Source organism: Pelodiscus sinensis, chromosome 2 (assembly GCF_052426305.1).
Source record: "Pelodiscus sinensis isolate ZL-2025 chromosome 2, ASM5242630v1, whole genome shotgun sequence".
NCBI lineage: Eukaryota > Metazoa > Chordata > Testudines > Trionychidae > Pelodiscus > Pelodiscus sinensis.
In genome coordinates, this window is record NC_143053.1 from 236,114,404 (window position 1) to 236,258,582 (window position 144,179).

A 144,179-nucleotide genomic window follows, 5' to 3' on the forward strand; every position below is an offset into this window, starting at 1 on the left:
AACCCCTCTGTTCTTTTGATTTTTTTTCGAAAGAACGCGATTGCAGTGTGGACATAAGTGACGGGTTTTTCTTGAAAAATGGCTGTTTTTCCAAAAAAACCTCTGCTGTATAGACATACCCTTAATGTCCTTTAGGACACTCATATTTAACACCTACTGTGTCAAGATTTTATCTGTGTTGCCCAATTAATTGAAAAGCTGAACAAAAATACCAGAAGACTATGTAAGTCCAGTTACTAGACATTTACTTCTAGGCTGAGTTAGAAAATGAGCTACAGAGAACAATCTATAGTAGGTAACCTGTAGAGTTTTTTACCTCATCTCTAACTTTTCTGAAGCACAGGCAATTTCCCCAAAAGAAATACAAGTTCAATGCTCTCCTTCAACCACAAGTTGTTGGGCTAAATGTAGGAATCACTGAATGGAAATCTACGGTCTGCATTATACTGAAGATAATGCTAGATTATCATAGCATTGCAAGCTATTCAATGTCTTGCAAGTGAGAGAATTTTTACAAGGGGGAATGTTCCTTTTGTGGTTTGATATTTAACTCATTCTTTTTCTGGGTGCATTAAAGCGATTCACTACTTAGTGAACTGAAGATCAAGTTTCAGTTCCCTAATGCTGTCATGAACCAAATCCTGAAGGATTCATTCCGTTCTGGGAAACACCCTCTAACTCATGTATTTTATATTGACTACTAGCTGGACTTACCCAGCATTGCCCGGGAAACCAGAGGAACAAAATTTAGAAAAACAGAAGCTGGTCCTGACAGCTTCCAGCCACACCGCTGCTGCCAGTGCCTGACATCTGTCCATTATGGCAGACCCCCATGCTTTTCTACTTCTGCATAAAGCGAAATTTCTGACTCAAAAAAGAGGCATTGCAATGTTGAGAATCAGAGCTATTTGACTTGGCAACCTTAGGGTATGTCTACACTGCAGCACTAATTCGAACTAACTTAATTTGAATTAGTTAATTCGAAATAAGCTAATTCAAACTAGTGCATCTAGACCTAAAAACTAATTCGAATTAGCGTTTTGCTAATTTGAACTAGCATGTCTACACTGAGTAGACCCTGAACTGAAGTTAAGGCTGGCCGGAAGCAGTGCCGGCAGGGCAGCACTTAGAGTGTGGAGCTGCTGGCTCAGGCTAGCCGAGGACTGTGCTTAAAGCCCCCACCCCAGATAGACCCCCACCCCAGACAGACAGTTCTCAGGGTTCCCCGCTTGCTTGTCTACCTCGATGAGGGACAGCAAAGCAGGCCTGTCTTGGAGTGCCCTGAGTGCCCACACTCGGCACATCACAGCACTCGGCCATCAGCCCGGCTGCACTTGCCGCAGTCTGCCATCCGGGGGGATCAATCAGAGGGCTGTCAGGATCCTGGAGACCCTGCAGGAGAGCTTCCACCCCAAGAAGCCCACAGAGCCACCCCAGTCCCCCCCATCAGGGGCTCGTACCCCATTCCTCCCTCACCTCCTTCCACTAACCCCTCCCTAGCCCCCTTTCCTGATGTAAAAAATAAAGGACACGTGTGTTCAAAAATAGAAACTCTCTTTATTTAACAAAACTGGGGGTGGGGAGGGGATTAACCTCTGGGGAGACTGGGAAAAGGAGGTGGGAGAGGGGAAGAGAGAGGGTGGGAGAGTCATAACTCTTGGAGTCATTAAAAGCACAGTGGAAGGGAGAGCCCCCAAATCACCATGGCTTGTTTCCCCACCATTGCTGAAAGAATATGGAGGCCCCTCTTCAATTACCACCTAATTCAATTTAGGGGCTTTATTCTGGAATCCTGTTTCACTGCTGCATGTAGACGCAGGCAGTTACTTCGGGCTAGTCAATTTCTAAAATGGCAACTGGCCGGGAACATACAAATCAAGCGCGGCATATGTAAATCCCGCGCTTGATTTGCAATTCCGGTCGCCTTCATTAGATCGATTTAGGGGGCTAGTGTAGATGTACCTGGAGAGATTTCAAGGTGACATCGCAAACTCTTCTCCCTTCTTTTTTGATGAAACTATGTGTCAACTACCTGAGCTTGCTGGTACCTCTATAGACCCTCCTCAGCACCAACCCCCTTGACCAGCTGCCCCTTGCATGGACTGCATCTCTCATCCCTCCCAGGATCATCCAGTATCAAACCCAGGATCAGTGCCCAGATTTGAGGGATCCCTCCCACCCCGCCTTGGATTAATTTCTCACCCACCCAGCATCATCCAGTGCTGTCCCTTGGGCCAGTGCCCCTCAAAGGAGACCCCGTCCCACCATGGGCTTCATTTCTCACTCACTCCCTGCAGGATTGTCCAGACCCACTTCCTTTACCCCCTACAATCCAACTCTCTCCCCCCTCACCTCCAACGGTCCAGCCCCACCCCCTACAATCCTGTCCTCCCCCCACTTGCTCCCAATGGTCCAGCCCCCCCAGACTAGCCCACCCCCCAACGATCCAGCCCCCCAATCCTGCCCTCCCCCCCACATGTCCCCCAATGGTCCAGCCCCTCCATCTTGCCCCCCCACTCACTCCCAAGGGTCCAGCCCCCCCAGATCAGCCCACCCCCAATGATCCAGCCCCCCCATCCTGCCCTACACCCCACTTGCCCCCAACAATCCAGCTCCCCCAGACCAGCCCCCCCTCATTCATTTCCTCTCCCCCCCCCCCACTATCACCTCTGGGTTCCCAATGTGCCTTCTTCCAGACATTTTTTCAAAGTGGCAGCTGAGCAGTAACACCATCCCTGCCTGCCCCCTCCGCCTAGAGCAGGCCCTGGCAGCAACCCACCCACCCATTGGTCGGCCGCCGGGCCCCGAGCCAATTGCACTATTGAAGAGGGGCCTCCTTATGCTTCCAGCAATGGCAGGGAAGCCACTACTTCCTGCACTCCCAAGCTCCATGCAGCCCCGGGGAGAGGGGTCAGTCTATTAGCTCTTCCTTACCACAGTACCTTAAAACCTTCTCCTGGAGGAAAGGTTATCCCTTGGAAAGTTTGGTTGCTGTAGGTCTTATAGTGTCCAAGTTATTAGCGCACAAAGATACAAACATTCTCCTTTATATATTAGATTATATAGACTATTAGCTAGTCATATTGCTGAACCTTAGTAGTCCATGTTATGAAACGTAGGCATGCCACAGAGAGTACAGGTACTACCATACTATAAAATGGCTGTGGTGCTCTGATTATAGCTATAAATGTTGTGTAGACATCTAGCCACTGACTCTATCATTGGATCTGTCTGGGTGCACCATTAAGTCATGCAGTCACCCGTGGAAATCAGTGGCACTCTACCTGTGTATAAATGTTTGTGTGTAGGGATGATTACAGGTGTGCCTTAAATCATACAGCATCTGAGTGCCCGGTGCTCCTCATAGGCTGTACTGGTTTATTTATGGAGAACACAAGGATGTTCTACCAATTGGCTTAAACAAATGCCACTTATTAGAAACATCTAAGCATCTAAAAATGTCAGTGATATTTTATAAAGGCTTGGTGCCTGCTCCAAAGCCCTTTGAATCAATGGAAAGACTCTCATTAACTTCAGAGGTATTTGAATCAGGCCATCCGTGCTCACATTAACTTTAGCACCATTTAGAATCAGGTTTTAATATGTATATAATTGCTCCTGACGACATCTCTTTTTCACACATGAGGTTACTCATTCATTCTCAATTTAGATAAAACAAAAATCACTTGGTTTTCCACATGTAATCTATTTAATCCCTCCAAATTCTTTGAAAAATGACAAGGCTAATATGAAATAGATTCTTTGGGGAGGAGAAATATTGTCAAAAAGCAATGGTGATTGATCGGGTGAAGTATGAGCTCTATAATGTCATGGCAAGGAGCAGGGGACAAAGAATAAAAGAGTTCAATTTTAGTGTGTTTCATTCGAAATAATGAACACAGAGAGGCTAAGTAACACAAAAATGTCACTCATCTAAAACAGAGTTAGAGAATAAATAAAAAGAGATTGGATGGTTCAGTAATACATGGCAGTTGACTGCCAGTCAAAATTAGCATAATTGGCAGCTGTTGTGGCCCATTTGTCAAAGTGGCTGTCAGCAAACTGCATTTTTGTGAGCTGCAATGAAATTCAGTTCTTAGCCCCTAAACATGATCAATAATTGTCTCAAAAATACAGGCTATAGATAATTGCAAACTGAAAGTCATTTAAATTTTAATTTTTTCAAACTGCTTATAGAAATAGAAAGGACTTCATAATCATTTTTCATGATCTTTCATTAGTTTTAGGTCATTTGTTTCATTAGTTAGGTTGTGTTTCACATTGATGTCAATGACCCAAAACTAATTTCTTGCTAAACAGCAACAGTGAATTGCACTCATTGAAGGAATAGTTTCATTTTTGATCATTTGTATCGGGAATGAATGATTGCATCAAAATGGTTGTCTTCCCCTAAAGTGGTAATAGGCCATGTCCATGAAAATGATGTCTATACCATTAGGGAAAAGGTGGCAGAATACTGCTTAGCCCATTATTACCAAACTATTTCCTGTCATGCTAACCCAGCCTGTTCTTGAGGTCAAGTGTTTGGTAACTTCTAAAGACTCACCCATTCAAAATCATATGTTTTATTTTCCATACAGAAGAAAATCCCAATATGTCACCTTGGATGTGGGCAGCCTTTTTAATTCTACAATATTCCAACAATAAAAAAATCTTAACTCAAATATAAAGTAGACATTGAAGGTCAACACCTGTCAAGTGCTGAGTGTCTCATTGAAGGTGCCAAGGGTCTAGTTCTCCCAAATAAATTGGTGGGAGTTGAGGACGCTAAGTATGTTCTAGAATTGTTCCATAATATGATATGCAGGGATGTATATTATAGTAAACCTCTAAGATAGCTGTATCATCATACCATCTTTCTAGATAAAATATTATAAACCTACATCTCAAAAAATCTACAGCAGGTTTGCTGATACAGTGGTAAGGAAATAAATTCTCATGCCTGAATTATGCTTAATGTAAGTTCTGTTGATGTCAATGAAGCTTTCTTCTCGGTAACCTCCACAGTGGTTCCTAGATCCTTCATGCTGGATGGAAGTTTTTATTAAAATGAGGTAATTGAAAATGAATATTCAAAGGGGGCAAAATAGCATTCCTTGAGTTTCATTAAAATATTAAGTAAGTGACAAACTTCACACTCTTAAAAACTAAAAGTTATGCAAGTAGTTCAGTGGAAATAAAAACTGATGCAAATCTGCTCTGAAAACTCAAATAGAGTCTGGAAAAACAGTATCAGCTTGTCTACTCTCCTTTGTTTTTATGCACTTAGAAACTGTGCAGTATTTTAATGTGTAATAGGAGAAAGGAAATGTTTCATTGTGTGCTCATTTAATTAAACAGAAGTTTAGAAGGAAACAAAAGGGAAAGAATGTTTTCTCTCTTTCTGAAATTCTGTTTTTTATTCTTCAGAGAGACAACAAATAGAACAGTAAATCTTATTCTGTGGTTCCATGGAAGAACTGTCATGCTTGGAGTGGCTACAGGGTAGCTACAGCTGTCTGCTATCAAACAGAATATAGTACTTCTTCAGTCCAAAGCAAACTGGCAAAACAAGAATGCTATAGAAGAAAAGGGATAAAAATGTATAGAAGAAAAGGCTTCTTCACTGAAAAATGCATAGTAGAAAGTTACACATTTTGACACGTTAAAAGATGTCTAGCAGGCACATGTTTTAATAAGCTCGCTAGTGACCTTTGACCATTGATATGAGCTCATATGTGAGCAAATTATGAAACATATGGTAGTCCTTTACAGCATGTTACAACATTCTGTTCATTTGAAAATACTCAGCAGTGATCTATTAAATTTTCAGAAATGGTATGCATCATTTTCTTATGAAATGGGGCTAAACTGGGAAGAGGAATTCTGTGTTTTGTTGGGGTGTGATGAATCTAATGTAAGTGGTTGTTTAATTTAATTCTCCACTTATCATTTGGATCTGGGTATCTAAACTTATAGATAGATATTCCCCTTTTTATTATTGTGAGAGAGATCCCCTTTTATTACTGTCTAAATCCAAACGGAAAAAGAGAAACTATATGTTACATGCTATATAATGGGCTTTTAATTTTTGGCTTTGAGAATGTGTGTACTTCACTGGAAAGAACTAATTTGCCCTTCATCCCAGTGACAAAATGATTATCTGACATGTATGAGACAGTAACTCATTCACGTGACTCCAGCTGACACTGAAATGGTGATAGGTGCCTGCAAGTACTTTTCTGTGCAATTTTTGTCCAATAATCCACAAAGAACAGAAAGGTGGTAAATAAATCAAATCAACACTGCAAAGTTAAATTTCAGTGTACTTCATTATCATCCTTCAGGGGGTATATTGGCAGATTTCAAATTATGTTACTCCATGTTTATGTTGAATATGAGGAAGACAGTTTTTTAACCCATTCTGGCTACATTCTTAAAGTTATAATTTCATTGAGACAAATGCATCTAAACTTATAGATAGACACTTCAGAGAAGTTATACAAAGGGATGAATTTGGTCATGATCTTGAGCTTCTGCTGTACTTGATGCAATTTGCATTGTGAATGGCAGTGGGAAATCTGATGCTGTGTGGTTGATGAAACATAATGAGGTTATCAGAAGATCCTTTAATGACTATAGTAATTCCCAAATCCCACGCTTGTCAAGCTAACTGCTTAGCTTTTCTTTAATTATAACTGATGATTGTTCGAGAGACAAAAGGGAGAATTAAGATACAGAGTGGCAAGGATGAATAAATTAGTAGATTGGACTTCATGTTACCTTACAGTGCTACAAACAATTAAAAAAATAATTTTGTTTGATTAGATGGCTTACATTCATTATTTTCTACTGTGAGCTAGTTTCTAATCATGCCATTAATCACATTACTTAGGTGATCATTAATCTAATGCCTCTTTCTCATGAAAAATGTTACGAGAGAATAATTCTTTGTCTCAGTGGTTAGACCAATGACCTTGCTTATTTCTGTATAGTTGTATCCTTGTCAGTCCCAGGATACTGGAGAGACAAGGTGGGTGAAGTAATATCTTTTACTGAATCAACTTCTTTTGCAGACAGAGACAAGCTGGCAAATCACACAGAGCTCCTCTTAAGGTCTGGGAAAGGTTCTCTGAGTGTCGCCGTTAAATGCAAGGTAAATGTCCAGTGAAGGATATTATCCTACCCACTTTGTCTCTTTTACTTATTTCTGTCATAGTAATCATTAAAAAAGACCTTTAAGACATTTCAAGCTGAAGTTCCAGACACAGAACCTCTTTTGAAGAGGTGTGCTATTATTATGAAATGATAGAGCAATAGCTGTGCTTCAGAGAATTTCTCTGATTCATGCTGGGTGGCTGTCGTTGCTCATTTTCAAGTCATTTTATGGAAAGTATAAAGGCATGGTAAATAATAAAGTCCCTATGAAAACAGCTGTTTTGTATGTATATATCTGTGCATGTGATAATAAAATAACAATAGAACTCTACTTTGAATCTTTTTTTTCTAAACTGAGTATAAAAAATTACCTGCAGTCTGAGTCCGTGCTACCGCTCCATCAGAACACACCAAATACTTACATTCAACCAGCATTTGATAGTTAGAAAGGATGAATGCTTTCATAATTGTAGTTTAACATGTAAATTGGATGTCATTTTATTCAGGCAGCAATGGATTGCTATGCTTATGCAGCCATGAGGGGGAGAAATTTAAATAAAAAGAGGATCCTAAATCTTCTTAATTTTATAGGATTAGGTTAAATTACAACATCCAGCACAAAGATAATATACAGGGCTGATTTCTAATTTCCCCCTTTCTATTGTGACTAAAAGCAGAAGCTAAAAGGCAATTCAGGGAACATTAAGTGTTCACATTTTTTTCTCCTTTGAAAAAAATAGGATCTGGCTGCTACCTCAGTCATTAAAAAAGGAGTCTGAGGAGTTTACAATAGTGATAAAACCCCTAATCAAATTAATGACTGATTATGTACAATCAGCCAGTTTAGGGCCACATTCCAGCTTTGTCATAAATAAGGGATAAGGGATCTTTCTGACAAGGCTTTATTTTCCGAAAGATCCACGTCTAGACTGGCGCTTTTTTCCGGCAAAGCTCCGAGCTGGAAAAAAGCGGCAGCCATTTTTATGCTAATGAAGCAGGGGAGATTTAAATCCCCGCTTCATTTGCAATTGCAATATGTCTAATTTGCATCCCTTTTACGAAAAAGGGATGCAGTCTAGACACAGCCAAGGTGTAGTAGTGCAGCAGCAGGTCTGTTCACTGACAACTATTATCGTATGTCGTTTGGTAATAAAATTGCTTGGGTGATTTCGATCCTTGTCTGATTTGTGGTGTCTGGGGGCTCTCTTGGGAGTCTGTCGTGTTAACTAATTGTGTATGCTTAATGTGCTAGACAGGGGAGTAAACCTATGCATTCACACAGACAAAAGTTTATCATCATTGATGGAGAAGAGGACCTGTCAGGAACCCATCGGAACAAAGCCCAAACCCTGACTGATGACATAAGCAGAGGAACTGTTGGTAATGGTGCTAGACAATATTGATCTCCCTTGGTCTGGCAAATTCTCTGATTCATGCTGGACTAGCAAGGTTCAACCTGTACAAGGACATTAGGACACTTCTGGTATTGGCTACATCATTAAGAGGGAGAGGGAGAGAAAGGAAAGAAGACTCAAGGCTCCACCTTTTCCTTGCCCATTCCTTCTGCCTTTCTGCTCTGGATGAGGAGTACTCAATGCAGTTCCCAAATATTATTGTTATGCATTGGGACTAAGGACTAGAGAACCTGCATGAGCACATTCTTACTCTCCATATGTCCTCTTGTGCCTCTGTGAGCCAGTGCAGTTAGAATCCAGCATAAGTGGACAATCTAAATAGCTTATCCCTTTTCCATACATAAACTATGTAAAAGACCAATTCCATTATATTGATACACTCCCAATTTATGTTTTTCCAATTTGATATATAAAAATTTTTGATAATACCTTTCTAATTCAAACACCGCAGAATTAGTTTGGGGAAACAGAAATAGCCTTATTATGCTGTCACCATCTAGGTAATTAAGGTAATTGAATATTATTTGGATTATTACTTGAATTATTACTGGATTATTACTGGATTATTATTTGAAAACGGAGGTATGGAGGCAGGGCTGAACATAGACACAGAACAAAATTAATTATCCACACTCTGTACTACCACTCTTTTTCAGTAAGCACAAATCAAACACTTTGGCCAGGTCTACACTATACCTGGAAGGTTGCTTAAGGTACACAACTCCAGCTATATAAAATACATAGATGAAGACACCTTACCATAAGCTGAGCTTGGCAGCTGGAGGCCAATGGGAGCAAATGCTTCCATTGGCTTCCCTTACTTCCCATGACTGTGAAGACTATAGGCACTAGACAGCTGCCTCAGAGTTTGATTTATGGGTCTGTACTACACTTGCTAAATAAAATGCCAGAACATAAGTCTTTGGTGCAGCAAGTGAAAATGTGCCTTTTGATTCCACACATTTTTAATACAGGAAAAAAATTAACACTTTCACAATTTTGGTTAGGATCCAAACCTGATAATAGGTATTGTTCTTTTTCACAATGTCTTCCTATATGCAGACTTCAATCATTCAATCCCTCCACACTTAAGTATTAAGAAATCTTTTCCTCCAATTCTCTGGTCCTTTGGCAAAATCAATGAAGACAAGTTTGATCATTTTTAAGGTGAAAACAAGCAGAGACTATTTTAAAACAATATCTTTCTGACAGGATTTCTTTATACATCAAACAGGCCATACCCTCAATTTTTCCCTTTGGAGGCTACTATTAAAAAATCTACTATATTCTTTCAAGAGATTGTTTGCTTGTCTGTTTGATCAAGAACTCCCTGTAAACGGTAAAAGTGAGGACCACCAAGTGCCGTATACAGCTTTTTCTTATCATAACTTAAAGCAACATATGTGTTGGCTGTGCCAGGAAAAGGGAAAGTGCCTGGAATGTACTTCTCATAAAACAAAAAAGAAAAGAGACAGAATCACCAAATCAAATACAGTCCTCAAAACTGACATAACTTAATGAATGTTGAAAGAGATTGAACCAAGATGAGCCAATCTGGGCTAGCATTGCTCCTCAAGAAATCTTACAGAAAAGAGATAAAATGGAAAATTTTGGAGTAATGCTTTGTTTTATCCTAGATAAATCAATGTTTTAGGTTTGAAAATTAGAAGAAAATGTCATTGGATATTAAACTGACTATAGCCCTTTTAGTTAAAACATAGCGAATAAGAATGTATAGAGGGATGAAGAAAAAAACATACCGTATTTTCCGGCGTATAAGGCTACTGGGCGTATAAGACGACCCCCTAATTTTTTAGTTAAAAGATAGGTTTTCGTCTTATACCCCAGCGCCCCTCCGCCTCCCCGGCTTTGCTCCCGGTGTCCCTGGTCTGCTGGAGACGGTCCCCAGCAGTCCAGAGGCACCTGGAGCAAAGCCGCAGCAGCGGCGGGGTCCCGTGCCCGCCGCCGCTTCGGCTTTGCTCCCGGTGCCTCTGGTCTGCTGGGGACCATCTCCAGCATACCAGGGACACCGGGAGCAAAGCCTCTGAGGACACCCCGGCAGCGGGACAGCCCTGGCGTGCCTGGGCTGCCCCGCCGCCGGAGCCCCTCCACGGCTCTGCAAAGCCTCAGGGGAAGCCGGCGGCGGGGCATCCCAGGTGCGCCTGGGCTGCCCCGCCGCCTGTATACCCGGCGTATAAGACAACCCCCGATTTTTGGGGGATGTTTTTTAGCATCAAAAGTCATCTTATACGCCGGAAAATATGGTACTTGATGGAATATAATTAAATGGAAATATTAACAATCCCTCTTTTAACAAAATCCAGAATAAAAATCAACTTTGTAAAAATAACACGGTTTGTATTTTAAAATACAATCATTTAAATGAAGCATGTACAGTTTCTTTTTATCTGAAAAAAACAACAACCCTCAATTCGGTTAAGGACCTTAGCCATGCCAACTCAATCAACTAGTTATAAATATGGTGAATCTGCCTATTTATGAATTGAGCATGTACTTGATTTTCACTATCTATACAGAATACATTGAAATATAATTGTTCAAAATGCCACAGTGGCTAGGTGACATATATCAGAAGAGCCTAGAAATTCAGCTTTCAGAAGAACAGTCTTCTGTGTGGTGTTTGTACTGCCCAATACCTATTTCAAAAGATAAAAATCCAGAAAGGATTGCAAGCTTCCCTCTAATCTGAGCGCTTGTGCACACACGCACAAAAAATGTCCAGCCTGTGCACTTCCTATGCAGAGCTGTGCAGCTGCATAATGGGCAGCAGGAGCTAGAGGAGCTGTGAGCCAGATGGGGTGAGGCTGCTGCATGGCTGTAGCTGGAAGAGCTGTGAGTCAGGTGGCAGGAAGCTGCGGTGGCGGCTGGGGTTGGAGGAGCCATGTGCCATGTGAGAGCCTGGGCAGGAAAGCAGGAAAGCAAGTACTGGGGTTGTACCAGAGGTGCCAAGGACAGGGGGGACCTGGCAGAGAAGCTAGTGGGGTGAGGGGCAAAGGCACCAGCTGTGTGTGGTGGTGGGAGATTTACACAGGTAAATTTGGGGGAGGGAGGAGGCAGAAGGAGGGCAAGGTGTGGCATTGGACACAGGTCTCTGGGCAATGGGTGGGCAAGTGAGATGTGAGTCTGGGCAAAGGTCTCTGGGCCCTGGTGCTTGGGTTGTGGGTCTAGGCCCAGGTCCTGGCTGTGTTTGGGGGGCAAATAGCATGGTCCTGGCCTATATACTGGTGGCATATGGGGAGGGCAGATTGCCAGGCTGAGCACACAAGGATGTGTGAGGGGTTAAGCAGTTTGTCAGGCCTACACAGGTACCAGCTGCTTGTGTGTGGTCCTGACTGGGGCACAGTGTGTGTTGAGGCAGAAGCCAGCAAGCTGGGTGGTTATCTATTGTTTTAGCATTTATATAAAATGAGTGTGTATTTATGAAAGGGATTTTGTTAGTAACTGGTGGGTGCCACAGTGGCACACATCCAAACAAGCGCACATGGCCTCAATATTGGTACACAAGACAAAGCTCACGTTGCTCATGGATGGAAAATCTTAGCGGAAACACTGATGGGGACTGTGTAATATGGGAGAGAGGGAAGAAGAAAGAGAAAGAGAGAGAGAGATGATGTGACGGACACTACTAAAATGTTATAAAATTAATATATACACAAAAAGATACAAATACAATAAAGAAAAATATGTCTTAAGCGAATATCAAATATGGATCACTAAAGCGTCATCACCACCAAGTTCACTCAAAATATTGTTACCACACCAAGCCAACTGAGAAGTATCCAGGTTACAGGTCAGTTAATAAAATCTGCAGTCAGGCTACAACCAGTGTGCAGAACAGCCTGAGCACATCACCCCACTCTACCCCTGCCATTCTGTTCTGGTGAGATTCCAAAATATTTTATCTGCCTCAGTAAAAAGTTAGCCAGGCAGGAAACCAGCTCAAGGGAGACACTGTAGCACACTCCAGAAACAAAGAGGGGCTTGAAGAAAAGATCTGAAATTTCTGAAAAGCTGTTGCAAAAAACCAAAAAGAGGGATAAAATTAGGGTGCTGTATGAAAAATGAAACACGGTGTTTGACATCTAACAAAAAGGGCACTGCGCAGACACCTCAGCTGTGTCTACACTGGGCCACTTATTCTGGAAAAGCAGCCGCTTTTCTGGAATAAGCTGCGAGCTGTCTACACTGGCCGCTTGCTTTTCCAGAAAAGCAATGATGATCTACTGTAAAATCGTCATTGTTTTTCCGGAAAAACTATGCTGCTCCCATTCGGCCAAAAGTCATTTTCTGGAAAAACTGTTCTGGAAAAGAGCCAGTGTAGACAGCACAGTAGTCTTTTCCGCAAAAAAGCCCCGATCGCGAAAATGACGATCGGGGCTTTTTTGCGGAAAAGCGCGTCTACATTGGCACAGACACTTTTCCGGAAAAAGTGCTTTTCCGGAAAAGCATCCTGCCAATGTAGACGCGCTTTTCCGGAAATACTTATAACAGAAAAACTGTTCCGTTTTAAGCATTTCCGGAAAAGGGTGCCAGTGTAGACGTAGCCCTCGAGTGGTATGGTACACAACATGGTTGCTAGTATCAGAGGGGTTGCCGTGTTAGTCTGGATCTGCAAAAGCGACAGGGAGTCCTGTGGCACCTTATAGACTAACAGATGTATTGGACCATAAGCTTTCGTGGGCTTCATTAGATGTATCGTTGCTATGATGCTATGCCTAGGCAGGGTTCTCCACTACATGTTATCAAAGTGCTTAGGAAGAAGTTTCTACAACATCCTCCAAGCTGGAGCTATACACTTCCCCAGGATCAGAGACAACTTTTAGGCTGTATCAGTGAGATTAGAGCGGGAGACATAATACTGCACTTTGACACCTGCCATAGAGCTGCATCTTGAATTCGATTGCAAAAGGAACATTCTCCAAACCCTTTCAGGATAATATACCAGCAGGCACAAGAATCTCATCCACAAAAGGGCAGAGAGCTAGTGAGAGGAATACAGAATTCCCCCTCTGGAAGAACAACCCCTGCAGCCCTTTGAAGGAGCACAGCCTGGAATTCAGAGAGGACATTACCTGAAACATGCACAACCAGATTCTGGTCTGCATCCCAAGAGCTGTCACAGACTTCCAGCTTCTAACTAGGAACAATCAAGTGAGACAGCATGGTCAACCCAGCCAGACTAAATGAAGAAAGCCGGCTGCTGGAGGAAACTGCTTCAGCAGGAAAAAGTAGATTATAAATCAGCAGCTCTTCCAAGAGTCATGCACTGGAAAATGCCTGGCCTGGCTGTGCAGTTCATCAGGGGCCAAAAAATAGAAGAGAGAATCAAAGTCTTTCCCTACAGGGTGATGGAAAAGAGACAAGGCAAGGAACTTCCAGCCCAGCAGGGAGTCAGAATACAGCAACTGCTGAAAAACCTAGAGACAAAAGGCTTGTCACCTTGCTGACTAAACCATTGAGCCACTGGCCTCCTTCCTATAATGTCAGGGACAGCAAAGCAGTGTGAAGCCAGTGGCAACTATTAACAAAAACAGTTAAGTACTTCAGAATTGAGTCCAAAAAGCTCAGGGATGGTCCAGACACTTTAACCAATGCCATAACATTGAGTTTACAAGGTTGCTGGCAACCTTGCACTTTCTCCTCAGCTCCTTCTTGTTCCTTAACATATATTGTTCAGATCCAAAAAAGACCCTTAATCCTAGACATGCCTGTGACAGGGCGATTGACCTGCATTGGCTGTTTAAGGGCAAAAACCCAGCCCTGAGTGAGGTCTGAGAATGAAGTCCCAGCTGATTCAATTATTTCCAGTGAGGGCCCAGCTGGGGGCTATATAAAGAAGGGCTCTTGAAGGGAGAGAAGAGCTTACTGCTGCTCTGAATAGAGAGCAGGAGGGACCTGGGGGGGCAAGTGCAAGCTAATTCCCAGGCTGCAAGGCCTGAAGCCACTAGGGCTGCAGAGAAGAAGCCAGGGTAGGCAAAGGCAACAGGTGCACACCCCTTTGCCAGTGATGAATGGCCATTACTGCCCCTGGGGCAGGGGCTAGATGAAGACTAGCAGTGGGTCACTGAGGCAAGGTGGGTACAGGGGAACTGGGAGGAAAACTTGGTGCCCCTTGGGAGTGGAGGACCCTGGAGTGCAAAGCTGGATAAACACCTCCCCTCGGAAGCGGGCTCAGAGACACTGGAGTGGGCACTGCCAGAGGGCAGTGTCCTGAAGAGGGCGCTGAGGTCCAAGAATAACATGGGTCTGGACTAGAGCGAGAAGCAAGAACCCGGGCAGACACTAGCTAGAGGAAGGTATCCAGCGAGTTGACGAGATAATACCCAGGGCTACTGGCTGGTGGTGCCATGGTGGTGAGTCTGCCTTGTGACAGTGCCCCATCCTCTTTGTTGCCCCATCAAATGGGAGTGCTACACTGCCAAGAGCCCAGTACTACTGAATTGTCCTCAGCCCAGTTAATGCGGGCAGATGATGCTTATTCAAACACTGGCAAACAAGTGCAAAGTGTCAGCATGTTTCTGTCAGATGTGATGAAAACAGAGATCAGCACTGACTGAGACAACTCATGGAAAGGCCATCAAATAGCTTCTGTGGGGGTGCAGGAAGGGCTCCAACCTTAGCATAGAGCATCCCAGACCGAGTATATCCCTGATCAATGTCTCTCCCAAGTGGGAAACAGCAGTTTAGACCCTCATTAATCTGTATGGGTATGTCTACACTACCAGCCTAGTTCGAACTAGGGTGGTAATGTAGTCAACAGGAGTTGCTAATGAAGCCCGGGATTTGAATTTCCCGGGCTTCATTTGCATGTTGCCGGGCGCCGCCATTTTTAAATATCCGCTAGTTCGGACTTTGTGCCCCGCAGCTACACGCGGCATGAACTAGGTAGCTCGGACTAGGCTTCCTATTCTGAACTACCGAACTAGGCTTCCTATTCCGAACTACCTGTTCTCCTCATTCCACGAGGAGTACAGGTAGTTCAGAATAGGAAGCCTAGTCCGAGCTACCTAGTTCGTGCCGCGTGTAGCCGCGGGGCACGGAGTCCGAACTAGCAGATATTTAAAAATGGCGGCGCCTGGCAACATGCAAATGAAGCCTGGGAAATTCAAATCCCGGGCTTCATTTGCAACTCCGGTTGACTACATTACCACCCTAGTTCGAACTAGGGTGGTAGTGTAGACATACCCTTAGACACTAAAAACATTATGGTATAAGAAAGAAAGAAGTGAAGAGAACATTGGCCTGATTGTGAAAGCTTCTCATGTTTTACAAAGAGGACTAGGGCTAAGTCTATCAAGGGTCTTTTTCCTGGTCCATTGAAACAAGCACTACTTCCAGATTTCAGAGTTTGCTGCAGTTTGATCATTTGTTTTTCCGTATACAATGTACTTCCTGTTAGCGATGTTCATGGGCTGAAGCTATGACTTTTTGCCAGCCTGGGGATGTTACTGGACAAGATCAGGATCTTTCTGACATGCTAGCACTGTCTCCAGGGCTCATGCTGGAACCTGTGCTGCCACCACTGCTCCCAAAATATAGCAAACATCTTGGTGAAATTCAAGTCCTTTAATAGTTTAATAAAGCACCAGTGGGAAGCATAGGCAGGAAGAAGGGGAGACAAACTGACAGAGACATAGTGATGACTAGACAAGTGAATGGGAAGCATAGAAAATTGAAGAAACATATTCACTCTGGCCTTTATGGCGTAAAAGTGAATCAGGTTAGCCTGGGATGCTTGATTGTGAGTAGCTTTCAGCAAAAAGTACTGTATAATATTAGAGTGAAGGAACCTCCAAACATCTATTAGTTCAATGTCTGAAGGAGATAGTAGAGTTCTGTGGCTGACCGAAGGTGTGGCTCCTCATGGTTCCTGTCTAAAATGTAATCTACAGATGCTCCCCAATATAATAGTATCTGGGTCAGAGTCAAACACAATATGGGGCAACATCTACAGCAGGAATGGAGAATCTTCTGTGGGTTGGGGGCCACAGAAAAATCAGTCGGGGGCTGCATGCAAGTAAGAAGCAACAACAACAAAAATCCTGGCTTACGTGGGTCCTGACTGAGAAGGAAAAAGACCTTCCCCACATTCCCCTTGCACCTCAGAGTCTACTGGGGCCTAGGCTAGTAGACTGTGTGCTCCAGCCCTGTGAGGAAAGGGATGGAGGGGTTGGAGCACTATTGTGGGTTCCCTAGTGTGGGGGAGAGGGAGCCCTGAGCCTCAGGGGCTGGATCCAGACAAGCCTGGGGCTCCATCTTGCCCCCCCCCCCAGGCCTGAGATTCCCTACCCCTGATCTACAGAAAGAAGACATCATCTCACCCCCAGAATAGGGCATACATAGTAAAAACACTCAAAAAATACTGCAAATATGTATTTGAATCTCAAAGAGCAGGCCTTGAAACATCTTAACTGAGAGGATCTGTGCCCCTGCACTCAGCAAAAAGAGAACAGCAATGACATTGTAGCCTTGGCTGGAGAGAGCTTCCCCTTTCCATTCCTTCAGTCAGTTTCCCTGATTGTCAGGGTCTGTGTGATTGTCTTGCAAAAGGATAACATCAGCCTGTACCATAAAGACTAGACTGAGCTGTCTAGGGGTACAGAGAATTGGGGTGACCACTATGGGCCCTGTGCTTTGTGGATCCCCCAAGTCAGTGTGATTGGGTATGGTAGATTCCAGAAATAATGTGTCACTGGGAGCCAAACACTAGAGGGAAACAAAGAAAAGCAGAAGTTCTTTGGACAAAGCAAGCCATAAGGCAGCTGGTGCATGCTTCCTCATCTTGCTCAACACCTTTCAGAGATGGAAATGTTTCCTACAATCAGCCCAGATATCTCACAGAGAGAGGGTAGCTGAGAGAACAAATGATGTAAATTAGAAAATAGGCTTGTACCTCAACTGTGAGCTTCCTTTTAGTACTATAAAAAGTTAACAGCCGATATAGCTGGCTGGCTCAGACCTTAGGAACCAGTGAGAAGCCAGGGAGTTCATTATCATGCTCTTCATCTCCTTCAGACTGCACTAGCTGAGAAAAACTTTAAGCTGCCTCTGTTACCTTGACTTCTTCAGTGGAATCTGCTGTTATATCTGTTTTCCCCAGAGGGATAGGCAGTGCAGCCTCAGGGTGGGACCCAACATCATCACTGCAGCATGCAGAATTGCAGGCTTGATAAGTCATTATGCCAGGGGAAGAAAGTTCCTCACTACAGGCATGAAATGACAGTAACCCACATACCAGCTGGTTGTGGTTTACTGTCCCATGCAGTGGCACTTAGACCACCTGCAGAGAGAAAGAATGAGTTTGCTCTTCAGCTCTAGCTGAGAACCAGTTGGCTTTTATCTCAAGCACTAGAGGTTCATGCACTAAGCTCCAGAGGTCCCAGGTTTGGTTCTACCTGTTGGTGTTACATTACCAGCCAACACAATGCTGTTCTCTTTCTGAGGGCATACAGCTTCTTCTGCAGCCACCACCAAGGGCTCAGAGCTTCCAAAGTCTCGGTCATTTTAGAAATAGCCTCACATAAATGAGTCTTGTCGGTCTGTTCTTCACTCCCATCTCTAGAACTTGTTTTTGCTTCAGCTGCATGGAAGTGCTCCTCAACTTCCAGGACTCACATTTGGTGAGGCACAGGTGATGGTGTCACAACAGAGTGGTCTTCTGATGGGGCCTGCTTCCTGCACAATAGCAGATCACATATGGAGAGGAGGAGGCAGAGCAGATGCAGGGTCTGTTTTCTTTTCCCTTGATGTCCCACCTGCCACCCTCCCCCCCGCCATCTGAGGGTCCACCATTCTTAGCAGGGTATCCTGAGCCAGCAGTACATGGGCAGGAACCTTCTCAAATGACCAAGGTCACCACACAAGAAACAGCTGATATTTTCAGAGGTAGCAAATACTATAACCTGTCCCAACTATGGGGTGCCTTAATAAGATGTTCGAAGTTTGCTCCGGGTTATTTAGAACAACATAAACCTGGTATCAAATGATATTACATGCTTCACATTTGGGTTCTTCCAGCCTAATGGAATCATTCCAACTGCAGAAACTGCCTTGCCATAATGGGAGAGGTCAGACACTAGCATCTCATGGTGTAGGTGGGGAGGATGGGAGGATAATGGAAAAACAGTGAACAAGGGAAAAACTTGAATAATAGACTCCTTAACTCAGAGTCCCTCCTATGTCCAACAATTCAGAAACTGCCTCTGAGCCAGGAAAATTTTGAATTACACATTTGAGAAGCCAATAGTATTGTCTGCACTCACCAACACATCTTCCACAGTCACAGAGAAAGAAGGCAACACACCAGAACCCGTGCTTATGGCTTGAACTGATAAATCTGTCGGAAATGGACTCCATGGAGAAATCCCACCCCCTTTCTCCAAATAAAAGTGTAGGGCACAAAAATACCCCTAAAAAAGAATCAACCATTACATTTTTTTTTAAAGGCTAACAGAAACCCTGCTAATACACACAGCACACCTCAGAAACTCCCAGGCTACGTCTACACGGGTGGGTCCTTGTGCAAGAATATCTCCCTGGGGGAAGGAAGGGGCCAGACGGGGGGGGGGGAGCCCTGCACCCAGGGGATCATGCTGTCCCTCCTGCACACAGCCCTGCTGGGGGGGGGGGAACTCCCAGGGGCAGAAGGCCCGGCCCTGTGTGGAGGGAGGGCCCATCAATGGGAGGGTGAGCACATCCCAAGGTCCCATATACCCACTGTGTCTCATTCCGTTCATTCCCTGTGCTCTCACATGCCCCTCTGCAGATCGTCCACGCCATCAACGATGTGCTGCTCCACAGGGTCATCCGCCCCCTTGACCCGGATGCCACTATAGCCGGCTTCTCCACCCTGGGGTTCCCAAACTGTGGGCGAGCCCTGGACGGGACCCGCATCCCCATCCGGGTGCCGGAGCACTGAGCAGCCCAGTTCATCAATTGGAAGGGCTATTGCTCAGTGGTGCTCCAGGAGCTCGTGGACCACCAGGGCTGGTTCCAGGACATTTATGTGGGGTGGGGTGGGCTGGCCTGGCCCACGATGCCTTCGTGCCCACAATGCCACAGTGCATTTGGGCCTGTGCCACAGGCTGCAGATGGTCACCTACTTCCCCCAGTGGGACTTCACCATCAGGGCTACCAGGATGCCAGTCTGCATCATGAGTGATGCGGCCTACCCCCTGATGGCCTGGCTGATGCAGCCATACCCGGGCCGACTGGACCTCAGCCAGGGCGCCTTTAATGCCCACCTGGACCGGGCCCACAATCCTGTGGAGTGTGCCTTTGGGCATCTGAAGGCACGGTTCAGGTGCCTCCTGACCTGCCAGGACATGGGAGTGCAGCACGTCCCGGAGATCATCGCAGCGTGCTGTGTGCTGCATAACATTATTGAGGGAAAGGGAGAGGCCTTCCTCCCGGGGTGGATGGCAGGTGAGGGCCAGGCCTACTAGCAGCCTCAGATGGTTGCCTCCTGGCAGGTAAACCACAATGGGGTGCGGGTCCGGGAAGCCCTCTGGGTGCTGCTGAACCAGGCCCCAGAGTAGGCTACACCTATGCCTTCAACCACTGGGTTTCCCCATACCTCCACCCCCACTCCCATCACCACCCCTTCCTGCCACCCTTCCCTCACCTCCCAAAAAATACCATGCAGTGAGTTACGAAAATTCACTTTTATTTACAAGGGGAAGGGGGTGGCTCTGAACTGGGAGGACCTCATGGGTGGGAGGGAAGGCCTCTCCCACCCCCATGGGTGCAGGGACACCTGTGCCCTCCGTGCTGGGTTGGGACAGGCTGTACCCGGAGGTGCCGAGGTTGGGGGGGCTGCAGGACGGGGCATGGGCATGGCAGGGGGGGAAAGCAGGAGAGAACTGGGCAAGGAAGGCGGGACGGTGGGGGGGGGGTCTGGCCACTCTGGCTACGTCTACATTGGCCCCTTCTCCGGAAGAGGCATGTTAATTTCAAACTTCAGAATAGGGAAATCCGCGGGGGATTTAAATATCCCCCACGGGATTTAAATAAACATGTCCGCCGCTTTTTTTCCAGCTTGGGGAAAAGCCGGAAAAAAGCATCTAGACTGGCCCGATCCTCTGGAATAAAGCCCTATTCCGAAGGATCTCTTATTCCTACTTTCAGGTAGGAACAAGAGATTCTCCGGAATAGGGCTTTATTCCGGAGGATCTCGCCAGTCTAGACACTTTTTTCTGGCTTTTCCCCAAGCCGGAAAAAAAGCGGCGGCCATGTTTATTTAAATCCCGTGGGGGATATTTAAATCCCCCGCGGATTTCCCTATTCTGAAGTTTGAAATTAACATGCCTCTTCCGGAGAAGGGGCCAATGTAGACGTAGCCTCTGTGTTGCAGTGCAGGGCCCATGCGCTCCACAATTGTGGCCAGGAGGGCGTATACGTGGTTGCAGCACTCGAGGTACTGGCTCCACACCCGCTCCCACCACTTCTCGTCGGTGCGTATCTTGGTGGCGAGGGAGTGTTCCATGCGGTCAATGGCGCAGATGTGGTGGCAGAGCAGGTAGTGGCAGTCCTGGATGAGCTACGACAGGCCCTGGCTCCTCGACATCAGTGGGATAGGGCTGGAAAGTTCCTCGCTGGCAGGGGGTCCTGCTGCAGAGAAAGCAGATGAGAGCGAGATGGTCAGTGACCCCTGCCCCAGGGTGTTCTGGGCGCACCGTGCCCTCCTCGTGCCACCGCAAATGCCACAACACCTGGGGACAGGTGTGATCGACGTGGGTGGATTCTCCCAGGGGCAGCAGGAGGGCCCAGAGGCCCCGGGGGGGGGGGTTGTTGTGCCTTCCCCTGGGGCAGCTACTGTGTCCCATAGGTGGCCATGGATGCGTGCTGCGTGGGATCCGGCCTGCACCCTTGGGGATCGGCTGCTCCCGGCCAGACCCCCCATCCCAGGCTGGGCGTGCATGACCCTTGGGGTCCCAGGCATGTGCATTACCCCAAGGGTCCCATGCGTGTGCTGGGGCTGGCTGTCATGTTTGTGTGCCACTCAGTCTGGCTGCACGGGGTTGCACGTGCTGCATACTGCTGCGCAGCATTCAGTCCGGATGTGCCATGTGCTGTGCCCTCTCCCACACCCCCTAGTCCTCCTGCCCCCTGAAAACTTACGAGGGGCAGCCACGACACTCACCAGATGATCCCTTGCCAGCCTCTGAGGAGGCCTGGGACGTGTCATGGCTGCTGGGCCAGGCTGGTGAGCTCTGGCTGCCATCCTCTTCCTCCTTCTCTGGGTCTGTTGTCTGGACCACTGGGGTGGCCACTGCTGTGTCCACCTGGGCCTGCAGGGCGTTGGCCCCCATGTCCCGAAGGATGCTGTGCAGGCAGTGGTAATGGGGACAGGCAGAGGCTCTACCACACCCACTCTCACTGGCCCTCACATATGTGAACTGTGGGTCTTTCACCTTGGCCCGGACCTGTTCCAGGGTCCAGGCCGGGTGTCCCTGTGCAGCCAGCGCCTGGGCCATCCAGGCAAAGATGTCGGCATTTCTCCTCCTGGACTTGGGGTCCCAGAGGGCCTCCTCCTGGCCCCAGAAGTCCAGGAAGGCCTTGACCTCAGCGATGCCCCAGCATGGAGCACAGCGCTTGGTGCCCATGTGGGCCTGCTGGGTGCTCTGGGGTAGCTCCTGGGAGGGGACTGAGGGACCTAGCTGTGGCTGAGCGGCTGACATCACTCCACCTAGCTGCTCCTGGGGCTGCACGTGGCACTTGGCTCCACTGAGTGCCTGTGCCTTTAAGGGGAGGCCAACTAGGGGGAACTAGCGAGTGTTGATTGCACGTACGGAGTGTCAGAGAGGCCACCTGTGTTCTTTTCCTAGAGGCCAGTTCTTGCACAAGAAGCCTTTGCTGCGCATCCACACTGCCCTCTTGCACAAGAGCGCCTGCGCAAGAGAGTTTCCACCTGTTAGGAAAGAGCGTAGCTCTTGCGCAAGACACCCTCTCTTACCACGCCATACTGTAAATGTCCTTGCGCAAGAGCGGGCGGGTAGTGTGGATGCTCTGCAGGTTCTTGCACAAGAACAGCTGTTCTTGCGGAAGAACCGTCCAGTGTAAACATAGTCCAATAGTCCAGAGAAAGAGAAAGAGTCAGGATTCATGGAGATTTTGTCTTGAAATGTCATGCTACTAACCAATAGAATAGAATAGAATAGAATAGAATAGAATAGAATAGAATAGAATAGAGGAAAAATCATGAAAAGTGAGGGGTATAACAAAAGTCTCTGGGGAATCTAGTTAAGCCACAGAGGTAGCTGGGCAACTGATGTAAGGCTGAGGATGGCCACGAGGAAGCATCAATCCATATAGCATAATAAACAATGATTCTGGCCTACAGGAGAAAAACTGAATCACTGAGGCCCAGTCCAGAGACTTAGATGAAGACCAAAAATAAGAGGCACCTGCCCAGTATAAAGGAGTCTCTTGCTGGGGTTATGGGCTCTAGGATGGGGACAGGGAGTGAGGTGCAGACTCCAAGAGGCAGTTTAGGGTCTCAGACTTGGGGTGTGGGTGAGGGGTCTGTGAGGGAGTTAGGGTCCAAGAGGGCAGGGGGTTGGGATTTGGGAGAGGTTTGGGACATGGACTTTGGCTGGGTGGTGCTTACTTCAGGCAGTTCCCAGCAGCACAGCAGGACTAAGGCAAACTTCGTGCCTGCCTGTCCTAGCTCCACGTTGCTCCCTGAAGCAGCTACCATGTCTGGCCCCTAGATAGAGGGGCCAGGCGACTCTGTGCATTGCACACTGCCCACACCTACAGGTGCCACCCCTGCAGCTCCCATTGGCCACAGTTCCCAACCAGTGAGAACTGTGGAGCTAATACTGGACGTGAGGAGCATCCCTGATTGCCCAATGCTTAGGGCTGAAGTGACATGCTGCTTAGCTAGCATTCATAGCTCTGGCCCCTTGGGAGCATCCTGGGTCTCAGGCTTCTGGCCCCTAGCATAGAGACTTGCCACAGACCAGATGAAATGAAACATTGGGTCAGATCCGGCTTGTGGGACACAGGTTCCCCACTTCTGCTATAAGTCCTTGTTAATCCTTAGTTTATATTACCTTATCCAGGTAGAGAGCAAAAATCCGTTTTCCTTTATGACCCCTTTCAGTAAGTGACACTTTAGAGCAACCCACCAAGTATCCAGTACTCACAGGTTCTATAATAGCTGGAGCTCTCACAGCACTTGCCTTCAGAATTTACGCTGTGTTTACCTTAGCTACCAACACTACCAAATTTCCAAGTAACACTGTTCTGCAGAACTCAGGTTCAGGCCAATGTTAAAACAAGAGGGGGATTGGTAACAGCAATATGTTGTTTTATTGCTCTTATACGCACATTGTTTTTGTCCTATCCTTAGCGATTTTTTTTTTTGTTTTATGGAAATTAGGACTTTTCCACTGCTCATCTCCAAATTGTGACTCTGTAGTTCCTGTATTTTTGAACTGACAAAGCCATTCCATGAAAAACACTGCTGGCTCATAAATCAGAGTTTGGTGGAAGTCATTACAGCTGTTCATAGTCCACGCACAAGAAATTCCTAGGAAATACTGATTTTACAAGATGTGCAAAGGCAAACTTTACTAATGGATTTATTATTTCTTTACAATATAGTATTCAACAGCATATGGCTATCGTAAATTGCCATTGCAGCCTTTAGATTAATATAACTAATTTTTGTTTTAGAAAACTAAACTCAGGGGACACATAAACTGTGCCAGGTCTTAGATACAGATCTGGGAATAAATCAGTGTCTCGGCACTGGGCTGAAATTGCTCTGAGAGAGAAACAATTGGGGCACTAATATGAAAAATAAACATTCAAGATGTAGATTTGCCAAAGACTGCAGCTGATAATTATTTATGTTAATGAACATTACAGGTACACTGTACGTTAGTTATTTAGGCATAGTGTACTTGTAATGTTAGAGGCAATTCTTTGTAAATCTTTATGTTCCAAAGGGCATATCAATAATGTTTTGAGTAATGTAAACACCCTGCTATTTCTAATGCCTTCTCATTTTGAAGTACTCCTGTTTGCAATGTTTCCAGGGTTTATTCCAAAATCATTGACTGGATGATAATTTGACATTTGCAAATATTAAGTGGTTTTACAGCTAGTAGTTTGAAGGTAATGAGTGAACTGCATTTACTGAGCCCATTGTTACTGTGTCAGTAAAGTAATCCCACAAAATTAAATACTACACAGGATTAAGATGCCTAGTTGCAATTTTAAATGTTCATTCTATATTTCCTGTGCCTAAGAATTATTAAGAAGCTGGCAGGCTGATCATACTATTTTAGAATGGTATTATTAATTGACAGAGCTCAGCAACAATTTTTCTCATAAACACACATTTTTTCATTTTTCAGTTACTCTTACCTCCCTTCATACTCACCTTCCCTCCTCAAAAAAAGATGGAAATGAAAAAAATGTTTGATATTCAGTTTGCACATGAAAAATTAAAAAATGTGAAAAGACGTTCCTTGTTTTTTTAATTTTTAAGTGACAGAGTTATAGGTAATGCATTTGAAGCTTGACAATTGAACATTTCCTCGATAGCTTTGATTTTAGGGTTTAATTTGTGTGATGCAATTTAAAGCACTTAATGCTATTGCCATGGCAGCCAGTAGGAGATTAGCCATTTACTTCAACAGCAGCAGAATTAGACCCTAGAGGTGACAGACTAGGTAAACAGATGTTGCTGTAAAGGGGTTAATAGGTACTTCATTTGCTCACAATGGATGCAGCATAGTGTTTGTTTTGGTTCAGTTCACAGAAGATGGATATTTTTACCAGGTCCATTTTCCTTAACAGATATTCACTTGAATAACTGTGCATCTAAGCCAGTTTTGATCATGCAGTTGAATGTTGACCATGGTCTATGTTTTGCTGTTTTTGTTTTGTTTTGTTTCTGGCTGTGGGTAATTGCTATTTCTACCAGTGTCAGAAAGTGTCATGTTTCCACAAAGACATGAGCAACATTGTCAGCTCAAGGGCAGGCATATTGTGAAGGACATTTTAATGCTTTATTGATTTAGAAGCAAACAAAAGAGGAAGACGCATATCATTCTTTACTCTTGCAAACGGCATTTTCAAGAGAAACCTTTCTAGAAAATAACCAGTAACACAACTCACCTATCAAATTAGAAAATCATACTATTTGTTTACTGAGTGTTAAAATATGCTCTGTTTAGGGATGTGAACGACTAGTCTGATAGTTGACAAGTCCACCCTCTCCCCCCAGATGCCTCTATCAGAGGGCTTATCTAGACTATGCTAGAGTGTTGAAAGAGGATATGAAAATTCCATGGGAATTTGAATATCTTCTTCCAATCTCACTTTTGAAAGTGAAAGTAGTTTAGATGCGGCTTTTTATGCGGCTTTTCAACAAAAGGGGGGGGGGGTTGCTGAAAAAGCCGTGTCTAAACTAAAGCTCTGCTTTCGAAAGTGAGATTGGAAGAAGATATAGAAATTCTTGCAGAATTTGCATATCCTCTTTCGACACTCTAGCATAGTCCAGATAAGCCCAGAAAGAGGCAGCGGGGGGGGGGGGGGGAAGGAAAGAGCAGGGGGTGCAGTGGCACCTGGGCTCCACATGGCGCTGCCACTTTCGAAACGTGGTGTGCAGCCTGGGGCCAGCTGTGAGCTTCTTTGAAAACCCACGGTGAGCACCAGGCTGGTGGGGGACTTCTTGAGTCTTCTCCTGGCCCTGTGCTCCCAGCAACATTTTCACCTTTGAAGAGACAGAGGCACCCTTATCAACTACCGTACTATAGCGAATATAACCTGTATAACCCATGGGTTATACAAAGTTTTACATACCCTTCCCCCCGCCCCCGCGAGCTACACTCATCCGCATGTAATACAGGTTTTTTTTTTTTACTGAAAGGAAGGGACGACTGACTCTTACTTGAGAAAAACAGCATATTTTAATTTAATAATAGAGGCAGTTATATTAAAATACATTAAAATTCATTAGTTTTCTGTGTAATCGTCTGAAATAAGATGTTACAATATATAGTTCATATATTGTCTGTTTTTGTATACAAACTAAGGATGTTAAGAGGAGGATAATCATGTAGTCGATACATTTTGTATCAGCTACATGATTTGTTGATAAGGAAAGGCGCTCAGAAGAAGCTACCCCCACTGTGGCTCTGCAGCTTAAATGTAGTGAGAGCCAGGGAGAGCAGGCAGCCCGACTCCTACTACATTTAAACTACAGACCCACAACGGGGGTAGCTCTTGGACCTGGCGTGAGCTAGGACTGAGCCAGGCTTGCTGAGTCCTGGCTCATGCCAGTGTCAGAAGTCCCTGTCCATAGGGGGTCACAGCAGGGAGCTGGGATCCCCCTACCTCCCAGACAGTGACTGCTGCAAAGCAGTTTCTGTTCACGGTGGCCAGGACTGGCCACAAACAGAGGCTTCTCTGGCAGCTGCCCCTTTCCATGAGAAGTCCCAGCAGGGAGCTGGGACTCCCAGTGGACGGGTGGCTGCTGCAACGAAGAAGCCTCTGTCTGCAGTAGCTGGTCTCAGGTAGGTGCTGATATGCAGCAGCAGCTCTGTCCGTGAAGGTTTCCAACTCCCCTCTGGGCCACCCTCACAGACAGGGCCTGCTGCCAGAGCTGCATCACCTGGCCCCCCACACTGCTGGCTCTGATAGTGTAGGGGGAGGGGCAAGCAGCACTGCTGAGACCGTGCTTGGGGGAACCGGCTTTTAAGTCCACTCCCCCCAGCACGGTTCCTGAAAGTGATTTCCCCTCCCTGCTGCTTCTGATATAGAGGCAGTGGGGGGCAGGCTATGCGAGTAGTCAACTCAACTACACGATAAGCCTCGGGTAGTCGACTAGTTGACTACTTTTTTACATCCCTAATACAAGCCCCTTTCTGAGATCCTGGAACTCTCTCTTACTTTCACTCACACTCTATTCCAACGTGTTGAGAAGGTCTTGACAGTGTTTTTTTCTCATTCACATATTATCATTACCACTGTCAAGAGTTTTTTAGATAATAAATGTAGTGCTCTGCCAACTAAAAACATTTTTCCCACTAAAACAGACTCGTCAATAAAACCCCATGGCATGTTAACTTTCCATCACTCACATGTGGCACACTGACATTTACAATGCAGAGGAAGGTAACAAAGTGTGAAACACATCATAAATCATTTAAAGAGCGTTTAAAAGAGACTTAAAACAAACCCCTGCAGGAAAAGTGAAAAAAAGTTAGTTAGATAAGTGAAACAGGCACCAAAGATTATTTTATACCAGAATGAAATAATGACCTTTTCACCTATCATCATTCACATCAGTTTTCTTTCTCAGCCTCCGGAGTCTAGAACAATTCAGTCACTGTGTACTATACTGCATACTTGAGGAATGAACCTTTTATTGTTATTATTATCCAGCGCATGGTACCCTTGAGAGGAATGACAAAAACAAGAACAGAGTGAAAAGGAAAGCAATAATCACTGCTGATATTGTACAATAAAAAAAAGCTGCAAAATGCAATATTCTTAGAGACAGTCTTCAATTCAAAGTTCAGAAGGCAGGCAAGCGTTCTTCATTGGAAACTTTTACATTATGAAATATGTTTTACAATCTTGTCACTCATCCAATTATAAAGAGGCTTTGTGGAAGCATGGAAAAGTAGCAGGGGAAAGGGGCACACTTCATCAAATCATGGAATTAGGAAAGTACAAACAGTCCTCTCCACAAAGGCATACTACAGAAGGTTGCACATTTATATGATCAACTTTAAACCATGAAATCTAAGAGTGACTTCTACTTTTAATTAAATGAAGCAATGTACGGTGATAGAAGCAAGACACGGGACTCAGAAGTTGGACATCTGAATCTGAAAAATAAAAGGGATTAAATAAAAGAAGACAAAACTAGAGAATTATTATTTCAATCCATACTGCTATTCAGGATTATTGATTCTATTACAGTAAAGAATGAAGCCTAGGTCTGTAATCCATGGGTGCTCCAGGGCTGAAGCACTCATGAGAAAAAAATGGAGGGTGCTGAGCACCCACCGGCAGTCCCTCTAGTCAGCTCCTTTCCTCCCTCCACAGCACCTCCCACCTACTGATGGCCCTGCCGATCAGAGCCTCCCCCTCCCTCCCTACACTTCCCACGCGCTGTAATCATCTATTCTGCGGCATATAGGAGTCCCTACAGGGAAGAGGGAAGAATAAGGGCAAGGTGGGAATGGAGCAGGGATGCAGTGGGAAGAGGAATGGCAGAGGCGGAAGCTTAAGGGAAGGAACAGAGTGGGAATGGGGCCTGGAGCAGAGCCAGAGTTTGGATCCCCTCAGTACATTAGAAAGTCAGCACCTCTGACAGAGCCCCCAAGCCATTCTGCTAGGCGCTGTAGAAACACAAAGTGAGAGATAGTTATAGTCTCAAAAAGCTCATAGTCAATACAAGACAAAGGATAGGAGGGAAAACAGAGGCAAAGAGAGTAAAACAACTACCAAGGACACCACTGGTTAGAGAAGAGCAAAGATTAAAACACAGGGCTTCTTGACTCTTTTTAAAGTATGGTAACCTAACTTTATATAGTAGATTTGATCATACTTGATCTAGTCCTGGATGGAGTGGGGGCACCTGTCTGGTGATTCTGTGTCTTTTCTGTATGGTTTTATGAGAATAAATCTCATTCCAGGCACATCCCATTTTCCTGCCACAACCAACATTTACCTAGCTTAAATGATTATTAGAGGAAGCTGCATACCCAGTTTGGTGGTCCTAGCTGTTACCATTCAGGAGAAATTCTTGAACAGACAGAACCACAATCAAACTATCTCAGGGTATGTCTACACTACCCCGCTAGTTCGCACTAGCAGGGTAATGTAGGCATACCGCACTTGCAAATGAAGCCCGGGATTTGAATTTCCCGGGCTTCATTTGCATAAGCGGGGAGCCGCCATTTTTAAAACCCCGCTGGTTCGAACCCCGTGCAGCGCGGCTACACGGGGCACAAACTAGGTAGTTCGGACTATAGGAATCCTAGTCCGAACTACCTAGTTCGAGCCCTGTGTAGCCGCGCTGCATGGGGTTCGAACCAGCGGGGTTTTAAAAATGGCGGCTCCCCACTTATGCAAATGAAGCCCGGGAAATTCAAATCCCGGGCTTCATTTGCAAGTGCGGTATGCCTACATTACCCCGCTAGTTCGAACTAGGAGGGTAGTGTAGACATACCCTCAGATACAGTATATAGTAGATATGGTGAACCATGAATATTTCTATGAATACTATTAAAAAGCTATTCTGTTGTGACATTTTGCCAACTATTTGGTTCCCACTTCATTCACAGCAGTGACGGTATAATCATGAAGACACTGAATCCAGTACAAATGCTAAATCTGGCAACAAAAATAGTGACACACACGAAGTTTGTGTGGCAATATTTTTTACTGGATTGACTTATCTTGGTAAAACACACAAGTTTTCAAGCTACACAAAGCTCTTTAAACTGGAGTAGAGAACAACTCAGAAGCCTGCTTCTTTCACCAGCAGAAGGTGATCCACTAAAAGATAATGCCTTGCCTGCTTTCTCTCTCATATCTGTAACCACCACAGCTAAAAAAAAAGGGAGGGGAAAGGAATAATAATGATGATTATTCTTTAAGTTCATATGGCCTCTTACTCAGCAGTTTAATTTCTGGATTCAAAGCAGTTTAGCACAGTTGGGAAGATACAGAAACTCTTTTAATTCTTCCTTTGCCTCATAAATCAAAGAACACTATAAAATTACAGCAGTAATAAAAATACTAATAATGTACTGTGAATCTCTTTAACCAATTATTCCATTTCCTGTCTTCCTATTAAGTAGCTTTCTGAGTTCTGAGAGAAAATGCATTTGCATTGTACAGTAAGAGGCAAGTTTAAATGCATTACATGACAGCTAGTGCATTAATGTCACTTGTGTTCGGTAACAAGAATTTCCTATCTCACAAATTCATGGACAGCTAAGACAATGGGCTGAATCATTCAATGGGAAAAGGCTACTATATACTTAGGTACTGAATTAAAGCACACATGTTTCTGAGGTGAGCCTGACCCATATTACATCCACTCTAGATAGATATGGTCTGGGATTATTAGAGAAAGGCACAAGCCCGAAAGCAAGGGTCTGAACATCTCTGACCTTTAAGAAGGTCAGATCTGATTACAGAAATAGGTCTGAGTTCTTTTCTGGATTCAAAAATTCAGCTACAAATTGAACCTCCTAAATTCAGTACTTTCTCGTCCGGCAGCATTCAGGAAGCCCCAGCCTGAGCTGGCAGCAGCTGGTGAGCCCCGTCCCTAGGAATCCCGGCCATGTGGAGCAGAAGTGGGGCTGCTGGCAAGCCCTATCTCCCAGAAGTCCTGGCCAAGTGGGGCAGAAGTGGGCCTGGAGCCCAAGCCCAAGCCTTGCACTGCTGGAGCCTAGTTATAGGGGGGCCAGAATGGAGCCAGCTGCATTGAGGGGCAGCGTGCTTGGAGGCTGGGGACAGGGGACTTTCCCTGATCCAGAAAATTCCCTCATTCAGGCCCGGTCAGATCCCCAGGGTAGACCAGGGAGATCCAACGTGTAGTGTTACAAGTAAGGCTGAACAATTTGTTTCAGAAAAAAATAAAGCCCTCTCTACCATTAAATCTTCAGCTTCTCAAAAGGGTATGATCTTTGAAGGGTATGTTTCCACTTTTAGTTTTTGCCAAAATACCATACACCAACTATAGTTTGTTATGGCACTTCTAGCAAATAAGAACCAAGACAACCACAATCTCATACTTCTATTTTTGAATCTTTGCAGATCAATGCTAATTTCTAGAATATATTTTTTATTTTGTTGCTGTTTGCTGTGTAATTTAGACAAGTTTTTTTTCAATTCTTAGGTTGTTTATAAACTCAGTTTGGCTGTTCACTGGTTGTTGTACTTAGTCACCTAAGATACATAGATAAGTTTATTTTCCCTGATTGGATTATTGCAATCCTGTCACTGAACCAAATTACTTTAATAGACTTGCTGCTGTTACATAACTTTTTGAATAGTGACTATGGAAGAACAAATATTTTTGTTCACCTATAAGCATTTGTCCATATGAATGATTAAAGTAGAAAATAGCAAGTGAATACAAACATAGTAGAATCTAAACAGTGTTTCAGGATCTGAATGAATGTTTGTGAAGATTATTTTGCAATACTCAGTCAGTTTGTCTGAGAAAACAGTCCATAACCTTCACGGTTTCTATGCAGTTCTCCAAACATGCAAGGTGAAATCCTGGTCCCATTAAAGTCAATGACAATTTTAACATGGATGTCAGTGGAACCAGGATTTTACATGAAGAGTTTTGTATAATATGAATTTCTTATCTGAACAAACCCCATTTATTGGTTCCTCATTACTTATCTCAGAAACATAATTATCTTAATTCCAATAATTTAGCTATGATTCTTTCAGTTAAGATATGAAATTACTTTGGTCTAAAAACACATGCTGTAATTTCAGTTGAGAGTAGTTATACATTTGAATTGAGAACAGAACATACTCGTGATAATGTCATAATGACTAAGAAAATTCTCTGCCATCATTACATATTTTAGCATACAATTAACAAAGGACCCAATTCATCAAGGTGCCAAACAATCTTTTCACCAACCCAGTAATGAGTTTAACATGTATATGAGTACATGTTCTATATCCCTGAAATAAAATGAGGTTATTCCCATGCTGAAATTAAGCATGTGCTTAAGTGCTTTGTTGGATTGATATCCCAGTACTCTACACCTTGCAGGATTGAGTTCATTTTCACGCTAAATCTGAACATCAGATTCTATTCAGATCCACACCAATACTACTGGGAACAAAACTTGACCTGAAATTTGAGAAACCTCTTTGCTAAAATTCTAGCTTAGCTTTCTCTGGGCCCAACATTACAGTTCTCAGTATTACAATCCTCCTTTGAAGTTAATGTGAATTTTGCCTGAATTAAACATTTAGTGTTAGGTTTTAAATAAATAAAAACAATTTTTCAGTATGGACTGTGCTGTGTGACTTTGCTTGGTGTCGTCCGGTTGCTCTGGAGACTGTAAACTCCATAGCTAATCAGCTATGGGGAACAGTGCTTTTGGATGCATAATGAGAATACATGTGTATTTCTGAGGGAGCAAAACACACAGAGTGCATGAAGAAAGAGCTACAGTACTTTCAGTTTTTGCTGAAGCAGAGAACAAAGAGTCCCGGAGAAAGAAAGATGTAAAGCCTCAGTGTAAACAAAACCCACATTTTACAGGAGAGTTGGTGACAGGCATACCTGTGGGGCTGAGATCAAAGTTTTAGTCTGGTAATACTGCTGGTTGAATCAAGGAAGCTTTATTTTGGGATATGAGCCTGAATTCACAGACCAAAGAACTTTATGTCCCTACATATTTGTCCATTTCTTAATTAACTTGGTGAAAAACATCTCTGTTTTGTGGATTTCAAGACTTACTGTTCATTGTACAGAGGTTAGTGTTTTGATGGAAGGTTTTGTCTGTTCAGTATTTTGGATCAGATCTTACTGAATAACTGGAGAATGCCTATTTTTGAGAAGAGGTGTGTTCTTTATTTATAGGTTATTTTTCCTTAAACTTTTTTAGGATTCAAGGGATTAGTGTTTGACAGACAGTCCTGCAAGTAAAACCATGCATTGCTTTACCAACAGAACAGGAATTGTACTGCCAATAACCATGTAACCTTCTCTCAGGTCTAGTCTATACCTAAATATTAGACCAACTTAGCTACATAGTTCAGTACTGTGAAAAAATGTGTGTCTTACCTCTCCCCCCCCCACCCAAACCTTAGATGTTGCTAGTTTGCTGAAAGAATTACTCTATTGAATTAGCTACTGCTTTTTGGAGAGGTGGAGAGGTGCTAGGAACTAAAATCTGTCTGTTGATATAGGAAGAATCTATACTACATCACTACAAAAGCGGCGAGGAGACCTGTGGCACCTTATAGACTAACTGAAGTGTAGGAGCATAAGCTTTCGTGGGCAAAGACCCACTTCGTCAGATGCATGACGAAGTGGGTCTTTGCTCACAAAAGCTTATGCTCCTACACTTCAGTTAGTCTATAAGGAGCCACAGGACTCCTTGCCGCTTTTGCAGATTCAGACTAACATGGCTACCCCTCTGATACTTTACATCACTACAGTGTCACAGCTACAGCCCTGTACCTGTGCCATTGTAATTACTTGGCACTACATGATAATATAGACCAGTGGTCTTCAGCCTTTCTCAGCACTTCATCACTTTTTAATTTAATTCAACCCAGGATCTACCTCAAACCCCAATACCCTTGTCCCGCTTCTTTCCCTTCGTCTTCTCCAAGGACCTGCTCCTGCCTCACCCCTTCTCTAAGGACCTGCCCTGTTCACTTTGTGGAGCTGGAATACAGCAGCAGGGGGGGAGGAAATACTCTGACATCAGTGCCCCCCTGGTCTGCTCTGCCCCCTCCCCCTGCCCAGAAAGCAGGAGGCTGGGGGCAGGGGAGGAAGGGGTCAGTTCCTTGGCAGAAGGCAGGAGCAGTACAGCAGTGGGGAGAGGAGCAGCTGAAATGCTGGCATGTGATAGCCTCCTGACCTAACCAGTCAGGTTCAGCTGTCAGAGGCTTGTTTAGACATACCCTCAGCCCTGACTATTAGAAGGGAAATGATTGTTTACTAATTAATTAACCTGCATTTCTTATGCAGATAGAATTCCCTCTGAAGCCAATGAGAGTTCTATGCTGGTAAAGGATGCAATCAATGAGAGATTCATCCGCACTAGTTACTACGGATTTGGGCTCTTACTGTACTGTTAATTAAGATGGGCGCTTTCATAGACTCAGGTGAATAATATGGAGTTGTGAATGTGAATAGTTTTATTAAAGATTCATTGAATTTCCCTTCTTTAGTGTGTTAGTATATTGCCCACAGAAAAGCATCATTTGAGTGTAACAAGGGACTGCTAAATGTTATGAGAAATTATAAAACTATTCCCCAGTGGAAGGTTATTTTCATTTCAGCTGTGCTGTGGCACTCTGAAAGTGTGAGCTCTACTATTACTGTAAGAAAAGCCTCCACAGTTAGTTCTTCTGTGTGAAGATCTTTGTGCACTATTTCATCTGTGCTTCTGATTCTGATGACTCACCAGAATAACGCATGTTGATCTAATTAATGATCTAACGCAGCCAAAACCACTTCCTCATGTTTTCTTAAAACACTTCCCTCCATCTAATTATATATTGCTTATAAGCAAAGAGAAGAAGCAGATACAGTGTTTTCCTCAGTAATATGATACCTGAAGAATTTTGCAGCAGAAAAGTCATCCCGAGTAAAAATTTCTGTGATTTTTGCACAGTACAAAAGGTTGTAAGTTCTTTTAACAGTTTTCTAAAACCAGATTTGGTATTGCCAAAGATGGCAGGAGGAAGCTAAAAACTGCAAATTCACACCCAGACATTTGGGATTAATTTAACATAGATGTGAAACAAAATACTAAGGGCAAAATTCTGGTTTTCTCTTGCTGAGTTGGAAACAGAAGTGGGGCAGCTCAGAGGAATTTCTCAGAACCTTTCTACTTGTTCATGAAAAGAATGCTCAGGGTGGGCCTACAGTCACTGTGTGGTGGGCGGCTGCCTTCATTCCTATAGCAAATCATTTTAATATGTGAGCCCCTCCACTGCCTTCTTTCAAATGGCAGCAGACATGAAGAGACAAGAGAGGTATAGTCTTGACCTCAGTGTGTCCACTCAAGGGACACAGTATTACTGAACAAAGGTATCACAATCTGACATTTTTAGCTAGGAAGCACCCTAGCAGTGTGATCACAGGAAAAAAGACTGTATTCATTATAATTTAGGATGGAATTTTCAAAAAGCACTTCAGTGACTCAGCACAAGCCCAACTAAATTCAAAAGATTTGTATTACTAAATTAGGTGTTTCTGAAATATTGCCCATGTTCTTTAATTAATGATCTCATACTATTTTGTTCATCAGAAACTCATTTAGTGCATAGGATGGACAATGCTCAAAAAATTAGTTAGCTGTTCAGTATTTCTTTTAACCTCATCTTGCAATGTATGTGGCTATACCTAATTTAGAGCATACCTTCCAAATCCACTTGAAAAAACCCCCAGCTGTGATCTTGCTCTTAGAAAGGTATCATACTTTAAATATTTCCTGGATTTTGAGTGCTTGATTCCACTGCCTTCAACTTCTCACAACAGACATTCATAGATAAAACATATACGTATATGCATGTCCAAACATATTGTAAGTACAGGCCCTGCTATCACTACTGATAGGAGCTGGTCTGAGCACTTGTAAATTAGTGATTAGTACTCTCTGCATTTATAATTAGCTCTAATAAACATCAAGATTTTTTTTTCTGAAGATACCATCAAAAAGCCTGTACTTTAGACTAAATTGTGTTATACAAGTACTGACAGATTTTTAAATGCTCTTTGTTGCAAAGACAATATTTCCAGTATTGCTGCTGAAGCAGTCTAATGTAATCAGGAGACTCGTGGTTAAATTCTCTATTTTTTAGAACAGTATGCAAGTCTTGTCATTTTCACAGCATGTTCCATTTTATATTAGATTTCATACAGTTTCCTATTATGAATGGGTAGTTTGAGTCACACAGGTTTTGTTTACACGAGTGATCCCATTTCATCTTTTCAATGAGGCAGTTAATATGAAATATCCAAAATGTATTAGAGAGTTAGAAACTATAGTATGTCCTTTCAATACCCTATTATTTGCAAAGCATCTACTCTTATTTTTGAATTCTCTGTTCAAGGATTTGGATGCCATTAATTTCCCCATGAATATGACGTTATGATAATATTCTGAAGGGATCATTTTCTTAGTCTCTAAAATTCTGTGGAGTATGAATTTCATGAGATCATTTGTCATAAGATGATTTTTGAAAATGATGTTGAAGTTGCAAGTAATCAGAAGCCATTATTTTGATACAAGGACAACTAGAAGAGAGGTGAATCAATGTTTGCATTACATATCTTCTTAAAGTAGAATATTTTAGTAGGCTAAACATTCAGCTTCCTTCTCCTGTTCAAGTATGTTGTGGGATGGATTGCAGTGAATATCTGGGACTTTCTACATCCGAACAGTTCAGCTTCAACCACTTGTTTAAGATCTCCTCCTAAACGGTAAGAGCTAAGACCACAAAATTCAGTATACAGCTTCCTCTTATCACAATTTAAAGCAAGGAAAATGGAATGTGCCTGGAATGGGATTGCTTCTCATAAAACCATGCAGAAAAGAGACAGAATCACCAGGCAGCTGAAAGGGGCTGGCTGGAGGTGCCCAATCCCCATCTGGGACAGCCTCAGCACTGAGCCTCCCAGCCCCAGGATCCCTTTAGAGAGGAAGAGAGAGGATCCTGAAGCTCCTCCCCACCCTAATTCATACAGGAACATTGCTGACTGTTCCCCTTCATTAGGGGACAAAGGAAAAGTGCACAGTTTGCTGCATTACTCAGTCTGGCTAGGGAATGCAGGGGTCAGATGAAACTGGACCTGCTCCATCCAGGAGACATGAGCCCCTCCACTGGCTGTGTCTGCTGCAGCTGCAGAATCAATGGAGAGGCACTTCTCTCTGGGCCCCAAGATGCTGCAGTGAGAGAGGCCTGGGGTAGCCTTTTCTCCCTAGGACAGCCTGCATACTGAGCCCCTCATGCCCAGCCCCAGCCCTGAGTAATGTTTCAAATAAGGCATGTACGTTTTCATTTTATTTTCCAAAAAACAAAAATTAATTGAACTAAGGACCCAAACAACTTTGGGTAAATCTAGTAATATGTAGAACAAAAATAGATGTTGCCTGAAGATCCCAATTAAAGTACATAACCGTGTGTGTAATCTTAATTGTTTAATCAAGGTTAGACATCTGACAAGTATTGTATTAGAAATATACTAAGACTGAGATCCTACCTACAGGTGGACCTCTAAGCCCCTGCAAAGCCCCACTGCAGCAGGATCAAGGCCTTAAAATGGTATTTAAGGCCAGAAAAAAGTGGGATTTTCAAAAGTAAGTATTTGGAAATTAAAGAAAAAACATGTTTATTTCTTTTAAATCCATCTGGTAATCTAGTAAATGACTCCAAGATTTCATCTAATGAAAGTTGCCCTAAATAATTTATTCTGGAACACCCCCAAGTGCTATTTCTGGTATGCCAGATCAGGTTCATTAAGAAGTGAAATATGACCATCTCACAATGTATTCTGCTTTACTGATGCAAGAACACTTTATGAAGAGCTTGTTTTATATAAAATAGCCTTTTTCTTTTCTTTGACTAGATCTCAAGAAAAATCCATATAATCTACTGTATACAAAATTAGCTAGTGTGGAGGCAGGAAAAGAGAATAAGGGAATTTGTATGCAGCCATCTTGGTCTTGTTAACAAGAGAGCAAGAGTCAGGCTGTCGTCTGTGGCCTGACAACGCGAGATCTGTAATTAGACGCTGCCTTTGCCTCTCACCTCCATATGGAGATAAGGATAGAATGCTGACTCTGGCAGGGACCTTGAGATAAAGAGCATCTGGGTGGAACTAAATAACTGTTAACCATTGGTGTTTGGGAAGGAGACTAATTGTTATTGTTATTATATCTAATAGACAGTATATAAACTGCTTCATAATTGCTTGTATTCGAAGATCTGCCTCGGGGGAGGGGCTACCCCCCCTGTCCGAACCAGTTTTTCCCTTGCTGCAGCTCGTAATAAAACTGCCTCTGGATACTTGTTGCTTAAACACAACGCAGAGTGAGGACAATGTTTTCTTCCACACTAGGGTGTGTCTACACAGCAAAATTCTTTCAGAATAACGGCCGTTATTTCATTATATCACAGCAATTCCATTATTCCAACATTTGTAAACCTCATTCTGTGAAGAATAACATTGATTATGAAATAGCTATTTCAAAATAAGGCATGTGTAGACACTCCACTTCCTCTGTTTTGAAATAGCCTCTCACCAGGGCCATTCTAAGTTATTCCTCCTGGAGCTCTAAATAAAGATAGCACGTCTACATTAGGGAAGCCTGCCTAGGGCTAATTTTGAGGCTTCCCTGCAGTGTAGACATGCTATTTCCAAATTAGCATTTTGGAATAACTGTTCCGGAATAGCTGCTTATTCAGAAATGACTGTGCACTGTAGACGTAGCCCTAGCTATGCGGGCTTTTTTTAGATGCCATTTTTCTCAGATGTTTCACTTCTACAAAGGAGATTTGGTAACTCACTTAGGCTATGTTTCACGAGGCATACCAGAGCAGTCGACAACGGCTTCCCTTGTCGACCGCGCCATGTCTAGACTGCTATGCTGTGCCAGATCAGCTGATTGTTGGCACAGTGCCGTGGCCATTTTTATTTTAATGAAATAAACTATGCCGAATAAACTATTTTACATGGCTCTGTCAATGGAGCCATGTAGTCTAGACATAGGCATAGATGACTCATGGTAGCTCTCCTGTACCCATGCCAAAAATTTAATTTCCAAATGGGATGCCCCTATATGTCTCCCTCTTGTCCTTCTGGGTGATTCTCTCTGTATTCCCTTCCCCCACAGGCATCAGTTACCCCCATAAATATTATACTCTGGCTGTCCAAAAGTATTTCTTTCTTTCCTTGCTGCTTAATAGTAACAATGCTGAGCATAACTACACAATAGATAAATATATTCAAGATGAAATTCACCTCTGTGCTGAAGGCCAGTTCAAGACCCATGCATGACTTATATCCCTTGAACTCTCAGAATAGTACTTAAGTATGGCTTACACTAACACTTCTTGTAGGAGCATTGAGGATTTGAAACCAACCCTGTCCCTAAATTGTACATTCTCTTGTCCGATTCTTCATATTTGGGGTTGGAACCGCTGACAACTGTGATTCATAACCACAGAAAATTAGTCTTGCTTGAAGTGACCATTCTAGGAAGAATATTGTCAGTAGAGGTTTCTGTTTCTGTGAAATACATTTTCACTGTAAACTCATCTAAGTCTATATACACATATGCTGGGTTGGAAGTTCTTGAAGCAGGGCCCTGAGCTGTAGAATTCTCTATATATGGCATGACATCAGAATGAGTTGCTATTTTGTCTCCGTTAAAGGAGAATTCAGAACTCATATCATTGCAAGTATTTTTCCTCATCAGAAGCAGCAACAAAATAAATGTCAAGTTTTCTTCTTCCTATATTTTCCTCTGAAGAATACTTTTGGATCATTATGTTACTGAGAGAGAAGCAAGGCAGCTGGATCTATTATGATGTCAGTGAGAAGCTTTAATTCATGTAAGTGGTATCTACATTAAAAAAACATGATTAAGTTTGCAGGAGAGACAGATTAGGTTGATGAAGTAGGTAGGAAGATTCATGATTCAGCATGACATTTGTAGTTTCAGAAACAAAAATTAGCCCTAAACAATTCTGCCACGTATTTGTTACCTGAAATCACGATTCTCCTTATTTTTATTATCTAAATGGAGCTTAGTTTCTTGTGCTAAATGTCTATGACATGTTGCTTGCTTTTAACATTTTGAGGCACCTCCTTTTTAGATCTTATCATGGTCTATAGCTCATTTACTCAGACAACAACATTTTTTATTTGTTTCTGGTCCAATACAATTTCTCTTCCTTTTAAAATGTTTTTTTCTGCATACTAATATCAATTAATTTGGTCAGTAGTCTCAGAGAATAATGTCTTCACTTAGGCAAGAGTAGGGGGGAAACACAATTTCAAACACATATTCATTGTCATTCAGTTGTTAATTTATGATTAAATTCATCTTCAAATTTACCATTTGATAATGTTCAGTGTTCAGAGCACTGAACATAGAGAGTACTGTAGGACATAAGTAAAATTATGTCTTCAACTTTGAAACTCTTAGGCTGTGTCGAGACTACATGGTTCTGTCGACGGAGCCATGTAGATTAGACAGATCGGCAAAAGGAAATAAAGCAGCGATTTAAATAATCGCGGTTTCATTTAAATTGAAATGGGTGCCACGCTAAATTGACAAATAGCTGATCAGCTGTTTGTCGGCTCAGCGCGCTAGTCTGGACACTCCCACACCAACCTGAAAGCCCTTTATCGACCTCCCCGTTATGCCTCGTAGGATGAGGTTTACCGGGGAGGTCGATAAAGGGCTTTCATGTTGACAGAGGAGCGTCCAGACTGCCCTTATCTGCCGACAAACAGCTGATCGGCAGAGCGGGGCAGCCATTTAAATTTAAATGAAGCTGCGATTATTTAAATCATGGCTTCATTTCCCTTTGCCGAACAAACAAATCTACGTGGCTCCATCAACGGAGCCATGTAGTCTAGACATACCCTTAGTGAGCTAGTCCAGAACTGCCTGAGAGACTGTTCTGTCCACTCCATCAAAATAATAGTCAACCAGGATGATAAAGTTGACTGAACCAAGGACAAATGTGTAGAGAGATACAGGGTAGGACATTTTTAAAGCAAGACCCTCACAGCTATTGTTTTCTCTATCTATGGCATGACATAAGGAAGTGCTTATATTTTGCCTCTGTTAGAGGACGGTTCAGATCTCATATCTCTTCAAAAAAATTTTATCTGAAGCAACAACAAAATGGATATCAAGTTTTCTTCTTCCTATCGATATTTCCATCTGAAGAATACTTATGGCATCGTGAAGTGAAGACTGGGTGAGCATCACATACAATGTCAAATCCAGATTCTTTGGAAGGGCCACCTGCTGTTCAAGCTATGTGCCAACCCATGTCTGTGAGGCTAGGTTCTCTGCTGGTATATATAGGAATAGCTTTATGACTTGAGAAGATCACTGCTAGTTTACACTAGCTGAGGATCAGACATTATACCTGCCCTCCTGACGTGTAGCTGAAGCTACATATTTTCTTTGTAACAATAAATTGTCAAAATATTTTAATCTAAGTTTGATAATAATAGACATATCTTTACCTTCTTTATAGAAGAATACAGTATATATTCAAATAGCATGTCATTTTAATTCTTCAGTGATGCACCACAGTCACATTATGCAAAATATTAGCATTTCCTGCTACATATGTGACAAACACCCCGCTCTTGTACTTTGCCTCTTACATTTTCAATAGAAAGCAGTGTCACAAATAAGCAGGCCTTGCTTATGTAATGAGCAAAACATAAATAAAATAAGAGTAAATCTTGAATAATTAAAAACTATTGACTTAGCTGAGATCTAGGTGAAACAAGGGTGTAATATACTGACTTTTCTATTCCAAAGTGAGAAGTGCATTCAATCGCTGAATTAGGTCACAAATGCAACATTTTGGTTGGGATCAAACTAGTTCATAGTGGACATTTAACCGTAATGCATAACAATTAAACAACTCGTTGCAAGCTTCTTTGTGTCACTTGGGCCTTCGCTAGAAGGGTAAGTAGGTTTACTTCTCTCTTCTGGTTGGGAGTTACCACATATATTTTCTTCAGTATTACATTTTATAATGTTGAATTAAATAAAAAAAACTTAATTAAAGGTCCTTTTTTCAGATTATAGAAATTAATAAAATGGAAAAGAAAAGAAAAAAGAAAAATCCCTGCTTATGGCAGTGAGAATAGAAACATTGTTCTGTTATTTCTATAACCATTCACTGACATAATCAACTAAAACTAAACAAAACCACATCAATCATTCTAAACAAGGCATTGGTTTGAAAGTTTGTTTTATGGCCTGTGTTATACAGGAGGTCAGATTAGATGGCCTTATGATATATGAATGTATGTGCTGCTCTAATAGATACTATGAATGTAAGGTGAAGATACTATGAAAGTGAAGCAATTACATTTTATTTTTCATATGGCCTTCCTTAGCTTCCATTGTTAAAACCTTGTATTGTGGAGTCCTGGTGAACACCTTGCAGAGCAGCATGAGATCCGAAGCCCACCCAAGGATTGTGGAACAGGCCTCCATGGAAAGACAATGCTTGTGCTACAGAGGGAGGAAATTCTGTCCCAGACTACCTCTCCAGCTCTCTGAGTGGATTGGGCCAACCGTCAAAGTGCTGAGGTCAGTCAAGCACTTTTGTATCCACCAAAGTACAGCTTTTGGCAAGGCAGAGCAGACTGCTGAGGGAGCAGAACATATCAGCACATTGTGGCAAAAACCAAAAGGCCAAAATGGAGACCCTGAAATATCCTGATGGATAAGAGTAGCTGCAGGGTGCCTGTGTGATGGGTTCATTTGCACCACACCTCAGGACCTCCCAGCCTATTAAGGGAAGGGACCCATTGTAGGTCCCACCTCTTTAAACTTAGCTCCACATCCCCTCTCAGATATGTCAATTCTCCAACAAGACTGCCTTTCTACAGGTCTATAGCACTTATAGTGCTGTTCCATATCTCTATAGGTCCCTCCCTGCCTGATCCTCTCATTGTGGACAAACCCCTATGCTTGCATATGCTGGGTGTGGGGAAATTTTGTAAGAAAAACCCTGATCTTCAAGATTATTTAGGGATTGAACTTTCTTACATTTCAGTGGGTATTAGACAACTAAATACCTTTGAAGATCTGGGCCAAGATGTTCTCTGCATGTACCCACTGCTTCCTGGATAGCTTGTCAGCAGTGAGTGTGACACTCTGTTCCAATTCCCACCACTAGACGTTCCCTCCCTGGTCTCCTGCAGCACTTGGGGCAGGCAGACTTCCTTCAATGCACAGCAGCTTCATGTACATCGTTCTCCACATAAGGTGCAACTGGAGATACATGATGGTAGGTTCTCCTTTCACTGTTGGCAGGGTCATGCCCTAATAAAGCACCTGTCACTGCAACATGTAAGCAACAGGGAATAACAAAAACATACTGATTGTAATTAGATATATATTTCTTCCTTTTCTTTCTGTTCCTCCTTCATTCCTAGCTAATGCTTATTAGTGTCTTTATCCAGGAGTATTCTCATTGACTTCAGTCATGGAGTAGGATGTTACTCAATCAAAATAAGGGTGATCTATTGTTATTACTACTCTAGCATGTAGCATATGGCTTTGTATGTACATCATGCTTTCTATCTCAGAGGGTCACCTAATGGGTTCTAGAGTGTGTGCATGGAGATTACTTCATCTACCAATAACATTCATCCACTACTGAAGTACAGAAGTAGTTAGTCTATACAGGCAACAGAAAAAACCCAGGATTTGAATTCATTCATTTATTCATTCATTTCTACATACATTTGAAACTGTAGGAGAAATATAACAGGCTCTGCATATGGTAAAATGAAAGAATATATTGTAAATTTTGTATATATATTTTTCAATCCCAGATTGACTGATCTACCTATCAGACACACATTTAAAATGTTTTAATGGTGTTTTCCCATGCCATTCTTTTAGATTATAGCAGAGTAGAAGAGAACAGTATTATTATACACAGTGTACTAGAAACTTTCCAAACAAAGAAAAGGGCACTATCCCTGCTCAAAAGAGCTCGCATAGGGTACATCTACACTGATGTTATTCTGAAATAACATAGTCCATATCTACACTACAAGCAGTTATTTCAACATAATGTCAAAATAATGGCGAGCTGGAGGACTTCTTACTCCAACTCCTGTAACCCTCATTTTATGAGCAGTAAGAGAAATCAGAGGCCACAGAGAAATGCTCAGCCACAGACTTCCTGCTGTGTAGACAGTGCCAAAGGCCAAAATAAGTTTTTTTGATTTAAGCTATGCAATTGACATAGCTCAAGTTGCGTAGCTTATTTCAGCTTTAGCCCTACTGTGTAGACGTACCCATACTGATAGCGAAAAGTAAACAGAGTGAGCAAAAGAAAGGAAAGCAATACATAAACAGTTAAGGCCTGGATCCCACAAATAAATAATCCCTAACTTTACTACCCAGGCATCTCAACTTAAGATGTGTGTAGCTGCTTCCATTAATATGTTTCTTACAGGCATCGAGTCATAGATTTTTCTGCAGGTCTGAATTTGACCATAATGAGAGTGGTTAGCAGCCTTGAGGGTGATGGGTCAGAGTCTCTAATTCATTATGATCCATTTGTCAACTCCCTGCTAGTGCAAGTATGTCAGATCCAAAATGATCTCCCCTCCCAAGCCAGCCCAACATATAGGACATACCAGGGGAGAGAGGAGAAAATTAAGGGCAGGGATTGGATGGGGCAGAGCAGAACTCTGCTCCAATAATCCTTTACTAGTGTTTACTAGTGTTTGGAAGCAGGTTGATATTAATTTGTGTCAAGAGAGAGCTACTGTATATAGCTGAGTCAATTTCCATTTTAATCTAAAGGCTAAAGCTGCCACTCTCACAGATATCTCAATGGCAATAAAATATGCATACTTGTCAATTTATCCGTTTTATCCCACATCATTTATATTTAAAGCAAGACACTGACTTTTTAAGACTCTTTTTTAAAAAAATTCTCCTTCTCAATGACACCCACACAATCCTTTTTCCTCTTTATTTATCTTACTCTTTACTCTTATGATCACCACAAACACTGAATACATTAGCAATTACAAACGCATTAGAAGGCTTTTGCTATTGTATCTCTGAGTTGGGAAGCAGATTTGCAATGGCTCTTAGTTTGCATTCCCCCAAATGACCGTGAAGTTAGCTTTCTCTATGGTCATTAGGGATAATCCAAAAATAAACATTAATCTCTGAACATGCCTGAAAATTTAGCAGCTAGGTTGACTATTGCTGCTCACTGGGAATGCTAACACTTTTCCTCAGGCAGGGTTGTCTCTGTTCCTGCTCATCCCTTTGTAAAAATGTGAAGGTCAGTGTCACAGGGGAGAGCACTTGAGGGATCAAGCACCCAGACTACCTGTGACAGAATTCACTAACAAGAATGTGCCAACCCAGATTGTGCCTGAATGGCTTGGTTGCTGTTAATTCTGGAAGGAGTAGCTGGGCTGTATAGAGTCATGAAGGCTCAGAGAGAGGAGGAGAGCATAGAGAAGCAGCTCTTAAGGACAGGACTTCTCAGGGAGCTGGTGAGGGAGCTCACCAGGAAAGGAACCAGAGGAAGTGTTCTAGCACAAAAAGGAAAGAGCTATGAATACCCAGCCCTGCCTTGGTCCCTGTGGGAAGATCTCACCAGGTAATGTTAGGAGCGCCAACCCACAGAACAATAACGTGCCATTCTGGAGAAAGCTTCTGTGGTGTGTACTCTGCAGGGACCTTGATCCTAGATTCCCCAGCAACTGTGGTTTTTCACCAGGACACTCAAAGGGTGATTAGATCCTGTTACTAAAAATTATTTGCTGTTTTATGTGGGGCTATGCATTTTTTGTTATTAGATGAGGGAAGGGAAGGACATTTTGGATCACAAGGCAAATTTCTTCCCTTTCCCTAGCAGGAAAGAGCCATGACCCTGCTGTGGCATCTCAGGCTATGTCTAGACTGCAGGCTTCTTTCGAAAGAGGCTCTTTCGAAAGCATCTTTCGAAAGAGCCTCTTTCGAAAGAGAGCGTCTAGACTGCACGGAGAAATTTCGAAAAAGCAGCTTGCTTTTTCGAAAGAAAGCATCCAGTGAGTCTGGATGCTCTCTTTCGAAGAAGCCCTATTTACATTGAAGAACGCCTTCTTTTGAAAGAGGAACTTTCGAAAGAAGGCGTTCTTCCTCGTAAATTGAGGTTTACCGCCATCAAAAGAAAAGCCGCGTTCTTTTGAATTAATTTCGAAAGAACGCGGCTTGAGTCTGGACGCAGGGGAAGTTTTTTCGAAAAAAGGCTACTTTTTTCGAAAAAACCCCTGAGTCTGGACACAGCCTCAGAGAGAACACACATCTCCCTCATGGCAACAGCAGGATAAATGTAGATGTGGACAAGAGAAAGAGCCTTCTTCATCCAGTGTACTGGTGAACGGATACAGATTCCAACATCACCCCAGTCAAAAGACCAACAATTATGTAGCAAGATGGACATCTGTGACACAATTCCACTTGCAGGCTGAAGGCCAAAAAATCAGGAACACTTACCCTACTTGATCTAGCTAAGTGTGCTTTGCTGAGCCTCAGACAGCCTTATAATCAGGATGTTAAGGACCTGTTCCTATTTGGAGTTGTTTCTGATGATATTTAAACTTGATGGTAGTTTTACAATCCGTCCTGAGTAAGCCTAGTTTAAAACACGCACAGAGACATACACACTTTTGACAAAAACAGGCATTCTTTTCATTGAAATTCTCACAATAATTGATCTGTTTTTTTCACCAGCTCTCCCCCTAAGAAAGGAGAGAGGCAATACATAACTGTGCTGGGCTCAAGGGTCACAATTCCTCCTCTTTACTCTCTCTGTACTTTGGGGGAAGAGTAAATGATACCTTACCTTTTCATGGACCAGATTCTCCCCTCCATTCCCTGTTGCTTGGCCCCTTTGCTCTACCTATGCCCAGTCAGTTATTCTGACCAGTAAATTGTAGGAGGAGGGAATCTACCCACTCCCTACACCTCCTTGCCCCTTTCCCTTTCTCTGGGAGGAGTATCAGCATAATAGATTGGCTTTCCACTTCCCAAGGAGCAAAATAAATGTTACTCACTTTTACCTCTTTCTGGGTAATGGAGGTGGCAGTCTGGCCCTTGTGATTAATAAAAGAACTTGAGCTTGTCTGAGTTCTTCCAACATTAATTCTGATCATCGAAGTGCATGCTGATGCTTTATTTATGGTGTTCCTTGTCTTCCATCACTAAATCCTTATAAACAGAATTCAGTCCAGTTTGTACTAATACCTTCCTATCAGCTTTTAGACAGAATGCTCTGCTGAAATCCAAGCCAAGAGGGAGATTGCAGCTGAGATGCACTGATGATGTTTTGGCTGCTTTTCAAGAAAGTACAGATGCTCTCGGCAACTTTTTAAAATGGAAAACATCCTTCCACTAAGTTTGCAACGGAAATAGACAAAGAATGTTCCATGCTGTTTCCAAGCAGTGCACTCACATATGCTGTAGAGGGTAAGTTCCTAAAGTTTTCTAATGATGAAAATCTTGTACTTAGGATCAGTATTTTCATGTTGAGTCTAGCCATTGTCCTAATCAGTGTAATTCTCACAATAACTGACAGAAGCAGAAAATTATCCAGACAAACGTGAATTAAGAAAACTCCCTTCAAGCATTAATAAAATTGACGACAAAAATAATAAAAAAGTGTTTCATATTAATTGAGTAGATACTTATTTCTTGTGTTGCTTTTTCCATGATTGTCTATGTGTATGTCTACACTAGCCCCCTAGTTTGAAGTAGGGAGGCTAATGAGGGAGACCGAAATTGGAAATTAGCCTGTTCTCGGGCAGTCGCCATTTTGGAAATTGACTAGCCCGGAGTAACTGCCCACATCTACACATGGCAGAAAAATGGGAGTTCGAAGTAACCCCTTAACTCGAATTACCTGTTAAACCTCATTCCAGGTTCATTTAAATCCCATGCTTCATTTGCAATTTCAGTCACCCTCATTAGCCTCCCTAGTTCGAACTAGGGGGCTAGTGTAGATGTACCCTATGTGAGGGTGAGAGAGAGTGAATGATTGTTTTGAAGGATGCCAGTATTAATATTTCCTTTCATCTTCCAACATTCATCACAAAGATCAAATGACTTCAATTCATGAATGTGAAGGTTAGGGTTAATGGAAACAGTTTTTGTTAACTCATAAGAAAAATCTATCCACTCTTTGAAGAGGAAGAGAAAAAGAAGACTGTATTAAGAAAATCAGAAGCCATCTATCTTTTCTAAAAAGCACATCTGGTGACAGCAAATACAGAAAATTGTGATTAGGAAGTTGATTAAAGCACCTTTTCAAATAATGTAATCATTACAGAGTATGGGGATGCGATCCAGACCAGTGAGGGGTTCTATCACAACTTTCCCTACAGCCCTGGGTACCCTATAATATTTTTCTCCTGCTGCTCCAAGCCTGGGATTCTAATAATCAGCTTACAAACATGCACGTCTGTGTACTAGAAATCCCTGGTGCATCAGCTCTGACCTCAGCAGCCTATCCGCAGCCCCAAATCCTCCCTCTGCCTTCCACCAGCCTTGATTAGAGACTGACACATGACCCCCATCATACTCCCAGTCCTGAAATTTCCAGAAATGATATGCTTTGTAATGTCCTGGAAAATTCAAAGGAATAATATGGTTTGTCTATTCTCATAAAAACACAAAAGTACAACACAGCCCATTAACTAAACTAGGGTGAATATACCCTCATTTAAACATAGTGCTCAGTTGATTTAGTAAATGTGAAACAAATTTATTAACAATAGGTAAGGCTACAATTCTTTCCCTGACTTTACTAAAGTCTATCTGTCTGTTATCTCTCTCTCTCTCTCCTTTTTTTTTTTTTTTTTTTTTTGCTTTGCTTTGCTACTTGCTATTTCTTTTTTTTAGGGGTTTAGTTAGTCACTATCTCCTTTTTCCAAGGGGGTAATGAAGGCGTTTTCTCCCTGGAATACATACAGTTCATATGGGCTGAGTGGTTTGACTCACAAGCATAGGATTCAGTGTGTGATTTCCTGCACTGTAGAGGAAATGTTACTGAGGCTATGTCTAGATTGCAGAACTTTTTGGCGATTCCAGAACTATCTTGGAAAAGATCTGCTGCATCCAAGGAGCATGTCTGCTTTTCCGAAAAATATGTCGGAAGAGCGGACACATATTTTTTGGCATCCCTGTAAATCTTGTTTTGCGAGGAAGGAGGGATGTTCCAAAAGAAGTTTTTTTTCCAAAATTTGGCCCCATGTAGATAGGCCAAATTTTGGAAAAGCCTCTTTCAGAAGTAAATTGGAAAAAGGAACACAATTTGGCTATGTCTACACTGGACCCAAATTCCGGAAAAGTGATGCAAAGGAGGTAAGTCAGAATAGGGAAATCCGCGGGGGATTTAAATATCCCCCACGGATTTAAATAAACATGTCCGCCGCTTTTTTTCCGGCTTGGGGAAAAGCCGGAAAAAAGCGTCTAGACTGGCGCGATCCTCCGGAATAAAGCCCTTTTCTGGAGGATCTCTTATTCTTACATTCAGATTTCCCTATTCTGACTTATCTGCTTTGCATCACTTTTCCGGAATTTAGGGCCAGTGTAGACGTAGCCTCTGTGTACTGCATACTGCAAATTCTGTTTCTTTTTCTGATTTATCTTTGTAGTGTAGACATAGCTTGAGTGTAGGTAAGGTTAAGCTGTACTAACAAAATCTGCCTCCCCAAAGTCTAAATCTAATGTGATTTTCCTAGCCCAGGAGCAGTAAGTGAGTTGTTTAGTACAGAAGAGACTCTGAGTTAAGGAGTCTTTTGATCAAATTTTCCACTTGTTTACTCCTGTTATTAAAGGAGGTTTTTCCCACCAATCACCCCCACCTGCCATCACAAGGATATCCTAGTGTCTGATCAGTCCCATAAACAGAAGGTAGCTATGTCATTTCAGAGCCAGACTTACAGGCTACGACTACACTGGCATGATTTTCCGGAAATGCTTATAACGGAAAAGTTTTCCATTATAAGCATTTTCAGAAAAAACGCATCTACATTGGCAGGATACTTTTCTGGAAAAGCACTTTTTGCGGAAAAACATCCGTGCCAATGTAGACATGCTTTTCCGCAAAAAAGCCCTGATCGTCATTTTCGCGATCGGGGCTTTTTTGCGGAAAAGAAATCTGGGCTGTCTATACTGGCCCTTTTCCGGAACAGTTTTTCAGAAAAGGAGTTTTGCCCAAACGGGAGCAGCATAGTTTTTCTGGAAAAACACTGATGATTTTACATTAGATCGTCAGTGCTTTTCCGGAAATTCAAGGGGCCAGTGTAGACAGCTGGCAAGTTATTCCGGAAAAGCGGCTGATTTTCCGTAATAAGTGGCCAGTGTAGACACAGCCCCTGGATTCTAAAAAATCCTGCACAGCCCTTGGACCTGAGGTTAAAGTACCAACCATATAGCCGCACTGCACGGGGTTCGAACCAGCGGGGTTTTAAAAATGGCGGCTCCCCGCTTATGCAAATGAAGCCCGGGAAATTCAAATCCCGGGCTTCATTTGCAAGTGCGGTATGCCTACATTACCCTCCTAGTGCGAACTAGGAGGGTAGCATAGATATACCCTCTGTGACTTTTTGATTAGCACTAAAGGGATGTGTGCAGTTGAGATAGACCCCCGTTTCTCTGATTTACAGCACTCTGTTCTTCCAGATGCCCTCTCCTAGAGGGATACCTCAGCTGATTATAGGAAGCATTTCCATCTCAAAAAGCTGTCAGACAAGGTGAGGAAGCATTCAGGGATTGTTGAAGATACACAGGCTGCCCCACGGCTCTTCTTGTTCAAAATACTTCCCGTTTCCATTATTTCTCTCTGCTGCTTGGTTCTCTCCTCCCTAGTCTGTAGGGTGCTGCTCACCTTTGGCTCTCTAAATATTAATGGTCACAAAAGGGCACAGCACTTTGAATTTCTCAAAGAATAAAAAGGTTGATGTTGTCCTTTTGCAAGCGACATCCTCAAATCCTGACAATCAGGGGAATTGGTGAAGGAATGGGAAGAGGAAGCTTCCTTGAGCAGTGGCTCCAATGTCACTGCTGAGGTAGTTGTTCTCTTTGAGTGTGGTGCAGGAGCACAGCTCCTCCTTTGTAAAAAGAGATTGTGCTAGGCCGGCACCTCTTGATGGAAACATATTTTGCACTATTGGTTTTTTTTATCTTTTACTATGTATTCTCTACTTTGGGAGAAAATTGTGTTGATTGCTGTAGATACTTAAGCAGTGCCACACCCATGGTACTATTATAATAGTAGGGAGTTTCAGTTGAACTGTAGATTATCTTTTAGGTGAGGGGGTCTATTTTTAGATCTGAACAAAAATGTATGTTAAGGAGAAGGGAAAGGGCTGAGGAGGTGTAAAGACACCTGCAGAAATGGCATTGGTTCCTTCTTAAACTCGCTTTTTGGAGATAGAGTTTGCCAGCAAACTTGTGGCTTTGAAGTTTCACCTCTGGCTAGTGTGTCTGGATCCTTGCCCTAGGCTTTTGGGCCACATTTAGGATCATCATCTACTTTTTTGAATAATTACTAGTGTGTGTACCCTGCTTTGCTGCTCCTGGATCCTTTATAAAAGAGGACCAGACCATCGTTGGTTGAGGCAATTGGGTGAAGGCTTTTCACCTGCAGTCTACTCAATAGCTCCTGTATTATGTCTCCCCTCTGGCCTGAAAATCTCTTGTCTTCTCTCTCCTTCCTCATTTTCTTTTCCACTCCGGGTGACTTCTGTGATCTATGCAACTGGAGAGGCATGTTCCCGTTTTGGAAGAGCCATTGTTTTTTAACACACTCTTCTCTCACTGCTGCTTTCCCTTCTGGGAACCTGTTTTTTTGTTTCTGTTTTTTTTGCCTTCGGTCTGGCTGGGTTGACCAAGCTGTCTTACCTGATTGTTCCTACTTAATCAAGCTGGAGGTCAGCAATAGCTCTTGGTTTTCAGATCAGAATCTGGTCTGTGTGGTTTTGGATAAAATCCTCTCAGAATTCCAGGTGGTGCTTGCTCAGAGGGCTGCTCAGTATTTGCAGAAAGCTTTTCATGGGTTGTTCTTCAAATGAGGGGAAGTCCTGTGTTCTCCTCACTAGCTGTCTCCCTCTCTGTGGATGGGATCCTTGTGCCTTGTTTCAGATTGTTGTCCTGGAAGGATTTGGTGACTGTTCCTTTTGGATCAAGAAGCAGCCCTATGGCATGTGTGCCAAAGTGCAGCATTATGCTCCCTCTCGGATATATCCTGGAAGAGGCCTCTGTCCCTGGGTGGCTGTGTCACTGGAGGACATTATACAAACCTGCTCTTCCTAAGTGCTACAGTGACTTTCAGTGGAGGGCCCGGTATGGTATCATAGCAAACAGTCACTAACAGTGATTTTGTGCTCCATATCATCTATGTCTGTGCAATGCCCTGTTTGTTAGATGTCAGACACCATATTTCATTTTTTCCCACATCACCTTTATTTTATTCCTAGCCATTCATGCATGGAACAGGTTTTCAGCAATTTCAGACTGTTTTCCATTTTCTTTTCTTTTCTTTTCTTTTCTTTTCTTTTCTTTTCTTTTCTTTTCTTTTCTTTTCTTTTCTTTTCTTTAGAGGAAGATACAGTGCTCATGTTACTGAGCCACTTGGAATCTCACCAGAACAGAATGGCAGCAGGAGAATGGGGTGATGTCCTCAGGCTGTTCTAAACCTTGGCTGTGGTGTGACTGCAGATTGATTGCCTTTTATAAACTGACCTGTAACTTGGACACTTCTCAGTTGACTTGATGTGGTAACAATATTTTGAGTGAACTTTATGATGATGATGCTTTAGTGATCCATGTTTAGTGTTTACAACATATTTTGCTTTATTTTATTCATGTGTTTATACATTGTCGAGGGGTGACCACAGGAAAACTCCCCCCCCCCCCCCCAGGCTAGCTACAGAGAGGGTAAGGGGACCCGGGTGCTCCCACTCCACTGGGTCCCAGCCCAGGGTCCTAATGGCAGGGAGGTAATACACTGCCCACTCAGCAGGGAATCCTGCCACACCATGCTGAGCACCCTGAGAACAATTCCCCGCCCTGGGCTACTTCCTACCATCACCTGGCAACTGTATGCTACATAGTCTCATTCTGATTCTGGGGCTCCTCGGGTAGATCCTCTCACTGTGTGGCCTGGCTTCACTTCTTCCTATGTCTCTGGAACTCTCTCAGCGCCTCCCACCCCTTCAGTAATCGAGCCCTGATTGAGCTGCTCCCAGAGGCTTTTATAGTCTGTCTCCAGTGCGAGCAGGGCTGTAGGGGTGGGGCTTTCTCAGCTAGCTGGGCCAAGTCAATTCCTTTAGCTTCAGTGCGGGATGGGTACACCCTGTCACATGCATATATTGACATTTTATATTATTTTAATAGTTTTACTGTGATTTCATGTGAATTAAGTTGTTTTTCATATCAGCTTTCCCCCCCCCCCTTGTTTTTATTCTGACCAGGAACAAAACTAAATGTAAAAACCCCTTTTTTCCCCGAAAAATAAATGTGTTGTTTTTTTCAGTTGACCCTAATCATAACTTACTGCCCTGCCAATTGAGGACCTGTAGCAGGGAGGTCTCTCTGTTCCACTGTAACAAATACTTATAGGCCTTCTGACAGTTCAGAAATCTAGATTATATCCAAAGGATTTGATCTTGTGCCCGGGCCCACCTTCCTGCCATTAAAGAAATTCACTTTAGAGCATTCTGAGATTTTTTTTCCTCTGCTCATGCCAGCAAATTTGAATGTTGCGTGTAGCTGATGCTTCTAGTGCATCAAGTCTTTTATGTCATCCTTGGCTTGTGCCTTGCTTAACACAATATATTCAATTCATATTTTGTGTTTGTTTCCTAGCTGTAGAATATTCTCCAGTGTCAGAATGGATATATGTGCTTTCATCCAGATTAGAAATGCTCACTTTCTCTCACCATCTTTAATAGCCACACTCAGAAAGCTAGACCTATTTTTTCCATCTGAATTTCAGCAATGTGAGTTCAGGATTTACATGGTAACAAGGGATTGATGGGAGTCCAGATGATGGCATAATTTTCCCTTTTGTTTAATTTGTTTTGCTATTATTTTTGGAACACATCATTATGTTTTGTTTGTTTTTCTTGTATACTTTCTTTTCTGTTGTTCAGAATTAACAGCTGCGGCATGTGGGGGGCTAAGGGCTGCTGGCTCTTTACTACTGAATTACTTTTAAAAAGCAATACTCTGCATGTCCACTGGGTGGTTCCTGGTTTGTGTGTGCTGGCTGGGTTACTTTCAAGAGGGCCAATAACTAGACAGGATCAGAATGATTGCCATGCTTTGAATGGGACAGAATATAGTAATAGGAGCAGCAAAAGTTGAGACTCAGAAGCTGTCTAAACAATAATAATGTAAGTTGTAGGCAATTCTTGTGGTTGCCAATTCAATCAGTGGCAGCTGAACACAGAAGAAGCTCAACTCCTCTAGGGTGTATATAGCTAAGGAAAACTTGGCAGAATGGTTTATCTCAAGTAATCTTGCACTCTCTTTCTCTCCCCCTTCCCTCTGTTTTTTTATTTATTTCCTGGCAGCCATCAGTACTCCTGGGAAAACATTCTTTATGGATAATAAAAATAAGATTACTTTCATGTAGCCTTTGATTGCAAGTATTTTCTTCCAGCTTTGAAAGAGCTTTACTTCCACACCCTGTACAAATAGGAATGTGTTGTTTTAAAGCACTTTGACTTAACACATGGATTTGTAATAAATTTATTTCACCTTGTGTTTTGTTAAAAGAAAAGATGTTATGAGCAGATTTTTAAGAAAATGAAACTTCTGAGATTGCAGTAAAATCTAGGCAGTGTTAAAGATACATGAGGGTCTCATGATATTATTCAATCTGCTATGTTAGTCTTTGGAAACTGGAAGAATACATGAACATGAACTCAAGACACTACGTACAAGTTTTGTGTTTGTTTTTAACCAATAGGGCATTCCAGACAGCATACTTTAGCTCTACTCTTGGAATGGTTTATATTTATACTGTTTTGTTTTATACATCAACAAGAGTATTTTGAATTATAATTTGTCTTCATGAAATTTATCAAAATTTCAATTCCATGAGGGCAGGGGACTGGACTCGATGACCTCTCTTTCACGAGGTCCCTTCCAGTTCTAGTGTTGTATGAGTCTATGATTTAAATGTTTTTTATAGAACAGTGGCTTGGATTACAACAAAGTATAGAATGCATGACTGGTTTCATATAGCCCTGCTTTAATGAGCAGAACAGAACCTTTGCCTCCCAGTAATATAGTAATAAAATGCAATAATACTACAGATTGCCACATATTTATGTCACACATGGAAAGATGTTATTAGTGCAAGACTATGGTTAAGTTAGCTCTCCTGATCTAACAGAAAGAGGTGGTTTGACTTCTGGTGTTTTGCCCAGTTTAGGGCATAATATTGCATAATATTTATTTACTAATAATAAATAGAAAGCTTGGGTGAGGTAATCTGTTATTGGACTGTTCACCTTGTTTCCTGGGACCACCATGGCTATGCCATGACCATTTTTAATTAGTCTGTTCAATCATTTAAGTTAAATATAAGACCCTTTGGATCTGATTTTAGTTGGTGACATAGAATAAAATTACAGGATGTTCAGTGTCTACAGAACTGGGCAGATTGATTTTATGTTTTGTTATTTATTAAAAGTCTCCACAATTTAAGGAAAAATTATTTAGCATATTTTGTTCAGTTAATTTCAGCTAAGAAATAGTGCATCTGACAATAAGCTTGATTTTAGGAGTATGGTTTAAAGGAAGAAATACTAGAGGCTGCCCAATTTTTTGTGCAGGAAGGCTTTTTCAAGATACCTCTATAAATCATCTAACTGTCAGTAAATTCTAAATTAGCTTGGTACTGGAGTTCACAGCCGGTAAATGATAATAAAATAGAAGACAGTGAAGCACACATCCCATGATTCCACAGTAACATGTGTTATAATTAAGAATACTAACAATGAATAATCCATTCCCTGGGGAATTTTTCCTAACAAGCCTGTCTCCGTGGACTTTACAAGTTAAGGTTAGGGTTTGTCCAGTTCCTCTGTATCCACCATAGGGCATTCAACCACTTGTGCTCTCAGAATACAGCATGAGTTATGACAGCTGAAAAGAGCTCCAGATTAGGTTCAAATTAACCTTGATTGTGGAAGACAAGCCTGAGAGCTGCTTATCTACCAAAGTTTATCTGAAAGTTAATTTAATCTTAAAACATTAGTTTGCAGCATACCTTGGGCTAACAATTCCCCTAACCTGATGGCAATGGCAGTTATCATTTTGATCAACAGAACAGTTGATGGATAGTAACTGTAGGAAAATTAGCAACCTTACCAAAGTTACTAGCGACTAATTCAAGAGACTTGTGCAACCTGAATGAACATTACCATAATGTGGTGGTGATGGGGGACTTCAACTATCCAGACATATGTTGGGAAACTAACACAGCGAGGCACAGGCTATCCAATAAGTTTCTGGACTGCATTGGAGACAACTTTCTGTTTCAGAAGGTTGAAAAAGCTACCAGAGGAGAAGCTGTTCTGGATTTGGTTTTAACAAATAGGGAGGAACTAGTTGAGAACTTGAAAGTGGAAGACAGTATAGGGGACAGTGATCACGAAATAATAGAGTTCATGATCTTAAGGAAAGGTAGAAGGGAGACCACCACAATTGAGGTTATGGATTTCAGGAAGGCAGATTTTGATAAGCTCAGAGAACTTGTAGGTAAGGTCCCATGGGAAGCAAGACTGAAGGGAAAAACAACTGAGGAGAGTTGGAAGTATTTCAAAGGGACGTTGTTAAGGGCCCAAAAGCAAACAATTCCGCTGTGTAGGAAAGATAGAAAATATGGCAAAAGACCAGCTTGGCTTAACAAGGAGATCTTGCATGATCTCAAAATAAAAAAGGAGTCATATAAAAAATGGAAACTAGGACAACTAACAAAGGATGAATATAGGCAAGCAACACGGGAATGCAGGGGCAAGATTAGAAAGGCAAAGGCACAAAATGAGATCAAACTAGCTACAGGCATAAAGGGAAACAAGAAGACCTTTTATAAATACATTAAAAGCAAGAGGAAGACCAAGGACAGGGTAGGCCCACTGCTTAGCGAGGAGGGAGAAGCAGTAACAGGGAACTTGGAAATGGCGGAGATGCTCAATGACTTCTTTGTTTCGGTCTTCACCGAGAAGTCTGGAGGTGTGCCTAACGTAGTGAATACAAGCAGAGAGAGGGTAAGTTTAGAAGATAGGATACACAAAGAACAAGTTAAAAATCACTTAGGAAAGTTAGATGTCAGCAAGTCACCAGGTCCTGATGAAATGCATCCCAGGATACTCAAGGAGCTGATAGAGGAGGTATCTGAGCCTTTAGCTATGATCTTTGAAAAATCATGGCAGACAGGGGAGATTCCAGAAGACTGGAAAAGGGCAAATATTGTGCCCATCTATAAAAAGGGGAATAAGAACAACCCAGGAAATTATAGACCGGTCAGTTTAACGTCTGTCCCAGGGAAGATAATGGAGCAGGTAATTAAGGAAATCGTATGCAAACACTTGGAAAGTAATAAAGTGATAGGGAATAGCCAGCATGGGTTTGTGAAGAACAAGTCATGCCAAACTAATCTGATAGCTTTCTTTGAAAAGATAACGAGCCTTGTGGATAAGGGAGAAGCGGTGGATGTCATATACCTAGACTTTAGTAAGGCATTTGATACGGTCTCGCATGATATTCTTATTGATAAACTAGGCAAATATAACTTAGATAGGGCCACGATAAGGTGGGTGCATAATTGGCTGGATAACCGTAGTCAGAGAGTTGTTGTTAACGGTTCTAAATCCTGCTGGAAAGGGATAACAAGTGGAGTTCCTCAAGGGTCTGTTTTGGGACCCGTACTATTCAATATCTTCATCAATGATGTAGATATTGGGATAGAGAGTACTCTTATTAAGTTTGCAGATGATACCAAACTGGGTGGGGTTGCAACTTCTTTGGAGGATAGGGACATAATTCAAAATGACCTTAGCAAGTTAGAGAAATGGTCAGAGGTAAACAGGATGAGGTTTAATAAGGAGAAATGCAGAGTGCTCCACTTAGGAAGGAACAATCAGTTCCATACATACAAGATGGGAAGCGACTGTCTAGGAAGGAGCATGGCGGAAAGGGATCTAGGGGTCATAGTGGACCACAAGTTGAATATGAGTCAACAGTGTGATGCTGTTGCAAAAAAAGCAAATATGATTCTAGGTTGTATCAACAGGTGTGTTGTAAGCAAAACTCGTGAAGTCATTCTGCCGCTCTATTCTGCACTAGTTAGGCCTCAGCTGGAGTACTGTGTCCAGTTCTGGGCGCCACATTTCAAGAAAGATGTGGAGAAATTGGAAAGGGTACAGAGAAGAGCGACAAGAATGATTAAAGGTTTAGAGAACATGACCTATGAAGCCAGGCTTCATGAACTGGGCTTGTTTAGTTTGGAAAAAAGAAGATTAAGGGGGGACATGATAGCGGTTTTCAAATATCTAAAAGGGTGTCACAAGGAGGAAGGCGAAAATTTGTTCCTCTTGGTTTCTGAGGACAGGACAAGGAGTAATGGGCTTAAAGTGCAGCAGGGGAGGTTTAGATTGGACATTAGGAAAAAATTCCTAACTGTCAGGGTGGTCAAATATTGGAATAAATTGCCAAGGGAGGTGGTGGAATCTCCCTCTCTGGAGATATTTAAGAACAGGTTAGATAGACATCTGTCAGGGATGGTGTAGACGGAGCTTGATCCTGCCTTGAGGGCGGGGGGCTGGACTCGATGACCTCTCGAGGTCCCTTCCAGTCCTATTATTCTATGATTCTATTCTATGATTCTATAATAACTACTTTCTTCCCCAAAGACCTTTTATTTTGACATACAAATTATCCCCTCATTATGATTTTTTTAAATCCTCCAGAAAGGGTAGAATCAAATGCCCGTTGTACAGTTACATTAAGATTTTTTCCCCGCTGCTTTTCAGAAATTTGGCAGTTTCCAATATGTGATGCCACGTACAGTTCTTACTTCTTAATTGGGTGTGAGTGTTTTAAATTAGGCATGCAGTTATTATATGAAAAAATAAGTGATTTTATTCCATTTAATAATAGGAAGCTACTGCCTCTCTTGTTTGCCACAGTATTTAATTTATTTTGTACTAAGAATTCATGTAAATAAAACCAGGACTTTAACTATCCACAGGACTTTAAATTCTCTGTTTTTTTTCCATTTATTTCAGTTTCAGTTAAAAAGGAAATTACAGTTCTTGATAGTTGAATGGGAGCAGAATTGTGTTCATTGTAATCTATAATAGTAACTTAGTTCTGTTGCTCATTAAAGTTTTAAGCACACTTTCTCCTCACTTTTGCTTCAATATTTCAAGAACAGCTTCTGCTTCTGCAGTCAGATTTGGAAAGTGCACAGATTGAGCAGCAGTGTGGGAGGATTAATACAGCTGGAAATCATTCCCCTGAATTGGTCTTGGTAATTCAGTTGGCTTCATAATTAAATTTAGAACTAAGACCCTCACAACAAGACAAACTGTGGAAGGAGGAAGCTGTCTTCAGAGTTAGTGTGAGGCAAGTGGGATAGTTCTATAAATGGTGAGCTGGACCCCGGAGTCCAGTCAAACTGTACACAGCACAAGATGGGTGCAGATGCAAATATGTGCCTCAGCTCACCTTTGTATTCTAGTATTCCTTGGTGTACTTTTTGCAAAGTGAGTCACTGGGAATACATTGGAACAACCCACTTTTGTTGTGCTATCCACAAAAAATCTCTCTCTCTCTCTCTGCATGGGGGTATTACATAGCTGCATCAAGAAGCAAGTAGACTCTCTCTTGTGTTTTTCTATCTGCCTGTGTCAATAAGTGCATAAAATAAAGCCCAGATCCAGAAAGGATCTTATGCACTGCAGTGCCTAATTTTTAAAAAATCATAAAAACAATGCAGTGATTTGCAAAGATTCCTTAGAATAGCATCCACAGCATGCTAGGCAGGGAACCTCCTAAGCTAGCCAATGGGAGATGCCAATGACAGAGGAGTGTTTGAAGCTCAGCCTCTCTCTCACTCTTTCTTTTTCTGAGATAGGCACCAGGGAGGTACATATGACTACTTAGGGTGTGTCTAGACTACATGCCTCCTTCGACGGAGGCATGTAGATTAGCCAGATCGGAAGAGGGAAATGAAGCCGCGATTAAAATAATCGCGGCTTCATTTAAATTTAAATGGCTGCCCCGATCTGCCGATCAGCTGTTTGTCGGCAGATCGGGGCAGTCTGGACGCGACGCGCCGACAAAGAAGCCTTTCTTCATCGGCACAGGTAAGCCTCATGAAACCAGGTTTACCTGTGCCGATGAAGAAAGGCTTCTTTGTCGGCGCATCGCGTCCAGACTGCCCCGATCTGCCGACAAACAGCTGATCGGCAGATCGGGGCAGCCATTTAAATTTAAATGAAGCCGCGATTATTTTAATCGCGGCTTCATTTCCCTCTTCCGATCTGGCTAATCTACATGCCTCCGTCGAAGGAGGCATGTAGTCTAGACACACCCTTAGTGAGCAGAGAGAAGGAACTCACCTCTTAGGCATCTAATTAGTTTCTTGAAGGAATCAGTTAATTGCTGTTCCATCTCATTCCCAGAGGGAGATAATTTAGGGACCTATGGAACTTTTACCCTGAAAATTTAGGTGCCAAATGAGTCTAAGAGCACACAGTGTTCAGTGGGAGTTTGTGCATCACAATGGAGCCAAAACTGGGACTTAGGTGTTTAAACCTGAGGCTTAGTGTCTAAATCTGAGGTTTAAGTGCCTAAGTATCTCTGAGGATCTTTCATCTTTCTAGACAAAACCCATGCTACATAATGCACCATGGAACACATCTGGTAAACTAATTCTCTTGACAAAAGTTCTGCTAACTCTGTCCCTGTTTCAGTTAGGTTTTTATAATTCTAGAGAGAGTCCAAACAGACCATAAGTGAATTGACTCTTCCCTTTAAGCCCAATAAAACCTCTTGTAAATCTATACCTAGCTCCTTCTTCTCCTTTTAATGTAGTTCATTCATAAGCGGTTACTCTTTTGCAGGTGAGATGTATTCTACTGTATATTTGGGAGTTTGTTTGTCTGAGTGTCTGTTCAAGAACTCCTCCTAAACGTTAGGATCTAGGATGACCAGATTCGCTACACTGCTTCCCTTATCGTAATTTTTAAAGCAAGGTAAGGAAAATAGGATGTGCCTGGCATGGGGTTGTTTCTCAAAACCATACAAAAAAGAGACACAATCTCCAAGCATGTAAAAGGGCCTATGCCTTTCCCATCTGGGATTGCCTCAACACCGAGCCTCCAGATGCCCTTTAGGGAGGGCAGGAGGCTAAAGCTCCTTACCTGCCCTGATGCGTGCCAGAGCACTGATGGCTGTCATTAGGGAATAAAGGGGAAAGTGCACTGTTGGCTGCATTCCTCACTCTGGCTGGGAAGTAGAAGGAGCAGGCAAACCTGGACTGGCTCCAGCCCAGGGACATATATCCGTCCCCGAGCTGTGCTCACAGCTGCAGCGGCCATGAAGAGGCACTTCTAACCAAGCTGTTGTGATGAGAGAGGACCACTCTTTTATATGGGAAATGTAATCTACTATATATTTGAGAGTTGTTTGTCTGTGTGTCTGTCCAAGAACTCCTCCTAAGCGATAAGAGCTAGGACCACCAACTCCTCTTCCCTCAGGACAGCCTGAATATTGAATCCCTCATCACCAGCCCCACCCCAGAGCAATGATTCAAATGAAGCATGTACATTTTCATTTTATTTTCCAAAAACCAAAAATTAATTTTGTTAAGGACCTGAGCAATGCTGGATAAATCTTCTAGTTAATTATACATTGAGGAATTATACCCTATTTTTTGTCAGATCATTTTGGGTGTAATTCCTTATACTCACGCTGTTTGTATCACTGCCATTTCCAGAGCAGCACAAAATGTGCCAACATTTCAGAGGATACCTGGCACAATTTGTATACTCTACATCAAGCTCAAGCTTGAACTCTGACTACAAGAAGCACCAGCGTTCAAACATGTTCATGTTGTTCTGTGTTTATAGCCAAGCTTTCAAAGCCTTTCTGGCCCAGAACTGTTTCTTTGTCCTCAGAATCTTTCCACTTGATATCATATCGTTGTTCTGTATATTTAATTAGTGCACCAGGAAACAATGTGGGCAATGTTTGTTCTAAAAAAAAAAGACAGAAATGTTGTACAGAGATTCAGACTGGTACAATCTGGTATAAACAACACCTAATATTAGTCATTTTAGTCTCATCAGTTCTTTAAAGCTTTATTTAACATATACATGGGGCTGAGCTACAAACTTTGCTTTTGTCTTTGGATTTCAAACCCTCCTAATATTGGAGTGTGTGGTGTTATTGTGGATGTCTGAATACATATTTTTGTTTCAGTTTTTTATGGAGCAAGTGCCAGAACTAAAATTCAAAATCCTATCCAGGTTTAATTTCTAAACACAAAGTTGGTAAATGCTCTAACCATGCTTCATTTATGATTTAGCTTTTGGAACCACATTATATCCTTAATAACAACAACAATTTTGGAAAGGATATCCAATCCTGTGCTTCAGGGTATAAGCCAATCTAACTATTAGAAATGAATGAGTAATCGTGTGGCACCTTAGGCCATGTTTACACTAGGCAACTGTTTTGAATTTGCTAAGTTTGACTTCTGAGCACCCAGTTTTGCAAATTCAAAGTTCCATGTCTTCTCTATGGAGAAGAATCAAATGTCCACATTAATGGAGCCTGCCTTGGACTCAGAACCCCAAGAAGCATTCTGGGTTGCTAGGAGGCCTCTCCGATGCCAATTAGTTCAAAGTAATGGCACCAGAGTGTCTACACTAACATTATTTTGGACTTACAAGTTCAGGATTAGCATTATTCCTTGTGAAAAGCAAGACTTCAGAGTTCAAATTCTGTGGTACTTTATTCCAGAATAACAGGCTTGGTAGTGTGAACGCATCACTTAGAAAATTGACCTCGGGGGCTGATTTCAGACTAAGGTCCTAGTGTAGACTAGGCCTTAAAGACTAACAAAAAGCATATATAGTATCATGAGCTTCGTGGGCAAAGCCCATGTCTTCAGATGATCTGAAGTGGAAATAAAGGAACCCAGAATGTATAAAAGAAAAAGAATTGGAGAGAAAGTACCCGTCAATGGTAGTACTAGTGCTCATGACGCTAAGTGAGTGGGCTGGGAGTCTCATACTTAGCTTTTGGAGTAAATGAGGTGTTAAATGTGGGGAAGGATGGCTTCATAATGCAACATGTTGTTAATGTGTTTGTTCGAGCCCAGGGAAACAATGTCACTTTTACATATGAAGGTCAATTCTCCACTCTCTCTCTCTGTAATTGGCTTTTGAAATTCCTTTGTAGAAGAATGGCTACATTTAAATCCATTAACGAGTATCCAGACAAGTTAAAGCCTATAGGTTTCTGGGTGTTACCATTTCTGATGTCTGACTCGTGTTCATTTATGCTTTGTCAAAGAGACTGTCTCGTTTGGCCAATATGCATGACAGAGGGGCATTGCTGGCAGTTTATTGCATTTATCGCATTAGAGGATCTGCACATCATCTGCACTGTTACTACAACTGACTTTTTTCCCTTCTTTTTCTGTTATAAATTCTGAGGTCTGTTATTTCCACTCCAGTTTGTCTGATGAAGTGGGTTTTACCTTCAAACTCGCAATATGATATATACAAATATGTTAGTCTCCAAGGGTATGTCTAGACTACATGCCTTTGGCGACAGAGGCATGTAGATTAGGCTACCTGGCATAGGAAAATGAAACAGTGATTTAATTAATCGCCGCTTCGTTTAAATTAAAATGGCTGCCGCGCTGTGCTGATCAGCTGTTTGTCGGCACAGTACTGTAGTCTGGACGCTCTGCGGCCAACATCAAAGGCATTTGTCGACCTCCCCGGTAAGCCTCATCCCGTGAGGCATACCAGGGAGGTCGACAAATGCCTTTGATGTCGACTGCAGAGAGTCCAGACTACAGCGCTGTGCCGACAAACAGCTGATCAGCACAGCGCAGCAGCCATTTTAATTTAAATGAAGCAGTGATTATTTAAATTGCCACTTCATTTTCCTATGCTGGGTAGCCTAATCTACATGCCTCTGTTGGCAGAGGCATGTAGTCTAGACACACCCCAAGGCTAAGTCTACACTGCAATCCTCTTTCAAGAGAGGAATGCAAATGCAGTGGAGAGAAATTGCAAATGAAGCGTGGATTTGAATTTCCTGTGCTTTATTTGCATAATGGCATCTGGGCACTTTTTCAAAATACTCTATTTAAAAAAAATGAAGTCTCGACAGGGTTATTTCGGGGAAAAAAATCCCTTATTTAGAAATAACCCTTACTCCTTGAAAAAATGAGTTTAAAATTATTTCGAAAGAAGGGGTTTTTTTCTTTGAAATAACTCTGTCTAGACTGCGGGAGGAAAGGGGGTCAAAATAGGGTATTTTGAAAAAACGTCTGAACGACATTATGCAAACCATTATTTCAAAATAATGTTGAGATGGAAGAATCTTTACTCTGGCATCTGTAACCTACATTTCATGAGGAGTAAAGGAATTTGAAGGAAGAGTCTTCTTTATTCAACATCCTGCTGTGTACACAGCGCCAAAGCCGAATTAAGCTATTTTGATTTCAGCTACACAATTAAGCTATTTCGACTTCAGCCACACAACTGAAGTTGTGTATCTTAATTCAGTCTTTGTCCTGCTGTGTAGATGTGCCTTAAGGTGCCACAAGACTACTCATTGTTTTTAAAGTTACAGACTAACACGGCTAACCCTATGAGGGTATGTCTACACTGACACCCTAGTTCGAAGTAGGGTGGCTAATGTAGGCATTCGAACTTGAAAATGAAGCCCGTAGTTCGAACTACCTGCCCACAGCTACACACGTCACGGACTAGGTAGTTCGAATTAAAGCTCCTAATTCGAACTACTGTTATTCCTCCTGCAAGGAGGTTTAATGCTAGTTTGAATTAGGAGCTTTAATTCAAGCTATTTAGTCCGTGCCGTATGTAGCCGCGGGCAGGTAGTTTGAACTACGGGGCATTTAAAAATGGCAGCACCTGGGAACATGCAAATAAAGCCTGGGATATTTAAATTGAACTACCTGCCCGTGGCACATGCGGCATGGACTAGTTAGTCTGATATTTAAATCCCAGGCTTTATTTGCAAGTTCGAATGCCTACGTTAGCCATCCTAGTTCAAACTAGGATGGCAGTGTAGACATATCCTTAGAGACCAGGATGAGATCTAACATGATGAGAAGCAGGATGAGGAAGCAGATTACCTCACCTCTTCTTGTTCCACAGTTCTTACACTTCCTTGTGATGTCTCTGGTGCTAGTCATTGTTTAACATTGGATACTAGACTAAATAGACCTGATGTCTTATCTATTATGGCAATTCCTGAGTTCCTCCCTACTTAGCCCAAATGTCCCACTGTGTTATGGAGACTGATTTCACTGTATGAAAATATTTTGACCCCCTTTCCTCCCGCAGTCTTTTGAGGAAATTTTGAAGTACTTTCTATTCCAGATAACATCTGACAGAACATGTGGATTTTATATATGGGTTTATACTGGTGTTTAATGGTAGTAGTTCTAATATTTATGCATTTTACATTATTATTATAACCTGTGTTGGGGTTTCTTTCCAAAGCATTGAGAATAATTGTGTGGTTAAGCACTGTTGAAGAAATTCAATGCCAAAAAACCCCTGCAGTGAGGTTCTATGCAGGCATGCTGAGAGCCACTGAACCCATCTGTAAATCCTGTACTTAGGATTTATGGGGACCTACACAGTATATTAAACTGGTGCCTCTGTTCTCATGGGCAGGTGCGGGGGGAATGGTGATTTTTTTAGAGATGTGATTTTATAATCTTCAACAACACACAAATGACATTTTTAAAGTAGATTTTAAACTAAGATCATGTAGATCAATGTTTCTGAAAGTGTGCTGTGAGTTCTCTGTTTCCAGCCAAGGGAAGCCATGAGGCTCTGTGGCTATGAACCTTTTAAGGTAAACAAAGAAGTACGGGCACACTAGAGGCTTTCCCAAAGATGGATGGTGGCCCACTTTCAGGAACTCTGCTGTAGACTAACACAATAAATTCAGAAACTGACAGTATATAGTTGGAGTTGGCATATGCCTGTTAAGTGCCTTCATTACCACTTGAATGGCTCTTTCACAGGTTCAATGTTCCATTAATAGCTCTGGCAGGCATTTTCACTTTTTAAATGAACCACATCCTCTCTGTAGGAAACAGAGCCACAGAATAGGGATAGGAAGAGGTAGAAGGGTATACATTTAAGGTCCAGTGCTGTCCACATTTTTAGGTGCCTTATGCAACTACATATTCTGTGCATGGGTAAGGATGATCCTGGGCAGAGCTAGGACTCCCCCTCTCAAACCTCTGCATCAATGTTATGGATGAATTGAAAAGATTCTTTTCTGCAACAGCGAAGATTTTCCTGCACAATGCTGTTTGAAATAAATGGGTGTTAGATGCCTGCATACATCTAAGGATCTGGATTTAAGGCTTCTAAATGACACGGTGCCATCTTCAAAAGTCCTTATGCCCTATTAACTTTCAGTGGGATTTAGGAACCTAAGTTACTTAAGCACTTTAGAAAAAATTATCCACAGTATATAAAATATAGTTGTTGATTATTGTTGATTGTTTACAAAGGTGTCTTCTTAAAAGCAATAGTGTTTTAAGCATGACACCACATTCACTGACACACAGAGGTTAGGTCTAGACTGCAACATTTTTGCAGAAAAAGCTACGCAAAACACGCTCTGCATTTTGTGAAGCTTTTTCTGCTTTATTTTTTTTTGGAAGAGGCTTTTCTGCCCTTTGGCCCCGTCTAGACAGGGCCAAAGGGCAGAAAAGCCTCTTCTTTTGGCAGAACACTTATGCCTCGTGAAACCCAAAAGAGAACATTTGCTCTTCCGCGAAAAAAAGCGGAAGTTCCTGGGATGCAGCGGGATTTTTGTAGGATACCGAAGGTATCCCACAAAAACGCTTTAGTCCAGACATAGCCTTAGTTTCAATAAATGTGTGTATATCAATATTGATCTTTCTCTTGTAGGCATATTGTATAGTGATGTATTTTACACAGTCCTGAAGTGCTGTTGCCTTATCCAAGAAGTATTTAGTGTCTCCTGATTCTTTCTATTGAATCTTACATTTTAACACAACATACAGTCAGTTAAAGCATACAAATCAACATAAGAATGGCCACAGTGTATCAGACCAATGGTCCAACTAGCCAAGTATTCTTTCTTCTGAAAGTAGCTAATACCAGATGCATTAGAGGGAATGACTAGAACAGGCAATCATTGAATGACCCACTCTTCTCCATGATCATTTTCTGGCATACATGCAGACACACCTGTGCAATACTAAAGGGGAAAATGTATCATTCAGCAGAGTTGTGAATTTTAGTAAACAATAAATGAAAAGTGGTATTCATATAATTTAATCACAGTACACAAGTCTTCACAAAGATCTATGTGGATAAAAGTTGCAGAGATATACATGGTAAAAAAACCTGTCTGCTAAAGAATGTCATGCAGATATTTTGAAAAAATTCTACTTAATTAAAAATTACTATATATTATTCCTTTTATTCTAGAGAAAAACAAAGCTTAAAACTGCAGCTTGGAATTATTTGATCCACGACTGACATGTAGCCTCTTCTAACAAGACAGCTTTCTAACAGTGCTCAAGAGGATAAGATATACCAAGAAAAAGAATGCTGTGTGCCACAAACTGAAACTTCAGTGAAAATTTAGGAAAGCAGAATGAGGAAAAATAATTTGACTGAAACACTGAGTCCAACACTAATTTGGTCAGGACGTTGATGAGAAATTAAAGTGTAGTCTTTTACCTCACCTTACATAAATCTTTAAAGAACAATTGTCATATTACTAAACTAACATTATTCTATACTTCTGCCCAAAGTCGCCATTTATGGATTTCGTATTTGAGGTCTGCATAAAGCCCATGTCCTGACTCCAGAGGCAGTTCTTAAATGCAACAGAGTTTGAGCTGCTTGCAGCTTTGCCTTTGGGGCAGGGAGTTTGTTATAAAAATAGGAAGGCAGGATGAGTAAGAGCAGCAAAAGGCTGAGCATTCAAGCAATTGAAGGATTTTTAGATCATCATGAACACATTGCTGGGTACTCCACTTAAAAGATAGGGGGGAAAGGCTAGGAATGAGTTCTGTGCTGCAGGGATCTGCATTTGGATCACTGATGTTAAACTTCTCATAAGTGATCTTGAAAAAGCGATAAACAGTGACTAGTCCACAGCAGACTGCAAAGAGTTACAGAGGGATCTCACAAAATTGGGCAACAAAAGTGCAGATGGGTAAGTGCAAAGTAATGAGCATGGAAATATATACTCCTAACTATATATACAAAAATAATGGGGTCTAAAGCAGCTGTTAACACTCAAGAAAGAGATCTTGGAATCCTTGTGGCTAATTTCCTGAAAATATCTATTCAATGTTCAGTGGCAGTCAAAAAACTAAAAAGCTAACAGAATATTGGCATCATTAGGAAAGGACTAGATAGTAAGACAAAATGCCATATTGCCTCTATATAAAGCCATTGTGTTGCGCACATCTTGAATACTGTATGCAGATCTGGTCACCACATCTGAAAAAAGATATATTGTATTTAGAAAAGGTACAGAAAGGCAACAGAAATAATTAGGGGATAAGGAACAGCTTCCATGTAAGAAGAAATTAACAAGACTGGGACTTTCCAGCATAAGAAAGAAATGACTAAAGGGTAGGGGGATATGTTAGAGGTCTAGAAAATCAAAAATGGAGTGGAAAAATAGAATAAGGAAATGTTATTCATTCCTTCACTAACATAACACAAGAAGCTGGCCCAATTAAATTTATAGACAGCAGATTTCAAACAAACAAAATAGGTGACATGGCATGGGTCATGATAATTGCCTCTTCTGTTTATTCCTTCTGAAGCACCTGAGAATGGCCATTGTTGGGAAACAGGATACAAGACTAGAAGGACCATTGGCCTGATGTTCTTATATAGAGCTGAAATATGTCTGCCGTCTGCTGTAACCCACTATATCCCACTCCCCTTCCAGGTCTCAGCTAGCGCACAGCAGTCCTGTGACATCTCTCTCTCGACAGAATTAATAACAAAATAAGAATATATATTAAAATTGTAAAGCTAAACATTGTCCCTTAAGTGGCTTACCAGAAGATCATAGAATCATCAGGTATACTCCCAGACTTCTTCCAAGCAACTACTTTCTTTCTCTCAGCTTCACCATCACACCTGAGAGCCCTCTCCCCAAGCTTTTGCACTGCTTCTCAGGAGTGCAGGAAATACGTTCCTACATTAGGGTGTAAATGCATTATCACTCATCAGTATGTAATAATATTACTAGTAAGGAATCTATCATAAAACATTTCTTAAATCTTTTTTTTTTTTGGTCTGTATTGTTACAGACATACTTGCTGACAGCTATTTAGAAATAAATTACCAAAATAATTTAAACCGGCATGATTATATTGTGTTATTTTGACAAAATATACAGAATCCACCCAAATTTTAACGTATTATGCAGAATTTTTAAATTTTTGTGCAGAATTATCCAAGGAATATAAAATACACTAAAACAAAAAAGAAATGAATCCAGCAGTTTTGGCTATAGCTTGAATCCCCTAAATCCCAGGATATGTCCTTATTTTGAATATACAAAATTCTAAATGTTCCTTTCTGGGTGGGTGCTTGGCTGTTACAGCTACCTCCTCATAGTCATGGGTTCTTTTTTGGACAAACTCGGATACCTTTTGAATTAAACTACAATAACTTGCTTACTTTAATTAATACAATCTTGTTAAGACTTCCAAAGGGATTTGCAGTACATGTCCCAATAAAAAAAAGGGGGACTTGGTCTCCTAAACCCCCTCAACAATTTTTAAAATCATCCCCATAATTATTAACATTATTGAGATAAGCCTAAATTCAGATTTTTTTCAGCCCATTCTATTCAAAATCAGAATCTAGGTTAGGATATTGGAGTTCAGATCCAGGTTTGAATCTCAATTGCTTTCCTATAATAAAAGTAAAATCTGTGAAGTTAGAAATTCAGAATTGAGTTAAAGCTCACATCCCACAGTCAATGAAATTGAAGTTAGTTTATGCTAAGTTTCAGACTATGAACATTAATAGGATTTGTAACACAGCACGATGTGTATATGCATTTGTTTACATGCTATTTTCAGTGAGGATCCTGAGGTAGCTACTAAATTAGTAATGTTAATGCCTGCTGGATAGATAAGGGGAAACACCACATGGAATTTTCTGTTTTAAGCAATAAAGTCGTAACTCATTTCAAGCTGATGAGAGAAAATAGCAGTGCTGTTTATATATAGCCCTTTTTAGCAGTTAGCATCATTCAAGGATAGGTTCAAAGGAGTTTATATGTAGATTACAGCTGAAAAAGTAAGAAAACTCAACTCTCAAAAGAATGGTTCTTGCTGTCACACATGTTTACTGCTCCACAAGCTGTAGATGATCCTACACTCTGATGACTGGACTTAGGGTAGCACAAGCAGCCTGGTTAGAAGGGAAAAGAAGCTGAGCCTTCCCACATTTTCAGAACAGATACAGGGAGCAGTGTTCCTCTTATCCACTTTTCAATTGTGTCAGCAATCTTCTGTGACTTGTGTGCTAGGGGTACAGTAGAGGCCCTCTCGGGCTGACATTTTGATAGGATGACTTTAGATCTCAGGCATCACCTTCTCTATCCAGCCTCACATATTTAACAGACTTCCCAACATGTTCTTGAATCTTCTGTTGCCAAAGCAATCAGAACACCATGAGAACTGAGCTCCGTCACTTACACCATTAGACATGGTTTTGTCTTTTGTTGCATCTGAATCACCCCTTTGTCTGTACACTGTCTATTCAAGTTGTGAGTCCTTTACAGGAGGGCCTTTTGTCTTTATGCCAGCTGCAAAATACCTAGCATCTACTGAGCACTACATAGACTACAATCATTATTTAATTGTTTTATTATTAGCATATCATATTCTAATGAGTACCATAACAATATTTAAAGAGGTCATCTGTGAGCAACTAGGCAAATGACAGTTTGTAGCAACCTCTACCGTATTATTATGGTTAATAGCAATGATGTGTTTGTCATGGCATTGCATCATAATACAGTAAAACCTGCGCTATCCGGAACATAAGTATCTGGAAAACTGTAGAAACTGGCAGCTTTCTGATGCTGGGAAAAGCAAAACAAAAAACAACAACAAAAAAAGGAAACTGATCCTTTAAGTGCTGGGCTGATCCACAAATGAGTGTTCAGCACATACTTGGGATAGGGGTGAATGGCAGCCAGAAGCAAGCAGCAAGCATCTCAGCTCCCCCTGCAGCTCCTGGCACCTCAAAGCTCCGCTTTCGAAAGTGAGATCAGAAGAAGATATGCAAGTTCCCGCGGAATTTGCATATCCTCTTTCAGAACTTCAGTGTACTCTAGACATAGCCTAAGTGTTTATTTTTTGCCACCTTTATAATGCTTTCTTAACCTAGTATATATAAAAACAAAAAGAGCTCTATGTTAAGGGAACATTATGAAGGTTACAAAGCTTGGCATACAGAAGTTAGGAGATCCCAGAAGTCAGGTTGCCTGGACAACCTTACTTCAGACTCGTTGAGTATATGTGTAATGATAAAGTTTTTACTTATATGATCACATGGTAATTTCTCCCCAGGGTTCCTGCCTCATTCAGTGCACAAGATGGATGGCGCTCACTTCATAAGCAGCTGTTCAATAGTTTGTTTTTCTCCTCAGTGTTCAATGTGTGGCTTCATGCTTTATCTATTACACACTAGTCAAACCCTGCTCTAGAGACAACATTATGAATTTCCTCATGAGAGTTTCTGTGGTGTTCATTGCCGTAGTATCTGAGTGTTTCACAGACATTAATGGATTTATTTTCACAACACTCCTGTGTGATGAGGAAGTATTATTATTTTCCGTTGACTAAGCCACAGAAAAATAAAGGGCAAATATAGTCACTAATTTTGGTGCTCTCTTGGAGACACTTATGCCCCCCCCCTTCAGGAGAATTTAGCACTATAAAGCACTTCACATGTTCAAGGCACAGTTTCCACTGACAGTTACAGCTGTGAGCGCTCAGCGCTTCTCAAATCAGACCCCAGGGTATCAAGTCAGGCACTCAGAAAATAAGGAACACGCAATTAGTGGCCACCTGTGAAAAAGGCCATAGAACAGGATTCACTTAGGGGATTGTCCTTTCTCTCCCTGCAATCCTCTGCCTCATTCATTACACTACACATCTTCCAACTTTGGCAAGAAAATGAAGCAAGGCCCTACAGACAACAGCCTCCTTCACTACACAGCCCTGATGCACCCCAAGAGCAAATCCAACCTGAGCACTGAATGAAACAAGGATCCTGTGAGGAAAACTAGTATATGGTCATGTAATTAAAGACTGTGTCATAATTGATGTGCTCAGAAATTAGGGAGCATCGCTTTAAATAATTGCAAGCACTTTACTGGAGCTCCTTGTCTTCGATGGCAGTATCCATCTGCAGTCTGTCTAAGAAGTTATACTACATATCCTTTGTACACATTAAGTATGGTATCTGGATTCCAGAGGTCCTTGTATGAATTTTTATATTCTTAAAGTTGTGTAAAGAGCAATGACATAACCACTGGTGACACTGGAATTCTAATTCAGGAGAACAGAACAAAGAAGAAGGACCTCAGAGGTCTACATTAGTGAAACTGAAATTCAGCCTTCAATTTGCAACCCTGGGACTATGAGCAACCTGCTTGTTTGGGGCAAAAGGCCTTGTTTGATTGCACAGTAGAAGACTGTGTCACCTACACAAAGGATATGTCTACACTAGGAAATTATTTCAAAATAACTTATTTTGAAATAATAACTCCCAAAATAACTATTTTGAAATAGCATATCCACACTACAGGGAAGCCTTGAAATTAGTCTGAGGCAGGCTCCCTTAGCGTGGATGAGCTACCTCAATTTAGCACCCCAGGAAGCACTGAGGAGTAATTACTTTGAATGACTCTGGGGAGTAGTTACTTCAAAATAGCAGCAGTGGAGCATCCAGACTACTGCTAGTTTGAAATAAGTGTTATTCCTTGTGGAAAGCAGGTAATCATACTGTTATTTCGAAATAATGGGAATAATAATGTCTACTGTACTAGAAATTGGTAATGTGGATGCTCCACTTGTTATTTCAAATAAGGGGAGCTATTTTATAATAATTTCCTAGTGTATACCAGGGCTAAAATACTGCCAATTGTATCAGTGATAAGAAAAAGGTGGCAGTTTTACTGAGTATCTTAGAGACTAATCCCTTTATTCTGTGAGGCAGCCTAAACTAGTAGAAATATTTCCTCAGACTGTGATATTTTTACAGAATTCAATTTCCACAAAGACACCATTGGTTGAATTATGTTTCTGATTTCATAGGTGGACCTAGAAATAAAATGGAACAATTTCTGAGTATGTGGCTGTATTAGGGAAATTAACCAAACATTGTCAGTTTGGAGAAAATTTAAATGATGCAATAAAGGTCTGGTTAATATGTGCAAAATGAAGCAACTCTAACACAGTTAGGCTGTGTCTAGACTACATGCCTCTGTCGTCAGAGGCATGTAGATTAGACACATAGGCAAAGGCAAATGAAGCCGTGATTTAAATGATTGCGGCTTCATTTAAATTTACATGGCTGCCGCGCTGAGCCGACAAACAGCTAATCAGCTGTTTGTCCGCTCAGCACGCTAGTCTGGACGCTCCCCTGCCGACATCAAAGCCCTTTGTCAGCAGCCCCGTTATTCCTCGTGGGACGAGGTTTACCGGGGCTGCCGACAAAGGGCTTTGATGTCAGCTCAGCGCGGCAGCCATGTAAATTTAAATGAAGCCGCGATCATTTAAATCGTGGCTTCATTTGCCTTTGCCAAAACAACAAATCTACATGGCTCCGTCGACGGAGCCATGTAGTTTAGACGTACCCTTATTGACTGAGGTTGAATTGTCTATAAATCATGCACTAGATATTGCAGGTTCAAGGGAGATTGCTAATAAAGATACCTGAGATACAACGGCATCATTGAATCTAAGCAACAAATAAACTGGGGGTCAAGAAGGACGGACAACATGGAGACCACTCAAAAATCACATGGTTCTGATTGTGGAAACAATCCCATAATGCAATGGTTATTTGTTCATGATCAAATGCTACAGAAGCTGCAAGAAATTGAGACACACACTGACTATCTTTGCAGTTGCATTTTGTCATAAATTATCATCTCCTTTTCCAGTTATATTCTGGTATGGGGCAAGCCTCGTACATTTCAATAAGTGGAATGCAACAAAAAACCCAGAAGGCAGAAGGAGCTGAAGGATAGATCTGCAACATAAACCCACACGTGCTTAAATAAATTGTACATTCAGGCTGTTATTACTGCACCTCCTCAGAGGTCCTCAGGAGGTGAGGTAATGTGTAAGTGAAAAATAGTCTAATCAGGGAGGATAGAAAGAAGACATAGGATTCCATTCTGCTGGTGGGAGCAGAGAATAACAGTCCATTTAGGAGGTGAAGGAAGAAGGTCTGTAGAATCGAGTGGATGGAGCTAAAAGTGGATGAATTCAGGAACTCTTTACATTTAATCTACCCAAGCTTTGACACTATTTTTCTATAATAAAATGGCTAACAGGGAGGTAAACACAAATAATTTAATGTTATTTAGCAAAATCAAATTTTTACTGATTAAATAATAGTATCTGGTTTCCAGGTAGAAAGAGGCTGCTGTGTAAGTATTGCACTCTGTGTGAACTGACAAGTAACAAAATATGTGCTGTCTTGACAATCGATCTGATTTCTTCAGCAGGTTTAACAGTTCCTGGTCTGTCTGCTACATTCATACTGTGAATGAAATACTGAGGACTCAAAGCAATAATAATTACGGACAGTTCTAAATACGTACTATTGTAGAGTACCGCTCACCAAAGCATGTTACTTACATTAATTAATGAATGTTACACAATAATCTTTTCATCTCCTTGAGTAATATTCTATAGATGAACTAGAATATTTACCTTGCATTGCTCAGGTCCACAACTCAATTAAGTTTTCTTTTTTTGGAAAATAATGTAATGTAATGTAAAATCCAATTTAATTAGTTAATGGGTTAAACGTTAACTTAACCAGTTAATCAAGTAAATGGGGTGGGGGGAAGAGGTGCCATGGCTGGGCTGGCCCCTCCACCATGGTCAGGGGCTGCTCCAGACTGGCTGCTTCCAGCCCCTTGTAGGACTGCCTGCTCTCAGCCTGTGTGGGTTGCCCATTAACATCTCTAGAAAATAACATGACAAGGTACATGATGCATTTGAATAATTGCTTTGGGGTGGGGATGAGGACAGGGGGTTCAGTATGCAGGTTGTCCCAAGGAGAGAGGACAACTCCAGCCCTCTCTCACTGCAGCAGCTTGAGGCTAAGTGATAAGCACCTCTCCATAGCTGCTGCAGCAGGAACAGTTGAGGGAGGTTGCATGTTTGCCGGATAGGGGACAGACAGTAACACAAACAGACAAACTCTCTCAAATATATAGTAGATATCTGTTCCTTTCTCTACCTCTTCCTCCTGCTGCCCCAATGGGATTATGGCTGTATTAAGGAAATTAACCAAACACTGTCAGTTTGGAGAAAATTTAAATGATGCAATAAAGGTCTGGTTAATATGTGCAAAATGAAGCAACTCTAACACAGTTAGATCGCTCCCCTGCGATCATTATACAGTATAACTGTCCCTGCTATCACACCTCTCTTTCCATTTTATGAGAAACAATCACATTCCAGGCACATCCTATTTTCCTGGCACAATCAGACCCTTGCCTTGTTTTAAGTTATGATAAGAGGAAGCTGCATAACAAAATTGGTGGTCCTAGCTCTTATTATTTAGGCGGAGTTCTTGAACAGACAGACAAACTCTCTCAACTATATAGTCAATAAACTAAGGTACACAAAGCAGTTGCATATAAGGAAAGGGCACTTTCACTGAGCACCAAATGAAGAAATAGAATAATTCTAATGCCTAGAAGTGGTTTATTCTCGTTGCAAGACACCACCATAGATTTTAACCCAACTCCACTGAAAACAAGGGAAACATGTCCATTAACCAGTGGATTTTGGCTCAGACCCCATATTGAACTCCCAGTTTTCACATGCTGACACTTCACACTTCAAAAAAGTCATTTAGGTGTCTACTGTAGGTACACATGCAAAGTTCATTCCACTGATGAGAGCACTCAGAGATATTCCTGGTATTCAAAATACAGCTATCACTACTACTAATAGTAGCTCTAGGAATGGATTGAACCCTTTAAATGAACCCACTGGATGCTCATTCTATGTGCCAATTTGAGAAGGCAGATGTGGGGTTTTATGAATTCACAGATTTAAGATCAGTTGAACGATTACATCAGGGGCTCTTTAATGTGTCTCCAGTGGCTTTTTGCAGCATATGATATTAAAACACAGTGTGATTTAATTGTTAACCAGTCTAAGGGTATGTCTACACTACAGCGCTAATTCGAACTAACTTAGTTCAAATTAGTTAATTCGAACTAAGCTAATTCGAACTAACAGATCCAGACTAAAAAACTAGTTTGAATTAGCATTTTGCTAATTCGAACTAGCATGTCCACATTAAGTGGACCCTGAACCGGGCTTAAGGATGGCCGGAAGCAGTGCCGGCAGGGCATCAGATGAGGACTTACAGCGTGGAGCTGCTGCCTCCGGCTAGCTGAGGGCTGTGCTTAAAGGGACCCGACCCCCACCCCGGACAGACAGTTCTCAGGGGTGCCCCACTTGCAAAGCAGTCCTGGCTTGGATTGCCCGGAGTACCCACACTGGGCACATCACAGCACTTGGCCATCAGACCGGCTGCACTTGCCGCAGGCTGCCAACTGGGGAGAGGGGCAATTGGGGGGCTGCAAGAGAGCTTCCATCCCCAGAAGCCCGCAGAGCCAGCCCAATCCTCCCCATCGGGGGCTCGTACGCCATTCCTCCCTCACCTCCTTCCACTTACCCTTCCCTAGCCCCCCTTCCTGATGTACAAAATAAAGAAAACGTGTGGTCAAAAATAGAATCTCTCTTTATTGAACAAAACTGGGGGAGACTGGGAAAAGTAGGTGGGAGAGGGGAAGAGAGAGGGTGGGAGAGGGGAGGGCAACTAAAATGATCAGAGATTTGGAAGAGGTCCCATATGAAGAGAGGCTAAAGAGACTGGGACTTTTCAGTTTAGAAAAGAGGAGACTGAGGGGGGATAGGATAGAGATCTATAAAAGCATGAGTGGGGTGGAGAGGGTGCATACAGAAAAGTTCTTCATTAGTTCCCATAATAGAAGAACTAGAGGACACCAAAGGAAAGGAATGGATAGCAGGCTTCAAACTAGTAACAGAAAGTTGTTCTTCACAAAGCAAAGAGTCAACCTGTGGAACTCCTTGCTGCAGGAGGCTGTGAAGGCTAGAACTAGAACACAGTTTAAAGAGAAGTGAGATAAAGTCATGGAGGTTGGGTCCATGGAGTGGTATTAGCCAGGGGGTAGGAGTGGTGTCCCTGCCCAAAGTTTGTGGAAGGCTGGAGAGGGATGGCACGAGACAAATGGTTTGGTCACTGTCTTCGGTCCATCCCCTCCAGGGTCCCTAGGGTTGGCCACTGTCGGCAGACAGGCTACTGGGCTAGATGGACCTTTGGTCTGACCCAGTATGGTCATTGTAAGCTCAGGGCTCAGGGTCGGGGGTCTCAGTGGACCACCTTGATTTTCATGCACACCTGTTCCTGGGTGGCCATGCTGGCAGCTCTCCTGCCCTAGCCGGCCACTTTCCTGTGCCTAGTGTGGAGGTCGTGGACGAGGTCCATGATGTCTGCACTAGACCAGGTGGGTGCCTGCCTCTTGCGGTCCCGGGCAAGCTCCCAGGAGCCGCCAGCCTGGTCCCGGGAAGAGGGGGAGGGCTGGGGAGCATCGGGTGGCTGGCTTGAGCCGTGCCAGGTGCAGGGTCTGCTGGCTGGGTGCTGGCAGGCTTGCACCTGGCACGGGCATCGTAGCCAGCCTGTGCCCCTTTAAGAGGTCCGGGGCCGGGAGGGGGGCAATAGAGTTTCCCTGGTGTTGGCTAGAGTGGCCACCAGGGAAAGCTGGGGAGGGCTAGTCTCCCACAAGTTCGAATTAAGGGGCTACACAGCCCTTAATTCGAACTAGTAAGTTTGAACTAGGCTTAGTCCTCGTAGAATGAGGTTTACCTAGTTCGAACTAAGCGCTCCGCTAGTTCAAATTAAGTTCGAACTAGCGGAGTGCTAGTGTAGCGCCTATCAAAGTTAATTTGAACTAACGTTTGTTAGTTCGAATTAACTTTGTAGTGTAGACATACCCTAAGTTACTAGCCTAGCAGGATGCTTTCACTATGTTATTAATCAATTGTAGTTGATAAAATAATAATACTTGGTCAGTCATTTTACTTTTGGGTAATATTAATTTGTCATTTGGCTCCTGAGTTGCTGAGGTCTGAGTATTATCACTGCAGTAGATCATCTCATTTTTTGTAAATCACGGGCCTAGGATTTCATCAGTTGCTCCTGCGTGGAGTCCATCTCTAAAGGATTCACACTTGTGAGCTATCAAATCCCTCGAGGACTGAAAATGCTGGAATATTTTACAGTAATTGCTAACAAAAGCATCAATATTTAAGGTTTCATTATTATAATTTGAGAGGTGTGATTTATATGAAAATCCATATATAGAAACGTATGATGTATTGCCATCTCTCTCTCTCCCTCTCACACACACACACACACACACACACACACACACACACAAAATGTTATGCTAGGCAGCGTTATTCCACATGAACACCTACCTGTGAATAAAATACATTCCAAGTTTGGTAATATGACAAATTGACACAGTGCCAATTGGGACCATCATATGGAAATAATTGCTGTCTTTAGTGGCTGTTTCTCCACTGACTCATACAATAAACTGAGACTTCAGAAATCTGAGGGTGTCTCAGCTGTTCATTGATATAATATAGTATTCTTCAAGTACTCTTTTGGATGCCATTATGCTCTATCATGTCAGTGATCCATGGATAATAGGAGTAGCTGGTACAAATAATTTGGGGGTATTCTAATGGCTTGTAAGGATCTCACACAATTTCAGTAACAATGGGTTTTTTTAACTCTTTTGAAAACAGGAAAATTATTTTAAATGCATTTAATGGAACCCCTCAAGACAAATTATTTTATAGTTATCATATATGTGTTTAAAAGTGCATCCATAGCACCTTATTCTCAACAAACACCTCCACATCTAGCTCCCAATTTATTTCAGGATCCTATTTTCCATTTGGTAGGTTTACTACAGGGAATCACAGAGGGGGGTTTCTTTCTCTGCTACTGTCCACTCCCTCTACTCACCTACTACTGCCTCATCTGTTCCCATCATATTGACACTGTTGGGCGCAGACCAATCTACAGGACCCTGACCCTTAGCTGATTGTAATGTCTTCCCATTGGACCTTTAGCCTTTCTGTAAATCTGCCTCATTGGCACTTAGCCACCACAGAGAATAACTAATTCAGGCTCTACCAGGGGTGCAAGTACATTAAATGTCTTACTTGTGTGCAAGGTTGCCATGCTCCTGGGCAAAGTGGCAGGCTGGCTCCAGCACCCCAGAAGGCGCAAGACCTGGAGTGAAAGGGCCAGGGCTGGGAATCAGGTGTTCCCAGTCAGCCCTTCAGTGCTGCCCCTCCTGTGCCACCCACGGCTCCAGTGGTGATTTAAAGAGCCCAGAACGCTGAGTGCTTCCCCAGTTGTGAGGCAGTGCTTAGAAGCCCGATGCACTTTTAAATCACCAGATGCCAAGGCAACTACCCCTTCCTCACACCCCCAGTGAGGCAAGCCCTCAGTCAGCAGATTGATTCCATCTCATTTCTAGTCTCACCTTTCTCTTTTGCCTGTAGTCACGAATTTCTCCCTCTGCTGGCATGCATTTGTTTTCATTGTCATGCTGTGTATTCTGTTAAGGACTTTTGGAATAGCCTTAATAAATTAAGGTGCAAAATAATTATCATATTTCACTTTCAATACATGGGTATATCCTCAATTGACATCAGTCAGAGTTTTGCACATTAGTTGGGGGGTCTGCACACATGCAAGAAGAATAAAGAGATCTGATGTGGACCAGCGAGGATAATTTAGTCTCAAATCATGAGCATTTCATTGTGTCTATTTTATTACATCTACAGATGCATATATTCCTTTCTATATGTAACCCTTCTGCCAGGTAGGTCCTGGCAGTTAGCAGGGCTGGGTTCAATATCTTTGGGGTCCATCTCAGAACCAGCTCGAGCCCCCACCCAGTAACCTGGGAAATTCACACACCCCTGGGTGCCTCTGAGAGGCAATGCTTCCCCACTCACAAGCACTGAGTCTGAGCATAGGAAAAAAACATTTAATGAAACAGAGAGAGAAGTCATACGGCATTAACTTGGGGAAAACACCACAGAGTTCATAACCCAAACATGAGCTAAGCCCCCCCCACCCGAACCTGAATCTCCTGAAGTCCGAAGAGTCCGACACCCTACAAGTCTCTGTCCTTGGTCAGTGCCACCCAGAGTCCCAAAGTTCACCCACAGGGTTTCACCTCCCAACCTGGGTAGAAATGGGGGTGGGGAGATAGATAGGGGGCACCTTACGACACTCCCCCACGCTCCACCAGCTGTCTTGTCCCACGCCACCAGACGCTCCGCTGGTTGCCTGCCGCCATTCCTCGCCTGCTGCCACCACTAATCGCTGCTCCTCACCTGCCGCCGCTCCACGCTGAGCCACTGGTCGCCGCTCCTCACCTGCTGCCACTCTGCGCCATGCTGTTGGTCGCCACTCCTCGCCTGCCGCCACTCCAACCATGCCTCTGGTCACCGCTTCTCGCCAGCCACCACTCCCTGCCACGCTGCTGGTCGCCACTCCGTGCCACACCGCTGGTTGCTGCTCCTTGCCGCTGATCACAGCTTCTCACCTGCCGCCACTTCTACTGGCCACACTACGCCACCGGCCAGTGATTCCCACCAGCTACTCTGTTGGCTGCCGCTGCTTCACTGGCTGCAATGGGTCTGGCTCTCAGCCAAACCAGTGATTTTATCTCTCAATGATTTCAACTCTTTAGCCAACAGCTGGACTGGCAAAGGAATCCAGCTTCCACTGGACTAGCAAAAGGACCTCTCAGGGATTCTGTTTTAGGTCTGTCCTTAAAAGAAAGGGGGAAAGGGGCAGGTTGGGCCAGTCTTACAGCTCACATCTGTCAGGTATGAAACAGGCTGATTCAAGCCCTTTAACCCTTCCCCCCAGCTCCGTTCACTCAACTCTGGAAGTGGGGAGGCTTGTTCTTCCGAGACCTCTTACAATGATGGTGGTGTCTCCCCTGCAAGCACTAGTGGCATGTTTTACAGTTCTCACATTTAGGGGTAGCATGATTAGTGACCTCCACAACAGCCCCAAATTATTTACAATTCTCCACATTCCATTCCAACACTGACCTTCCATCAGCCCTGGCCACACCTCGTATTCTCTCCCCATCCTGGCATGAGCTGTATTTACATATCAACAGTTAACAGTTAATTATCTTGCAGAGCTAAACAAGTGTAGCAGGCACACCCACCCCTCCTTTTAGCTGGCACATAGCAAGCAGCAGTTCAGCCCCTGCTTACATATATATCAGATGCATATACTCCTTTATAAATAGATATAGATATAGAGATAGAGATATCTGAGGGGCTGTCCATCGCAGACAAGACTTGAAGGGTTTGGTGGCCAGGTGGACCAGTTATCTTCCCAGGGCTGCACATGGAGGACCAAAGGAAAAGGAATTAATCAAATGAGGCTTTATGGACAGGAACAAGAGGAGTGTATAAAGCCCAGGAACTTAAATCAGAACGGGGTTACCGGGAATTAGTCTACAGTTTGTTGGGGGAGGAGGGAGGGAGGATGTGTTTGGGGCTATAGAAAGTAGCCTATTTTGCTCCTTAAGAAGAGGAAGTTTGGGCTGGCAAACTTGTGGCAGTTAGAAATGTAGTCAAGGCTCAGGTGAGAAGCAGCATGGGGTAGGACAGCGCAGACCTTGGGTGCTAAAGGGCCCCTGGAGGGTAGAATGGGGAGTGGAGAGTGGGACTGCATTTTCCTACCAGCCACCAATGAAGTGATACAGGTGGAAAGTGGACAGTCTGTGACAACTCATGCTGGAAAACTTGCCAAAGGACCAAGTAACAAAGAAGAAGCACCTGGAGCTGCAGACACATGGAGAGACTGCTAGATAAAAGTACAGTTTGGAAAGAGCTAGTCCCCAGAGTGGCTAAGAGCTCCACACCCCCAGTAGTGATTGGACCTCATGACAATACACCAAGTCCATTTGGTGATCATGGGAATTAGGGATCTGCTCGAGAGCCAGATAACATCAGCAGGAATCCTTCTGTTGACATTAATGTTGTTTTGAGGAAAACATATCCCATAGGGCAACAGTATGCAAAAATGATACTTCTCTTACACTACATTATACTTGGGCATAAAGAGCTGAGTTTAAATTTCTTTACCTACTCGCTATTAAAATTTGTATTATAAAAGTTAGATATGTCTAATAACTGCTTTTATAAATCTCTCATCAGGATGCTGATTGTGTGCACTGGCTGATTCCAGAAGCAGATTGTTAAATTATATTTTTATAAGGCTAGGAACAAATGTTATAGCTTGAATGCCGAGAGCAATATTCATTTCCAAATATATCAGAAGTTTATTTTTAAATCGTTATATTTTTAAAATTCTATGTGAAAGACAATTGACAGTGGGATGGAACCTGTTATCTCTACATTGCCACTTAAAATATAGCCTACTTTGGCACTAATGGCCAGAAGTTGTTACCACCTAGGTTTCTTAGATAACTCATGTAAAATTAGCAATTTCAAATTAGTTTCCAATGGAGAGACTTCACATTACAAAATTATCAATATAAACAGCACTAATTGGTTCCTTTGCCGGGAGCATTCAGAACATGTAATAGTGTATCACTTTAAGTCTAGCATAAGGTTGCTACCTGACAAACTTTGTGCTGTCTGTAGTCAGTCCAAAGCAAGTGCAGGAAGAGTGAAAGATCTTGGCAAGCTGCTGATGCTATGAAAATAAAGTAGCAAACTTGTACAAATGTACATTTTTCTTTCCTTTTAAAATAAGGGTTTGTTTGTTTATTTTTTTTTATTTATGAATTTTATTTGAGGGCCTGAACAATGCCAGGCAAATCTGCTAGTTTTATGTATGTTTTGTGGTACATGGAATATAAATTTAATGTGGTGTCTTACACCATATGTATAATGATTATTACTGTTTTTTATTTGCAGCAATATTTAAAAGCATAAATGAACAAGAATTTGTTAACATCTGTAGAAATTTTAGTCATGAATCTGTTACTATTTAAGTTAATGGGCTAGTTGGACAACAAGAATTCTGTTTCTGGAGAACTAATGTGTGTCTACACTGGGCCACTTATTCCGAAAAAGCAGCCACTTTTCCGGAATAACTTGCCAGCTGTCTACACTGGCTGCTTGCTTTTCCGGAAAAGCAATGACGATCTACTGTAAAATTGTCAGTGTTTTTCCGGAAAAACTATGCTGCTCTCGTTCAGGCAAAAGTCCTTTTCCGGAAAAACTGTCAGTGTAGACAGCACAGTAGTCTTTTCCACAAAAAAGCCCCGATCGCGAAAATGACGATCGGGGCTTTTTGCGGAAAAGCACATCTACATTGGCCACGGACGCTTTTCCGGAAAAAGTGCTTTTCCGGAAAAGCATCCTGCCAATGTAGACGTGCTTTTTCCGGAAATACTTATAACAGAAAACTGTTCCATTTTAAGCATTTCCGGAAAAGGGTGCCAGTGTAGACGTAGCCATGATGTTTTGAAATGTATGTACATTCCACATCAGAACAAACTGAGACTTTCTGAAAATTTTTATGAAGAACAAGCAAGAGAATTCCTTCCCCATTCACTAACCCAGTAAGTAAAAGAAATTGAGAAGCAGATTCAAATCCCTGCTCTAAAGCAGGCAGAGTAAGACAAGTATGATAACCATCACGGTACTGAGGTGGATGGCTGTATTACTCTAGTTTGGATCTGAAATTCCACCAAAACTGATACAGTTCCTCAACAAGCTTTTGTTTTGACATATGGGCATTTTCTGATCAAAACCCATCTGGATACAAATTCCAAATTATTAGACCCATGGTGTTTTGTTTAAAAAACACCTCATACAAACACGTTTCTCACAGTGAGAACAGTACCACAAAATTGCAACACTGCCAAATGGGTGAAACTATTAGTTAACATGTATGCTCTCTCTTCCTTTATTTACAATAAGGGAATAGTAATGTTTGAATACACCAGAGGGGACTTCACCAATTGTCTGAACTAGAATATTGCTGAGTAATACTGAGATCATTAACAGACTGTCCATGTGAGTGACAAGTTCCCTCCTCTCTATGAGACCAGATCCTTCACTGAGGATCTAGCCCAAATGGTTACACAATCTTAGCAAAACCAGTGTGGCTTCACATAAATAAAAATACTGATGTTCACAAATTCCTTTTATACTGCACTTTGAACATTTACTTTATAAATAAAATGAAAATAGCAGTATGTAAAATAATCTTTTGATTGGTTAATGGACATAAACTCAATAGTTTCCTGTCATGTTCAAGCTGACCAAAAAAGGAATCAAATGTGTATTCAAGAGAAAGAGTTAATTGATTTTCAAATCTTTAGTTAACTCAAGACCACTTTTTTTCACCAAAACATAGTTAATCCTGTACTGGAGCTATGTAAGTCTTTAAAGCTCACATAAAAATACTGGGCTGGCTATATACCATTGTAGATGATGCCTTATAAGGCAACTGGAATAAACATTTTGTCAAAAATGTTATTGTATAATGAAATGGGGGTGAGAGTTTCAGTGCTGCTTTTTTCTATTTAAATGACTGCTAGTAAAACATTAGCTGCTGCTGCTTTTTTCCCCTTTAAATTTAATAATACCATTGCTTTCGTGGCCATTAATAATGCTGTTGTTTTAGTGGCCATCAATCCTTTTGAGAGGCTGACTCCACACTGAACTCCTTGGGGATAATCCTGGCTGTCAGATGTAAATTACAACAATTAACATCACTCTGTGTTAAAGTGGAGATCATGCTGAGGGTGTGTTAATTCCAAGAGGGAGCTAAACCTGGATTGCTGCAGAGGTGGCAAATGCCACAGCTATTAAGTTTCTTGTCTGTCTTAAAGCCTGGGTCATTGTGTACACATAATATGTTAGACAACTCCAGCTTATATGGAGAAAACATGCTGAAAGTTATTAGGCTCTCTCCCCTCTCCCAAGAATGTTGGATTCTGGGAGAAAAATAACTAAAACAACCTTGTTCTATTTTATTTATTTGAACTATAAATTATGTTATAATCCTCCAATGAAAGTAATACATTGGAGTTATGAAAATCGGAGATACAAATTGACCAGTCAACCACAAGCCTCATTTGATCCTGGAAGAACGCAGTCAGGCAACAGCAGGGACCAAAATGGGATGGGGGAGCTCATACAATATACAGTATACAAAACCAAATACAACATTGTGTTAAACATAAACTACTAAAAATAAGTTTAAAAGATTGATAATGTAAGAAAACTTTCTGTGCTTGTTTAATTTGAATTAAGATGATTAAGAGCAGCCTTTTCTACTGCATAGCACAGTTTCAAAGCTGTGTTTATTCAATATTCAGGTGTAAACTTTTGAAAGAACAACCTAAAGTTCAGAGTTATGAATATTTCAGAGTTATGGACAAGCTCTATTCCTGAGAGATTTGTACCTATGAAATTCTACTTTAATAGCTAGGGACCTACCAAATTCACAGCCATGGACCATGAAAACTGGTGTCCTCCCATGAAATCTGGTATTTGCGTGCTTTTACCCTATACTATATAGATTTCATGGGGGAGACCAGCATTTCTCAGATTAGAGATCCTGACCCAAAAGGGAGTTGCAGGGGGGAATCACTAGTTTACTTCAGGAAGGTCATGGTTTTTCCACATTTATTTCTATGCTGTCTTCAGAGCTGGGCAGCCAAAGAGTGGAAATTGTAATGTGTGCCCAGTTCTGAAGGCAGCACTCTGCCAGTAACAGCCCAGAAGTAAGGATGGCAATACCATACTAATATCACCCTTACTTCTGCGCTGCTGCTTCCGGATCTGGGTGGCCAGAGAATGGAAGCTGCTGACCCAGGGCCCGGCTCTGCAGGCAGCAAAGCATAAGTAAGGGTGGAAATAGTGACAATACCATACTATGCCATCTTTACTACTATATAGCTGCTGGCACTAGCTCTGCTTTCAGAGCTGAATTCCTGACCATCAGCCACTGCAGAGGAGTATGATAGCAGGTACAGTTATACTCAGGAATCACCATGGGGGGAAGGAAGTACGGGAACAGTTATACTCCATATGGCCACAGAGCATCAGCAGGTGCCGCTACCCCGAGTTGTGCAGTCCCCAAGCTGGCCATGGGGAGAAGCCAGCAGATGGGCTGCTGGCCCCTGCCACCCCCAGGCCAGTCCCAGGGAGAAACTACCAGCCACTCCACCCTCTACGCTGAGCCTCACACCTTCCCTGAGATCCCTCACACCTCACAACCCCCTGCCCTGAGACCCTCCTCACCACCAATCCTGACTCTTGAACCCCACCCCACCCAGCCTTTGCCCTGAGACCCCACATCTCTAGCCCTCTGCCCTGCAGGACATGAGCAATACCAGGTAAATCTTCTAGTAAAATATAAATGGGGTGGTAAGCCAAAATACTATGGAATTTCATACATCCCAAAAGCATGTATGCTCTCCAGCTCTTCTTTGGACAGGCTACCCTTACATTGATAATTCTTATGTCCAGATGCCCAACCATTCTTCATTTCTCTACATGCGTCCATTTCCTAAAATGTGGACTTCAATATTATACTGCAAGCTCTAATGGATACCTCCTACAATTCTCTTGTCTTGTGTCAGAGGTTCTGGGATTTTCTTCAGGCTTATCATACTGTTTGGTAGTTCTTAAACCACCACCACCAAAAGAGTCAGTGCATCGCTTGAAAATGCCCTCAGGATTCAAAAGAGGGCCACATACTTTCCTGACTTAGGAGCCAGTCATGAGTTGTTTAGCACCCGCTGTTTGAAATGACTTCACAGAGAATTGAAGGGGAACACAGCTCAGTACCTCTCTGGAGATGCCCATCACATCCCTGGAGATGGGCCTTTATGCATCATTTACTTGTAATGGACCCAATAGTCAGCAAGTGTAGATTGGCGTAGTTTCCCTAAAACCAATGAATCCAAGCCAATTTATGCCAAGTGACAATTTGGTCCAAAGACTTCAGGGAAACTTGAATAAATTTCAGCTGAAATTTAGCAGACTGTTTCATTACCCAGAAGAGAAAACTCGCTTTTGGTCTGGATCACTGCTCTTGCTCCTCCAGGCTTAAAAATAAATCCTTAGGATGAAACTACTTACTCCCCAAAATCATGTTTTTAATAATTTACAGCATTTTATTTATTTTCTCTGGGGTTTGCTTTTTTTTCTGAAGAAATTATTAGTACCATGCACCACTATTGAAATGAGAACACTACATTTTTAAAAACATAGGATGAGAACAGATATCCAAGATTTTTTCCTCCTGAACTTTAAAAACTCCAAAAGACATCATACTTAGAATAAATTGTAACTATTATCCACTGTATAGTATAAAGAGTACTGTGGGACTAAGTGAGGCTAGGACAATTTACACTAACTAAAGATCTGTCTCATAAGAATATGTTATTGCTAGGTGTTGATATTTTCCCATCTTTGAATCTTGAAGACTAAGAACGAGGAAAGAGACAGGGGAAATATTTTGTATCCTTTGTAATCCATTTTAATGTTGTTTTCTATAAATATTTATTTAATTTTCAAATTTGAACAGTAATATGATTCACTTTTTACAATCTGTGAGCCAAAGAACCAATCAGTGATACAAAGGCAACATGGAACATTTCAATAATATATTATAAATAACTTTCCATTCAAAAGCTATTTTTCTTCTTAATCCTGTATTTTACCAAGCAAAATAAAATCTGTTATCATAAGTGTCATTCTGACATCAGTTGGTGCAAAATACAGCTGACATGTTTGGAAAATACAAACCTTTAATAAAGAAATATTTATTATAGTTAGACATAATGATTTATGTTAAGAAATGTTCAGTTTCCTGTATCAGTACAACTAGAAATTCGGGGACCTTGGAAACTCTGTGGGTTGAAGCTAATTTTTTTTCTTTATCAAAAGATTGACATTGCACCTCAGCTGCCTTTATAATAATATAATTCAAAACTTCTACTCAAGGGATAGTCTGTATTTTTTAATCTAATCAGTGTAAAGCAATGTATTTAATCCATTCTTTTCCTTTACATTTTATAACAATCATATCAGTTTGGGATTGGATTATGCACTGATGGTGTTTTTTGCCATTAAAACTGTCACTTTGAAAAGCAGGTTGATAATGCTGTTTGTTTTCAGCCTGTGGGAATTATTAAGGACTTGTGTTTGCTTGAAAGGATTTCTTCTTCACAAATACAAATTGATTTCCAGTATATCACAGTAAGATATTCAAAATGGATAAAAACATAGTTTAAAAATTAGACATGTTTAATGTCTTTGAATCCTACAGGAGACATGACTTTCATCTATAGAGGGTATGGCTAGGGAGTGTTTTAAAATTAAATCCATCATATTGGTTTAGGACAATTCAGATTGATTTTATTCTTGACACAGGAAGTGGATTTGTGAAGTATTTGACCAGACAGAAGACTGAAAATTTATAACTCACTATCTAGGCATTGTAGAGACTGAAATTGAAGTTAAAACTCTGCCTGAAGAAAGATTGACTTATAGGGCCAAGTTTATACTCACTGTTACAATTGATGGGAGAATTTAACTTGACAGTCTCAGATGGACAACTCAAAAAAAAAATTCATATCCTGTTCTCAAATGATTAATAAATATTTGATTCTTCACTATAAATCATAGGCTTATCAGTGAAAATAAATACCCTTTGCTGTGATCAATAAAGGATTGTATATACGTTGCTAAAAAAGTAAACAGAAAAAGGACTAAATGTTAGACATGTCAATGAATTCCCGAGGGGACAGAAACGTTTTCTCTCTTGCAAAAGTTCAGGATATATTTTAGTAATAATTACTCTGTATATTCAGACTCTTTATGCACTAACCTACTTCCTCCTTCTAGAGTGCACATTAGCAGAAATTTCTGGAAGAAACAATGAAAATTCATAACCAGGCACCCAGCTTCACAATTAGATTCTGTTGGCCTGCCTGAAGTTCCACATTTATTTTTGCTGCTGGATGTGCTTATTAATAAAAATCTAAAAAACAACAAATAGTCGTTGTTAGCACTTTAAAGACTAACAAAATATGTAGATGTTATCGTGAGCTTTTGTGGGCACAGCCCAACACTCTGCTCATCTGAAGAAGTCTGCCGTGCCCATTAAAGCTCTTGATACCATCTACGTTTACATCTACACTGTAGCCTTCTTGCAGTAAAGCTTATGCCAATGAAGTACAGCGTGGAATATCGCTGTGCTTCATTTGCATAATTAATTAGCAGCTGCTTTTGTGTAACAGACTTTTGCGCAAAAAACCCCTCTTGCGCGAGAGCCGTTCTTCCTCATTTTTTCAGAAAAAATGGCTCTTGTGCAAGAGGGGGTTTTGCACAGAAATAAGCCTTCTACACAGCTCCTTTTTGTGTAAGAGCCTGTTGTACAAAAGCATCTACTAATTAATTATGCAAATGAAGCATGGTGATATTCCATGCTGCGCTTCATTTGCATATGCTTTTCTGCAAGAAGGCTACAGTGTAGACGTATCCTACATGTTTTGTTAGTCTTTAAAATGCTACCAGACTATTTGTTATTTTTTAAGTTTATCACTAACTCAGCTACCCCCTGAAGCAATAAAAATCTAGTAATCCTTTAAGGTAAAGTGTGCATTACACAGATGTGTGTTTTGTATCTATGATCTACAGTTGTCTTTGATGCTTGTATCGTGCTGTACATGAGTATGAGGTTAATGAACTTTATTGCAAAGTGAGTATGGACAAGTGTGGAAATGGTCCTTCTATTGATGAGGAAGAAAGGTATATTCTATATTACTAGTGAATTTATATTGAGCATTTCTCAGTGGAATGTGATGACATTTTTCTAACAATTTTTACCGGTGTAACATGCAAATTGGGTCACATGGAAACATTTCCTGATAGTGTCAATTTTGCCAATTCTTTTCAGCTAAAAGAATCTAAAAAGTTCAAACTTTCCATTTTGAAATTTTCTATATAAAATATATTGAGTTTTTGATTTGAAATGACTTTCTTTTTCAACTTTTTTCAATTTCAAGTATTAAAAATGCTCAAAATTGAAACAATGTTCTGTTTCAGAATGAATGACATAGTTTGTTCAACCCAAAATGATGTTTTTAATTTCTTTCTGTTTACTGAAAAATATTAGTATCTATTTTTTCAGCACAGCCTATATTTGCCCTTTTAAAAAAATGTTCAGTCAACTGAAAAAAATTAATTTGCCCAGCTATGCTACTGATAGAGATCCACCCCCAGCCCTATGAAGTGAATCGAAAGACTCATATTTGACTTCAGTGAAAACTAGATTAGGCCCTAGCATAATAGTTTCCTTTATGGAATTACTTTATTCTCCCATACAAATCCTAGATTTACTATTGTAAAACCTCTGTCCTGTCCTCCATCAAACCCCTGTGCAAGAGCCACTTATGTGATAACAGTGACAAGAAATCAGAAAGCCAGTGAGAGCCAGGTTTTCAGCAGCTCAAGAGAGGATATTCATTTATTGTTACATGACAAAATGCAGATGATTTATGATACAAGAAAGGCCATACTGGGGCCAGGTAAACTAGTGTCATGTTTTCCAAAGGTGGCTCATACCAGATGTTTTGGATGGAATGTACAGAACAGGGATATTACTGAGTGAGCCAACCCCTGTTGTTCAGTCTCAGCTTCTGACAGTGAGAGGCTTAGGGACAGCTAGAGCATAGGCTTGAGTCCAGGACCAGTTTGGCTCACAGCCGTTGATGGACCTATCCTCAATGGACATATTTAATTATTTTTTTGAATCCAGTTATGCTTTTGGCCTTCACAACCTCTCCTAGAAATGAATTCCACCTGTGCATTGTATGAAGAATGACTTCCTTTTATTTGTTTTAAACCTGCTGCCGATTAACTTCCCTTGGAGCCATCCAGTTGCACAAGAGCTAACAATGTCACTGTGTGATTTTATCTCCATTACTTGCATCTGTTTTTAATCATTTTGTTCCTTTGTTTATTACAAGCTATATACACGTGAGCTAGCACATGTATAAATAGCAGTGTAGCCACCATAGCATCAGACGAGGAATGGCTGAGCCATGCTGAGCATATACACCCCTCTTCCAGCTGGGCTTGCTCATGGCTCTTGACAAGCACTAGCACAAGCATGTATACAGGAGCAAGAGAATCACACCCCTAGCTCATACTGTAGATGCAGACAGAGTAACAAGGGATGTTTTATTTCAAATTAGATTGTAAACTGTTCAAAATAGTGACTGTACCTTCTTGTGGTTTTGGTAAAACACCTAGAACTATAGAGCTCCGGTGCTGATTTGAATCTTTGGATGTCAATGAAGAAGAAGAAGCCACTTCTTCCCCTTGTAACTCTTTTCATCATTTCCCTTTTTTCTGTAAAAATTGTTTTACCCTTAAATATTAATGAGAGAGAACACTTGCTGGATTTATTTTATTTTAATAATTGCGCTGCATACGCTATCTTTATATGCAATTAACCTCCCAACGGTTGACTTTAACTGTGCTTTATATGGACACAATTCTGCTAGAGTCAATAAAAATGTACCCTTTGCACCAATGGTGAATGTGCCTCATTGACTTCAGCGAGATTTACACAGAGTGCTCCATTTCTCTAAATGAGAAGATTCTTTTGGCAGGCCAAGAGGATACTTTAATTTATTGAGCATAATGGCAAAGTTTTGAAAAGGTGCATTTAAAACCTCTTTAAAGAAACCGATGCTGGCATGAAATAATGGAATAGGTCAAGTTTGCATATTCACGAACCCCGCAGCCCTGGATTGCTCAGCATACCACAGTGTTACCATTTATAAAGCTACAAAATGAGACATTTAGTCCTGTATTTAAAAAAATGAACAGAGAACTAAGGATAAAGCTTCAGTTATAGAAAGAAAGCTCATGATACCATCTACGTGTTTTGTTAGTCTTTAAAGTTCTACCAGACTATTTGGGTTTTTTTAAGTTTATCCTGTACAGACTAACTCGACTACCCCCTGGAGCTTCTGGAGAAAAATGTCATCCTTCCACTTTTGCCAGTGTATTGGAAAAGACCTGTAAAATGCATATGTTATGAAAGAAATGCAGTTGATGATGGACTGGGATCATATACCTTGTTGTGAGCCATAGTGAAACATAAACTAACAATATCAACATTATGCAGGTTATTAAGGCCTTTTAATGGGATATCCTTCCCCATTCTTATTTTTAGCTTTATTTTTCTTTTTTATCTCCCAGCACTTCTATGGTTATTTATTTTCTCTTCTACCTTGCCCACCCCTCTTGTTTATGTAATCAGGGTTTGCCTGAGCTCTGTTTTGACATCTAGTGATGAGCTAGGGAAGAAGACTCCTGGGACTGACTTTGTTTACATAGACACACCCACTCTGCCTAAGTATGCAGCACAGCATGATGGAACCGCTTTGCCCCAATGTTCATTAATGGCAGGTGTTGGATTGTAAGTCACTTTGTTAATGGATGCAGGGGTAGTATAGCAGTGTTATCCTTGTTGTGTGAATCAAGAGCAGTATAACTGTGCTTGGCATGCCCTGATTGAGAGATTCACTTTCAGCTGAAGTGCACTCGCTAAGCAGGGTGGAAGGGTGCCAAAGCCTACTGGAGATTTGAAGAGAAGTCTGTAACTGGTGGTGTGAGCTCCACCTAAAATTCCTAGATAACGTTTGAGTCTTTCTCTTTCCACTGTGTAATAACAAAGCTGACTGAGACTCAGTTGAGAGTCTTCAAAGCTGAAATGACTAATAATAGGGTCTAAGCATTAGGTTTACTTTGGGGCAGTGGATGATCTAATGGACTGGAGTAGTAAAAGTGGGATGAAACTTAATCATACAAATTGGAAGGCCAAAAACTTGATGACTAATAATAATTTCTGCCATAAACTAAGGGTCGTTAGTTGAAAATGGAAGAGGAGAGAATTCTGGGTTTATTAGTGAATCTCAGGATAGCTATGAGTCATCAAAGTGATCCTAGGTTATATCTGGTGAGGTATTTTCTGTAGAGACAGGGAAGTATTAGTGCTATTGTGCAAGGTGGTGATAAAACCTCCTTTGGAATAATATGTACAATTGGGGTTGCCTATGTTCAAGAAAGATGAATTCAAACTGAAATGTGCAGAGAAGGGTTATTAGGATGATCAGTGGAATGGAAGGTCTCAGTTACGAGAGCAGATTATAAGAGCTTGCTTTGTTTAGCCTAGTAAAACAAAGGCTGAGAAGAGATATGATAGCTTTTAATAAACATATTAGGAGGGCAAACATAGGGGGAGTGGAGGCAGACAAGTCATTCAAGTTAAAGGAAAAGGTAGGCATGAGAGCATGTGTATAATTAAACTTAGGGTTAATTAAATTGGATATTAATAAAATTTAGGCAGGAAATCAGAAGACACTTACTACCCATCAGAAGAGTGTAGTTTTGGAATAGCCTCTTGGTAGGAATAATGAGGGCAAACAACCTATCTAGTTTCAAAATAGAGTTTAATAAATGTATTACTGAGATTGTATGGTGCAGTTGCCTGCAATGACAGAGGCGTGGGTTTGTTATATCCAGCTTTCCTAATGCTTCAGAACATCAGGGCTGCGTCTAGATTGGCATGATTTTCCGGAAATGCTTTTAATGGAAAAGTTTTCGGAACAGAGCGTCTAGATTGGTAGGACGCTTTTCCGCAAAAGCACTTTTTGCGGAAAAGCATCCATGCCAATCTAGACGCACTTTTCCGCAAAAAATCCCCGGTCGCCATTTTCGCGATCGGGGCTTTTTTGCGGAAAACAAATCTGAGCTGTCTGCACTGGCCCTTTTGTGCAAAAGCTTTGCGCAAAAGGGACTTTTGCCTGAACGGGAGCAGAATAGTATTTTCGCAAGACGCACTGATTTCTTACAGTAGGAAGTCAGTGCTTTTGCGGAAATTCAAGCGGCCAGTGTAGACAGCTGGCAAGTTTTTCCGGAAAAGCGGCTGATTTTCTGGAAAAACTGGCCAGTCTAGACACAGCTCAGGTGATCTCTTGCAGGGATCAGAAAGGAAAAAGATCCCTGATACATTGTGGTTTTTTCCTGTTCTTTCTGGAACATCAGGGATGGTTGCAACTGGAAGGTCAGAGTCAAACTGATCACCATTTTCCAGGATAGAAGACATTTTCCCTCGGGTCAGATACCTTGTTTTTTTATTTTGTTTTGTTTGTTTTGTTTTGTTTTTTCCCTCATGAGGTGCATGACCGTTCATTTGCATATATCTCACTAAATAATTCCCCTGACATTGTTAGGGTACTCATTCCTCACTGTTCTCTGCTTGTGACACAGAATGGTTTAATCTCCTGAGGGCTGTAATACTTTAGTCTAATGGGGTAACACAGAAGCAACTAGGTGGGTTGAATGATTTATGATATACTACAGGTTAGATGAGATGATCTGGTTGTCCCTTCCAGCCTTAAATTCTGTCATTCAGCAGTTGTAGGAAGTATCCTGGACCGAGAGCTCTTTGCCAAACTGCTGATAATCTGAGAAAACACAATGGGTGTCATCCAGAAGTATCATGGGGTGGCAAACTCAAGTCTTACACAATTCTACAAAAGATTTCCACTGTCAGAGTAGCTGTAAAAAGTATTTCTGCACACATCATAAGTGCTGTAGAAAGCACCTCTGTGGTGGTTTCACATTGGTCAGCACAGAAGGTCACAAAGATGGTAGGCTATAGGATAGGCCACAGATCCACATTTATGCAGATCCAGTGACCCCAATAATATAGACAAATATCTCAGAGGAGCAGCTGTCACTCTTGTTGGAAAAGCAGCTACAGGGAGCTATCTGGCAGTCACACAATGGTGACCTAGAATAGAGGATGAAAACCACTCTAGCTGCATTGAGTTTTATGTAGCTGCAGTAGTTTTCACCCGTTCAAAGGCTGGAAAGAAACAGGAATTTTAAAGATGCACAATCAAACATTGTTGAGTCTCTCCCGCCCCCCCCCCAATTATCTTCCCTTCCCTCAAAAAAATTATTTCCTGCAAATACAATGTTTTTCACCATGAAGTTCTGTTTTTTAATTCAACTAATATTAACTGTTTCCTGTCTGCTTTTGATGAGTCCAAACTAACAAGGCTTGGCTTCATCTATCATGAACATTTCCTTAGGAAGTCAATGATAATCTGGAAATAAGAATCTAGAGCGGGGGAGATTTATTGCTTTGTGTTCCTTTTTGCTGCAGGAACAGAACACAATAAGTCTCAGTGTAAAGCCCACCAGCTGCTCTGCTCACTACTCCACTCACTCCACCACTCGCTTTCCTCCTCTTGCTCCAACCTGCTGCTCGTGCCCCTGCAACCTCTGGGATGGCTTGAGGTCCCACCACTTAACACAGCACCCAGTGGTTTCAGCTCTCAGGGTGCGTCTACACAGCAGCGTAATTTTGGAGTAATGGCTGTTATTCCGAAATAACAATGCAAGCATCTACACGGCAATTCTGTTATTTTGAAATAAAGTCAAAATAATGGATGACTTTTTATTCTGACTTCTGGAAATCTGATTCCACAAGGAATAATGACTATTCTGAAATAGCTATTTCGGAATAGTAGTAGTGTGGATGCTCCGCTGCTGCTATTTTGAAATAGCTCCTCCTCAGGGCCATTCAAAGTAAATACTCCTCGGCACCTCCTGGGGCCAGGGGCAGACTGGCACAGTGGGATACCAGGAATTTCCCGGTGGGCCATCATCCGGTGGATCGTCAGTCCGAGCGGCTCCTCATCTACACTGTATGCGGCATGCAGAGCCCAACCCGCCGCCTGCACCACGTGCCGGACATGACTCAGGGAGCAGGGCTTGAGGGGCATTCAGGAGTGATGTCATAGGGAGGATCATTCTCAACCCATTTCCCTGGCCTATTTTGATTGCCAGTATGCTCCTGCCTGGGCTCTAAATTGAGGTAGCACATCCACACTAGGGAAGCCTGCCTTAGAGTTATTTTGAGGCTTCCTTGTAGTGTAGACGTGCAATTTTGAAATAAGCTATTTCGGAGTATTTCTTCTAGATAGCTTATTTTGAAATAAGCATGAAGTGTAGACATAACCTCAGTGATTTCAGCTGTTGGTGAAATCCACTATTGCAGGCTGGGCAGTCTCTTTCATCAGAAACTGTATAATATTCTGATCCTCCTTTGTACTGCCAGAGCTCTCCAGATTTGTGTGATCTGTAAATTTCTTTAGCACACATCTTTTTTTATCTTTATTAAAAATATTTAAAAAGATCAGTCCCATGGCTACTCCTTGGGGAAGTCTAGAAAATTCCCTCTAACTCTTTTCAGAATAACCTGTTCTTTTCTTTCCTTCAGCCAGTTCTTTACCTACCTTAATATTCTTGTGCTCATCCCTGTCTCCTGAAATTTAAATAAGAATTTCCCATGCAAAAAGCATTCTGCAGGCATGGATGAAATGCAAAATCATTCTTTTCTTGTGTGGATGCCTATACAAGTGAACTGTGAAACCCTCCTACAAAACAATAAGAATAATACGTTAACTCAGAAGAAGAAATACTTTTCAAAATACCAGTTACAATTATGCTAGCACTATAGCACCAGAATAGCTTTGTTTTGTTCCATTAAATAATTTGTACTATGCCAAGAGCTGATAATTCTGTTTGTCTTTTATTAAGGAAAAACTATTTCAACCACTGAGAGGTGAGCTAAGGAGCAACAGAGATGAAAAACATGTCCTGAAATCTGAGTCCAGCATTTGGAATTTGAGATTCCTTCCCAGTAAACCCTTCCAGATTCCTTGACCCTTGCATAAGAAGGTAAATCCTGTCATCTCTTTTCTGATAGCTTCTACTTGTAACAGTGGAATGAACAGAGTAAACATTCTTGAAATTTCTCCTGTTTGTCATACCACTGGGATTGCAAGTGATCAAAACTGCATACTTGAAAAAGAATACATTGCTTTGAATGTTTACAGTATATCAGTGAAGCCACTGGAAATGGACCATACCAGTTAAGATGGGAAATGGAGGGAGGAAATAAAAACTTTGTTTCACTTCATTAATATTCCAGTTCCAAATACTTTCCTTATTCCACCCCTCTTTTACTCTTGATAAGTCCATCCCACTACCCTTGTTATACTATTCCATAATCATTTTTAATTTTTCATCTTATGTGATACTATATTTCTACCTATATGTATATAGCGCTAATGCTGCATCTTGCATCTGTTTGTGTGTCTGAGAGTCCATTCAAAAATTCCTCCTATATGGTAAGTGCTAAGGCACCAAATTTGACATGCAGCATTCTGTTCTAACTTAAAGCAATATCAGGGTTTGGTTTTTCCAGGACAACCAGAAGCCCCATGAAAAGGACTATGTTCCATAATGTGCAATGGGAGGGGCTTCTGTTTGGAGTGATGCGATGTGAAAATGGCCTCTGGGGGCAACGAGCCTGCAGGGGAGAGCTATCCTGCAGAATGGCCACTGAGGGCAGCTATACCACCAAGGGAGTGGCCAGCACCATCAGGGCTGGGTCTCTGCTATCTTGCCTGCCAGCACACAGAGTAAATAGCTCCCATGGCCCAAACCCTTTCCCACTTCCTTGCCCTTTGCTGCAGTGCCAGGGGAGAGGGGAGAAAAAAGCCCTTTGAGGCTGGAGAGAAGCTGGGGAAGAAAAAAGTCCCCTGGTAGCCAGAGAAGGGCTGCGGGGGCAGGGGGGAATGGAAAATGTCCCTGGCACCTGGAGAGGTCTGGGGTGGGGGGAGAGAAAAGGTACACATCCCCTGCACCCAGAATCCTGAACTACCCCCCACACCTCCAAAGGCTTGCCCTGAGTCCTGCACCTCCCACACCACCAGCCCCCTGTTCTGAAGGACCTAGACAATGCTGTGTAAGTCTGCTAGGATAAAAAATCCAAAAGGTCACTAAGGACAGAATGTATTCATTGAGGCTATATTAATTAACACTCTCTGACAGACACATGTTAGATGATGATGGACTGAGCCATCGATCGCTAGATCTCATATCGTATGATGCCATTGGTGAGCAACTAAGCCAATCCTTGATCAGCAAATTCAATTGCAGATGTCACATAAAAATCACCATGTGAAAGTGCTGTGTGTTCCTTTTGAATCCTATGCTTTTCTTGTAATGTCAGAATATGTTGACTCTTAAAGTATTTGAGAGCCTATGCAATAGAATGCTGCCAAAACAATCTGTCCTGAGCTGTCATTATCAGATCACTGGGATGCCACACGACTTCATGTTGACCTTTAAGATACCTTTATAACATTTATACTGACAGCCAGTAGAGCATTTTCAACAAACAAGCTGGCTGTAAAAGACCATCTTCAGTATCCATGTGTCATCCAGCCTCATAACATGACCAGTCTAGCAAAACCGTTCATAAGCATTGCTTCCATACCGTAATATCACATAATTTAAGGACCTCTGGTTTTGAAATTTTGTCCAACCCAGAGACACCATTAAAGGTGGAAGCTACTTATCTGCAACAAAGTTTTCCTATGGGACAGGGAGTTTGTTTATTATCAGAGGGGGGCAAGGTGATTAAGGTAACAAAGGTTTGTAAGCTTCAGAATGGTAGCCAAGTTAGACTGTAACAGGAAAAATATAAAAAACAACAAATAGTCTAGTAGCACCTTAAAGACTAACAAAACATGTAGATGGCATCATGAGCTTTTTGTGAGCACAGCCTACTTCTTCAGATGAAAGGTTTATAATTCAAGTAACTGAAGCATCCTTAGATGATCCTGAAAACATTGCCAGGTATTCCACTGAAAGATAGGAAACAAAGAGTAGAATGCGAGGCGATCTGCTCCAGGGATTTCTACTTAGACTAGTGCTTTCCAATTTATTCATAAATAATCTTGAAAAAGGGATAAACATTTGCAGATGATACAAAAATATTCAAAATAGTTAAATCCAAAGCTGACTGCAAAGAATTACAAAAGGATCTCACAAAACTGGGTGACTGGGCAACACAAGGGCAGATGGAATTCAATGTTGATAAACACAAATCAATGCACATGGAAAAATATAATCCCAACAATACATACAAAATGATAGGGTCTAAATTAGCTGTCCCACACAAGAATGAGATCTTGGAATCATTGTCGATAATCCCCTGAAAACATCTGCTCAATGTGCAGTGGCAATCTGAAAAGCTAATAGAATATTGGGAAACAATAGGAAAGCAATAGATAATAAGACAGAAAATATCATATTGCTTCTATATAAAGCCATGGTATGCCCATATCTTGAATTCTGCATTCAAATATTGTTATCCCATATAAAAATATTATATAGGATTAGGAAAAAGTACAGAGAAGAACAACAGAAATAATTAGGGATAAGGAACAGCTTTCATATTAGGAGAGATTAAAAAGACTGGAACTTTTCTGCTTGGTAAAGGAAGGACTAAGGGGTCGGAGATATGCTAGAGGTCTAAAAAAATCATGAATGTGTGGAGAAATTGAATAAGGAAATGTTATTTACTACTTCACTAAGATAACACAAAAAGGTCACCCAAATAAATGTATAGGCAGCAGATTTAAAACAATCAAAAGAAGTTATTTCTTCATAGTGGACCTGTAGAACTCTTTCCCAGAGGATGGTGCAAAGACCCAAACTATGAAGGGCTCCAAAAAGAATGAAATATGTGCAGGGAGGATAGGTACATCATTGGCTAGAAGCCAGGATGGGCAGGGATGGTGTCCCTAGCCTTCATTTGCCAGAAGCTGGGAATGGGCAACAGAGGATGGATCACTTGTTAATTGCCTCTTCTGTTTCCTGGCATGGCCACTGTTAGAAGACAGGATACTGGACTAGATGGACTATTGGTCTAACTCAATAAGGCCATTCCAATGTTCCTAGATAGAACCTGGATGTATCTGCCCCTTGCTGCGACCCATGAGACTCCTCACCCATAGCTGAAATAGAGCAGCGGAATTCTGACAGTGTGTTTCTCACTCTGCAGAGTTAGGTATGAAGTAAGAATGTACATTAAACATTTAAGCCTAACCAGTGTCACTTAAGGGACTTGCAAAGAGATATCAGAATATGTTAGTGGGACTAATATTTATATAATTTTCTTTCTTTTATATAGGAACTAGATAAAGTGCTCCTGGCAGCTAATTACTAACTTATCTGCCAAAAAACTAGAATTTTTAAGTGTTTTAGTAGCCTTTGGAAAGAGGTGATATGTGTGAGAGAGAGGATGGGAGGGGTTAGTCGTGCCCTGATTTGCTGTTTGGCTTGTACTGAGCATGCTCAGTATACTGCTGAAGCCACTGTCCTCACTCTGTCCCCCTATGTGCTCACTCTGCCCCCAATGCTATCACAACAGGCAATCTGAAATGGCACCCACTCAATTCACTTGGACGTTGTCCGGGGGCAGCACATATGGAATTGGTCAAATTTCAAAAGTTGGTGGCAATATATGGTCCATGACTCAAAACTACAGAATAGTTCTCTCTGGTCCCTCAGACACTGACTGCTCCTGAATGAGGGAGTTTGTTGCGCCAAGGGAAGCTGGACCCTCTGTTGACAGACTCTGGTCTCTTCTGGGGTCTGTCAGCAGATTGCCAGGTTCCCCTGCCCCCAGGGCTGCTGGGCTCCCAGCTCTGCAGCTAGCCCTGCCCCCAGGGCTGCTGGGTCTCTGTGGCCAGACCTGGGGCAGGGGTTTGCCAGTCTCTTCAGCCCCGGGGCTGCTGAGACTCCATGGCCATTCTCAGGGCAGCTGGACTCTGCTGCCCTGGGGCTGCTGGGGCTCCGCTGTCCTGGGCCACTGCGGCTCAGCACCAGCTGCTCTCTGCTGGACCACAGATGTTGCCAGACCAGAGGGTCATGGATCAGAGAGGTTCAACCTGTATGTACGAGGATAGGCAGGACAGACACGTTTACCGATGTTAGCTAGCTCTTCTCAGCAGAGCTGGTTGGAATTTTTTTGCCTGCAATTTTTTTTTAAGAAACGTAAACCTTTTGTTTTCAACAGTTTTCTTTGGAAGCTTCCACATCATCACTGAAAAGCCAAAACCAAAAACTGAAAATTGTTTGTTTTTTCTTTTCTATGTGTGTTTTGATTTGTTTTTTCAGTTTTCAAATTTCCTACTGAAAGGTTTGTGTTGAGGAATATATCAATTCTCCTAGTTAGGCTTGTGGCTATTATGGGGGGATTGTAGCTGAGAATATTCTGGCATAAATGTGGATCTTCTGTCATCTGCTGTAAAAATGAGGGATTTTTTCAAACACAATGAACTAAAAAAAAAAGAACTCAGAAATAAGACTATAAAATAGGAAAACCATGGGAATCCACTTGATACGGAGGATGAGTCCACTTATTGTTGTCTATTCCGCAGATGTCCTCCATCATTGCTCAGCTGTGTTACTGATGATACACCAGCACACTGCAAGATGAGCCGCCTGAGCAACAGAAGGAAGTGTAATAACAGCTGCGGAGATTCTTTTGAGACCTATGAATGAAACAATAAAACTAAATGACATTCCTGCATATGATAGTCCTTTGGTCATTTAGCAGCCAGTTTAATGGGCCAATCATTAGAAGAAAAATACTTCTGTTCACTTGTAAAACCATTATTTCCCTCTCATTTTGAACAACAACTGATTATTAAAGTAGCTAAACTACATCTTGCAATTATAATAAGCTCATAGGAATAGAAATGTAAAATTTTATTATATCATTTAGCCCATGTCCCTAGCAATGGTAAAGTGGGCCCCAAGAACATTTATGGGGCCAGAGTCTCAACTAATATAAACCAACACAGGAATCAAAGGAGCTACACCCATTCACACTCACTGAGAATCTAGTTCCAGTCACACTTCTTAGTTTTATGTCAAATAAAATCATAGCCAGAAGGTTAGAAGGGACCACAAAGGTCATCTAATCTAAACTCCTGTCAAGATGTAGGATTTCTTGTGACCAAACCATCCAAAAGAGTTGCTTATCTGGGCTCCTTTTGAAAGACCATCCACAATCTTCTTAGGTAGTTTATTCCATTGTCCTACTGTTCTTAACGTTAGAAAGTTTTTACTGAGATTTAATCTAAATGTACAATGCTGTAGTTTGAACTCATTGCCTCTTCTCCTGCCATTTGTGGCAGCCTTTCAAATATTTGAAGACTGCTATCGTATCCCCTCTTAATCTCCTCTTTTCCAAATTAAACATATCCATTTCTTTCAGTCTTTGCTCAGATGCCTTATATTGCATCCCTTTGATCTTCTTTGTTACTCACATCTGGATCCTTTTCAGTTCCTCTACTTTCTTTATATACAATGGTTCCCAAAACTGGATGCAGTGCTTCAGCTGAGGCCTAACTAGCATTGAGTAGAGTGGTATCACCTCCTGTGACTTGCATGTTGTGACTGTTAATGCAACCTAAAATTGTATTTGCGTTTTTTGCAACATCATCACATTGCTGACTCATGTTGAGGTTGTGATCCGTATGTGAGCGTAAAAGATATTGAGAGAGAGAGAAAGAGAGAGGGAGAACTCTTAAGTCCTCTGTAACAAGTTTTCTATACTTCTTTATATTGCAGATCTATATTGCCGATTTAAAGGGGGATTCATCCTTCACAGGAAGGACATGAAAAATGTTGAGAAATACTGAACAATCTGAGTTTTCATGCGTGTACAAGAGTGATCCAAGGGAAAATTCACAAAGTTCCATTGCCCTTAGACTCACACTCAGACGTTTGTGATTATATGTTCTTTATGCTACATTAGCTGCATAAAAACACAGAGGGATACTTTCTATTTCTAATCTTGCTAACACGGTTTCCATTTTATTTGTACACTATATGGATAATTTCATCTAGCTGTATTTCCTAATGGCTGAATTTTTTTAAAGATCATAGTTAGATTGAAAGAGAAGACAAAAGGCTACCTCAATTGCACTGGTGTGAGTTAAGACAGAATTTGTCCCAGAAAGGTTTAGAAGGCTAGCTTTGAATCTGGAACATATCTGAAGGGTAAACGTCAAGAACAGAAGACGATATTATGACCATGATGTGTGGTGACAGTTCTCTATCAATAATGTATTTATCCCGAGATGCACTTGAGCATCTGTTAAGTAACTTTTTTTACTAGTACACCAGCTAGGAAATATTTCAAGAGACAGGCATCTTTCCATAGGCTTTTTTGTGACTCCTTATGGACACCTGCGTGTCTCCTTAGAATCTCCTCCAACTACTGGCAGCATGGGGATGATCATGTTCCCACTGAAGACAGTGGCAAACTTCCAGCGCCTTCAGAGAAGACCAGTCATTTATCACCAGCTGGGGTTAGGGCTAGCATTAGGAGGAACAATCATGTTAGCAGTTGCCTGAAGGCAGAATGCAGTAGATTTTTCTAAACATGAGTCACTAGTGGGTAAAAGCAGGAGCAGTTGTATTCCACAAAGACTGTAGCATTTAAGATGGGGAACAAAGAGACATATCTACCCAAGAAGAAAGAACTTTGCTATAGAACCTCTCTCTAGATAACTTTTAGTGGTTGTGGCATAATGACTTCCCCCTGAATAAATGGAATGTTCGTATAATGGAGACCACATATACAGGAGGATCAAGGATGGGGCCTAAGATTGAACGTATGTTAAAAGAAAAAGACAAACGCTATCAAGGGAAAAGAGGAGAACAAGGAGAAAAGACACTTTTGGAGATGCTAAAGGCAGTACTGCTGGAAGTTCATATCTGAGTTGTGAGCAGATAATCTTACCTAGAGTCAGCTCCACTCCTTTGCAGTTGCCCACTTCAACTTCCCTCCAATTTTCATCATTCTGCCTCCTGGAGAAGGGATCCCTAGATGGTGTATATTCACTCCCTCAAGCTTTCTTGTCTCATTATCTGGTGAGGAATGCTGAAACTAGGAAACAAGGGACAGTGGGGACAGCAGAGGGAGTGACTCACAGAGTGGGTCTTAAATGTGACATATCAAAGGGATATAAGAAGGAAGCTGAGGTTGATGGCAGAGGATTTTGCAAGAACAATTGGCACAGGACAACAGTACCTATTGACTGACCTTGAACTGCTTTCTGTTCCCCCGCAGCCTAACTTTCATCCACAGTTGAAGAAGGCTAGTCACCCTCTTAGCTTCTTGCCACCAGATGCTTTGAAGGCCATGGATAAGAACAGTCATACTGGGTCAGACCAAAGGTTCATCTAGCCCAGTATCCTGTCTTCCTACAGTGGCCAATGCCAGATTCCCCAGAGGGAGTGAACAGAACAGGGAATCATGAAGTAATCCATCTCCTGTCACCCATTCTCAGCCTCTGACAGAGGCTAGGGACACCATTCCTACTCATCCTGATTAATAGCCATTGATGGACCTAACCTCCATGAATGTATCTAGTTCTTTCTTGAACTCTGTTGATTTCCTTGTCTTCACAACCTCCTCTGGCAAGAATTTCCATAGACTGACCGTGCACTGTGTAGAGAAAAATTTCCTTTTGTTTGTTTTAAACCTGCTACCTTTGAAGGATGATTTTCTTATTTCTCCTTGCCTCTCCAACTGTGGCTTACAGATTACACAGAGGAACCCCAGTATCTTTTTTCCACTGGTAACTACTGCTACCTTCTGGTAGCAATATCTGCCCTTCTGCTTCTATCCTGTTGAGTCCATTTTCTCTTGATGACTGTATATTGAATCCTGCTCCCACTGAAGTTTGTGAATGGGAGAAAGTTTGCACAAGAGAAAGGGAGATTCCAGGAAAAGGAGGCAGGTATCTTGAGGAATTTAGGAAGCATAAAAATAATTAGTCTTTTTAAATAACGAAGGATGATCCCACTCTGACCCTGACTTTTGTAAAACGTAAGATGAATGGCTACAGGCCACCCTTAAAGATTTGCCTACACTTACCTTATTCCTATGACAATAACTTTGAGTTTGTACTAGGTTCATGTTCCCAACTCCAGAGCCAAGGCACCAGATTGACACTTTTAAAGCATTTCATTATTCAAGTTGCTTGATTCCTAACAATTATTTTGACAGCATCTGTAGGGAGAGAAGGGATGAGGATAAGTGAAGTTAAACCTATTTTGGAAAGCTTTCGCTTCTCTGCAAAGGACACTAATCATTTTCTTCCTCTCCCCACTTCCCCCATCCATCGTCCACCTCTGCTGTTGCATGTTGTGACTATGTCAACTCCTGACCACACCACTAAATCTTATCACAGAATATTTCAGGTAGAAGTTATCTTTTGGGACCTCCTTTGAGTTAATATCATTTTTCTTTGTTGTCTCTAGGTCCAGTATTGGACTTTAACTTTGCTTCCTCAGCCACAAATCTGAGATTCAATCTTGAAACTCAATTGTCTTTTTATGTCTTTTTATGGACCGCATTGTTCTCTCACGTAAAACTGTGTATCAACGCTTCCATGGATCATTGCCATAATTTGTCCTTGCCCTGTTCTGATAAAATCTTTGTCACTCATCAATTGCCTCAGGTTTACTTCTTCACCTTATGTACAAAACACATGCATTTTTTTATAGTGTACCAAGAGCTGACAAATTGACAAGTTACTTCATTTTACTTTTTATGTGTCTGCCTGCTCTAATACTTCATAGGCATTCAAACAAACAAACAAACGAAACATGTGACAGATGTGACTCACATAGCTTAACAAATTACTGGAAGTTGCTCAGAGGCTACAGGTAATGACTGATGAAAGAACATACATGGAATGGAATATAATAGAATTCAGGTACTATTCTAATGAAAGCTTATACTAGCGTATACAAAAAGAGAGAGTTTAAAACATGGTTCTGACTCTTGGCTGATGTAAATTGTGATAGGTCCATTGATAATTTACACCAGTGCTATATTTTTGAGATCTATAAGATATTCTTCACATTTGAAGAAATGTTATGGCATTCTTTTCAGTTGTATTAGGTTGGAATTACAGTTGCTGGCTTTGTATTTATTTAATCATTACAGGATTTACTCAGCATGCTTGGGTCATTGTGGGGTCTCAGAGCAGAGAGCGGGGGTGCAGAAGTCAGGGCTGGGGCTGGGAGATTCGGGGACTCACTGGGGCTGTGACAAGAGTGGCACTGCTCCAGCAACAATGGCTTCCAGGGGTGCTTGGGGCCACACTGCCCAGCCAGTGGCTCCTCCCGAGGTGCTGTGCTGCCCAGCCTTGGCTGGAGGCTCCTCTGGGGGACAGGGCTGTCTGGCCCTGGCCTACAGTTTCTGGGAGAGGGAGATGGGGGACATACTGCCCTGGGAGTGCCCCTAAGACACCCATGGTGGTAGGATTGCTGACTGGCAAGGTTCCCCCCTTCTGCAAGGAGGTTTACAGGATCTGTCAAAAAAGTCTTTTTTTCTCGACTGATCCCTCTCTAGACTGACACTTTTGGCTGACAAAGTGCTGAGTCGGCAAAATGTGACGGCCATTTTTATGTAAATTAGACATGGGATATTTAAATCCCTGACTCATTTGCAATATCTACCTGCCTAATCTGCATCCCTCTGCCAACAGAGGGATGCAGTCTAGACATACCCCTAATGTCTGACTGCAGCAGGAATACAGCTGAAAGTGGCTGGTTAAGTCTCAATCCTAATAAGAAACAGGAGCTGTTTTTTGACAGAAAGAAGGACTTGACAATTTGGCAGAGGTGGAGTGACCTCACTTTTCAATGAATGACAAGGCAGGGCTCAGTCTTGGGCTTTAATGGATTAATCCTTGCTGCTGGGTTCTCCCTGCTACCAGCTGTGACCAGAAATATCTTATAGCAGTTTTCAATTGACTAAGAACCTGTGCCCTTTCTTTCCAGACTCCAACATGTTTCTCAAATAACAATCCCATCAGCTCTACTTTTGGCACCTCTATACCATGAGGCTTTGTTTTAGCAATTAAGCCACAGAATCACCATAAGAACAGACTACTTGCTCTAGGAAGCACATCATCTGGGAGTACTCCCTTCTGAAATCCTTACTTGTGCAAAGATTGATCTCTCCAAGCTCATGTCTGGGGAAAAGATTTGCCCTGTCCTCTCCAATGAAAGAGGCAGTAATTCTCCTCTCCCCAACCTATCTTCAAGAGGACAGGTCTATCCAAAGGCCTCCGCAGTCTCCCTGTAGTCTCTATAAGGAATTATGATAACTAAAAGATCCTTGTTTCTCACATCCAGAGAGCCCTCAGCCATCAGCACCTTGGGAGGATTTTCCCCTTAATGTGGGATTTAAGCAGCACTGAATTGATACATCTAATACCTTCTGTGGGTCTTCTGCTCTAGGGTGAATTTACTGTGAATTAATAACATGGCTTCCATGACTGAAGTCAACTTGGAGCAATATTTTTACCATGCAACTATCTGTGCTTGTGGATTTAATGTATACCCATGAAATAACCTTCAGAAAAATTAATTCTGTTGCTTATAATTAGCCTAATTTAATCACATTTCCTCTCTTTAGAAATAATAGCACCTACAATGAACTTGTTATAATCTCCCTTGGAGTCACTATTGTGTAAAATGTAATTGAAGTGTTTCTAAGATGCATAGTACAGTGTAGGTCAGGTAAATACATAATCAGGGAATTATTAATGGAGCTGCAATTAATTAATATGCCTTCACTGGAGCCATTAAAGCTGATTGATGTTATGGAATACAAGAGAGTTTGTAGTTAGCAAATCAATGATCCAATAGACCATACTGTATTCTTTAGAGCCATTACAATTTACAATATCAAAGTCTCATTAGAGAATTTTTAATTTATTGATCATCAATCCCATTAGTTATTAGTTTGTCCAGGTTGATATTCCACGTGAACAGAAGAATTGTAAAAGGATGCTTGGTGGGAACACCTCTCCTCACAATTATCCTGTTTGTATAGCAGGGTAACCCCATTGGAACCAATGAAGATACATTGTTGTGAAAACCAGTGTGAAAGGAAACTCAGATGGGTTTGGAATTATTTGGATATAATTTATTATGCTTGTCTAGTAACCCATTTTTAAATAGAATAATTGATATGCTTCCATTTAAAATAGTACTCATAATTGTGGAGGGTTGCTTGGGTGGCCTGGTGATACATTTTCTGAATGTACATCGGCAGTCTCTGAGATAATATCAAAGATGGCAACAACTGTCACCCCAGGTGTTGTTTGCAATTCAGCTGGACCAATGTCCGTTGGTTCTCACTCTTTCTCTCTGACCTGATTTGGTCAGGACACTTCTTATGATCAGAATGAGAAAGACCAGAGGTCCCAGGAAATGATGGGAGTGGTAGCCATTATGGTGAGGCTTGATTTTTGTGTTCTTTCTATTTGTTCTTTTCATTCCTTTGTTTGTTTGTTTTGTTTTTGTCTTTTAAAGGCCCTGCAAAGGAGTCATAAGTGGAATATCTGACCCACTCACTACTTTGTCCACCATTTAGGCCTAAAATTTAACATAATGATGTCATTAGTTTGTGGCTCCATAGCTTCTGTTTTGAACAAACATAATTTCAACACAGTCCTCGAATCCTATTAATGTGTCCTTTTTGTTTTTATAGGTTACTGTAATATCTTATGAATTTTTACATACATTTTATACTGCGCTCGCAATTTGGATATGTTTGTAGGCCCAGTTGTCATAATAGAGGAGAAGTTGTCTGTGCTTATCTGAGGGATTGAAGATATGCTGACTTTGGTCAATACAGGCTGGGGCTAGTTTTCTTGTTCATTTTGAAGTAAGGATTATTATCAAATTGTCTTGCTCAAGAATGCAGTTAGGAATTCTTTTTATTTACTGTTGTCATAGTATTCCAGGTGCAATGTGTTTCTTGTTGTGTGGTGAGAAGCTGAACATATTTATTCTTACAGTGGATAAAGCTTAGAGCAATGGTAAGAAGCAGAGGATTTACAACATATTGCTTTTGTATTGTTATCCAAACCAGACTTTTGGTATATCAAGGCTTTATCCAGAAGTTTGACTGATATCTAGTAAAAATGTCATAATGTTTCTTTATGTTTTTCTTTCATTTTGTTTTAAAATGGTAAAAATAATGGGCAGTCTGAAGCCATTCGTTTTTAAACATAACTCATCAAGGAAGATAATGGGAAGCTGATCTTAAAATTTGCGTTCTTTACAGATTAAAAAAAATTCTATTGAAATTATTGGAGAATCAAGTGTTCTTTATATTAAAATATATTTCTGAAAATAGTAATATTGAGGAAGAATAGTACATGAACTTGCCATGGAGTGAAACAAATTAAGAGAACTGACTTTTAAGAAGGAATAATCATTCTAATCAGACTGATCTCCCACCCATAATTAGCTGATACAATATGTAGTCAAAAGCACTAGTAGAACTGTGTCTACGTGTCTAAGGCTCAGATTGTGCCACACTACTGCAGTTGTGTTGCATCTTCATAAATCATCCCTTCATGTGTAATGTATTACCAGTGTAATTGTGGAAGAATATAGACCTAAACCGGGTTTTTTTCAAAGGAAGGGTCAGAAATTACTCTGAGTTGCATTTTTTAAAGGAGCTCTTTTTAGAGTTGTGCAAATGTTCACAGCAAACATCAACAGCAGTCCATAATGTGTTTGTGAACGTCAACAAAATTTACAAACTCAGGCTCAAGTTATTCATCTAGCATGATACTTCCTTTTCCCAATCAGCTCCTTTTAACCACTCCTCCCTGTCACCTCTCCCCATCCCCACATCTTCTATTTTCAGTAGAGGTTGTGGTTGATATCTGATTTCTAGCCACCATACTATTATGAGACTTTTTCCTTCTTTGGTTGCTTGAGGAAATGAAAGTGATTTTCTTTCTATCTCTTCAATATTGGCATCCTCCTTCCTGACCCAGAAAGATCTATTGCATATAAACGTAATCTCTTCCCTGTGATGCAGACACATAGATCCCATTGGCTAAATGAAACCATTTGGCAGAAATTGACCCTTCAACTCTTTGGCTTATTTAGATAATAAAGTTATTACCAAAGTTCTCAACTGAAGATTAGGACTTTCTCAAAGAATTTGGGCCATGCTGCCTAGTGGATAAACTACTATATTGGAACTCAGGACATGTAAGTTCCATTGCTAACTCTTCCACCGACTGTGGGAAGTCACTTCATCTCTCTGCACCTCATTTTCCTCAACTGAGAATGGGAAAAAAAATGCTACTAGCTTCCTCTGTGAAGTGCTTTGGGATCTACTGATTTAAAGTTCTATGAAAGAGCTTAATATTTATTATTAATTAGTGACAGAAGCACACAGTACCATAGCTCTTCCAAGATTCTATGGATAACCCATGCAGGCCTGCAGTATTAGGTTTAATTTGCATAGCTTGAATAGTTGGTATCTGTGGGATGGGCTGATCTTCTTGGGAGGGATTCTTTAGATCCTGTGTATGTGAGATTAAAGGTCAATGGGTTTGGCATGGAATATTTTCTGCTTAGTATAGTGTTTCATAAAATGTTCAAGATGTGCTGCTGCTGCTGTGCTTGGCAGGAGTGGTTGGTCACTCCTTAATGTTTTAGATTTTTGTCATTTTTGGTGTCTCTCCTTCTTCTTAAGCAATACACTGGGAGTATTCCTGTTTCTTACCAGAATCACAACACGTTTCTTCTTTGAGCTTACGCATTTGTGTTCTTGAGTCAATGCACGTGAAGAAGTGTTACTTACCTTTCAAAGTATCTGACCCAATGGACCCAATGTCGGCTGTTAAATAGTGACTTAAAAGATGTGTACATTAGGGGCAAATTTTCTGCTGATTTAAATTGAATTCAAAATAGTTGTGCCAGTCCACATCACCAAACAATATGACCTTAGGGAACTAGGTGAAGACAATACTGAAAACAAGCTTAGCTGGCTTGCTTTATAGAGCATCATCAAAGAGATTGACACTAATATATATCAGTCATTTAGCAGGTACAGAGAACAGCAGTGGATGAAACCACAAAATGCACAGCAGCACACTTCATATTTGCTCATGGACTTATGCAATTTCAGGTGCACCTCTGGTTTCCCAGCAAGCTGGTCTCTAATCAAGAAAATACAAATTTGGGAATATTTAATTTCTATGAATATAAAATTATGAACTAATGATCTGAAACACTTGCTTTTTGTGAGCCATTGTATCCCTAGCCTAAGCATATTTTTTTTCAAGATAGACCTTAAACTTCAAATGAACTGTGCTATTTTCCTATTTTTATTTCACTGCTTGGAAAGAAAAATGATGCTGTGATTCAGGCAGGTCTGGATTCAGGATAAAGCTCTGTCATAAATATTCTCTGTGAGCGTAGCCAAGACATTTCGTCCCTCCATGCCTCTAACTATAAGATGTGGATAACTCCATCTTTGCCTGCCTTGGCTATATGGATTATGAGTTCTTTAAGACAGAGGTTGTCTCTTACACTATTCAGTGGGATCCCAAGTTCAGTTGGGGTCTCTACGCACTTCTGTAACACAAATAAAAAACAAAGAAAAATAGTAAGGGAGAAAGGATTCAAAATCACCCACCCATATTATTTATAGATTAGGGAAGGCATATCAGCACTCACTGCAATCTAGCCAGCTCCCTGAAAATAGCAGAGAAGATGAAGTGGCATAGGATAGGAATGCACAAATCTGCCTCAGGTTCTAGATGGGCTTGTTTATCATGTTCTGAAGCTTCAATGATGTCTTTAGCTATGTTAGTTGCCAGATTAAAACTAGCACAGGTGTGTCAACCAGTGCTGTAACACCAGGGTCAAATTTCCGTGATCCCCTAAGTCTCATTGACTTTCAATGGATGTAGGCAACCAAATCACTTAGGGCACGTCTACACTACAGAGAAGATGGATACTCTGGAAGTTGATCTTCTAGTGTTCTATTTAGCAGGTCTAGTGGAGACCCCTAAATTGAATGTTGAGGGCAGCCCCCGCCAGCGTCCGGTACTCCTCCTTCTGTGAGGAGTAAGGGAAGCTGACGGGAGCATGTGCTCCCATCAGCCTCCACAGTGTAGATGCCGCAGTGGCTCAACTCAAGGTAAGCTGAATCCAGCTATGTATTTTACATAGCTGGATGGTACACCCTAAGCTGACCTGCCTGGTTTAGGATAGACCAAGCCTTAGAGCCATAATTTGAAAGTTGTCTAGGCACCAGACTCACATAGACTACAATTCAGTCCAGTGCCTAACTACCTACAAAATCTAACTCACAACCAGTGCTGGGCAACCTGTGATCTATGTGGCCAAGGAGACATTTTGTTTACTGTTGCCCACATCCAGATTAGGCTACTTTCCATTCATGTAGGGTTGTTGGTGTGTTTCCATTTGGTATTACTAAAGTGACAGATATGTAAAGCAAGGGAATGTGAAGTGAAGTGTGTGCCAATTGTACACAACATGGACTGTTGGAGTCATGCTCTCTATCTGCATCCAATAAAAGCACTGCTATGATTCAGTCAACACATCCCATCCATTCTAGCTATGCCAGCACAGTTAGCAAAACTACCCTATCCCAGGAGAGAGCCTTAGTTACAACAAACTTGTGGCCCACTGAGATGAAGGAGGGTCGCTCATGCTGCCCACACACTAATCTAGATTGCCCATCACTATCTTGGGGTATGTCTACACTACCCCGCTAGTTCGAACTAGCGGGGTAATGTAGGCATACCGCAATTGCAAATGAAGCCTGGGATTTGAATTTCCCGGGCTTCATTTGCATAAGCGGGGCGCCGCCATTTTTAAATCCCCGCTCGTTCGAACCCCGTGCCATGCGGCTACACGCGGCACGAACTAGGTAGTTCGAACTAGGCTTCCTAGTTCGAACTACCGTTACTCCTCATTCCACAAGGAGTAACGGTAGTTCGAACTAGGAAGCCTAGTTTGAACTACCTAGTTCGTGCTGCGTGTAGCCGCGTGGCACGGGGTTCGAACGAGCGGGGATTTAAAAATGGCGGTGCCTCGCTTATGCAAATGAAGCCCGGGAAATTCAAATCCCGGGCTTCATTTGCAATTGCGGTATGCCTACATTACCCTGCTAGTTCGAACTAGCGGGGTAGTGTAGACATACCCCTATATCCTTACGAAAATGACATTCTTTATATTAAGCTTGAAAATTTGAATAACTCCAATGTAATCAAAATTGTGGGATTTCATCTTTCTTTCCTCTCCAAACTGCATTTTGATATCCACTGTATATTTTTTACCCTTCGTGAGCTTCACGTAAAATGCCTGGTAAATTAAGTTATTAAAACATGACTCATTTTAAAAGTGTCAAACATAATTGCATAGTCAGAGCAGCAGAGTGTAATTTCTTCTAAATAGAAGATGGAAAGTGTTTAATTGTTCTTTTCCCAGGTCAGGGTGACTAAAGATAATGCAGAGAAGCTCAAACTAGGTATTATGAGCTACTGAGTTGAGAAGCTAATGCAATAGAATTTCCTAGTCATTTGAGATTTGGCTCTCTTTCAGTAAGGGCTGTACAGCCAAAATGAAATCCCTGATAGATCTCTTCTATGTTATTTACTCACAAAAACTTTTACCATAAGTAGCTTTTGATTTCAAGTATGTTCCTACTTTTAACCTATATTTTTCTAGCTGTGTTGGTTGATGATAAAGGGCATTAAATGACTTGACCTAGGTCATACTCAGCAGGGATCTCTTGGCGTCTAGTTCTTTATTCCTCACTCTAACCAGCAAATGATTGCTGCAACCTTACCACCTCCACTTACCCACCTTCACTGAGTTTTAACACCATAAAGTACAAAAATAAAACCAGGAGCATTTTTAGTATAGGTCCCTATACGTTGCAAACGCCTTCAAGAGCTGACAGAGCAGAACTGAACTGTGCTGGCTAGTTACTGGAACAGAGACAAAAATACTGTAGGCCCATTGTCTTCTATCCATCTCTGATCTGTGATTAATATTATGTACAGAGAAAGTGTTTACTTTTCCCAGTTGCACTTAATGGCTCATTGCAGCATAAATTGTGCTGGCAACAATGAGAAAAATGCCTAGAATCTCAATAATCACAAAGCTATGTTTGCTTTAGAATCAGTGGCATTTCCTGGCCATATTCTTAGCTGGTGTAAATCTATTGATTTCAGTGGAGCCTTCTTGATTGACACCAGCTTAAGAACTCCATGTTCAGGAAGCTTGCTTTTTTAATAATAAGATTAGTTACTGAAATAATATGTACAGCAATATGTAAACTACAATTTACAAATTCTGCTGTTCACATCATGTTGCTTTCCTCCAAAAATACTTGTGGGCAGATTTACAAAAGAAACATAAGGCACGCGGTTGAAAACATTATTCATTATTAATAGCACTTGAAAGCAACAGCCTCAATGTAAATCTTTAAGTAAACTGTAAAGACGTCCATCAAGTACGGTAGGTTATGTGAATATTCCAAACAAAGGCGAAGGATATGGATGACAGCAGCAGAGCGAAAATATTAGAAATGCTTTTTTGTATGCCCATTTTACCCAGAGTTAAATATGCTTTCACCAAATATAGAAATTCATGCAAAACAATGTATCAGCCAGCTGGCCTTAAAGTCTCATCCACATCACACTACTGTAAATCAGGAATGACTCTACTGAGGTCAATGGAGTGACACTCTTGTGAGATGAGACTGGAGCCCAGAAAGTCAGATGTTGATCTCAGTTTTGTAAGTAAGTGCAAATTAATTACTCATAACACCACTGAAGTTAATGGTGCCATGAGGTCAGAGTATGGCCCAGAGCATCTTAAAATGCAAGCTGCTCATAAAACTTCAAGCAGCAAAAACCTGATGATAGCAGCAAAGTGAATAGAGCTAGTCATGCCTTGTGAAGTGAAGAGGTGCTACTATCCCCAACATACACATGGAACCTGGAAGCACAGAGAGATAGAGACCAAATCCCAAAGGTACTGAGGCAGGCCTGCTGATGGGGGAGAGGGGATAAGGGAGGCATGTGCCCTGGGGCCCAGAAATTCAAAAGGGACTAGAGTACCCAGTGGTGTCCAGAATCTTGAGCCCTTTAAATCATCACCAGAATGCCACATGGTATGTTCCAGGCAGTGCTGAAGACTGGTTGCTCCCAGCCCCACCCCTTCTGTCAGAGGCTCTGCCTGTTCTAGGAGCGTGGAGATGAACCTTCCCCACCTAGTCCAGGGATCTGGCAAATCCGTCAACCCCTTGTACTGAGGTATTACATCACCCAGCTTGGCATAATTTTCTGGAACAACATTGTGATCCACAAGGGCTGTGTTAGGCACCTAGGCTCCCTATTCAATGCTCTGCCTCTCTCCGAGACATGTGGCTTAGGTGCCTAAGTAATTTCTTCTGAGACTGAGGTTGTCACTTGTCTGACACCAATGAGCTGGCCAGAAAAGGTGGAATTAGCCACCCCTATAACTTTGGGCATAGTGGAGGGCATGCTTATTTGATATGTGAGAGACCGAGGTTCAATTTCTCCTCCCGAAGAAGCAAAATGAGTAAGGGATTTCCCCTTAGCCAGAGAATGCTCTCACGACCGAGCTATGGCAGTCAATGTAAAGTGAGGGTGATCTCAGTCTCTCTTGCTGTTGCATTGTGGATAAATAATTAAATAGCCACTGAAGCAGGGAGACTGGATTAGTGCCCTAACATCTGTGCTACAGAGTCATTCTGTTTTGCTGTTGCTCTCTGGTCCAGTGATTTTTTAAGTAGTTATCCCATCTCCCACAACCCAGGAAAGTGCTAGACTAAAAGTTATAAGCGAGGGACAGCACTTCCTCTTCCTCCTTTAACTAGATTTTGTGCAGGGCCCAATCCAGTAGGTGGATTGCATCCCATAAATCCACTGAAGCAACAAAATTATACTGATATAAACAGCAAGGAGTTGTTTGGGCATATGCTTCTCTTGGCAAAGTCCCACTTTGTTAATGCATCTAATGAAGTGGGCCTTTGCCCACAAAAGGCTTCATGCCCAAATAAATCTGTTAGTTTTTAAGGTGCCACAGGACTCCTTATTGTTTTGCAGATACAGACTAACACAGCTACCCTTCTGAGACTGGGGTATGAGTCTGCTGTAAATGTGAAATAAGGAAATCATTTGCAGATTTCTATATGTTTGCATGGGTGCTACTTATGACTGAATTTCACCCCATATTTTCACTTGGTAAAATCAGTTTGACTGGATTTAGAGAAATTGTTATATATAGCACCTACAGGCTACGTCTACATTGGCAAGATGTAGTTTGGCAAGAGTTTTTGCGTTAAAGTAATTGTGCAAGAGAGCATCTACACTGGCGCAAGCACAAAGCAAAAAGCAAAGCAAAGATGTGCATTTGCGCAAAAGCATCCGTGCCAGTGTAGACGTTCTCTTGTACAAGAAAGCTCCGATGGCCATTTTAGCCATCGGGCTTTCTTGCACAAGAAATTCATGTTGCCTGTCTACACTGGCCTTTTGCACAAGACAATGGTGATGTGCTTCAAGCAAAGCCATCTGTGCCTTGCTTGAAGCCTCACTTCAAGTCTCACTACCCCCACATCCCAGGGATAAGCAAGCATGGGAAGGTGTTGTTCAGGCCAGGAGCCTGTGGGTGGGGATGGGGTGTCTTGGCTTCTTTTCATGGCATGTACACGCTGGGTCTGGCTGTAGTAGCATCCCACATAGAGAAGATTTCATCCTTGCCTTCTGGAGGAAAGGGGGGAAGGTGTTGGGGGAGTGACAGACTCTGCTTTCCAGAGAGAGTGGTACTGGGGCCCCCTTCTCTTCCTCCTCCTGGCAGGTTCCCACACATTTGCCTGGAAACGGATGCTGCCTGAGCGTGAGCATGACCCTGTGTGTTTTCATGACCCCAGCCTCCTTAGTGGTGACTTGTCATGGGAAGGTGTCCCACCACAGAGTCAGGAGTAAGGCAGACCTGTGCAGGAATCTTGCAAGAAGGAGCCATGGGTTCTGGTGTGACAGCCTCATGGGGCTGGGTGCTCCGTACTGGGGCTCCATATGCATCCATGTGCACAGACTGTTGTGTGAGCCCCAGGCCGAGAAGGCTAAGTGAAGAGCATGCAGCCCCTCGCAGCTCTCCCCCCCACATGTCTAGGGCAACTTATGGAACTCACTTGTACTGCCTTCTCCAGCCTTGTCCAAGCTCTGAAAGATATCCTGGGAGTAGGGAACTGGCTGCAAAGAGATGATCATCTCCTGGCAGGCAGGGATGGTGTCAATGCTGGCCTGCTCCTCCTCCTACTTGTCATTATCCTCTTCCACAGTCCTACCCTCCTGGAGGCTGATGACGGGGGTATCCAGGCCGGAGTCAACAATGACGGAGGGGGGGCAGGGTGGAGAGAAAGCATCCCTTCCCAGGATGACATCCAGAATCAGAGCACATTTGGGGTGTTGCCCCTGGCCCTGATGTAGGACTGACTCAGTACTTTGATTTTCATTCACACCTGGTCCTGGGTGTGGGTGTGCCCCTTCTGAGCCAGGCTGGCAGCCATCTGGCCATAGACATCTGCATTTCTGCAGCTGGTGAAGAGATCCTGGAGATTAGACTCCTCTTTCCAGACCTCAGTGAGATCCAGGATCTCTGCACCTCTTTTGCTCCTGGACAGGGTCTTCCAAGCTGGCGGCAGCTGTGCTTGCAGCCGTGGGGCTTGGAGAGAGTTCTGGAGTCTGCCATAGCAGCAGTGAAGGCACTGCAGAGTGCTGCTGTGTGGCATGGGGCTAGCAGGGCCAATGTTGTGCCACATACCCTTTTCCTTCTGCCTGAAGCTTTAAACCCTGCAGAGGAAGGGAAGCTATGCATTTTTCAAGGGGTTGGAAAGAGCAGCCACCAGGGCAGCTGTGAGAGTCTCTGGAGACCAATAATTTTCAAATAACAACAGTCAAGCAGTGACTAGAGCCAAATCCCTGCAAGCTGCATGGAAAGACACTATAATAGAGGCCCAACTTAAATGTATACCCCAAATTAAAAAAGCAAGAGACCTAAAAAAGAATCACCGTGGCTTAACCACCATGTAAAAGAACCAGTGAGGGACAAAAAGGCATCTTTTAAGAAGTGGAAGTCCAATCCTAGTGAGATAAATAGAAAGGAACAAACACTGTCAAATCAAGTGTAAAAATGTAATAAGAAAAGTAAAAAAATATTTTGAGGAACAGCTAGCCAAAAACTAAAAAGAAATAACAAAATGTTTTTTAAGTACATTAGAAGCAGGAAGCCTGCTAAGAAACCTGTGGGTCCCCTAGACGATCGAGATATACAAGGAGCAATCAAGGATGATAAAGCCATTGTGGATAAACTAAATGATTTCTTTGCTTCAATTTTCACGGTTGAGGATGTTAGGGAGATTCCCAAATCTGCACCGTCCTTTGTGGGTGATGAATCTGAGGAACTGTCCCTGATTGAAATGTCATTAGAGGAGGTTTTGAAACAAATAGAAAAACTTAATGTTAACAAATCTCTGGGACCGGATGGCATTCATCCAAGGGTTCTAAAAGAACTCAAATGGGAAATTGCTGAACTATTATCTGGTTTGTAACCTATCCTTTAAATCGGCTTCCGTACTTAATGACTGGAAGGTAGCCAACGTGATACCAATATTTAAAAAGGGATCTAGAGGTGATCCTGGCAATTAAAGACTGGTAAGTCTAACTTCAGTACCTGGCAAATTAGTCAAAACAATAATAAAGAATAAAATTGTGAGGCATGTAGAAGAACATAATTTGTTGGACAAAAGTCAACATGGGTTCTCTAAAGGGAAATCATGTCTTACTAATCTATTAGAGTTCTTTGAAGGGGTTAACAAACATGCGGACAAGGGGGATCCAGTAGATATAGTATACTTAGATTTACAGAAAGCCTTTGACAAGGTCCCTCACCAAAAGCTCTTGTGTAAATAACATTGCCATGGGATAAGAGGGAAGGTCCTTTCTTGGATTGAAAATTGGTTAAAAGATAGGAAACAAAGGGTAGGAATAAATGGTAAATTTTCAGAATGGAGAGGGGTAACTAGTGGTGTCCCCCAAGGGTCAGTCCTGGGACCAATCCTTTTCAACTTATTCATAAATTATCTGGAGAAAGGGGTAAGCAGTGAGGTAAAGTTTGCGGATGATATCAAATTGTTTAGGATAGTCAAGACAGAAGCAGACTGTGAGGGACTCCAAAAAGATCTCACCAAACTGAGTGATTGGGCAACAAAATGGCAAATGAAATGTAATGTGGATAAGTGTAAAGTAATGCACATCGGGAAAAATAACCCCAACTATACGTACAGTATGATGGGGGCTAATTTGGCTACGACAAATCAGGAAAGAGATCTTGGAGTTATCAAGGATAGTTCTCTGAAAACTTCCACACAGTGTGCAGCGGCGGTCAAAAAGGCAAATAGGATGCTAGGAATTATTAAGAAAGGGATAGAAAATAAGACACAGAATATCTTACTGCCCCTGTATAAAACTATGGTACGCCCACATCTTGAATACTGTGTACAGATGTGTTCTCCTCATCTCAAAAAAGATATTTTGGCCTTGGAAAGGGTTCAGAAAAGGGCAACTAAAATGATTAGGGGTTTGGAACGGGTCCCATATGAGGAGAGGTTAAAGAGACTGGGACTTTTCAGTTTAGAAAAGAGGAGACTGAGGGGGGATATGATAGAGGTATATAAAATCATGAATGGTGTGGAGAGGGCAGATAAAGAAAAGTTATGTATTAGTTCCCATAATAGAAGAACTAGAGGACACCAAATGAAATTAATGGGTAGAAGGTTTAGAACTAATAAAAGAAAGTTCTTCTTCACGCAGCATGTAGTTAACCTGTGGAACTCCTTGCCAGAGGAGGCTGTGAAGGCTATAATAGAGTTTAAAGAGAAGCTAGATAATTTCATGGAGGTTAGGTCCATAAAAGGCTATTAGCCAGGGGATAGAAGTGGTGTCCCTGGCCTCTGTTTGTCAGAGGCTAGAGAAGGATGGCAGGAGACAAATCGCTGATCATTGTCTTCGTTCCACCCTCTCTGGGGCACCTGGTGTTGGCCACTATCGGCAGACAGGCTACTGGGCTAGATGGACCCAGTATGGCTGTTCTTATGTTCTAACTCTAACCCCCTCCTTCGAATAGCAATTTCAAAATATGTATTATTCCTTGTAGATTCAGGGGTTGTTATTTCAAAATAACAAGCCCATTCTTTTGAAATAATTTTGAAATAACAGGCTTGCTTTGTGGACTCTCTTTGGGTATGTCTACACTACAGAGTTAGTTCGAACTAACGGACGTTAGTTCGAACTAACTTTCATAGGCGCTACACTAGCGCTCCGCTAGTTCGAACTTAATTCGAACTAGCGGAGCGCTTAGTTCGAACTAGGAAAACCTCATTTTACGAGGATTAAGCCTAGTTCGAACTAGCTAGTTCGAATTAAGGGGTGTATAGCCCCTTAATTCGAACTAGTGGGAGGCTAGCCCTCCCCAGGTTTCCCTGGTGGCCACTCTGGCCAACACCAGGGAAACTCTATTGCCCCCCTCCAGGCCCCGGACCGCTTAAAGGGGCACGGGCTGGCTACGGTGCTCGTGCCAGGTGCAAGCCTGCCAGCACCCAGCCAGCAGACCCTGCACCTGGGACGCCATGAGCCAGCCACCCGATGCCCCCCAGCCCTCCCCCTCTTCCCAGGACCAGTAGCCTGTCTGCCGATAGCGACCAATCCTAGGGACCCTGGAGGGGATGGACCTAAGACAGTGACCAAGCCATTTGTCTTGTGCCATCCCTCTCCAGCCTTCCACAAACCTTGGGCAGGGACACCACTCCTACCCTCTGGCTAATCCCACTCCATGGACCCAACCTCCATGACTTGATCTCACTTCCCTTTAAACTCTGTTCTAGTTCTAGCCTTCACAGCCTCCTGCAGCCAGGAGTTCCACAGGTTGACTCTTTGCTTTGTGAAGAACAACTTTCTGTTACTAGTTTGAAGTCTGCTACCCATTCCTTTCCTTTGGTGTCCTCTAGTCCTTCTTTAGGGGAACTAATGAAGAACTTTTCTGTATGCACCTTCTCCACCCAATTTCTGCTTTTAGAGACCTCTATCCTGTCCCCCCTCTGTCTACTCTTTTCTAAGCTGAAAAGTCCCAGTCTCTTTAGCCTCTCTTCATATGGGACCTGTTCCCAACCCCTGATCATTGTAGTTGCCCTCCACTCTACCAGCATCTCTCTTCCCCTCTCCCACCTCCTTTTCCCTGTCTCCCCCAGTTTTGTTCAATAAAGACAGATTCCATTTTTGAACACAATTGTCCTTTATTTTGTACATCAAGAAAAGGGGCTAGGGAAGGGTAAGTGGAAGGAGGTGAGGGAGGAATGGGGTATGAGCCCCCGATGGGGAGGACTGGGCTGGCTCTGCAGGCTTCTGGGGGTGGAAGCTCTCCTGCAGCCCCCCAATTGCCCCCTCTCCCCAGATGGCAGCCTGCGGCAAGTGCAGCCGGTCTGATGGCCGAGTGCTGTGATGTGCCCAGTGTGGGCACTCCGGGCACTCCAAGCCAGGACTGCTTTGCAAGCTGGGCACCCCTGAGAACTGTCTGTCCGGGGTGGGGGTCGGGTCCCTTTGAGCGCAGCCCTCGGCTAGCCTGAGACAGCATCTCCACGCTCTAAGTCCTCCTCTGATACCCTGCCGGCACTGCTTCCGGCCATCCTTAAGCCCTGTTCAGGGTTCACTTAATGTGGACATGCTAGTTCGAATTAGCAAAACGCTAATTCAAACTAGTTTTTAGGTCTAGACGCGTTAGTTCGAATTAGCGCTGTAGTGTAGACGTACCCTTTGTTATTTCAAAAGAAAGTGAGTTAATTCAAAATAACTCTGTAGTGTAGGCATGCCATAAAAGCATAATCTATTAAAGAAAAATTGAAAATATTAAAATAAAATAAAATAAAATGAAATAAAATAAAATAAAATAAAATCAAATATTGGACTATATGAAGCTGCAAGAACAATAATGATATTTACTGGGTTTTTTCCATTTTTCTCTCTTCTCTTTTGAATCTTTGATTTATGAAATACAATATCAAAGCTCAGAATAGAACATCTGGGTTAATACCACTTAACCCCTTGGCACTGGGAAAATGGTATATTTGCTAATACTATTCCAATTATGCAGCAGCAGCATTGCTTGATAAATTAGTCTCCTGGGAGCATTTATAAAGTTCCTTGTAAAAAACCTTCCTGAATTCATGTATCTTGACTGATTGAAATATATTTTAGCAAAATGGCTAACAGGCAAAAGATAATCCAAGTGATTGGGAGAGAAGCTTTCTTTGCCAATTCTCCCCATTAGCTTGGTGTCTTTTCTATCCATGTAAATAATACATGCTGTATACTGTGATAAATAGTAGAATGGCTCAAATCTTTACAAATTGCAAATATGTATTTAGTAACAAATGTAAGAGCCAAGTATGATCTCTGCATTGGCCTAGGTCATGCCTTAGGCACCGTTAGGTACATTAAAGTTGTGGGATGGGGAGGTGTACTGTAGCCAGAGTTCCCAGGACAAGCTCTAGGGGACTCAGTCAAAATTCATCCTGGAGCTCTGAGGTATCTTGATAACTCTCCTTGCAATGTACAAGTCCAACTCTGCTCCAGGTCAATGTGAACTGGTGCTGGGAGCAGCCATGCCCCTTGCCGCTATGAGTAGACATGATGTTTGCTAATAAAATTGTGGTTAGCCTCTGTGCTCTGGAAGAGCAGGGTATAGAGGAAAAACTACTTGTGCTCATCTCTGTCATGTCCCTTCAGCACCTGCCCTCAAACTGCTAAACAATAACAGACCATACTCTCTGTTCCAGATGCCAATACAATCACCAAAAAAAAAAAAAGTTAGAGAAATGACTAGAAGGCAGGATGATTTTTGAATGATATTTGTTAGAAAACAACAGCTATTAAAATTCTCATATGTTAATCCCATTGCCATTAATATGGTTCATAAATGACTTCCATATATTTTGAAGTACCCCATCACATGTCCTGTATTACATACATCAGTCTCTCCAAAGATCATCTGAGAGGGTATGTCTACACTACAAAGTAAAATTGAACTAACAGCTAATTAGTTTGAATTAACTTTCATAGGCGCTACACACACAAACTGCTAGTTCAAACTTAATTCAAACTAGCGGAGCGCTTAATTCGAACCAGCTAAACCTCATTCTACGAGGACTAACACCTAGTTCGAATTAAGTAGTTCGAATTAAGGGCTGTGTAGCCACTTAATTCGAACTAGTGGGAAGCTAGCCCTCCCCAGCTTGCCCTGGTGGCCACTCTGGGTCAAGCCAGGGAAACTCTTCTGTCCCTCTCCTGGCCCCAGAGGGGATGGACCGAAGACAATGACCAAGCCATTTGTCTCGTGCCATCCATCTCCAGCCTTCCACAAACAGAGAGAGGAGTGGGGTGGCTCTGCGGGCTCCTCGGGATGGAAGGTCTCCTGCAGGGCCTCCTGGATCCTGACAGCCCTCCGATTCACCCCCCCCGAGATGGCAGCCTGCGGCAAGTGCAGCCAGGCTGATGGCTGAGTGCTGTGATGTGCCGAGTGTGGGCACTCAGGGAACTCCAGGACAGGACAGCTTTACTGTCCCTCATCGAGGTAGACAAGCAAGCGGGGAACCCTGAGAACTGTCTGTCTGGGGTGGGGGTCGGGTCCCTTTAAGCACAGCCCTTGGTTAGTCTGAGGCAGCAGCTCCATACTCGAAGTCCTAACCTGATGCCCTGCCGGCACTGGTTCCGGCCAGCCTTAACTTCGGTTCAGAGTCCACTCAATGTGGACATGTTAGTTCAAATTAGAAAAACGCTAATTCGAATTAGTTTTTAGGTCTAGATGCACTAGTTCGAATTAGCTCAGTTCGAATTAGTGCTGTAGTGTAGACATACCCAGAAAGACTAGCAATCCATTCCCATTGTATAAGGGGAGCACTACCACTCAGTGTCTCAAGATCGGCTTCTTTGCTGCCTTTAAACTAGTTTTCATCCTGAGGAAATTTTCTTAGCTTAGAGGAATTCTTTAAACTGAATATTTTTCTGTGCTGACTGTATTTATGTATTTTATTTCAATATTTTTCAAGAAAGAAATTTCACATCCAAAGGTATCCAAAGTACTCTTTAGGGACCCTTTGGACTCCCTTTGGGAACCCTCTGTATTCTTTTATAAATGAATACTGTAATCGAGGACAGGCTACAACACAGAAAGACTATGTATGGTCTTAAGGAATAAGGACTAAGGAGTTTTTTTCTTACATTGATTTTTTACTCTTGTCTTTAACTGCCTAATAATTATGAACTCAACTCTTTTCACATTTTTTTTGCCGTATGACTTTTTCTTGATCGCAAACATGAATACTAAAGGTTACGACATTCAAAGTTGCTTGGGTACATAGACAGTCCATGTGTGTTAATTTTAATAGGTGTTAGATATCCACTTCTTCTAGGAGTCTTCATCCTAATAATATTCAGGCATCACCTTTAAAATGTGTATGAAATGTATATAATTTAGATGCTTGGTGAGCTCTTATTCTGATTTTCTTTAGCAATAAAGACATATTAAAGCCAGTTATCTTCCAAAAGGACCCATCTAGTGATTTTTGCTTGTTCATCCTCAACTGTAATTAACTTAATGGTTGGCAATCCAAAGGCCAATAATCAATAGACTATTATTAATAGATAATTAACCCACTATGTTTGATAGATTATGGCTCAGCACTACTGCACCGTTTTGATGCAAGACAACTTTTGTAACTTCTAAGAAGACCAAGTATCAAACATCTTTAAAGAAGTCAGAAATGCCCAGGATATCTGAAAGTTTAACAATAGCATTCTGTTCCTTTGATTTGATTTGATTTGATTTGATTTTCCATTGATATTGTCTTTAAACTATAGACATCTACTTATTATTGTCCCCTTGTTAAAAAGTCAACAAGAAAGGCTTTGATAATTAGGGAGTTTTTTTTGAAAATTATTTTTTTTGAAAAACCAAACACCCAAAAAGCAAAAATATTTTCAGTTTCTGGTGTGAAATATTTTAATTTTGGATATGCCACCATGATGCCTCAAAGGAATTGCTTGTCTCACATCACTATTCTCTACAAACTGGGCTCACCAATAGGACTACATCCTCCAGAGTAGAGCTGCCCCTCGGTTATACTGAACAGGAGCAACAGCACCAGACCCTACAGTTTAGGGGATCCTGCTCAGAGTGCACCATGGCTAGGGATTTCCATATGCACTACATCTCCTAACCATAGAGTTTGTTTCCTGATCTTAGCGTTTTGCCTTAAGTACCCTTTAAAGTCTTTGGGGCAGTAACACTTATTCAGTGACCCTGAACTTACAAACACTTAGTCACATACTTAACTTTACATACTAACTACATAAGCAAACCATAGCAGGATTAGGCCTTAAATAATATGGGGTAGATCCTTGGCTGGGATAAATTGCTATGGTTCTGTGCAGTTATGGACATATATAGCAGCTGAGGATATAGATACTGAATAAAACCTAATCCCCCAGATAAACATAGGCAACAAAATTATCTTCATAATTGTCCAGGAAGATAATCTGAGAATACAGTATCTAAACACAGAGCTAGAACCAGTATAGAATATAATATTCAAGAACGGTATCAGAGTAACAAAATCGACATGTGGTAAATTATTGTAACATTTTATCAGTGAAGGAAAACAAGTCTGTTGAACATTATAATTCTCTTAAAATTAATCTTATATTGTGTGGTTAAAGAAACCCTCTGCCAATAAATAGCATGATACCTTTCAGAGAGTATTAATAGCAATTAATCTTTGTATGTTTCATCATTCTTTCAGTACAAGAAAGTTTCCTAACAACTACTATTGTTCAAGGGTTATTGTTCTTTCATCTTCTGAATTATGATTGTCTTTGATTTAATATCTACATCAAACATAAAGTTTGGAGAAACTCATCTCCTTTATCTTCCTTACTCCCAGAGTTGTTCCCCCTTCCCCTCCAAACAGAGGATTTCTGTTTTTCCTGTATTTTATAATAGGGAGTGTCCTGTTAAACTTTGGTTCATTTATCAGTATAATATATATGATCCTTGTCAGATGTTGCAAGATCAGAGGAAGTAGCTCTACCAATCAAAAGAGTCTCAGAGCTCTGCTTTGACTGCATTTTTTCACTTGATGTTTGCCAACTTAAAAGCACTGTATCAGCTTCATTCTGCATTTGAAAAATTATCTGTGACTTCTTCAAAGCAGATATAATTCCAGGAATTTTTGAAGATTACTGCAAATCCCAATTTCCTTTTGAATTAGCATCTCACTTCATAATTCTGTCTTTGGTTCTTAGCCTCCAAAATTGTATTTATTTATTTATCTGACAAAATGGAATGGACTTCTGCATCCATGATGCCTGTATAGAGTATTTGACTGTCCTTTGTGCTTGCAACAATTTCTTTCTTTTTTTCCCCCAAATCTCTTCTTTCTTCCCCTCTCCCCCAAAACATTTGTGTGATGGTTCCTCAGATTATTTAATATTATTGAGACATATTGTTCAGCCTTTATAGGAGTGCCACTTTTTTTCCCCTGTCAGGGTACATCTACACAGCAGCGTTTTTTCAGAATAATTGACATTATTCCAAAATAACAAAGAGTGTGTCTAACACTACAAGCCTCTATTTCAACGTAACATGGAACTGGAGGACTTCTTACACTTCTTACTCATGATAACCCCCATTTTACGAGGAGTAAGGGAAGTTGAAGGAAGAGCGTTCTTCCTTTGACTTCCTGCTATGTAGACAGCGCCAAAAGCTGAAATAAGCTATTTCAGCTTCAGCTATGTAATTGCTGTAGCTGACATTGTGTAGCTTATTCTGACTTTAGCCCTGCTGTGTAGATGTACCCTCAGTGTCCTAGTATATCTGCTGTGTACAGAACATGCTAGGACTAAAAACAGACCTTATGAGCACTTTGGGTGGGCTTTCAAAAGGCAGTGGAAGTTTTACCATGGCTCTAATGGCAGCAAATTTAGGTTGATGTCAACTTTAGATGTAGGTGTGGACTTTGAAATCCACACTCTGAAAAGCATAACCTCAACCATATCAGAGAGCCTTTTAATAACAGTGGGATCTTTACAATGTTTACAATAAAGAACCATTAAAAGCTTTACCTATACTTGAAATTTGTTTGCAATCATAATGGTATCTTTTGCTTTTGTGAAAACTATAAGCCTTTCTTGAAACACCTGTGGTGGAATCATGGTTTTACGGAAATCAATGGGCCAGGATTTCACCTTTATCTCTATTTTCCATTCAGTAGAATCCTAAGTTCTCCAGCCAAGGAGGACTGGCCAGAGGCTATGTTCTGGGAAACCAGAGCTGGAATTGAATCTGGGGCTGTATGATGTCAGTGAACAGCTCTACTATGTGACCATTCCTAGTTAGAAACTCAGTGCTTGTAGTCAGAATTAACAACAGGATATTCAAACTCTATCCTAAGCAGCAAGGAGTTAATGAGGGCTATAGAATAAAGGCTCCCCTTACTCTTGCCAAACTCTGCTCTTCTTCCCTTAGTGAGAAGTGCCTCAGGCAAAGTGTCCCCTTATCTGTCATACAGGGGCAGTCAGACTTCCTCTCAAAAGTGGATTAGCCTGGTAGTCTGCCCCAGAGGTGAGGGGAGGGAACACAGCCTCTCCTCCTGGAGCTCCTTGCACCTTTCTCCCTTCTTGTCTCTTGGAAAGTATGAATGTGTCTTGCTACACACTACATGCTTCACACTCACACCTCTACTTACCAGGGAAAGCTTTTAAAAGGTTCCCAGCAGGCCAAAAGTTGAGTCAGATGGCCTAATTGGTTCAAGGTAGCCTGATCTCAGCTGATCCCTGATCTGGCTGAGACAACTCCTTGTCAGCGGCTCCTAATTGGCCCACTCCTTGTTAACAAGGGCTGCATCACAAGATGTCTGGAAGATTAGTGGCAGAGGGGCATGCCTGCTGTACCACAACCTGAAATAAGGGGAAACTCCAGCCAGTGAGTCCCTTTATCACAGCAACACTTTCTGAGACCATTTTATGGATTCAAGAAGAACCATAGCACTATTTATACATTCCAGTCTACAGCCATATACGGCCTATCTTCTGTAACCATTACACAAATGGTTTAAACAAATAGCAAGTTCCTGTTATGGGTCACTGTGTCTTATGCTTTAAAACAAATGTTGATTTCAATCAGATATAATGGAAATTTTGGAAGCTTAACTAGGAGAAAAGAAAGGAAGCTTATGTTTAATGTTTTAGCTAAAGTGCATTTTTTTGTTAGTAAAGCCAAAAATGTTGATTTGTGCTAATGCTAATGTTGATTGTAAAGCTAATGGGTAAATCAGTCATTAATTATTAGTAATGACCAATTCCCATTAGGAATAATGCTTCCAGCAGCACAAGTTGCACTTAAAATACTCATTCATCCTGATCACCCCATGCATTTCCCCTTTCCAAAGCTGAAATATGGAAGCTGGGCAGACAACTCATTCTGAATCATTTCTGTGTTAGATTGCCTGTCCCTAACATTAACTTGGGCATGAGAGGTAGAAGTCCCCCTCATCCATAATATGGCTGCATGAGAGCCTCTTGAATTGTGGTGCCCAGAGGAGTACCAGAGGCTGTGCTAGCAGTATTTCCTCTAGGAGCAAGTGGGAGGGGAGTGAATGGGTGTTAGGAGTTGTCATGAATCCATCCCAAGCCTCATTCAGACGCTAGTGGAACTGGTTGGACTTATGATGCGTGACATACTGCACTCCTTAAAGAGGAATAGAAACACCACCCCATCCCCCAGTACAAGTGGGAACCCAAGGATGCATTATGCTTTAAAAGGAATGTGGCTCCAAGACACAACATAACCCTTTGGCATTATAGATAAAAATATTAAAATTCTGAAATTTAGGAACTAAGGGTCGAGGGAACCCTAGGAGCCTTGAGTCAGAAAGGGCTTGAAGAACAACCAGAAAATTTTGGAAAAGTTTGGGAAATTAAAACTACTGTCTCATGTCAGGAGCAAGATATTTCAACGTCTCATACTTTATTAGGTAAGGAGAGAAAGACTTAACAAGATGCCTCCAAAACCTTAAAGTCCAGAAAACAATGAAGTTACATCTATTTAAATCAGCATAGAATCTGGATCTCTATTATACATACACATGTCCATCATTTGGGTGAGATCCTGGTTCCATTGAAATCAATGGCAAAACTCACATTAACTTCAACGGAGCTAGGATTTTTCTCTCTACATATGTACGTGTATATGTATTTAGGCCTAAACTGAAAGGAACCTTTTATGGGACACTTCCAATATCTACAAATTCTCAGCCATTGCCTGTTTAATTGTTATAGAAACACTTTAAAGATGTAGACTTCTAAAAATATTTCAGTGGAGTTTTTGGCCCTTAATTATTATAGGAATTTTGTTGCTTTTTCAAATATCACCCCTGATGCTGTTGCATTGTCTGACTGCAATTTGTTCCTCATTCATTCATGTGGCCAATTTGTGCAAAAGAAGATTCATCACTGCAGTTTCAGAACAAAGGTTTTGAGAAATGCCTACAATGAGTGAAGTAATAAATAGCATTTTGTGTCATGTTTAAAAATCATGCTTTCTGCAGCTCATTGCATAGGGACTTGTCAATGTAACCCCTATTTCCTACAAGCCTTATGTTTTCAAATTCAAGTGAACACTGTGACCTGATGTTGTTTTGTCAGTGATTGCTCTATCCCTAAAAGCTTGTTTATGTATACTGTAAAGTACTAAGCAGGGGGGTGGAACAAAACAGGGACTAGACTTTCAGAACAGCTCAGAACCCTGTAGGATATTAAAGAATTCCTATGCTAGGCACCTAAACTAGTTTCAGATTCTCAAGAGAGCCCAATTCTCATTTAATGGTCAGAATTTCAAACATGGTCAGCACCCTGCAGCTCCTATAGAGAAAAATGAGTTTTGCAGAGTGGTTAGCTTTTAGAAAATCTGACCTTTTTTTTTTTTTTTCCTTTTTGGGGGTACATAAATGGAAACAGTGTTCTATTGAAAATCTGTCCTTAAATCATACAAGAGAAGATAGGAATAGCTCTGCTTAAAGTTAAGTCTGCTTATTCAATAATATTTAGTTAATTTTAATAAGCTGATAGTGATTAAACTATCCACTGTTTTTGAATATCAAACTAAATAGAAAAGCCTTGATCCAAAAAGGGATTTAGACATTGCAATGCAGAGTTACTGGCACAAAGAGAACTGGGCCATGAGTCTCCCAGCTTGATCTCCTAATCACTAGGCTACAGTGTCATTTTCAGTCAGGCTTTGTGTATGGTCCAGTTCCTCTTTCATTATTTTGTCACAGTGGAACAGTTTCAACCTAAGAAATGGCAGGAGACCCCACCTCTGAATACCACATAGTTCAGTGGTTAGAGCACTCCTCTCAGACATGCAAGACCCCTCTTCAAATCCTTTCTTCTGCCCCAGCGGAAACCTGGGTAAGTGTTTTATCCAGTGGGCTAAAAGTTATAAGGTGGGCACAACCTTAGTTGCCTAGGAAACTTACAGCAAAAGCTCAGGTACCGAGTGTAAGGAGGAGTTATGTGGAGCCTAAAACTGGGAGTTAGGCATCTAAATCTGTGGGTACCTTTGTAAATTTGAGACAAAGCTCTCAATTTTTTTATATATATATATTTTTACTGTAAAATGTCTTTGTTGTTTTGAAACTAATTTAAAAAAATCGTTAGCAACTATCAAGGACAATATTACAGGGGGGGAAACAATTAGCAGAAATACTCATCCTAAAAACTCATCCTCATCTAACCACTTAAGCTTTTTGTTCAAACGTAGTACTAGAAAATATTGCAATGGTAGGATCTAGTTACAGAGATTCTCTCTGTGGAAAAAAATAAAACAAAAACAAACCACTACTAAGTCACACATCTTGAAAGTATATGTATTTTGTATCTACTGAAAAAACAGTGTGAAAATGAAATGACACATATCATGACATAAAATGGTTTAGATAGCAGCATGAATAATTATGCTGTAAATTAAAATGTACATGCAATGTACTAGATCATTTAAAATGTACTAGGTATAAAATGTACACGCGATGTACCAGATCATTTGGAATTTGGTATGGCAAGTGAAAAGTACCCTAGATAAAAATATAGTCTATCAGGAGACTTTCAAAATAGAAATCCCAGCTTAATCTTGAGATATGGGCTTTGAAAATGAGTCTATTAGCAGTCAGACACAGAAGATTTGGGATGTGGGAAATCCCTAACTTGGGGATTAGAGAAACTCATGGAAAAACTGAAGCTGCAGATGACAACTTTTGGCAATTACAGAGTTTTCCTTTATGTTAAGATGTGTGTGAGGACAGGAGAAAAGCTGATTGTCCTGTTGATTTACTTTTTCCCCTTTGTAATGTTAATCCAGCTTCCTCAAGAATAAATAACATTTATAAGGAACAAATGATTAACAAAATCTGGATTTACTCATAGGGAGTTAGACTCGATGACCTCCTCCTGAGGTCTCTTCCAACCCTATGATTCTATGATGCAGTTTAAAAAAAACACACACCAAAAACCCAAAACTTCAACCTGCTGCACTGAAATAAAATACTGCATTTTTCATTTGTGTAAGCGTGTTGACCAGATGTCCTTGAATTTAATTTATTGAAGCTCACACTCTTGAGATTGTTCAATAATGTATATAGCCTTCAGTGTAGAATTTTGTATTTGGTGATTTATTGAACCATTATTTAATACAGAACTTATAATTAAATATTAAAATCTTTGCTATAGTATACAACTGCCTTATGTAAGAATATAATATAATCAATAAGTTGGATACATATAATGAATAACTATGACACAGAATGCAACTAATGAATGTAATATTTGCTGTGGTTCCTGACATATTTCAATTAAATTGACCTCGTTTATAGAGGCTATTAAAAACAGAATATATACAAAGCAGACAACATTGGTTTCCAAATCTCTAATATACGACAATTGGAAAGAAGACACCAGAGACTTATAATACTATTGTAACAGTCTTTTTATGGGGAAAGAAAGTGCAATATCTAAAAATGTCTACTGGTATTTACCAGTTTAGAAATTCTTTTAGTAGTAACCTGGAATGCAATGTTAAATTAAATATATAAACACAAAGTTGTAGTACACAGAATAAGGCAGAATAGCCAAAAGTAAACATCAGTTTCATATATGCACTCTTGTTCTATGTAAAACTGCCCCCATTTTAGACTAATTTGTACAGACACCTGAAATCTTTGTCAGAAAGAATCTGAAACTCCAAACCTGATATCTTTGGATTTAAGGTTTTGGTTCAGGCCCATGTTTCCTACTTGCAAAACTGATATAAAAATTACTCACTTTTTCCCCAATCCCTATCATCCCAAATGACCTCTTTCTTTTTTCCAGTTACTTTGGTAGATTTCCAACATATATCATCTATATAGAATTAAATTCTTCCCTCAAATACATGTAATACAAGGATATTGTTGTTGACATGGTTACACAACATAAATCAGGGCTTGTCTAGATATTGGTTTAGTATGTGGTACTGTTTTAAATGGGAATACATTAGTTCTCACTGGGGAACCTTCTGTGTGCTTCAGCAGGGTAAACATGGCCCTGTTAAAACATGACACATGAGTGCAGACTAAAATTTACAGCCCTCTGGTGAGGACTAATGCAACATGTAGACAAGCTTTAGAGTGAATTTGGCACATTATACAAAAGACAGAATAGAAGCTTGTAATGAAGCAGTTTTCAATTAAAGACATCTGATGGCTCAATGTTTAGGCTGCAAAAATGCCTACATTCTATTTTTTAAAGTATGCTGCAAGTAACTTTGTAGGTTTCATATTATAGACTATTCAACCACAAAGTTGGGTAGCTTAGGGTGAATATTATAATGATAAAAGTGTGGTGATCTTTTTTTTTTTTTTTTTTTTTTTTTTTTTGTCTAGGAAGCTTAGCAACGAGATAGTAATAACATCAGTGTGTCTTGTAGGAAGGTTTGCTTAAGAGAGTAGTTTCCATGGAAACTCTTGGAAATAGCAATTTGACTCCACCCTTGAAAAAACCTGATGAGCCTCTTTATTATAGATTATTTTGTGTTCATAATAAATGTCTAAAATCAGTATTTCTAAACAAATCTTAATTACATGCAAATTGACAATACCTTATTTAAAATAATCTATTTAGTTTTAGACTGAAGTGGAAAATAGTTCTGCTACTGGCCCTCTGCTGCCAAGGAATATGTAGCAGCACAAAAGGTCATTGAAAGGAATATTGTTTAAATTAACTGTCACTATAAACAGCTTTGACTGAAAACGTTTTGTGCTGCTTTTTATTTGATAGGATATGAGTCACAGGATGAAAATTATATACCTAGCTTTTAGATCTTGTTAAAATAGCTGCAGCTGGGAGGTGTAACTCTCTCATGAATGGATAAGATAGTAAAAAAAAAATCCTCTATAGAGAAGCTTCTCAATGAAAAAGCTGGTAAACAAGCCTGAGAAAAAAGGAAACAGATGCAGAGTGATAAGAATGTGCCTGTTCTGACAGGGAACACCAGTTTGTGCATGTAGTAGATTGAAAGAGGGTTGGGAGTGGGGGCAGCTTATTCAGCTGTTTCCTTAGTACACTCAGTGAATTAGTAAAACAAGATTCTGCGCCCAAACAAGGAAATGACATTTTGTCTCTGTGTTATAAAGGAAGTGTTCCTTTGTTCTCTTGCGTAGAAGCCACTTCAGGAATTCAAGATGGCTGGGGTACAGCCAGAATTTAGAGAAAATATTTAGAAGGCACAAAATGTGCACGCTGTTACAAAAATAACCAAGAGGCCAAAAGCAATGGAAAGGGTTGAGACCTGGTAACAGGCCTCCCATGGAACCTCCGCCAGCAGCAGTGAACACCTATGAGGTCCTAGTTACTTAGTCCACTCCCACAGGGAACCTCTGACAAACAAAATTCATACTTGGGAAACATAATACCATTTTCTTATGTCTGAGTGTTGGTTGTAAAGCTAAATATAAATGTCATTGAAATCCTCCAACGGAAAATGCTATATAAATGTGGAATATCACAAGTACTTTTTTCAAACAGTACTTTTACTCCATTCATTTTTTGTTTCACTAAGCCATCCTTAATCCATCATGCATTGGGTTCTTTAGGAGTTAAGACTTGAATGAGTCTGGTATTTTGTGAGCTGAAATTATTGTGTCAGTCTTGCTCACTGGGAACTTCAATCCACAAAGAGTACCAAGGAGAAAGTGCTCCAGCCATAGTCCTGTTGGCCGTAGGCTACTGGCTGCTTAATGTGTTTAAACATTACATAATACAATGATGGGTGTGTGGAAAAGTTTTCATTGACATATGAGCAGTGAACTCCTGATCAGTAGAACCATTCTGTATGCTAGGCAGCCTCATGAATTCAGATTGTCTTCACTCACATATTTTCTAGAGAAAGTTTTTGATCTGTTTTATAGCTACGTATGCTTGGACTCATGCCAAATGGATAGCATTTTTGGTGGAGCTCAATGTCAGAAGGGAAATTGTATAAAGTCTTTTCTTGCATAACCCACATACTTTTACCGTGAAAGCTAGCTAACATCGTATTTGAATTTTATCCATTGATCTTCCTGGTAGTAAAACATAGAAGAAAGACATTGGGTGGTTCTTTTTTAGTTGGAGACTGTAAACACCTGCATTCCATAGGGCCGTGTTTACATTTCTTATACAAACTGTTGCTAAAAATAAAGTATAGAAACTGTCTTGCCCACAAGCTAGGGTCTAATTACCATATTTGGGTCAGGAAGGAATTTTTCCCTGGGGTCAGGTTGGCCGAGAACCTGGAAAAGTTACACCCTCTTCTGCAGCATGGAGCATGGTTCAGTTGCAGGTTTAAACAGGTGTAAATGGTTGATTGTAACTTGAAGGCTTTAAACCATGACTTGAGGACTTCAGTAACTCAGCCAGCAGTTAAGGAAGGAGTCTGTTACAGGAGTGGGTGGCTGAGGTTCTGTAGCCCACAATATGCAGAATGTCAGATGAGATGATCATGATGGTCCCTGGTGACCTTAACGTCTATAAATAATCTCTTAAATCTGATCATTTAACCACTTATCATTGTGTCTTTGATTTTCCTCATATAATGAATATAACTGATGAGGTTGTGTTGAAGATGAAACTCTGGCAGTCTTTGGAGTTCTTTGAGCCCTTCAGTCTAGGGGTAGGCCCTCAAATCATAAAGAGAATGCATTGGTCAATGTTCTGCTCCTGGCACTGGACAAAGTTCAAGAGCTGCTGGGTTATAAAGGGCAGGAGACAAATTTTAGAATAAGACTCATCTTCATAGTTTAGATATATACACACAGAGGATATTATTATAAAGTTAGTGTTTGGCAACCTTTACCACATGGTGCTATTGGTGATTAGCATAGTTTTCCTATGTGGATAATAAGATACTTCTTGGTATTGCTTAAAAATGCTGACTTCTAATGATTTCTTCTGTAGATAGCATGGTGAATGTATTAATTTATTTGTTCCCTCTACTCTTAACACTTGAACCACATAGCATTTTTGCTCATGTAAAATAAAGGTGGTTTGCTGATTTGCAGGCAACAGGAAAAGTACTGATTACATCTCCTCAACGTGCTTGCCAAATTCCTTTGAGCCATTGAGAAGGGTGTTGTAATTTGCTGGTAGCATACGCCAGTAAAGAACAGCACAATGCATTCCTTGTGATGTTATGGTGAAATAGCAGCAATAGCCTCTCCTGCAGAGAGAACTTATGTCACAGACACACTGTGATATTATTGGATTTCAAACCTCAGCCAGCAGAATGTGTTCTTCTGTTGCTGTTAGGTACAGCGAAGTGAGCTACGGCAGTCATGATCTTATATGATCTGAGAATATTCAGATTCAGACTATATCTACCCTACGGCCAGTTTGATGCTATGACAATCGATGCACTGGGGGTCAATTTAGTGAGTCTAGTGAAGCCCTGCCAAATTGACCAGAGATGACTCTCCAGTCAATCCCAGTTTTCCACCCTGAATGATAAGAGTAAAGTAAGTCGACAAAAGAGTGCCTCCCGTTAAGCCAGCATGGTGTAGACACTGCAGTGAATCAAACAAAGATATGTTGAACTAGCGGTATTATTCATATAAATGGAGTAATGTAACTTAGGTCAACTTATGGCAATATTATAGACATTACTTCACTCAGCATCAGATTTTTCCTTTCCCTCTGTGCCTCTCAGGCTATGTCTAGACTTCAGGCTTCTTTCAGAAGAAGCTTTTCCTGAAGAGATCTTCTGGAAAAACTTCTTCCGAAAGAGAGCATCCACACTGAATGGACACTATCTCGCATTTGAGGTGTGATTACTATGGATGGAGTGGCCACCAGGGCACCTGTGCTTTTTCCTCTTTCCTCTTTTTTGAAAGAAATCCCTCTTCCCCGTCCACACATGCCTTTTTCCGAAAGAGTTCTTTTGGAAAAAGGTTTCTTCCTTGTAGAATGAGGATTACCAATGTCAGAAAAAAACCTCTGTTCTTTTGATTTTCTTTCAAAAGAACGTGATTGCAGTGTTTGAAGTTTTTTCAGAAAAATGTCTGTTTTTCTGAAAAAAGTTTGTAGTGTAGACATACCCTCATTTGAGCAATTTGATGTGCAGCTGTTAATAGCAACATGTCAATAATACACTTAAGTTAGTGTCTCCCTTTCATAACTGGAGAGTATAATATGATTAACCATGACTGAAATTTTTTGCCTTTTTTACTCTCTATGATGTCACTCTTTACAGTCAGAAGTCGTGACACTTCTTTGAGTTTCTCTCATTTATATTAGATCAGTCTTCACCTGTAGTCCTAGCCTGGTTGGATCCATGAGGTACAAGTACTATCCTCTATGTTAAACAATTAAATAGCATTATTTAATTAATAATTAAATATTAATTATTGTGGAAAAAAATTAAGTAAAGTCCGTACAATAGTGCTTGAGCAAGGTTGCCTGCAGGACCATTTTGGAATTACATTTCTAAATCCTTCCCCACAATTTTTGTGTCTTGTGCCCAAGGCAAAAGGCTCGATAGTGGTTTTGATCCAAGCACTGATAAAGAGAACTTGCCATTGTGCTGACCCAGGAGCAGACCAATAACCTGATTGTAACCAAAAAAATGCATGTTTCCCCTCTTCCTGCCCCTCCCTCCTCTCCCCCCCCCTTGCTCCAGGAGGAAGCAACTGGTGCCAGATCTATACATGGTGCAGATGACTTCCCCTGTCATACCCTCCAGAGAAGCAAGGTGTCATTAACTCTATTCTCCCTACCCACCTGAGGGAGGGGAAGTAACAGCAACCTCATTGAATCTGTTCTTCCCACATTTGTTGTGGTAGGTAGCTGATGCAGTAGAGTATGGAGTTGCTGCACCTCAAGGTGGGATTGGATGAAGACTAGTTTTTTTATTTGGTGGGCTATTGCCCTCAATAGTAATTCATTTTTTAAAACATTTTGTATTTTATTTAAAGGAGGGGGAATAACCATATGGTAGGGACAGGGCTTTGGAATCAGTGTGAATTTTGCTCTGTGTGGAGCTGTACAATTTGTAGGATATGTGCAAGTTGCCCAGAGTCTGTAATAGTTGCTTATCTTTTATAGGTCCAAACTGAAATGCACAAAAGAGTAGTTGTAGAGGGAGGTTTCAACAAAGACCTAATTTTTCGAAAGTGTCTAGTGACTTTCAGTACCTAGTAATTTTTTCAGTGCCTCAATTTCTAGGTAGAGAACCTGAAACACCTGTAATTTTTCTGAGAATGAATGCTCAGCAATTCTAAAAATAAAGCCACTTATAATATCTCTAGCTGGGACCTTAAAACCTGAGACATCAAAAATAGCTGCTGACTTTTGACATTGTAGCTGGTAGCATATATTTTAAGGCTTCACATTGTTAAAAAAATCTCTGAAAATGTAATTTTATAAAGATTCCTGAACATAACAAAGCAAGACATTTATATGTCCTTTGCAAAAGCCGATGCTACCTGTAGGAAAATAGCAGGACAGTGACAATCCTTTCCATGGTTCAGCTACTGAGAGCAGAAGCAAGCAAAGTCACAGAAATGTAGCAGATAGCTGGAGCACTTTTCCTCTGCAATAACATGCTCCCAGTTCATACTAAACTCCACTGAACTTTCCAAACAATCAATCTCCTATGTTTTACCAGTAGTTGTACTTACAATCAGCAAATGTGGTCACATCATAAACCTGCATTTCATTTAAATAGGGACAAATTTGCTTTTTGTAGAAAGGTAGCAACTTAAGGAAAGTAGGGAAGTATGGCCATTAAATAACTTTTCATTCCTACTGCTACAATTTTCATGGCTTCTCAGTTATTAGCACCAAATCTCTCCAAAATTTATTTTTGTAAATCAACACCACCACATTAGACCTGTGCCCCCAACCAAATTTCCACTGATTATAAAAGACAAAACAAAAAGACTTAAGAATGACATGACTTGCTTTAAAAGATCTCATTGCATGTTTAGGATTCATTTGTATTATGAGCTAGGGATGAGATCCCCCTGCTTACACACACATACTTGCATTCTCTCTTATTGGGCTAGGACAAGTATAAATAACTGTGTAGCAGCAGTAGCATGGGTAGTGGCAACTGAGGCAGGGTTAAGTTGTGCCAAGTATGTACCCATGGTTTCTGGTGGGTTTTCTACTTGGCCAAGCTCAGACATGTCTTCTTGGCTGCTACTTGTGCTGTGGTTACAGTGCTGTTTGTGCTCATTCTAGCTCATTGTCAGCCGACGGTCAGGGCAGTGAGTGTGTGTGTGTGTGTACTATACACCCGAGACTTCAACTGCTGAGACCGGGGTCCCTTGCAGTGGGCAACCTGGAAGAGATTGATGGGCGCCCCAATAAGTGTACAGGAAGAGCTTATTACTCTTCAGATTTCAGCTGCTAGAATTCATAATTCCTTCACAGCGGGCAGCCTCGGGGAGGCTGAGAAGCGCCCCAATGGATTTTGCCATCTGGGTGTGACACAAATCCAAACGCCCAAGCTCTTCCTATACTGTGTGTGTACTATACACCCGAGACTTTAACTGCTGATACCGGGGTCCCTTGCAGTGGGCAACCTGGAAGAGGTTGAAGGGCGCCCCAATAAGTGTACAGAGAGAGCTTATTACACTTCAGATTTCAGCTGCTAGAATTCATAATTCCTTCACAGCGGGCAGCCTCGGGGAGGCTGAGAAGTGCCCCAATGGATTTTGCCACCTGGGTGTGACACAAATGCGAATGCCCAAGCTCTCCCTATATCTGTCCCTTTATGACCGGCTGAAGTTCTTTTAAATTGTGCTTGGTTCTGTTACAGCAACTGAAGGAGTCAGGTTAAAGCTTAAACAGTTACAGGTTTACTGAGGAAGCATATAAATCATATGGTTGCAATGGCTATTGTTCTATTTCTTAACTGCTAGCAAAATATAGATCTTAAAAATGGTTACAAAGAAGATAAAGATAGAAAAATAGAAATAATGGTACCAAGTAACAGCTTACTCTTTCTATGTGTAAACTTAAGACAGAGGACCACATCCAGGTACAATTTTTACCCCCTTCTGTGCCTCTCGACTCCAGCATGTCAGGCCAGGGCCGGTCCCTCAATTCCTAGGAAAGACGAAAATACGACGTGGGCGTCCCCATAGAACCTCGGGAGGTCAAACACCTAACCCGACCAGCAGGTAGAGGGTAGAATGACACTCAAAGTGAGTGTGTGCTGGACCCATCTTTTATACTCATGGGGTCACGTATTTCTCTTTCTTATCTGTCATGCCAAATGGGGCTGGTCTGTCTTTTGTGAGACCAGTTCTTACAAGGGAGTTGTGAACTTAATTTACACTTGTAAGAGAGATAACTAAATTGGAATTACTGGGGATTCTTTTCTCAGTGGGGGTATGTCTACACTACCCTCCTAGTTCGAACTAGGAGGGTAATGTATGCATACCGCACTTGCTAATGAAGCCCGGGATTTGAATTTCCCGGGCTTCATTAGCATAAGCGGGGAGCCGCCATTTTTAAATCCCCGCTGCTTCGAACCCCGTGTAGCGCGGCTACACGGGGCTCGAACTAGGTAGTTCGGACTAGGGTGCCTATTCCGAACTACCGGTACTCCTCGTTTCACGAGGAGTAACGGTAGTTCGGAATAGGCACCCTAGTCCGAACTACCTAGTTCGAGCCCCGTGTAGCCGCGCTACACGGGGTTCGAAGCAGCGGGGATTTAAAAATGGCGGCTCCCCGCTTATGCTAATGAAGCCCGGGAAATTCAAATCCCGGGCTTCATTAGCAAGTGCGGTATGCATACATTACCCCGCTAGTTCGAACTAGCGGGGTAGTGTAGACATACCCTGGGAAATTCCTCTCCCAGGGACTGTGTGTGTGTTCGAATCAACATGGGTACCAGCCGGGGCAGTTCTTGCAGCCTCGAGGCCAGCTTATTGACTTAATCGCTCTCTCTCCACATATCTGTTTTTTCAGCTTCTCAGGATCAGATGAGTCAGCATAGACTATGCTGATTTTGCTGCTCCTTCTCTGCCCTGTATGCTTCAGAGAGGCAAATAAGATGGATGATATGGGGGGTTGGTCTGTCTGGCTACATTCATTGTGAGATAGGGTGAGTATGTGTACACAAGCAAGGGAATCGCTTCTTTAGCTCATCGCATCTGTCAAATTCAATATTGTAGTCTCTTTGCTTCATTTAACAATGTCATGGTGTGAGTGTAGCACAATTAGACTGTAGTATGAGGCCTGAAAATTGCATATTATTGAAAATCAGGTTGGACAGATTAGTTCTCCCCAGCCTCCATTTATAAGCATGGTAGCTATGTCAGGGTACGTCTAGACTACAGGCTTTTGTCGACAAAAGTTTTGTCAACAGATACTGTCGACAAAACTTCTGTCGACAAAGAGCGTCTACACTACATTCAGTTCTGTCGACAAAGCAAGCTGCTTTGTCGACATGGTAGTGTAGACGCAAAGGACAGTTTACATGCAATAACACCTTCTGTTGACAGAAACTCTGTCAACAGAAGGCGTTATGCCTCGTAAAATGAGGTTTACCAGAGTCGACAAAACTGCTGAGTTCTGTCGACGTTATGTCAACAGAACTCAGCGGTAGTGTAGATGCAGGTATAGTTTTGTCGACAAAAGTCCACTTTTGTCGACAAAACTCTGTAGTCTAGACACACCCTCACAGAACCCTAAAGGTAGAGGCAATAGTAATACTTCAAACTCCAGCAAGGGCCTGGAGCAGTGTTCTCTGTAAGCTGTGCTCTTGGACAGCCACCCAGGAGACATTTTCAAACACTGCCCAGCTGATTAGCAGAGCACCCATTGCAGGCAATAGCAAGCAGCATGTTTTTCTACTGGTGGTGCACATCTGCACATGCCTTGGTGCACATAATGAATTTTATACTGCACATGGATAGAAAAAATTAGAGGGCACATTGGCCTGGAGAAACATCTCTTTCCCATATCTCTCAAAAAAAATGACAAAAAATGAGAGGTACGAACAGGATGGCACATGTTCAAGTCTGAGGGCTTTGGTGTATTGTTTGTAAACTTTATGCTTTGTTGTGAAAATTAGTTAAGACAAGAGATCCTGTAATAATGAGATTTTTAACTTCTAGACTTGTTTTGGATTCCTCCTACAGAGCCCCTGAATCTTTCTTGTGCTTCAAGTTAATTTAAATTTGTGGCTTAAGAAGAACAGTTCGATAGACATCTCTAAATATCAATTTAGCAGGAAGAACTTGAAATAAGGCATGCAGTTATCTTGAAGTTTGCCTGCACACCCTGATTTGGGAAAGGAAAAATGCCATTAGCATATCACTGTCCTGGCAAGCTAAACTGATGTCTGTAATGAATTCTTCCCAGGATGCATTTGTCATATACTATGGATATCTTTTTGTATACTTATAAGCAAGTGAAGAGTTACGTGAAACACATTAATACTGAAGGGGATCTCTGAAGTGAGACAAGTAGAGGAACTGAACACAACAGAAGAGATGATCAGTCTGGCAAGCATATAAATGGAGCAAGACTGTTTTAATCTTCCACTCTCTCTCTCAGGAGGTCTATGATATTCCTATATTAAACTGTGTGACAAATTCCAATAATAAATAAAACCAAGTACGCAGATCTCTAAAAGCACAAAGGATCTGAACTAACTCCCTTTAAAGTCAATGACCTTTCTAATTTTTTTTACTTCAGTAAGTATTGAAACATGCCTGTTTAAACAGAAAATATAACATGGCAACTAAATATAAAATTCAAAGAAAGAGGGAATAGACAAAAATGATACAATATATTTCCACTTATAAATCTGATGTCCAGAACAAATGAAGGAGAAATTTATATTAAATGAGGAGAAGCTGCAGTTTGCATTATTCTCTTCTGCCACCACTCTAATTTGGAGCTTGATTGTGCAAGGTAGTCAGTCAGCTGGGTGGAAAACAGATTTTCCATCCCCTAAAGAAAAAAAATCAAGATTTAGAAAAAAAATTGTCAGTAATATTTTTCAAATATGAAAGAGAGTCAATTTCTAAATGAAAATTTACTTCAAAAGCAGGAAAAATACAGGTTTTTTGTTCAGAAAAGATTGATTTAGTTGGAGTTGGTCCTGTTTTGGGCAGGGGGCTAGACTTGATGACCTCCTGAAGTCTCTTCCAGTCCTATGATTCTATGAAACAATACATTTTAACATTTTCAAAAAAATTTTCCAGTTTTTCTTTTAAATGAAATGTTGTCCAAAATCTATATGATCTTCAGCTTTGTTGAAATTGATTTATCTGACAGGAGACTGTTTTGAAAAAAAAAATCTATTTCAAAGGCTGAGAAATAGGAATCTATTTTGAGGCACTTGGAAGAGAGGAAAGTGATTAAGAATAGTCAGCATGGATTCACAAAGGGCAAGTCGTACCTGACCAATCTGATTAGCTTCTATGATGAGGTAACTGGCTCAGTGGACATGGGAAAGTCAGTGGATGTGATATACCTTGACTTTAGCAAGGCTTTTGATACGGTCTCCCACAATATTCTTGCCAGCAAGTTAAGGAATGTGGATTGAATAAATGGACAGTAAGATGGATAGAAAGCTGGCTAAAAGGCCAGGCCCAGTGGGTAGTAATCAATGGCTCAATGTCAGGATGGTGGTCGGTTTCTAGCGGAGTGCAGTTCTAGGACCAATTTTGTTCAATATCTTTATTAATGTCTCGGATGAGGGGATGGATTGCACCCTCAGAAAGTTTGCACCCTCAGTAAGCTAGGGGGAGAGGTAGATATGCTTGAGGGCAGAGATAGGGTCCAGAGTGACTTAGACAAATTGGAGGTTTGGGCCACAAGAAATCTGATGAGGTTCAAAAAGGAC